This window comes from Varanus komodoensis, unplaced genomic scaffold (genome assembly GCF_004798865.1).
Source record: "Varanus komodoensis strain SLA01 unplaced genomic scaffold, ASM479886v1 scaffold16, whole genome shotgun sequence".
Classification (NCBI taxonomy): Eukaryota; Metazoa; Chordata; class Lepidosauria; order Squamata; family Varanidae; genus Varanus; species Varanus komodoensis.
In genome coordinates, this window is record NW_025335468.1 from 1,602,146 (window position 1) to 1,746,324 (window position 144,179).

Here is a 144,179-nt window from a genome sequence, read left to right on the forward strand (position 1 = left end):
GAGGGCTACACAGAGGCAGCGGCAGAAATGCAATGCCAAGCTACCATTTACAGGAGTCACTCCAGTGACTTCTGGCACACAGTAGTTTCTTCCATGAACTCTTCTGATTTTTCCTTTTCTGGAACCACAAATTTAGTCTAGCTTCTAGTTAAGCCAGCAAACACTGGTGTTCATTTCCAATAGTGTCACAACAGTGTTGTCTATTACTCATACAAAGAAACAGGGTGAACTTTTGGGAAGGGAGTGGAGACTGAAGAGCTTAATTAGGGCAGGAGCAGAAAATAAATCATGTGATGAAGCCTGTTCATTTTGCCTAATACTGCTTGCATGAATTAGCGCTCTGTCCTGGGTGGCTCAACACTCTTTCCTCCTGCACTTATCTAGGGTCAAGCCATGACAGCAATGATGACAGGCATGGATTTTCATGACACCATAGGATGAAGCAGCCCCAAGGGGTGATACTTAGCTGGAAGGGCAACAAGGCCTTCACCAGCAGACAAGAATGGTCTCTGATGGTTTGCTTAGCAGCAGTGAGACTGAAGGTCAGGGAATATACAGTGGTACCTTGGCTCACAAACTTAATCCATTCCAGGACTCCGGTCATGACCCAAACTGGTCATGAGCCAAGTCAAATTTCCCCATAAGGTTCAGTGTAAATAGGGTTAATCTGTTCTGTAACTATTTTTTTTAATCAGAAAAAATTGAAGCAAAGTGCCAAAGAACAACAAAGATTGTGGCCATCTCCACCCCGCCCCCCGAGCACAACCGCAATTGTGCCTGTCTTCCTTGCATGAGTGTGACTGCAATCGGGGCCATCTCCCCACTCAAGGGGGGGGGAGATGGATGCGATCGGGGTCACCACCCAATGCGGAGATAGCCACCTGAGTCAATTTTTTTATGAAATTTATGTTCGCGACCTGATTTGTTCATGAACTGAGGCGTTCATGAGCCAAGGTACCACTGTATTCGGAGGAATCTAGGAAAGGCACAGTATGACCTTGGAAGGGTGCAGGGTGGAGCAGGACTGAATCAGAAGCCAAGTGAGAGAGATGGTGAGAACCAGAAGAGCCAGGGAAAAGGACCCAGCCCTAGCTGTTCAAGTTTGGATTCCTGCAGTCAGTGACTGTTTCTTTCCATCACACAAGGCAGCATTCATCCCCACAAACACGTTTGTTTTTATCATTGTTGAGACACAATGCATGTTATTTCAACATTTCTGGATGTGGAAATTACCTACAACAGAAGAGAGAAGCATCAGGTGATTAAGTAGATTTGCCTTCCAGCAGTGAGTGAATGAAATCTTTCCTTTTAAGAATAGCTACATTATTTTATTATTTATTTGTTTAGTAAAACATTTTTATGCCGCTCCATTCGCCGAAGCCTCGGGGCGGCTTACAACGTTAAGTTAAAAAAATAATTATAACATTAAATTAAAAAATACAAACATTAAGTTAAAAATGCAAAAATACCAATATAAAATAAGCCACCCTGGCCAGATAAAATCCAATAATATTAACAATTAAAATGCCGCTTAAATAAAAAGGTCTTCGCCTGGCGCCGAAAAACAAATAACGACGGCGCCAGGCGGACTTCTCTGAGGAGCGCATTCCATAGCTTAGGCGCCACCGCAGAGAAAGCCCTCCTCTGAGTACCCACCCTCCTAATTTCTTTCACGGAGGGTTCCCGGAGAAGCGCCTCTCCCGCAGATCTCAAGGAGCGGCCAGGCATATATGGATGTAAGCGCTCCTTCAGGTAACCAGGACCCAAGCCGTTTAGGCTTTATAGGTCATCACCAACACCTTGAATTGGGCCCGGACTTCAATGGGAAGTCAGTGAAGCTGACGGAGGACTGGAGTCATGTGAACATAACGCCCAGTCCCCGTCAGCAGCCTGGCAGCTCTGTTTTGAACCAGTTGAAGTATCCGGACTGTCTTCAAGGGTAGCCCCACATAGAGCGCGTTACAGAAGTCAAGATGGGAAGTCACCAGGCAGTCGTACTCCAGGTAGGGGCGCAGCTGATGAATCAGCCGAAGCTGAAGGAAAGCGCTCCTCGCCACTGCTGTCACCTGAGCTTCCAGTGAAAGCTCCAGGTCTAGGAGCACTCCCAGGCTGCGGACCTTGTCCCTAAGAGGGAGTCCAACCCCATTCAGGACTAGGTTCAATTCACCCTCTCCGAAGCCCAATCCGCCAACCAACAGGACCTCCGTCTTGTCTGGACTGAGCTTCAGTTTATTGGCCCTCATCCAGCCCATTACCTCGGCCAGGCACCGGTTCAGTACAGCCACTGCTTCACCTGGATTGGTGGAAAATGAGAGGTAGAGCGGGGTATCATCAGCGTACTGATGATTCCACAGCCCACACCTCCTGATGACCTCTCCCAGCGGTTTCATGTAGATGTTGAACATGCAGAAAGACACCAAACAGGGAAGGAGGCAGGATGTGACCTGTCTTTGCTCTGTCCCGTCTCTCTTCAGGGCACAGGAATGTGTTTTGTATCTGTCAGTTCACGGTCATATAGGACTTGCACATGTTTTCACACAATTGGAGAAAAGAAGGCATTTCTTCACATTAGCAAATGGCCATCCAGGTTAGCTAGAAAGTCTTTTGCACATGGAATTATAGAATCATAGAATAGGAGAGGTGGAAGGGGCCATGAAGGCGATCCGGTCTAACCCTCTGCTGTTGCAGGACACCAAGTTACACCATCCCACTCAGATGGCTGTCCAGTTTCTTTCTGAATGTCTCTAGTGTGGGAGAGCCCAGCACCTGTCTAGGCAGCTGGTTCCACTGTCGTACTGCTCTGGCAGTGAGGAAGCTTTTCCTGACGTCCAGCCTGGATCTGGGTTGTTGCAACTTGAACTGATTATTCCGTACCCTACACTCTGGCATCAGCAAGAAGAAATCTTGACCTTCCTCTTTGTGACAGCCTTTGAGGTACTTATAGAAGAATATCATGTCCCCGCTCGTCTTCTCTTCTCAAGCCTGAACGTGCCTAGTTCTTTCAGTCTCCCCTCATAGGGCAGGGTTTCCAAACCTTGGATCATTTTTGTTGCCCCCCTCTGGACCCTTTCTAATTTTCCTGCATCTTTCTTAAATCTTGGCCCACAGAACTGGACACAGTATTCCAGATGAGATCTGACTAGTGAGGAGTATAGAGGAACTGCTACTTCTCGTGAATTGGAAGTAATACTTCTGTTGATGCATCCCAGAATAGCATGTGCTCTTTTGGTGGCCGCTTCACATTGTTGGCTCATGTCCACAATTACTCCAAGATCTTTTTCTTTTTCAGTTCTGTTGAGCACATATTCTCCATCTTGTATCAATGCATTTGGTTTCTTTTTCCTAGGTGGAGGACTTGGCACTTATCCTTATGAATCTCATTCTGTTTCTTTGAGCCCATTGTTCAATTTTATCAAGTTCATCCAAGATCTTCATTCTGTCTTCTAGGTGTTTGCTGTTCCACCCAGTTTTGTATCATCTGCAAATTTGATTATCTTTCCTTGTACTTCCTCATCCAGATCATTAATATAGATGTTGGAGAGCACTGGGCCCAGGACTAAACCCTGTGATCCACCTAATTTTTTTCTCCATCTAGTCAACGTTTTGCTAATTTGCTTATCAGGATGTCATTTGGCATCCGTATTCCCTTAGCACAAGAAGTACAGAACAGCCCTGCTGGATCACAGAAAAGCCCATCTTAGCAATGTTACACCGGCTGCTGTCCAACCAGGGAGGATGATCACCCTGTTCAGAATAGTAATACTTTCACATTGAGAATAAGGTGGCTGGATGGGGTCACTGAAGCAGTCGGCATGAGCTTAAGTGGACTCCAGGGGATGGTGGAGGACAGGAAGGCATGGAGGAATGTTGTCCATGGGGTCGTGATGGGTTGGACACGACTTCGCAACTAACAACAACAACTTTCACATTTGGGTTTGTGGAGGGAGGGAATCTACCCAACAGGGCAGACAGGAACTATCATCCACTCGAGCTTGAAAAGGGGGCACTTCAAACGTCACAGATATAATGGGGTAAGTGAAATATGTGGGCAAATGACAGTCTCACCAACCTGAACCAAGATTAATGAGCGAGCATTAGCAGTGAGGTTACTTGGAAGAAACCACATACAAAGTGGGAATAAATGACGTGGGGGCAGGGGGAAATTATTAAAGCAAAAGGGAGGGGAGGGGAGGGAGGAGAGGAGGAGCTGGAGCTGGAGCTGGAGCTGGAAAGAAGTTACACAAATAGTCATACAGGACCTTTGCTACAATACCCCTAATAAAAATAACCAGGTCCAACTTCCCTGTATATTACTGAGGCAATGGGTTTCCTATAGGGCAGTTGTCCAACCAGGGTCTGGATGCACTGTGCAATCATTTGGCATTCCCAGACAGAGAAAACTAGCACAATTCTTGGGCCTTCTTTTAACTCACACTACTTTTCTTTTAACCCTCAGCAGATTCCCTGAACCTACTGGAGGCTAGCCCACCATCTAACTTCACCATCTGAAGGAGGCCTATCTTCCCACAGAGATGTTAGTTGAAATTGTTTGGCCCGATTAGGGTGGTCAGACCACATGGCCTTGAGTGGTTCATCAGGTGATAAACCACTAGGACCACCATGAACCTTGCCCAAGGAATGGGGCCCGGAAATTCAGTATTTAACCCACACTTGCCCCAGCTTAGGACTTCTTCTTGTTCAACAGTGCCAACATTTGTCTTCCTGCTTCTTGAGGTTGTTCAATAATTGCTTATGGTTGATCTTAATATTTTAGCTGAATGCAGTCTTTAAAAAAATAGCATGAAAAGCAGCCTTTGAGTCAGGGCAGACAAGACAGTTTGCTTTTGCCCTTCATATTCCAAGAGCTGCTGATGGTGGGTTGGGGGCTGCCCCATGCACCTACGTGGATGTACACACGTTGAAACATCCCTTCGGCCAAATAGTTTTGTAATAGAGGGGCAGGTTTCTACCCCATTTCTTATAAATGGGTACTGCTAGGGTTGAATTGTATTCCAGAAGATTGGCAGCTGTTGGGTTTACAGAGTCAAGTTTTAAAATAATTCCCTGGATATCTTCTGCTGTGACTTGATTGTTACCTAGTTTTACATTCAGCCCTGTAGCTTCCCAAAACTAATTGGAGGGCAAGGGATCACAGAATAGGAGAGTTGGAAGGGGCCAGGAAGGCCATCGAGTTCAACCCCCTGCTGTTTCAGGACACCATGTTACACCATCCCACTCAGATGGCTGTCCAGGTTCTTTTTGAATGTCTCCAGTGTGGGAGCGCCCACCACCTCTCTAGGCAGCTGGTTGCTCTGACAGTGAGGAAGCTCTTCCTGAAGTCCAGCCTGAATCTGGGTTGGCACAACTTGATTATTCCGTGTCCTACATTCTGGCATTAGCAAGAAGATTGTCCACCTCTCAGAATTCAAATGCTGAAAAAACTAGGATCAGATTTATGTTAATTTCCTAACATAGAGCAATTGTCACTCCTAGGCTTGATTAGAAAGGATTTCCAGTAAACTATTTTTATACACTTGCCAGCTGCTTTTAACCACCTCTTAAACCTCACAAAGTCCTTTGATTTACTTACATGGTCTCAGCAAGAATGTAAGTGCCTCTTGTGACAGGCTGAGCAGGGCTCATTAGATTTTCATCCAACTGCAAGTCAGGATTATCTACTTTGATCATTCTAGGTGATCTTTAGGATGCAATTTCATGCATGCTTACTTGAAAGTAAGTCTCATTAAAGTGAACAAGGCTTACTTTGAGTCGACATGTATAGAATTGCCCTGTAAAACCCTTTAATAGCATCAGAACTAGCCTGACTAAACCACATCAGACCATTTGAATTTTCCTTGTGGGCTTTAGATGAATCAATCTAGATTTTATTTTAAAAATGTATGAGCCACTTTTTTGATTTAAAAAGCCATGTGGCTTCATAACACATCAGCCAGATTGTAAAAGAAAACTAACAGCTTAATAGAAGCACCAAATGGTGAAACAGAATGATTAATAAGCTGAAATAGAATAAAAAGATGTCAGGGTCCTAATTATCCAAGTGGGCAGGCATTGCCTAGTACATGAAAGAGTAAAAAAAAGTTCTCATGAAAGAATTCCATGAGCAAAGTCCCTTTTCTGGTGACTGCCCCTCTAATCTTGGAAAAAGGGCACATCTGTGAAGAACCGCTTCTGAAGATTACAGCACCTTGGCAGCAGGTTTGTGTGAGGAAAGAAGTGCTCTCTCTCCAAATTTTACACTGTGCAGTGCCTTTGCGCTCAAAGCTTTGAGTACCACTCATGAAGAGGAAGCACACTTTGGACAAGCCCACCAAGTGGGTGGGGGCATTTGGGTGGGACATCTGCATTCACTTTAAGGCCACTTTGTTGGAGCCCATCCCTTGCTGAAGCAGCCCCTTCCTCACCGCATTCCCTGTTGGCCAGCTCCCCTCTTAGACAAATCTCTCTGGGTCCTTGAACTACAGGGCTATTCTTAGTGAGGCTGGGAGCTGTCTTTCACAGCAGGCACATGGGATGCTGGCAGTCTACAATGCATACAATCTTACATGATTGACTATATGAGCTTAGTTGGTTAATAGAATGGAATTGATATAGATATGGATATTATGGAGAAAGGTGTACTTCCTTATATTTTGATGATGCACCGACCTCTTGCAGCTGGAGGCAGAAGCTTGGTATCTCCTGGTAAGAGAAGCAGGAATGCTTCCTCTAAGAAAGTGCCTGGAGCCCAAAATGTTTCTGGGTTCATTTGAACTCAGGAGGTCCTTCTGGGTCATTGAGATGGTTCACGTGATAACCACATGGTAAATGAGCCACGGTAGTTCATTTCTCCTGCCATGCAGACCAGCTGGATTTCCTTAATTGCCATTCTTGGTGCAGCTCATTGTGTTGTCTGAACCAGCGTGGCATGGCTTGTGCACAGGTAGTGACTTCAATAACCCAACAGCCGATGGGTTGTTTGAGAGTTGCTGCCTCTTCCAACAAATCATTCCATCTTGGTTTGGGTGACATGGCAAGCCATGAGAGTAAAGAAATTGGACTGGCACAAGACTGGCACATGTTGCAGGTTTGACAAGCCACTATGGGTTGTTAACCATACCATGACCTTGAGAATGGTGTAATTAATAGTTAACTAATTAGTCAGCCAAGGCTGGATTCCTAAACATATTTACTAAGAGTAAGTCTGTAGAACTTAACTTCTTAAATACTTCTCTGAAGGATTTAAGGAAGGTGGCAACTAGGAGAAGGGCCTTTTTGGCTTTCCCCATTTAGGGAACCAGCTCCCCAGAGAGGTGCACCTGATGCCAACCCTTCTTGCTTTTAGGCACCTTTTTCTGTTCTCCAACTATTTTAATTGATGAATTTTATTCTGATTTTATTAGTTTGTATTTTATGAAAGTACTGCGGATTATTTGGTTTGATTGACTATTGATTTGTTTAATTGACTTGATTTGCAACTTATTTTACTTACTAGTTTTATTGTTTTTTCTCTTATCGCTATTGTTGAATATTTTTGGATTGTCATTATGATGTGTTATTTATTGTTACTATACTTGCTGTTGTTTTTAAATTGTAAACCTGAGAGCCATTAGGTTAAATTGGTACAGTATAGAAATGCTTTAAATAAATAAATAAATAAATAAGCAATATGCATCAAATTATTTTATAAATGTGAAGATGCTCACCACTCCACATTTGGTTTTTATAAAGTTTGATCAAAATGCCTCTCCTGACCGTCATCTACCCAGGTGCTATGATCAAGCTCTGAGACTGCCTTCAGCTGCCATCTCTGAGGGAGGCTTGCTTGGTGGCAACAAGAGGAAGGGCCTTGTCAGTGGTGGCCCCCAGTTATAGAAGCCATGATGATTTGAGACTTTTTTTTAATTGTCTTATATTGGAGGATTCTCCAATCCTCTGGTACAATGGATGATTTTAGGAACATACTAAATATGTTGGTAAGAAGGTCAGCAATTTCTGTTCTTTGAGAACTCTAGGATCTGGGCTGGGTGATTTACTGAACTTTAGTTTGTCAGTAAGATTGATAATTTTGTCTTTGGTAACTACTATCTGCTTTAAATCCTCAAACTCCCTTCCAGAATATATAAGCTCAGGAATAGGTATCTGCTCTGAATCCTTTGCTGTGAAGACAGTTTTTTTAATCATTCAGCTTCTCTGCAATCTCCTTGTCCCCCCACCCTTAGTGCCCCTTTAATTCTGTTATTGTCCAATGGTCCAACTGCTCCTTTAGCTGATTTTTCTCTTTTGATATATTTAAATAGGTTTTTTAAAAATATAATCTTGGTGTCATTAGCAATATGCTCATCAAACTGTTTTTGCTTTTTCGATCATCTGCTTGCATTCCCCTTGTGCAAGCTTGCGGTCCCATTTGTTCTTCTCATTTCCAAGACTTCCATTTCTTCTTCCCAACAGCTTCCTTGAATCTATGCGTCAACCATACTAGTGATTTCCTGGCCTTTGTGCTACCTTTCCTCAGTTGTGGTATGCACATTATCTGTGCCTGTATTATACTGTTTTGGAGTAATCGCCAAGCACTTTGAAGTGCTTTAAACTTCTTGATTCCCCTCTTCAGCTTCTTCTTTACCACTTCCCTCATTTTTGAGACCTTCCCTTTTGAAGTCAAACACTACTGTGTTTGACCTCTTTGGCAGTCTTCCACCTAGTTGCATATTAAATCTGATACCACCATAGTCACTGTTTTCTAAGGGCTCAATCCTGTACAATGTCCTGGGCAACCCCATCTAGGACTAAACCCAGGATTGCCTCCCCTCTGATTGGTTCTCTAGGGCACAATCATTTAGGACATTAAGAAATGTAGCCTCTCTGTCAGAACTGGAATATATATTTATCCAGTCAATGTGTGGGTATTTGAAGGCCCCCATTATTATAGCACTGTCTTTAGGATCACCTAATGCGATATAAACAATTTAAACAAACTTTTCCTGCCACATCACTTAGCAAGTATTCCCCTAGCAAAATCTGGCTATATACTATCAGAGAATGGGATTGTATTCCTGTTGCTTTCACCAAGAACCATCTTTTAAAAATATGGTCAACTCAAGGAGAAATGTAGCCTGGTGGATGCCCACACATTGCCATCTCTGCCTTTCTGGGTCCTGTGGAAATTTTCCTATCTCGCTCTATGCAGATATGAGGTTTACCACAACTAAACTATTCTACTCCACTAAAAGTCTGTCTTGGAATGGCACAATAAGAATGAAGATGATTGTATAAATAAAGCTGTCAGGATAAGCCTGGAGTCACATATATGAACTGTGAGTTCATTAAGAGGGCCTGCACTTTTGAAAGGTGGGGGCCTAAAAAGGACCTGTAATATAACTCCATTGATAACAGATACTATACAATATACCATGTTTCCCCAAAAATAAGACCAGGTCTTATGTTAATTTTTGCTCTAAAAGATGCATTAAGGCTTATTTTCAGGTGATGTCTTATTTTTTCTTATGAAAGCAGTAAGATTCTTGCCCCAAGAGGCCTCCACGATTCCTTTCTTGTACTCAATGGAACAACTCTTTCTTTTTGCACCCATCTTGTCTGGGGGTCAAAATATTATTCCCTTTAAATCTACTATTAAATCAAGTGTTAATTGAAGACTTACGAGGCAGGAGTGGCAACACAGGAGTGCATTAAGAATGTCCATTACAACATACGACTTATTGAATTATGAAACACGTACATTCATTCTCAAGTGCGCATGTTATTTGTGAGTTGTGTCTGTACTCCGATTGGTCATTCAACAATAAGTCTCAAGTTCATCTGTTTACATAGGTGTTTATCTCTCATCCAAACGCACCCACTTGGGTATTTACAAATACTTAATTATATGTTATATTATCATTTTTAAAGTATTAGTGTCAATGATAATTGTTTATATGTAATTATATATTATTAGTATTATTTTATAATTCAATATGTCAATCATGTGTTGGAATGGACGTACTAAATGCATCTGTCTGGCTCACAATCTTAACTGGGGCTTATTTCTGGGGTAGGCCTTATATTACAAGTATCCTGAAAAATCATACTAGGACTTATTTTCTGGTTAGGTCTTATTTTTGGGAGAATACGGTAATCTTGCCTTTTGTGTGTTTACTGCAAGGTTGTACGAAGTGCTCTAGTTCAGGGAGTTGAGTGCTCTTCCAGGATACTCAAATCCTCTGATTATGCTTGGTTCTCACTTGAGCTATGGTTGGGGTACCACACCCAAGGTCCCCTCAAAGTAATCTTTTTTAAAGATTACTGATATTTCTGCAAGGCCTGGAGTTTCTTAAGTCTGCCATTAAGACCCACCTTAGTGGCTCAGCTCCAATTAACACTTGGCTGGTTGTACAGATAAACACAAGTTTGTTTGGAGCCCTAGACATTAGACAAATGGGTTCGAGTCAAAAGTTGTCTGTAAGCTAGAATTGCTATTGTACAATTAAGGTCACGTTAAGAAAGCTACTGGAGGAACTAGATGGGAACCGCATGTGGGTTCTGCACTATGAGGAAAGACAAGGACAACAGTTGGGGGCGGGGGGCATATCACAGCACAGATTAAGACATATGAGGAATATTCCTTGGAAGGAAGCAGCAAGTAACATGGTGGTACATCACTGAGGAGTGGCCCAAAAAATTGAGGAACGCCTCCCAAAACACCTAGATTCCCTCAGAGGGGCCCATCAGATAACTTAACTTGTTAATGGAAAAGCAGCGTGTGGCAGAGCATCACATTATGCCAGGATCAGAGCCTGATTCACCCTGCAAGTGCCTGCAGAACCAGGAACACCCTAGCAGACTCTTGCTGGGAATAGCTGTTGGGCAATTATGCAGTGCATCCTGAAGCCCCGGAGAGGAGAGGAAAGGAAAGGCTTCATTCACCACAGCAACATGAGCTGTCCCAGTGGCCACCTTTACTCTGGCTTGCCTGAATCCTTGTGCCTGCCCACTCACCCCCACAGCTTCCGTCCCGCTTCCATTCTTGTCTCCAGCTTGGCTCTGCCAGGTACCCATCCTCCCTGACCTTGCCTTGTACCTGAATGTGGCTGTTTTCCTCCCACCTCACCTATGGGCTGTGCTCTTGGAGTGTGTGTTTGCTTGAACCTTATTGTCTTGCTGGCTCTTGACCTTGGACTGTTTCAAGACTGCCTCTTGCCTCTGGCCCTCTAAACCTGATGCAAGTCTCCACTCAGCTTCTGCATCCTGGTCCTGGCATCTTGATCAAAACAGTAGTTTTATGGTCCACTTTCTGAAATCAAGGAGTCTAATGGTTTCCTGAGGCCTGGATTAGGGATTCTCAAGGGAAGTAATATTTTGCCTGCAAATACTTTTAAGTGGCTGTGTAACATAACAACACCTGTGCTGGAAGGTGTGCAGGTATGGCTTGTCATTAGGTGTGAGGTCAGCATCTATGGTGAGATGTTTGGTTTCCATGAAATCCTGTGGAAAAACAGGATTTTAAGGGTTCCACACTTTAAGCATCCTATACTTCCCCATGGCCTGTTCTGTGTGATCCCAGCTGCCATGTTTCCATACAATTTCCGAATAATTGTAATACTTCCATTAATGCACCTGAAATAGCATTTTCCCTTTTCGAAGCTGCATTGCATTGTTGGTTTATATTTAGCCTGCTGGCCACAATAACTCTAAGGTCTTTTTCTTTTTCAGTTCTGCTGAATCACGTATTCCCCATCTTGTATGAATGAATTTGGCTTCTTTTCCCTAGGTGGAGGACTTGGCGTTTGTTCTTACTGAATCTCATTTTGTTGCATTCTACCCAGCAATCAAGTTTATCAAGATTGGCTCTCCTTCTCTCTGCCTATCTAGTTTTATGTTGATGTGTGAATAAGACACACTCTGGAAATATCAAGTAAGGAGGAAGCCTTTTTCCCTACATGCCTTCCCTCCCCCTAAGATTGACAGCAGAGACCCTCCTCCGGGAACCCTCTTTGAAAGAGGTCAGGAGACAGAGTACTCGGAGGAGGACCTTCTCTGCGGTGGCGCCCCAACTATGGAATGTACTCCCTTGAGAAGTCCGCCTGGCGCCGTCATTATATGCTTTTCGGCCCCAGGTCAAGACCTTTATATTTGGCCAATATTTTAACACATAGTAATTTAATTTATTTTAAAAGATGCTCAGTGTGGAATAGGTAATTTATCTTATTTTATTGTAGTCTGAAATAATTTTTAAATAAATACATAAATAATAAAAATAAGATGAAAAATACCAAACTTCTGCTAAAGGGCTGCTACGACTCTTGCACAATGCATAGTTATGCTATGTTAGTCACAAAGTCATGTCCGATCCACCACGACCCCATGGACAACATTCCTCTAGGCTCTCCTGTCCTCCACCCAATGCATAGTACCAACAGGTAAATAGGTTTATAGGTTGAAATTCCAGTCCCAGGTGAGTTGTACTACAGCTTCCATCATTCCCATACAGCATGGCATGGGAGCTCTGTTCTGGTATCTGGGGGGTGTCAGGTTGAGGAAGACTGAGGTATTTGGTCATCCAAATAGTTTATTCGAAGATCCCAAATAAACAACATGCAGATTGATCCAGTTTTACCAAATAGTAAGAAGCAGCATGAGTAGACATTAAGGAAGACTGACTCTTAGCAGCATGGTAGGGAAATGAAGCAGATGGGGCAGTGCAGGGAAAAAAGCAAGGAGTTTTGAAAGAGAATGCCTGGAGGAATAGAAACCTCAGGAATGCTGAATGGGTTGTTGCAACAGGTGCATAAAAAGCTGGCTGATGCATGAGCCAGGATGGAAAGGCACAGTTTCTTCTACCAGAGGGAGCAGCTGCAGGGTAGCTAGTTGGAAAACCCAGTCTTAGGTGTGCTTCTGGCAGTGAGAATGCCTCAACAGTCAGGCACGAGTGTAGGAAAAGCAGGACCTGGTTCAGATGTTCCACGGCTTTTCACCTGGGAGGAGGTCGGACTCCACTCAGGGGAAAGCAACTCCAAGCAAGATAGATGGCTTGTCATCGACAGAAAAGTCTACGATGTCAGCCAATTTTATCGGCAGCACCCTGGAGGAACCCGTGTCATCAGCCACTATTCGGGACAAGATGCCACGGTAAGGTCTTCTTGCAGGAGCTTGAGCAGCTGGGCAAGACCATGATGCAAGGCACAGCAGAAGCCCTGCATGGCCAAAGTCCCAGGTTCAGTCCTTGACACCTGCAGGCATTTCCCAGGATGTTACCCAGATAGCCATGAAAGACCTCTGCTTAGTGCCCAGGAAAACCAGAGTTAGACAACATAGATAGAGAACTGCTAGATAGACAAAGAGCTGAGCTGGTATCAGGCAGCATTGTAGGGTCATGTGTTGTCTTGTCCACTGAGTGTTTTCTTGTAACACTTGAGCAGATTGTCAAGATGTAGAAAAGGGAAGAAGGATCTGAAGGGGCAGGAAAGCCCATTCCGGAAGAGGTGAACTGTGGAAGAAGGGATTGAGGTTGTGTTCAGGTGGGGATGATTAAGCCAAACCCTCATCCTGATCACTTACCAGGAGCACACTGGCTGCTTAGATCACACTGACTCCCAGGGGCAGCACCCTGGAGGCACCCATGTGATCAGCCACTATGCAGGACAAGATGCTACAGTGAGTTCTTATTGCAGGATCTAGAACGGTTTGGAAGGCCTCTGACTCATGTCCAAGCCATGCCTCTTGAATGCACAATGTTTCGTGTTCAGTCTTTGGTATCCCCAAGGATCTAGGATAGCAGACCTGGAAAGACTTCTTCCTGAAGTTTTTCCAAGAGAACCTGAAGAACCGGTGTCAGGGCAGAGTAGGCCATTGTGACAGTGATGTGAGCTTCATTTTTTCATGGAAAATATTTCTGTTGAAGAAGTTCATTAGCACCAATGAATGGATGGCAGTTGCAAATACAGTCATGTTAAATGGGCTTTAATTCCTCTCCCCTCCCGCAGCAGTATTTCAAATGCTATGGGGTGTTTGGGGAACTATCAGCGGGGTGCTTTTTAAAGCTTTGCTGTTAGCTAAATACAAGTAAAATAAAGAGACAGAATTAGAGAACTTTCTAGGGCAGGGGGTGGGCAACTGCAGGGAGTCCAGGGGGCATTTTTGCTTCAAGCCCACCTCACACAGGTTACACTAAGTTGGTAAAAAAAAAAAAAAACATGTTAACAACATGTTAACAATGTGTTGCTGAAAATTTGTGGCAAACAGCTCTGCTGCGCTCGGAAGTCAAGATGGTTTCCATAGCAACAGTGACATTTCTCAGTTCTAGTTTTTTCCTTTCTTGTAAAGTTGATGGGGCTTAATTTCCTGATATATTTTCAAGAATTTAAATCTTATCTGGTGTTTCAGTAAAGCTGTCTTGGGGTCCTGGATAGTTTATGGCCAGCAACAAAAAACACCTCCCCCCAAAACCTCCTCCAAAAACCAAGTTGTAATTCGTTTTAATTGAAGCCTTTGAGAGGTGACATTAATCTTTATGAAGCTATTTATTTTATCATATATCATAAACATTTTCAAAATAAATGTAGTGATAAAATGAGTTGTAAATTAAAGTTAATGGCACTGGGGAAATCCCCAAGGTCAAGAAGTGGCGAGAGAGAAATGCCATGATATACAAAGAAACAGAGAAAACTAGCTCACATTGTTGGGGGAAATATAGGCCAGGGGTGAACTCCACAAACCCTTCCTCTGACTCCATCCAAATTTAGTAAAATCACATTTCCCTCATACCCTCCTAAGGACAGCATGTTACTTATTGGGCAGAAAGACTTACTGGAGAAAGTCAGTCTTATTTCCAATAGCAAGTCCATAGTACTGGGCTGAGTAACACTCAACAGCCAGGTTATTTCTGCACACTTACCCGTACTTATGAAATATATTTGGACATTTTAAATCCTGACTCTGCTTGTCTTCTCCTTGTCTAACCTCCCTGTCAGAATCTAGATTATAAACTTCTTTAGGCAGGAGCTAATCTTGTTTTGACAGTGTAATTCTTTAAATTCTTATATGCATTAATGTCAGTATAGAAACAAATCAATATTAGTGCTATTACTGTGAACTATTGATATTGATGAATGTTGAATAAAGGATACATCTATCATTAGAGAAATCATCTAAATGGATTTATTTGATATTTATTTGATATAAGTGATATTTATCTCACTTCTGTATCACCCAATAACTGAGGCTCTCTGGGTGTTTAAACAAAAGCCAAAAAGACAAGCATGCACAAACAAAAATGAACTTAAAACAACAAAACCACAATAGAAATTGAAATTTAATCTACATGGAAGCATAATAATAGCACATATTAAAATATAATATTAAATATTAAAATGTTAAAATGCTGGGGAAATGGAAAGATCTTTGCCTGGCACTATAAAGAATACAAAGTAGGTGCCAGGCACACCTCCTTAATAAATTCATTCCACAACTGGGCTGCCATAACTGAAAGGCCGTCCTCCTGGTAGCATCCACCTTGCTTCCCTTGGAAGGGGCTCGCAGGGAAGGACCCTCAAAGATGACCTCAGGGTCCAGGAAGGTACATACGGGAGAAGGCAATCCTTGAGATAAGCAGGCCCCAAGCCACTTTGGGTTTTGAATGTTAGTACTAGCACTCTGAATCAGGCCTGGACTTCAACTGGCAGCCAGTGCAGCTGAAAGAGGACTGGCACATACGGTCTCATGAGACAGTCCCCATTAAGTTTTGTTTCCCTGTTTTGGATCAGTTAATTTTCCCATCTTCAAAGTCTATATACAGCACACTACGGTAATCTAAACAGGAGAGTCCCAGAACATGGATAACAGTAACTGGGCTTTCCCGGTCCAGGAAAGGTTGTAGCTGGTATATCAGCTTAAGCTGATATAAGCTGCTCTGGGCCACTGAGCCTATTGTGTCTCAAGGTACAACTCTGGGTCCAGGAACATCCCCAAACTATGAGCCTTGTCCTTTAGGGGGAGTGCAACCCCGTCCAGAACAGTTTGAGTTATCACCCAACTGGACAGACAGTCTATTCACCAACAGCACCTCCATCTTGTCTGCAGTCTCAATTTGTTAGACCTCATCCAGTCTATTACCATGCTCAGACACTGCTTCAGAACTGCCACTGCCTCACCTGGGTTTGGTGAAAAAGAGAGGTAGAACTGAGTGTCATCGGAGTACTGATAACACTTCAGTCCATACCTCCAGATAACCTCTCCGAGCAGTTGCATGTAGAGGTTAAATAGCACAGGGGATAAAACAGATCCCTACAGTACCCCATGGCATAAGTGCCGCTGCACAGAGCAATAATTCCCAGCACCACCTTCTGGAATCAGCTGGTCAAGCAGGAGCAGAACCACAGCAATGCAGTGCCTCCTACTCCTAGCCCAGCAAGTCTACCCAGAAAGACTCCATGGTCAATGGTACTGAAAGCCTTTGAGAGGTCCAGGAGAATCAACAGGGTTGTATTACCCTGTCTTTCTCCCTGCAAAGTCTCCCTGACCAAGGCAGCCTCCATTACAAAACCAGACCTGATTCCCAACTGAAACGGATAATCTGTTTTATCCAAGAGTGCCTGGAGCAGCCATCGCCCATTCAAGCACCTTGCCCAGGAAGAGAACGTTGGCCACTGGCTGGGAGTTATCATCATCCTCTGCCTTCAGATTGAGCTTTTTCAGGAGTGGCTTAATTACAGCCTCTTTTAGAGAGGCTGTCACCATTCCCTCTCCCAAGGAGGCATTTATACCCTCCCGGACCCAAGTAGAAATCCCTTCCTCAATTGTTGTAATCAGCCATGAGGGGCAACGGTTGAGCACACAAGTGGTGGGCTGAACTTGACCACGCACCTTGTCCATATCCTTGGGCCTCAATAACTGAAACTCATCCAATAAAACTGGGCCAGACAGTGCATATTTTCATGCATATTTTCATTATTAATTATTTTAACAGCAATAATGTTCAACTGCAAATGTACAGTTCCTGTCTGTGTTTACCATGCCTCCCCATTCATCAGTTTAGATAGCAATGTATATTTCCACTTCAAAGACATTTCTGCAGTTAGTTTCAAGCAGTCAGGAAACTAAGTAGAAATGTAGAAATGTTACATGTGGAATCTAAGCCCCGCTGTTTTGTTATCCAAAATTCAGGTGTGAGAAGGTTAGAACATCTTGGCTAAGATGTTGGTTAGAACATCTTGGTTAGAACATCTTGGTCTTATTTCATCTTGGTTAAGAACAGAGTATCAGCCTGCACATTCATGTGCCGCACCTCAGGTATATGAATGCAAGGACAACTTTCTCCTTAGCATCCAGTACTTCCACCGATACAGAGATCTATGCCTGGATGCAAGATAATGTGACACCATTAACATACCATTAAAAGCAACCCAGTGGTAGAAGGGTCCTCGTTTATAGCTTTTCAGTGACTTGTTTTCCCAGAAGCATATAACCATCAGTTAGTCAACTTTATACATTGTTGTGGTAGAATCCTGGATTGGCCTTCTGTGAGAGGAAGGGCTTGTCTGTAGGAAAAGCTATACAAGGCATTTTTGCTAGTAATGACTGATTCAGGGGTGTGTCACATGATGTTCACCCCAACCTCCTGCTGCCTACTATTTCCACCTCTATATAATCTATCTTGACTTTCACAAAGCTTTTTACAAAGTGTCTGATGACATCCTGATAGAACAATTCTTAGGTGGTGTTGCAAGCAAGCGTGATGGAAGGCTTAGCCAAGTATTCCCACACCACTTTTGCTGACTCAGATTCAGAAGACTGAGGAGCAGGATGTCTCCAGATGTCTGAGGGGCTTGAGCTACACTCCTCCGTATTGGTTGATAGTAAAACAACAGTGACTCTCATGGACCTGGACTTTGTCCAGCAGCATGCTTAGCCAGCCTCTCCTCTGCCCTGTCCCCTGATGGTTGCCTCTGTCCAATGCTGCCCACTGCAAGGCGGGCAACTGTCACTCCAAATGGGCCCCCTGGTGCGAGACCTTGGGAACCATGCAGAGCAGCTCACGTTTTTCCTTGCTAGCAACCTCCAGTGCCCCAAGGTGTTCAGCATGGACTGTCTGGCTAAGTACAATACTCAGATCTCCTGGAAGGATGCTGATGTGGATTTCCCTTCCCCCTGTTGTTCCCAGCACTGTGCTTCTGCTTCCAGACATCTCCTTGCCCATTCTGCCCTCCTTCCCTCCCTCCCCAATATCAAGATGTCTGGGATGTTTTTGACCCTAAAGAGGTGGAGCACCTGCCCCCCACCACTTCTGCAATCTAGCCATTGAGGTATCGTTTTAAGGTAATATTCATCTGTTCTGTTAGGGTAGCATCTGACTTGGGATGCTATGCTGCAAACATAAACCATAGTTTGCTTGTTCAGATGCAATGGCAAATACTGGTTTGCCCAAAACCAAAAGTCAGAGAGGAACCGGAATGTGTCAGAGTCTGTTAGTTTACACTAAGACTTGGTCAGAAGTAGCTTGGCTGAACTGAGGCCTTGACAACCTTGTGGAATGTTGAGGTTGATGAGAGTCTGTCAGTCTTCTCAGACAAAAACAAGTGAAAGCAGGATCACTCCCCTGTCCAGCTGTAGTTTTCAGCCTTCACAGCCATGAGAGTTGGCCACCTCTGCAGGAGCCCACCGTCACTCAGGTTGAAGTTCATCATCAAAAGGTGAAAAGGAAATTTCCAGACTGGAAAAGAGGCCTCATGACAGGCTAAAATTCTGTCCATGAATGGTTTAGTAAAAGAGCTGGGATAGCCAGTCTGTGTTTGAAAGACACCTGCTCAGGCTTGGAGGCATTGCTAGAACATTTCATCTTCTCAGCCAGCATTGCTATATTTGGATCTATCACCACTTAGGGCCTAAGGATGGTCTTATTTTGGGCCCATTGCTTCTCTGGATGTTGTGTGAGTAATCTGCAAAGTGTGTGAAGTTTTTCTTAGGCTGTGTTTCCTTGAAGACTTTGATTCATCTACTTTCTGTGACTTGGACTACTGGGCAAGAATCAGTCCTGAATGTTGGACCTGGACCCAAATGGTTGAGGGGTGCTTTAGGCATTTCTGCATCAGAACTTTCATGGATTTGATCATGAACATGTTTGATTTCTTGGTTTTCTTAAGCCTAGATTCACATCACAGAGAAGTTTCAAAGCAAGATGCTGGGTTGGTACTGATCTCTGGGAGGGTATACAGATTAGTTTGTTTTGCCTTGAATCTTCATCCTTTATCAATTGAGATAGATGTCCTCAAGTATGATTCTTTCAACTTGATCCTTGAACCACAGAGATTACAACTGAGAAAATGTTTTCTGTATTTCTGACTCAGCTGTAGTTGTTGGCCTTGAAATGTCATGAGAATATTGTTAAAGCCTATAGCAACTCTCACTTCCTACATGTATGTACTATTGTATTTCAATGTATTTTATCATGTTGTAAGCCGCCCCGAGGTTTCGGCAAGGGGCGGCATAGAAATGTTATAATAATAATAATAATAATAATAATAATAATAATAATAATTTTTGATGTAACCATTACACCCTGAAATTCTTGGCAATAAAAGAGTATGCTGATATAGAGTATCTTGTGCCAAATTGCCAGAATTAAAATCTGCAGACCTGAGATGCTGAGACAGAGTAAAATGCATGGTCAGAGGGGCATTTGAAGCATACACCCTGAGTATCAGACCCAATTTGATTATCATTACAGGTAAACCAGAACTCTGTTTTCTGTCTTCTTGCTGCATGCTATTAATCATTCCAGCAAAAACCTGCAATGTACATTTCTTGAAATTCTCATTTGTGTAGCTATTGAACTGGCATTTTTGTTCAGGCACATGCAAGAAGGAATCATCTAGAGTCCTACCTCTGCCCGGCAAAATTCTCAGCATGTTTTCCTTTCTCAATCCTTTCCTTGTCTTTGCACTCACGTTTCCTCCATTCCAGCTTGTTTTGAAATTCCACAGAAGTTCCTTTCCTTTCACACTGATCCTCTGATTTCCTATTGCTTCCTCTTCTGATTTTCTTTTATTTCCCCACCTCTTTCCTTCTGCCTTTCCTCTTTTGAAAACCACTCTCAGCTATCCAAGAAACTCTGTAGCTCTGAAATCACAATCACATGTATCACTGAGACTAATTTGCCACCATTGTGGCACCATTCTGCCTGCACCATTTCTGATGCTTAGAAATTATGCTCTTTATGCTCAATCAATTGGAATATTTCATCTGTTGCTAAAAAGGAACAAACCCACATGACTTGCATTTCCTTCACGTCTTCACAGGGCTTCCTCCTTTTATACCCTATTTATTTGTGTGTTTGTTAGGATGCCTTCACAGCTTTTCACAAGAATGATGACCTAGTGAAGAAATATTTGCACTCACTGCTGATTGGAGAGCTGGCACCTGATGAAACTAGCTGTGAGCCCACCAAAAATGTGAGTTTTCTTCAAAGCTTCACTTTAAACACAAGATATGGTGGAATGGGTGTGTGTGTGTTGTGAAGATCTACTAGCTTACGGATAGACACCCTAGTCTAAGATAGTCAGTTTTCTAAAATGCATTTTTATGAGTTTCAACAAAACAAAAACATACCATAAAAAGAAACATATACATGTCCATGCACATGTCTACATAAATTTGAATATATCAGTTAAACATAAACTTCAGCAAAAATAGACCAAATATCCATGTATGTATCTGTTCAAATGTGGTATCTGTTTGCTATTCATTCATACGTTGGAAGCATCATTAGGTCCTTGATGCATTGAATTATAAGAGGTGCAAATTTTTCCTTCCAGTGTTATAATATTAGGCTTTTAGCTATCCAAAGAACACTGAAAATCCATTTACATTGGTCATGCATTAATTTCCAGGAAGCAGGCAGATAATGTAAAATAATGTATGTATCAGTAAATAGTGTTCCAATACACAGTTTTATCCACATAAAAAACTCCTCCCCAAAAGAGGTAGCTAGTGTCCAGTTAATATGATTAATGAAAGCATTAGCAGTATGATACCTCTAGCAGTTAGCTGACTTAAACAAATGCTTATTAGAGACATCATGGCATGCAATAGACTTGATACAAGAGTTTTTGAATAAGACATAACTTTGGATCTACTGAAGCATCAGATATAGATCTTAAGGTTAACATCCATCGATTGGACTGAATAGAACAATCCAATTCACTATTGCCTTCCTGGTTTAGACCCTGTGAGTCATATTTGTCCATATCTATAAACATGGATCATATGCTCTAAGTTAGACATGGGCACATGGTAGATCGTATTTTCTACTGGTAGACTGCTGGCTGATGTGCAATAGATCTGCAAGGGCTTCTGATTCCCCATTGTTTAACAACACTAACAACAGAAGAGGTATTGTGGCATCCGAAAGACACATTACAAGCAGAAGGTGCATGGCAGCTGCTGCCCACAAGCCCTGCTTATGTGGTTCCATGGGTATTTGGTTGGTCACTTTAGGAAACAGGAAGCTGGACTAGATAAGGTTTTGGACTGATCTAGCAGGGCTCTTCTTATGTTCTCAGACAGCATGAGTGACATCTGAGAAGAGAGTACTTCTCATCGGAAATGCTGTTAACTGTTGATACTTCTCATAGGAAGTGCTGGTACAAGATTTTCGTGATCTGCACAACCAGGTGAAGAAGATGGGACTCCTGAAGCCAAATTATCTCTTCTTCACCTTCATTTTCCTTCATGCTATCCTGCTAGATATTGCATCCTGGCTCACCATCTGGTACTTTGGAAAATCCTGGCTGCCTTTCTTTATTGCTATAACACTGTTCGCTACTGCACAGGTAAGGCATCTCTCGGCATTTTGCGATAGAGAGCTGCAAGTGCTAACATTCCATAGCTGTTGTGAACTTAATAGATCTTTCCCCTTCTTTAACTTTTTTTAACTCTGGGTGAGAAAGAAGATGGAAGAAACATGGGAGGGCTACAAATGGATGACGATGAGATCTGGGCCCCCTATGAAAAAAATCAGCAAATGAGGCAGGGTGATTGCAGGATAAAAGCCTTTTCAAGAAGCAGCCTGCATCACTGGATGTAAAAGGACTGTTCTTCAGCACTCCAGAACTAGCTTACTGTCCCAAGGTCTCATAAGACTCTTTCCCTAACCAATCTGTGCATAGCTAGTGGAATTTCAGCCTCTTTGTACACATCAGGCTGGCTCATAGTGTCAGACAATTGGCCCATACTCTTTAGGCTGAGTGACAGCCACTGCCCAGGCTGAAGCCCAAAGCATTTTGTATCTCTTCACCCAGAAAATGAACTTATACAGAGAATAACAGATAGGAGTCTCCTGAAAAGGTGATAAAGGAATAATTGCATCAGTTCTGTCTTGATGTTGCTTTTGCCCTTCAGATACAGTATGGATTTTTTCAGCATGACCTGGGGCATGTTTCCGTTTTTGAGAAGACCAAGTGGAACAGAGTGTGTAATTTATTTGTGATGGGAATGCTTAAGGTATGAATTCACTACTGAGATAGTTTGAATTATTATGCAGCAACCTTGTTGAAGCAAAAGATTCAAGACCTGGACAGAACCTGGATGGGAAATTACTTAGGAACTCTGTGCACGTTGCTTTCTGTTCTGTGGGTGGATGGCAAGGTACCAACATAATAACAAAATTAAAAAATAGAGATTGCAAGTGACCTCTAGATAGCACTTCCCTAGCTGTACTCTGCTGGAGCAAGAGGGATGATCTCAGGGGCTTGCCTGCTGCTGGTGAGGAGAACAAATGAATAAATAGCTGTAGCTGTATTTATATGGCGTATTTCAAGCATTCTGTGTTTCAAAGACCTGATCTCATTCATGCATATAGCAGCTTTTTAAAGTAGCCCGGGACTCTCACCTCAATATTGAGGATGGTGGTTAAAGCTGAGTGAAGAGTGACTTGAACAATGTTCACACTAAGCCACTATAATGTGTTTATAAAACCTTCCACCTGAGGAGTGTAAGCCTATACGTAACAAATCAGCTTAAGGAAAAGTACTCCAAACAGTGAGTCCAGAGAGCTACATGATGTAAGAGATGTAATCTCCGACATTTCTATGCAAAACTCCTAAAAAAGTTTCAGTGTCCCTTCAAAAGATTACTTGTCACCCTGTACTCTGATAACACAGTATTCTTGCTTCCTATACCAATTTAACTGTTGGCATAGGAAATCCTTTGCCTTCTTAAAGGCTTGATTCTATAGAATCAGACCTCCTGATAAATTCTAGTTCAGCAATTGCTTGCTAGAATCCCTCATTTAATGTTTTGTTGAATAACAGTGACTTTCAAGACAGGCTGACCTGGGAGACTGAAATGGGTAAGGTATTCCATAGGGTTCTCTATGTCGACATTTGCCATTTTTTTAAAAATGTCATTTTTAACATGCAAATGTCTGTTTAAACAGTTTGGTACAGGTGGAATGGTTATGTTATTATGCATCATTTTGTTATTGTTTTATCACAGCCTGCCAAAATTTATTGTTATGTGGTTGTTCTATGACAGACAAGTTTGTTTTAAACTTGTTTTTAAATTGATTGTTATTTGATATTTTAAAGTACATTCTGTACACGATTATGAGAGCACCTCTAACTGAATGGTATAAAAATACCTTAAATGAATGAATGAATGAATGAATGAATGTCAAATTTTATGCTGTAGTTTTTTCCATGAATAAATGCAACAACTGTGGTGTTATACAACTTATATATGCAGGGTAATCCACCGAGCTGGTGGAAGCATTTGCATAATCAGCATCATGCCAAACCCAACTGCTTCCGCAAGGACCCCGATCTCAACATGCACCCGCTCCTGTTCAGCCTGGGCAAGGCACTCTCTGTGGAGGTAAGCAAAGAAGAGCTCTTGGAACAGCTCAAGCTGCAGAAAAGAAAACACAGCAGGTTAAGGAAACCATATACCCGATTAAGAGTATCTTCCTGATCCATATGTATTTTGCAATTGAGTTTCGGGAGTCCCCTCTGTCCTATTTCTGCATTAAACTGTGTTTGTTTTAATTTGCATAAAACTGAGCATTCTCGATTCTCTAGTGTGTGGTTTGTTTGAACTAATTTTGTTACATAATATGCATCCCTAAATGCATTTTCTCTATATACTTTACTGAAGGTGTTTTATCCCAAAATAAAACATTTGCATATGTGTAAGGTTTTTGCATCACAGTGTTTAGACAAAAATCAGACTCTGAGGATAACTTGTGTTCTAATCTGCACCTTAGTTCAAATCCTTAGGTCAGTCTGTATTAGAATGTCCACAGAATGAATTCCCGAAGCAGGCTCATCCCTGACACGCAACCTGGGCAGCCATGAGGGAAAAAAGAAGCACACCTTTCCTTCCGCACAGCTCTCCTACTTGATCTACTACAGCTTCTGCTGGTGGTGGACAAGTACCTCAGATTTTGGTTGAGACTCCTTTGGCTTTCTAATATCTACCAGTGGGAGGCAGGGGGTAACCTCTACCCATGGCCTTAAGCCAGACCAAAGAAATGCTTGATCCAGGGCACTTCCATGGGCCCTTTCTCCTGGTCTCTCCCACCCCTTTCCCTAGCCCTGTTCCAACATGGTAGGAGAACATGGGGAAGAAAATCTCCATGTTATCTCCACTATCTGATTGGAGATTCCACTTCAAGCTGATTGTACCCCACTTTATTATTTTATTTATATTTATTTCCCACCATTTTTCCATTGTGGAACTCAAGGTGGCTACATGCAATTTCCAGGAAATCTCCCCCCAAGCTCAGGCTAGCCCCAAACCTGCTTAGCTTCAACATGGTGGATGGCTTATCTGCCTTTAGACCATACTTTGGGCCAATGTGAAGTGAGCAGCATGAAAGGGGATTCCAGGTAAGTGATTATGGTTCTGTCCTGGATGGGGTTGCACTCCCTCTAAAGGACAGAGTCCGCAGCTTGGGATTGCTCCTTGACCCAGAGCTGTCCTTGGAAGCCCAGGTGACAGTGGTGGCGAGGAGCGCTTTCCTTCAGCTTCGGCTAATCTATCAATTACATCCTTACCTGGAGGAAAACTGCCTAGCAACAGTGACACATGCATTGGTTACTTCATGTTTGGATTACTGTAACGCGCTGTATGTGGGGCTGCCCTTGAAGACAGTCTGGATACTTCAGATGGTGCAAAATAGAGCTGCCAGGATGCTATTGGGGACTGGGCGTTATTCTCATATAACTCCAGACCTCTATCAGCTCCATTGACTTCCCATCAAAGTCCAGGCTCAATTCAAGGTGCTGGTTATTACCTATAAAGCCCTAAACAGCTTGGGATCAGGATACCTAAAGAAACGCCTTTTTCCATACATGCCCTCCCGCTCCCTAAGATCAGCAGCAGAGGCCCTCCTCCGGGAACCCTCTTTGAAAGAGGTCAGGAGACAGAGTACTCGGAGGAGGACCTTCTCTGTGGTGGCACCCCGACTATGGAATGCTCTCCCTAGAGAGGTCTGCCTGGTGCCGTCATTATATGTTTTTCAGCGCCAGGACAAGACCTTTTTATTTGGCCAATATTTTAACACACAGTAATTTTAATTGTGAAATGACTTATTTAATTTATTTAAATGATGCTCACTGTGGAATAGTTAATCTATCTTTTTTTATTGAAGTCTGAAATAATGTTGTAAGCTGTTCAGAGACGACAGTAATGGAAAGCCTACAATTTTTTTAAATAAATAAATAAATGGAATCCATTTATTGTCCCCAGTCAGCGATAATGTAGAGATTTTTGTATATGCTTTGGGGACTGCAATGTTGCAGGAAGGAAGAGCTTGTAGCACAATTTCTTTAATGTCTACAAATCCCTTAATGTCTGTCTGTCATTGTGCATGATAAATCAATAGTGTTTGTCTCGAATAGTACATCACAGAAGCTAGCTGCTCTGGTGTGTAATATAGTTTGCTTTGAATTTAGCTTAACTACTGTGCTTCTTTTTCCCATTTGCAGCTTGGGAAAAAGAAAAAGAAATACATGCCGTATCAACACCAGCACAAATACTTCATCCGTGAGTATCTCTGCCATTTTGCAATGGTTCCTAAATCTAGCTAAAGTTTCCTACCATCTTCCCCTTGGTGGGGTAGAACAACAGCATATTCACTGACTGGACTGTTTTGATAAAAGGACAGGATAGTCAGTTGGATGGACAAAGGTATTGTTATAGTAAGAATGAATTTGACAGTATGACATGGGAGAGGAGGAACCTCTCAGGAATAATCTAACTTGATTTGAATTTAGATAATGTACAACTGAAGAAAAGTGCTCACCTTTGTATTATACATGCAATTTTTTTTCACCACAGTCTTAGCCCCAATGGCGTTTGTTATATTTGTGCAGCTGATTGTATTCCACTTTGTGATTCAGAGAAAAAAATGGTTGGTAAGTAATCTGCAAAGATGTATTTGCAATGCTTCCTTTTACAGATAAGCATATAAAAGGACTGATGTATGTAGGTGTGGAACATAGACTGACTTTGGCATCACTGTTCACTGGAGTTGGATTAGGGAAATTTCATTATTTAACTCCAGTCTCCCATAGCACAAAATAGAGAGCCTTTCAAATATGAAGGAAAATGAGATGCTATTCCTATGACTGTCAGGCACTGTGAATATTTAAAGGCTAAGATTATGTTAGTTTTTAAATGTTATCTGTTTCTAGTTTTCCCCATCTATCTGCTTAATTCCAGCTGCTTAAGCAATATCTCCATTTTAATAAAATAAGCTAAATAAACAATATCTGGCAAGCTTCCAAAGAAAATGGTTCCACTATTTTGTTTAAGAGCTAAAGAATGCCTAGATTTGACCCACAAGTCCTTTCTAGGTATTTTGACCTTCTGGCATGGGAGAAAGCACAAGCTTAATAGGGCCCAGAATGCAACAGAAGCAGTTTTCCCAGAATTCCAAATGGATCTGGAGATGGTTGCTGAATTCTAGAACTGGTGGTGCTTCCTTAAACTCTTCAAAGGCGAGTTTCTTCACCACAGTTTGAAAAATAGAGAGATGTAGTACTGGTTTGGGAGTAAATATCTGTAAATTCTGGATCGTTTTATAATGGAAACATATGCTTAACCACAGCCCATTCCATGCACAGCTATGCTGACTTTATAATGCTTGTTAAATTCAGTTCACATCATTACACTTCCAAGGAATGGTAAGAGATAATGATCATCATCATAAAGAGGTCCATCTAGCAAAACCAAAACTGCTTCCAGTTGATACTTGTATCATGCAGTCTGTCTCCTTCATAGAAATTCAAGCAGGCTCCAGATGACAATCTGATCTATTTGTCATCAGTCTGTATTTTCCTAGAAGCAGGAAAATGAATCGTACAAGATGTTTCCAGATGAAACTTTTATGTCACCATTTCCCTTTTTCATTCATCAAATTTTCTGAGGTTCAGCAGTGTCACCTAATAACACTCATAGTTCTCATCTGTTTTCCTCATGATTCTTTTGGCTTTTTTCCTACTGCAGAAAATCAGTTAAAGAGAAAAAGACAGAATGATTGCACAATGCCTTCTAACTGGTACCATTAAGAGTTTTCCTTTTGGAAGAACCCAGGAGGTCAGGCATCTGTACCTTTAGATGAAATGGATGCCTTCTCAGCATCTTCATTCATTGGAAATACTTTCCCTGGCCTACTATAAAACAGCACATTTTCTTTTTAAATTTTGTTGGAGCCATTCTGGATTTGGGTGGCAGCAGGGAGAATAAAGTAGCTGTTATCTTGGAGACCAGGCCCTCAGGCTGCTCCAAACAGATTGCCTTAGCTGTATGCCAGAGGTCCCTACAGAAATAACATTCTGGGTGACCAAAGCATTCCTGTGCCTTCTGAAAAATTCTGCCAGGAATTCCTTTCATTCTGAGCTGGGGCAAAGCTTCCTGCAGAAACACCCACATACCCTTGTCTTATATCACTATTCATGATATCGAACTGCCTGGTCCATCCGCACTGTTACTGGTCTCCTTTATGCTACCATGGTAGTTCTTCTTTTGAAGATGATGAAGTCCCTTTGTGTTTCCATATGTGCAAACGTTTCTCTAAGTCATGTGGCATCATAGTCTTTGTAATCTTCATTAATCCATAGAGTTAGATGTGAAAATGATAAAAGCAGCAAATCTGTTCCTGATATATCACCATATCACTATTCTATCTGGCAGGAATTTGCTGTCATGCTGCTGTATTATGTCCGTATCTGCATCCTGTACATTCCTTTAATGGGATTTAAGAGCTTCATGGCATATTTCTGGCTGGCCAGGTAATAATCCTCGTGTAAACTCTCAGCTGTGCTATTGCTACACAAGCCTCATAAAGGTACAAGCCTTTATAAACTGGTGGAGTGTGACAAATTAGATTGTGTGCATCTCAGGTGATCTCATCAGACTGTACAGGCTCATAATGATGATCTCAGTTGACTTGTAGAAACAGCCTGAGAAGATTTTCAGAGAGTTTGTGCCTCTGATGGCACCCAAAACTATTTTTAATCCATCAACTTCCAATCTGTAAACACGAGTCAGGGCCATAATATATTCCAAAACTCTTAGTTACAATCAGCTGCAGCAGGTACGTTTGCTATCCCTTGTAATGGGCTCCTGCAGTGTTGTTATGCAATCTTCTGGTGGGCGGCGTCTTAGAGGAATGTGGATGTGACTGTGAAGTAGCAGCAGTGCCATTGCCTGAGGGTGGAGGGGGTTGTTTTGTGTAAACAGCCTCAAGAGAACTTGCCCTTTAGCTCATGCTCATGCAGGAGGCTCAGGTGGAGCCTCTTCTCATCTTTCTTTGTAAGGCAGCACAATGCACAGTTTCTCAGAAGAGGGTGATTTTTCATGTAGTGTGGTAGTTAATAACTCTATTGTGAATATTATTATAGTGTGAATCTGACTTTATTATCTGCTGCCCACAGAGCACAGCCTAGGCTTGAGCTGCAAGCTGAGCAGGTCACACACCCCAAGATTACCCACAACTTTCACCTCTATAATGACCATTTACTGATCTGCTAAGCAAAACTCCCAGGAATCAGGGTCTGCCTATCTTGGTCACTGCTCATTCAACAGATATATCAGAAACAGTAGACGGTTGTCTGGTGCAATAAGGACTTTTTTAAAGTGTGCAACCATGCACGAAATATGGAGTTCCAGAAAAAAAAGCAGTTCCAAAAGACACATTTCTGCAATTTATTTTTTTCAAAAATTGCATTATTACCTAGTGCAAACAGTGGCTAATAACAATAACCAGTTTTAGACTAGACACCAGGAAGAATTTAGTTATGCATGATAATCTCCTAATGCAGCAGGGAAAGTTCTGAAAGTGTCAATCATTCCACAAAAGCATAGCTGTCATACACTGCTGATGGGAACTGGTGCCATTCACAAGGCTGAATCCAATACCAATGCCCATTTGTAACCATAATCAAGAAATTATGCTGTAGCATCTTAGAGACTAACCTCAGGTTTGCTCATTGCTAGCCATTGATTCTAAGCTTTTATGAACAAGCCAAAAAAAACTCTTTGAATTTTGGCAAGGCTGATAAATATAAAAGACCTATTCTGAGCTGCTCCATTCTTCCTTTCCCTTTTCCTAAAATCTGTTGTCTGGTAATAAAGGGCTGAGCTGCTCCTGAGGATTTTCCACTAGGGAATCCCTAGTACAAAGTAATTGTAGTTTGAGAAACTTCTGGGCCTTTAGTAAGGTTGGAGGACTCAGCAAATATAATTCCTAGAGATCTTGGGCCATCCTTTATGTCACACTGCTGGGTCTGATGAAGGGCCACTGTGGGACCTCTCTTTCGGTCCCTCCTGTCACTCCTATGGGAAGGAAAGAATGGAGCACAGCCAAGTTAAAGGGGATTGAAAAGGGGCAGAAAAGAGAAAGTGGCTGTATGACAGCCAAGACTTAATGAGCCAGCCCTTTATGAGGTTTCAGAGAACACTTACAAAAATGGGTGTCCCATTTCACTGCAAATGTTCAACAGAATTAGCCCAGTTCCTATTGGGGGTACAGGTTTGCCCATCTCTAATTGCATGGCAGTAGTTTAATATTTTTATTATTACCATGATTTGTCTCCCTAGGCTCTTGGAAAGCACATGGTTCATCTGGATCTCACAGATGAACCACATTCCAATGAACATTGATTATGATCAGAATTTAGACTGGGTTTCTGCTCAGGTGAGGTAACATCCACTTCTGCTTTGAGGCACTAACTTTCTTTCCTCTAGTAAATTCATTAATGAATGAATACTTGGGGGCATGTCATCTCATAACTAAGGTCAGGGTTAGACTGCTGTTGTTAAATTGCTTCTGGACATAATCATGCAAAAAGGCAAACCTTTGATCAGCCTGTTGTCTTGACAGCTGGGGATTCTATTGCAACTGGAATGTACGCAATAGGATAAGACATGAATGATGGAAATAGGGAGAGGCGCAAAGAAAGCCCCTGGCAAGCAATCTTTCAAGAGTCGTGTTGGAGGGGGAGTACCAGGGAAAGAAGAGAAGGCACTCAACTCTGGGTTGAGTGAGTGTGGGGTCACACAAAATGATAACACACACTTAATAGTAAATGTGAGCTTGTTGAGTGTGAGCTGTTGAACTGTAGGTTGCTGATGAAATGTGGGTGATCCTTGTCTGAACCCAGTCAAAATGAAAAACAATGCTGAACAACCACAGTTCTTGGCTTTTCTTCATGGGTTGTTCATGGTCAACAAGCTGCAGTTTGTTAGTGCAGTTTCATTCAGACAACACCCCACGTTTAGCCCATACTCTGTGCTCGGTTATCATGTTCTCTGCACCCAGTCAGCATGATGTAGTGAAGAATCCTAACATAAAGAAAAGAATTTTGACACTGGTGCAGAAAGCAATAGGAGGCTACAACACAGGTGTCCAGCCATATGAAGGGTGTCTGGCCATTCTTTAGAGCTGGTCCCAAGCCAGGAGCATAATACTTAGCAGAAATATAATATTTTAGAATGTTCAGAGTGCATCACATATATTACTTCAGGAGCCATATATGCCATATTGCAGTTTCCACAGCAGAGTTGCAATGTGAATCCATGGCTTATGGTTCCTGCCACAATCTTATGTTATAATTGCTTATCTAAAAAGTGATGGGACTTGGATAGTCTCCCCAAGGAAGTTCCAGAAGACAGGTGCCACAATTGAAAAAGCCCTGGTCCTTCTCGTTGCTAGCTTAGCCCATGGTGGCATCTCACTTGAATAAGACCTTCAATGGACATGGACTTCTGAGATGTGCTAACTAGCCATGGTGGTGTTGGTCATACAGGAGAAGGCAATGCCTGGGATATCCTGGGCCCAGGCTACTCAGGGCTTCAAAGTGAAGGTCCAGAACTTTTAGTTCTGTCTGGCATCTCAGTGGTCAACCAGCAGGACTTTTTTTTCTCAGCACTGGAACATGAAATTCCACAAAACAATTGGGCTTTTTTTTTTTAGCTAACTGGTCAATTCTGTTTTTTGTTCAGCACTGTTTTCAGGTGCTCATCGTAACAGTTTAAGTGATTGAACTCTTGCCTGTATGTGTCTTATCGATGTGGGCTTCAGCATCAGCTCAACTGTTGTCTAGAAAAGTAAACAGGGATATCGCCATGTAGGTAGTGTAAGCCAGACATATGGGATGATCATTTCTGATCCCTGGAAAAATCAAAACAAAATCAAAACAATGATTTGGCTTCTATAAAGGAGGATAGTATTTTCAGAGTAATAGTAATAAGAAGATTTTCAGACCTGACACAAGCAGGGTGAGATAGAAAGAGAAAGGTTTAGCTTGTTCTGCTCATTGTGGTTCTGGAATAGTTTTACTTCTTCACACACTGCCTAGTGAAACTGCAGAAGCCACCATTGCACCATGTGGCAATGGGCCACTTTGAAACAGGATTAGGCAGATGCCTGGATAAGCTTTACCAGGGGCTACCAGTTGTGATGGTGATTGATCACCTCCCGCCTCAGAGGGGAGATGCCTCTGAACATCAGTTCCTGGAGAGCATCCCACTTGTGGGCCTTCCGCAGGCCTCTGCTTGGCCACTACAGGAACAGAATCCTGAAGCCAGCCAGCCTCTGGTTTGATACACTAGGAGTCTTCCCAATTCTTACACTGCATGATTCCTGGATGCCCACACACACACATACATACTTTAGTGCAAGAAGGCTCTTAGGAAACTCAGTGTTATCTTGCTGCATGCCCTGGTGAGCAGTAATGTAGATCAGCTGGTCCTAAGCAGTGGTCCTACTGCTCCCTCAAGGAGGAAAGTGAGCCCACAATGAAGAGAACAGAGGAAAATGGAAACAAATTAGGAGTTCCTTTCAAGTTTCCCCTGCAGACTGAAGAGAGAACTGACTCTCCTGGTGAACAGCAGCTTGCCCCTTCAGCTTTCCACTTCATCCTAAGTTGCTTATGTGTGTGGTTCTTCTTTGCTCATGCATGTAATTTGATTTTAAAATAGTTGTACATGTTGAGTCTTTCAATGGATTTTTCATGCAATAGTTGTAGGGTAAGAAATCCCTCAAAAGACAAGCAAAGAGAAATGGTGGTCCACCCTACAATGATGTTTAAGAACCACAAATAAGGACATTCACTGTGTGCTGGCAATAATCAAAGTAAATGCAATTCAGCCCATTTCTCCATCCTGCTTAGCTTGCAGCAACGTGCAATGTGGATCGATCCAGGTTCAATGACTGGTTCACTGGACACTTGAACTTCCAGATCGAGCATCAGTGAGTATAAACTATATGGAGAGCAAAGATGGTATTGAAGACATTATGCAACACGAATGACTCTGGGAAAGGCTTTCATGGAAATGACAGACCACATTCATATCGGGCATTAAAGGGCCAGGGACCTTCAGCAGAGATAAGATGCTTTTGGCTTCCTGGCATCTCTGCGGTATCAGTTTAACACCTTTGCTCCCTCTCTTCCGGCAGCCTCTTCCCAACCATGCCTCGGCACAATTACTGGAAGGTGGCCCCCCTTGTGAAATCCCTCTGTGCCAAGCACGGTGTTAAGTACCAGTGCAAGCCCCTGCTCACGGCCTTTGCAGATATCCTGCGGTAAGTGCTGATTAAAAGGGGGGGGGGTCAAATGTGGTGTGGGACAGCTGCATATTGGTGATTGTGGGCTGTTGAAAAAAGAGCTATTTAACGAGAGCTGTTTTCTTCCTTGCAGCTGTCTAAAGGAATCAGGGGAACACTGGCAGGAAGCTTATCTTCACTGACCGCAGGAGACAAGACCTCTCATGCTCAACACACAGCATATAGATTTTGCTTGGAAAGGATGAGCTTAACTTCCTAGGGAGCAGGCCAATCCTAGAAACAGACTGAGAACCGCAATGATTCTCTTTCTTCTGCATAGAAATTTGGATTTGCTAATCCCTCGGGCTTTGTGAATGGAAGGTAGAGATGGGGCTGAAGCTGAGGGAGAAGGCTATTCAGCTGCTCTTCAGGTGCCTTCTGTTTGTAGGGGAATGAAGGCAGACCAGCTTCCTTTGAACCTTGAGGTAATTGCAAAGAATGAGAAAGGAAAATGCAGAATGGAATGCTTTGCTTTCAATGTATTATTCTACCACAGCCATTTTCAAACATGCACTGGCACTGGGGTTGGTGAATGGTTCCGGGCATGGTCCTATGCATGATCCTCCCTGCCATTATGCAATAAAAGTACTTCAGCTCCTAGAATTCCAAAATGAAGTGAAAGTATCTTTTTTCCAATGTTACATAGGATGATTCATTGCAAAAAGCTTAAAAATGAATTCCTAAGCTATCCTGTAGCATATCCCGATCCTGCCAGGGAGATTTGTACCTCCGAGCACCATTGTATAGCCAGGGCTTGGCCTGACATGCAGCAATGGGAAGCACCCTGGTTCAGCTGGCAGCATCGCCAGTGGAGGGCATATGGTAAGCAAGAATTCTTGAAGTATTCGCCTGACCGGGGTGGTACGAATTGGATTCTGCTTCAGGCTGCAAAATATCTTGGGCCTGCACTGTCTGCCACTTGAACAGATGGGGATCTCTCTCCATGTTCATCCAAGTCCTTCTGAGTAGTGTTATTTCACAGGAATAATTCTCCCATGGGAAACTGTCATGTGTGAACTGACCTGTTGGTCTCACATCTTGTGATAAGTCAGTATCTTTAGGAAGTCTGGTATGGAGTTGCCTGTGATGTTCAGCAAATAGCTTCATGGAGGTTATTTGCATAACTGAGGCTATAAGATGCCTTTATTCAAGGAAGTATAAATGCTGAATGTTGTTACTGCCATACTGGAAATTAAAGAAAGCCATGATTAAACTTAGTTTTTAAAGGGACACAAGACAATTTGTTTTTGCCAAGCAGACAAACATGACAGCCAGTCTAGAAACTGTTTAATTAATACATATTTTGATCAAAACTGCACTTTAATTTACAGTTGCAGTTCTGGTGCTAATGTCAGCATCATTGTACATAAACATCCTCAGTCCCTGCTCCTCTGCATGTGAAATGGTTAGAATAGTGACTTACCTTACAACAATATTTTTTGGTTGAATGCAGTAATGATAGGAGAACTCTGCATATCTGTAAAGTACCAACTGTTGTTACAAGCAGAGAATCATGACTATGCAAATAAATGATATCTCCAAGAAAAATCTTAGAAATATTCTGAACTGGCTAAGCAAGTCAGTACTATATTAAATAAAGGATATCCAAGATGAAAGAAATGTTCTCACTTGGATCCTTCCAGCAATGCATGGATGTGTATGATCTAAATAAGGCAACACCAACTTATTTTCTAGTTGTGTTGAGGCTATGTGAAATCTACCTCAGCCACACCTAGAAACCTAAGTGATACCTCTGGCTGAAATCCAGTGGGGATAACACGTCCTACTCCGGCGTTCTTCCCTGATTTCAGAATGGATTACAGGGACAAGCCCATTATCCCTGCCTCCTCCATCATCTCCCCATCATTAAGGTATCACTTTCCATTGGGATGTCTCACTTCAGCAATGTGCCTATTCTCATGGAAGAATTGAGTAGAGAAAATTGCCCACTGCAGAATTCAAGCATGGTGAGGGCAGCCCCAATATCACAGAAGGGGACAGAATCAGCATGTGCATCCCATCCCTCATCAGAACGAGGGCAGCATACAAGAAACATCAGCTTACATTCATTGCTGGTCATGAGTCACTGCTGTTTCCAGTGCAACAGAACAATCATAACAAGTGGAGATAGAAATTCATATTTTTCTGTTCTTATAAAAAATGTAATTCAGTCTTAAGCACTCCTCCCCTGTACTTCTGCTCTGAATAGCTTGTCGCATCCCAGCCTACCACCTACCATTACATTTGATTAAAAAAGAAAGCAGTGGAGGATACAATTGCAGATCTTCTATGGGCCATGATCCGTAAAAGAGAAAGATCAATGATGGGGGGGGGGGGGCAGTTTACCACAACAGCAGCAAATGAAATGAACAGAATAAAAAGTTCTTTGATATTAACCTAATCAAGTGTTTTCCAGGAAAAAAGCCCCAAGCTCACTAAAAGTCATATATACTAAAAAAATAAAAAATCTACACCGTAGGACATTGAGGAAACATGTATTTCAGTGCCAGATTCAATAGCTGTGATGTACCTCAAATCACTTTTAAATAGAAGAATGCATATTCATTAATGGTTTTGCAAAGGTAGCAATTCTGTGCACAATGATGGTTACGTAGCCCAAATCTCATTAAGGTGGTTATTCTTTGGTCCACTTGAATCATAAATTATAAAGAAGCTACTCCTCATTCCTTGGGATTTCCTGTGGAAAGCTATTAAATTATTTTGTTCCCAGTACAGCATTCCAGATTGTTTTGTGTAGTTTTTGAGAAGCAGTTTCTATCCACAACACAGAAGAAACTCTTGTTAATTAACTACACTTGGATCATATGTGGTTTGACCACCAAGCTATAGAACACCTACACCTGTTTTTTACTGAGCCCTCTTTAGTTAGGTTTCATTAGCATCAACAAAGCTGCAAATGTACTTAGTTTTTTTTTCTTTTTCCCAGAAAAGGTGTTGCTGCTTAGGAGTTGCTGCATTGCACCATTGTGCTGTTTTTTAACATGTCCCAACCTGCATCTCCCATCTTTGCTTTACTGCAAAAGTCAAGAGCTAGACATTCTCCCTGTTTTCATGCTGTCACGTTCTACAGTTTCATCTCACTCCCTGTCACTGGGTCTTGCCTTCATCAGTGTTTCCCAATCCAAGATGTTCATTTTCTGCATTTGCAGAAGAAAGGTTCGAGCACAGGGCTGAAGCAAAATCAAGAGGAAAAAGAACAGTAAGAGTAACTGTATTTACCTGATCCAGAGGAAGAGAAACCCAAGAGACCTTGCTTTTGAACTGGATGCAAAAAAATGAGAAAGATTACCTTCAGATTTCTCAGCTCATTCCCAAATTGCAAAAGTGAGGGAACAACCTCAAGGCAGATTATAGATAATGGGATGCTCCACCCAAGCAAGGCCTCCAAGTCACAGTCTTCACTTATGTGGTATTATATATTGTATTTTTATTTAAATCTATTAGTATACGCAAATTTTATTGAAGCAGGGTCCTCTTTTAACTTCTTCGGTGATGTTTGTCCTATTTGACAAGATTCACAAGCAACCAAGTCAGCCTTGGAGATAAGTAGCACTGTGCTGAATTTCTCAGGCTATTTATTTTCCAACTTTCACTGGGGGGAGCGGTGAAAAGAAATTTCACCTGCAAATTCTGGGCAGGAGTGAGAGTTTGGGAGAACTTTCTCAGTGCTTCTCCAGCTCATTTACTGAGGAGGGCTGCGTAAGTGTCCTTTGCTATGTTTATCCTATTGTGTCTTTCTGGCTGCTGGGGCTTTCTGAAAAGGGCTTAGCCAGATCTTCCTGCCGCTGCCTGATGAGTGCTTGAAAGCTGGGCAACTTGTCCTTGTTCTCCTACTGTTTCCTTCCTTCGGCTTCTAGGACTTTTAGGAACAACGACAACCTAAACCAGAAATGCCTCTGTTACCTTTCAGGCCCTCAGTAGGCAGCAGTGCTGGAAAGACCCGAGGGTTAGTCCTGGATAAACCTTGAGAGGCTGCAAGGATGGGATAGAGGCTGGGTGAAGGGGTGGTAAAATAGAGGGCCCACACTTCTCAGGCCATGCCTTACAGTAAGGCAAGCACTGAAGCCCAGCAAAATTTCCTCCAGAACTCTCCAGATCCTGATGAAAGAGGCAGAAAAATGGCTGCTGGTTTGGCAGGCAAACATGAGGCTGCAAAAGGACAGGCGGGGTTTCAGCACAGTGCCGATTGTAAGAAAGGTTTATTTATATTTATTTATTAAAAGCTTTTCTAACCTGTCCACCACTAGCATCTCCGGATGGCTTACAATACAGGTTGGGCTGGTTAGCTACCATTTCAGACTGCTTCACACCTGTGGATGGGAAAGACGTTCCCCTCATGGGCAGCACCATTGTGTGTGGAGAGCCCTGTGAGAGTTAACAGCAGAGCCAATTTTCCTTCCCCCTCAAGGGGATGGAGCTGCTAAAACAGCCTGGGGAAGAGAAAGCCTGTAAAAAGCATCAGTCTTAAATCATCTAACTTACTTCTGTGGGCCAAAGTAGACAATCTGAGAAATGCAGGATCCATTTTATGGAAATTGTTGTGGCATGCTTGTTGTTAAATAGCAGCCACAGGTCCCTCGCAGTGGAATAAGTAAAAGCATAAATAAATGCAGTGGGGTGGGGGGAACTATTTCCTACATCACATTACTTATGAAAACCCCTCCCTGTGTGCTGCCGTTTGCCGCAGGAGGGAAGCTGTTACTGATGTCCAAATGATGATGATCCCAATCCCATAGTAACTATTCAACCCCCTGCACACATGTGCACATGCACACACACCACCACATATGTGAAATGTAATCAGGCATTTCAGAATGTATAACTTCGGGCCAATGGTTTGCCAGGAAATATCTCATTTTCACACCTAGTGGTGTTACCAGGGCTTTTTTTGTCATAGAATGCACTGGAACAGTGTTCCGGCACCTTTTTTTGATGGATTTTTGCAAGTGATTGTGAATCACCCTGTTGGGCATAGCAGGTTGGCAGCAAAAATCATTAACATAGTGCCTGTGGGCTGCTCGTGTGTTGGTGCTGATTGTCGGCACTGATTGTGAAGGCGTTGCTTGGCTTGGGATGCTGCTCGGCTTGGGATCGGTCGTGTGGTCGCACGCTGAGTGCTTACTGCCGGCAGCGACCATTGTGTAAAAGTGTGATCCCAAGATGGGAGTTCCGGCACCCCCTTTTTTTTTTACAGAAAAAGCACTGGGTGTTACCATCTATGAGCCAGAACAAAAGTATCATTGGAGGCCAAGGTCTGTTAGATAATTGTGGGCTGATCCAGCACTGCCATTCTGCTAAAGGAAGGATGCAACTCACAAATCCACTGGAGCTGTTCTGGAGTGGGGAGGAGAGGATGGGGAGGCCCTGCTCCACAAGTGCTGTGCTTCTGCTGCTGGAACGGTGGTTCCACCTCCATGTCTCCAACATAAGCAAACTTTGATTAAAAGGGAAAGTACTAATGCAAACTTCAGTTCTACATTCAATGAGAAAATATAGAAATGTCTAGTATACATTACAAGGTGTGTTAGAGGTGTGGGAATGACTGGGTGGGAGTAATCTAAGCTGAAGAACAACTTCCAGTGCCACAATGCTTGTCGTGTGTTGTGTGTTTGGAGTGAGTAGTGTGTGCTCTGGAGATACGCATCTCCAAAGATGCATTTCATCTCTGGCATTGTGTTAAAGAGGGCTTGAACTTTTTCTAAATTGAGGTCATGATACCAATAAGGGAGACCTCTGCTGTTACCGCTGATCCAAGAATGGCAATAACACCCTGGATGGCCTTGAGCCAGGTGCTGGCACTGGCACTGCTGCCATTATCTCCTATCTGAGATCGGAGATAAAGCAATGTGATCACCTCCAAAGGCATGCTTCCAGGGCAGCACTTGAAGGCTAAGCCCAGGAGGAACCCCTGGGCTAGTGGATCTGCATCCCTGATGGAATTAAAAATCTGGGAAAGGAAATGAAAGGTGCAATTTTTCCCTGCTTGCTTTTTAGGGGTGGTTGTTTACACACTGCTTTTCACACAGGAAAAATTGTACCTTCATCTCCCAGCTTTTCTGTGCTACCTGCACTCAATGCGAGTAATGGAATCCTTTGCATTCTGTTTGCTTAAGTATTTAATCAAGGCTGTGTTCCACTAATTCTCATTTAGCAGACTAATCTGTGTTGCAACACATGCTCTGGAAAGGGTGAGGTGAAGGAGCGTCATGAGTAGGTGTGGGAAACTACGACACTAATAATACATTCTAAAAAATAATAATACAAAAATAAGAAATGAATTACAGTACTGAAGAGAAAGAGAAAATCTGTATGTATGGGTGTAGGTATGCAGTATTGTAAAAAACAAATAGAAGAAACCAGTTCTTAAAACAGTTTAGAACTTTCTTAAAAAGTCAGTGTCTTATAGAGTTAAGCTATGTCACTGTAACTCTTGCATAGATTATAACAAGATCATGAATGTGAAGCATTTTGAGCATTTTGAAGTACTGTATGTTGGGTTTTTTGGTTTGTCTGTTTCTTCATTTCCTGAATATATTTCTGAGTTGCTCTGCTAATTTACAATAAACCATATGAATTTAAAATACCACAGTTGCAAGCAAAACCAAACCGAAAACAAAATGGAGAAAATAATCAGAACTTACTTGCTTTCTTTTTAGAGAATTGGGTAATATTTGCAGACCTGTTGGCTACTTTGGAGGGGCTTGAGCTGCCAAATTCTATTCAGACAAGCTTCCTTCCCACCCCCTCTCTGCTGAGGTTCTGCTCCATCCTTGAACACATACACATGCCTCAAAGCACACTGGCTTGGATATGCTCAGGCTGACACAGAGGAAGGAAAAGCCATGAATTTCTCTAGGGAACTATGCGGCCACTGATGACTCATCACCAGACATGTCATCTGGTGATTCACAGCTTTTTGTTAAAGTTATTCATATAGGATTTATGGCAGTCCTCGTGTTCGTAAGTATCGGTTGTTCATAATCCACATGTTCGCAACCAGGGGACTACCTGTAGAGTCCTGCCAATGGATGGCTTTTCCTGATTGACCCTCCAGTCTGTGCCAGCCTCTGGGTGTGTATTTCCTCTTTCCACTGACTTCAGTGGAAGTGAGGGAAAATGGTTGAGAATGACTGGAAGAAAAATGTGGGACGATACTCATCCCTGCCCTGGCTGCTTGTCTTCCAGCAGATCTTCGGATGAACTGGTGGCTCTGTAATGGATCATCCGCTCTGCACAAGAGCCTTCACCAGGTTCGCACCCTCCTGTTGTGTTAGGCAACAGCTTCCCTCACAACCGTACATTTGCCTTGGTCACCGGGGCCTGTGGGATTGTTGTCTAAAGTGTCTGGAGTGTAGCAACTTGTGACCTCCCTTCAAAATGCAAATTATTTTTCTGAAGCACCATAAAAGATATTTAAAAAACCCAAATTGTGTACTGTAAGATGCCAAGGAAGGCCTCAGCAGTTATAGGTGGCCTATAAATGCATGTATAAATAAATAAATAAAACTAAATATTAACACGTAACAAATGAACACATAAATAGAGCAATATACACTATTCCATTTCAAGTCATACATTGTTGGATCTAAAACCCATTAAGAAAAAAGGCAGACTTAAATACATACCTTTTTAGGGTCCATCCCAAAAGGAAATAGTGAGGGATCTAATAATATTGTAACAAAAAATTAGTGAATAACTCATTTTAGCTTCACTGAAATTAAAAGGGTTACTAAGAAATTGCTAACTGGCCTCCCTCAAAGCAACATGAAAGGTTTTTCAAAGCGAAATAGTAAGTAAAAAGCAACTAAAAATGCTTAATTATAAAAAAATAAGATTATAAATATGTAAGTAAAAAAGATAGATGTTTGGATAGAAAACAGTAATTGTATTAAAGACACATCTTAACAGAAGCAGGCTTGCAACAAATCCTGAGTTAACTGATGCCAAGAATATCCAGAGGCTTGACCTTGTTGCTGCAGATATTACAGAGAGTCTTGTGGCGCTCCCTAACTGAACTGTCTGGTCACTGAGGCCATTGCAGGATGTTCTCCTGCTGGTTCCACATCAACCCATCACCCACGCAGAGCCTTCAGTGTGGTAGCCCCAATTCTATGGCATCTGCTGCCCCAGGAACTCAGCCTGGTGACCACAATGTGTGGTTCTGCGTGCCTTCTGAAGACGTCTTTTTTCTGGGGAGCCTTCTTTCTGACCAGCTTCCAATTTAATGCTAACTTGTTTCTAATGCTTTCTTTTTTCTATTTTAGTGTTTTACTGTTCATTACTAGATATGAAATGGAATATAATTATTCCATTGTGTGTCTAGGCGTAGACAGACTGATAGACGGACAGATGGTTAAGATACGGGTGATTCCTGGGAGAGCACCTCTGCCCTTACCACTGTGGTTCTCAGATGGCTTGTCCCTGGGGATTCCAGATAGACTTTTGGCACAATTGGAGTCTGCTCAGAGAAGCGCTGTCACTGTAAGGGCCTCCATTTCTCTGCAGCCCCCGCTTCTGGAGGTCAGGCTGCACCAGGACTGCATTGTTTTTCACATTTTTGTATTTTATTGTTTTATGGTTTGTTGTAAACTGCCCAGAGAGCTCCTGCTATGGGTGGTATAGAAATAAAATACAATCCTTCCTGACCTTTTATTTCAGGATGCCTTCCTGAGCTAACCAGCCACAGTTTTACTGATTCCATTTTTAACATATTGCTTAATCCTGTTTTACCTTTTAAGGTGCAGTACCCCAGAAGTTCCATGCTGGAATATAAGTAGCATATACTTTTTGTAAAAAAAATAAAATAAACAAGGATTGAAATACTCATTCTGATGGTGCAATTGCTAGTATTACGTCATATGTGCAAGATCCAAACAAGCATTGGCTTGCTTCTGCAACACACACCTCTGATAAATGAGTAACAGAGAAGCAGGTTAGAGAATCACTTGGGAGTACATAATCATAAAAACATAATGAATGAAATTATAAAGACATAATTTCAGTGATGCACATAAGATAATAAAATGGCCCATATATACAATAAACACCTACTTTAGTAAAAACAAAATATAAACCAAGATAGTTGTGCTGTTCCATAAGAAAAATATACCATCCTCTACTGCAAGGCATTCAAGTAGCTTCTGGAGCCTGCTAGCTGCTAACAGGTCTGAATATTTTCCCCCTTTCTTCTTCTTTTTACAGTTCTTATTTTATATTTTTAACCAGTTTAATATGTAATTTAAAATTTTGTATTATAAACTTTTAATGATGTATTAAAATGTTTTATACCTTATATTGGTTTTTCAATGTGCTTTGTGTACTGCACAGAGAGCTTCAGCTGCTGGGCGATATAGAAATTAATTAATTAATTAATTAATTAAAATCACATCCAAGATCCACAAGGTATTGAGCAATACCTTTATGAAGGCCAATCAAAATTTCATTAAAATGTGCAAGCTTTTGCATTTTCCAGAACTCTTGCTCAGCTAGCACAAAAAGCAGGCAGCAGAGGAAGAAGCAGAAAGCCACAAATGTGGCCAGATGTTGTCAGGATGTTGTTTGCAATCTCAAAAGAGGGATGTGTTGCCTGCATGTGCAAAGGAAGGTACTTTGTAGCCAAAACAACTAAGTTCTCATACACACTGGTGTGGTTTAAGCTGCTCAGGAATGGGATCTTGAAATTGCAGCATTAGTAGCATTACACCTCTGACAATTGGCCGACTGGATTAAGCACTTACCAAAGAGAATTTAGGTCATTCCGTGTACTTGAAACCTCAGTGCTACATGATCTCTAAGCAGTTAGTGACAAGTGATCAACAATAGGCTGCTACCATTTGATGTTTTGTAGTATAGTATGCTCTAGGTATTAAATTTCTCTTTATGCGGCAGACATGTCCAAATGCTTTTGTTATGATTATCCTAGTCCGAATCTGAATCAAGATTGTACATATTTCTTATGAGGAAGAAATTATGTGATCAGCTTGCCTTCATACCCAAATGATTCTAAATGCATATGAGAAGGTTTGGGCACATAGGACTAGAAAAACCACAGTTGATGTTCATCTTCGAGAGTAAAATGCGGCTGTAAATAAAAGCTTTGATGGAGAGACCATACCTTTTCATCCCAGCTTTCCAACTGTCATGGTCTCATGACCAGAGAAAATCCTGTGGTCATGAGACCACAGATTTTGTTCCACAATCAGGATTATCTAGCCATTTTCTAAGGTTGCCTTTGAACTTCTGCCTGTGTCAGAAATTGGCTTGTCTCATATCACAATGATTCCCAAAGCAATCTGGCTTCTGCAGTCTCCTCTAGTGTCCTTTCCCCCCAATGTCAATGCCTTAATCTGATCATTCCCTACCAGCAACTCCCATGTTAAGCTCCTGCATTTCACAGTCTTTGTTTTCCATCTATTTTTCTCATCAGACTGCTTCTCCATCCTTGGTTCTCTTATTCTAGGTCACACCAAGGCAAACTGGGCACCAAGGCAACAGAAGGCGTTCAAGACGCCTTCATAAAAAGACTACCCTTCTCCATACAATCAAATTGAAATGGCAGCAAAGGCACTTGCTAGCATCAGTTCCTGATCCAGAGATTTCCCCTCAAGGAGATGTTGCTTGCCTCTTATTGATGCAGTTACACATTGAACCAAAGTTCCCTGGATCCTATAGATAGTTGGAAAAAGAAAATGAAGCAGGTCAGTTTGGCTCAGAAAATATAAATCTCTGCATTTTCATACCAAGTAAGGAAATCTGTGGACACACTAGTATATGAGCAGGGATGTTGAAATCAGAAATATTAAGGCAGTCCAGGATGACACAGACTGTGGCACTTTCTTAACAGTGTGAATCTGATGCATCTTCACAAAGAGGGGAAATGTCCTTTCCTGAAAACTGGAAACCCAGCCTTCTCCCACTGACCAGTACGTACCACAAAATGTCAGCACAGAGCCTGGGACTGATGCTCAGTGCCATGTTTTGCACATACAGGCTTCACCAAAGGGGTCTCCTTCCAGAAATTGTGTCATGGAATAGTAAGGAAAAGGCTGCAAAGAGAGACAGGTGCTCAGGTGGGGAGACCTCTGGGACCCCAAAAGCAGTCCACCCATGATGACTCCTGCAGCTGGGCCTGAGGTAGGATGAAGAAGCCCATGGTCCTGTCTAGCAGGGTCAACCGACTGTCTCCTCCCAGAGAGGGGACCTCTCTTAACCTGTAAGCTGCAAATCTCTGGTCCTCCCCCACTGATCAGTACTTACTACACAATGTCAGCAAAGGCTGTGAGCAGAGGCTTCGACTGATACTCGACGCCATGCTTTGCACATATGGACTTCACCAGAGGAGTCACCTTCCAGTAGTTGTGGTGCGGCATGGTAGGGAAAAGGCTGCAGAGAGAGAGAGGTGCTGGGATCTCCGGCCTTCCTCGGATTCCTGAGCGTCCTTTTCTAGACATTCACTATTTTTTATTTGGAACATTTCTATTCCATCCTATACAAACCAATTGTCTCAGAACAGCTTACAGTATAATATAGATAATAAACAATCTACAACTATAAGATAAAATGCAACTGAGGCTATTAATATTGATAAAACCAGATTAAAATCATTCAAGCTTTAAAATGTTGGGTAAATAAAAAGGATTTTACCTGGCGCTGAAAAGCGTATAAAGTCTCTGGGGAGCACATTCCTCAGTCAGGGCACCACTGCAGAGAAGGGTCTCCTCCGGGTGTTTGCTCTCCAAACCCCCTTTAAGGAGGATTAATCCATTGTGAAGCTTGCCCAGGAGATGCTCTTGCTTACAAGGCTAATCACCTTTCATAAGCACAACCGTGCAGTGCAAGGCCTCAAAATAAGCACTCTCATTAGCATCTCTTGCCTAGATTGTTTCATGTCCTAGGTCAGTCGGCACAAAATGGAACCTCATACTGGCTAAATGGTGCCCTTGTGCGGCACACAGTGCATGCTGGTATTAGCATGTGACGCTCTGCGTGCATTGAGGCCGTTACGGGCATTTTTAGGTGGAACACTGAAGGGAACAGCACTAGGCCAACGTTTGCACTTTCTTACGCTGGCACAGAAATAGATATATATTGGCTGAGCACATTCCAAACATGGGCACAACAGAGATCTGTAAGAGCAGAGCATGTATAAGGCAGGACAGCAGTCTTCATGGAACACAAGGCAGGAGACTTGTGGGTATGTGATACAGTTAGGGATGCTGAAAGTAGACTTGCTTCTCTTTAGCACAAGCATTTCTTCATCTGTACCATCTTGGTTTTGCAATACCACTGGTGTTGTTCCCCACACCCAATGTTTCCAAGAGTTGCTGGCTCATAAACGCTTTTAGTCATAGGTAGTTCGCATGCACATTTCTTGGCTAGTCATTTGGAGAATGAACATGGCTCGATTTATAAATAATGCAAGCTACAGGCTGTCGCAGTGGCTAATAAGTCATGAATCTGAGCTCATCTCTCTAAATAACCTATGGAGCGTTTGCACAACCCCCACTGCTTTTATGCTGGTTAGATGCCTATCCACTGTTGTATTACTGAGAGAATCCTGTTTGCAGAAAAGACATAAGCACACCCTGCCTATAGACTATCTTCTGATAGTCTGCTCAAGAAAAAGCTAAAACAAAAACCTACTACTTTCATCTTTACCGAGAATCCATAAGGGAAGCACTGCCACTGGCAGAACAACTTGTTAGCACAGCTGGGCCCCAAGGGAACAATAACCCAGAGTTTCCGAAACTCACACACAGCCCTTCTCCAACACCTGAGGGTGGGTTATCATGCTGTCTTGATATATTAAAAACCCTGCCCAACCCACGAGGCCTATCAATGGAAGTTTCCCACCCCTTAGTGTTGCACACACATGTTCAATTGGGTCTGATTTGGTTGGAGCTCCAACCTTGAGTACATCCTTCACAGACCAACTGGGGGGTCACCCCACACCGTATTTCCTCAGTATGTTTATGCCTTTGATTTGGCAACCTTTTCCAGAAAAGGTGGTCAGCCATGAGAGTGACTGGGTTTAACTCACACAGTCTCAAGCCAACGGGCAAGCACGAACATTTGCCACGTCAGATCTTTCTCTCCTTATCCTCCATCAGTGATTGGGCCTGGAGAACTTACCTGCACAAACCTCCTTTTGCCTGCTTCCTACTTCCACGCCTCCCCAATCCTCTTTCACTCCCAGGGATAACCAAGCATCTCAGCCAAGGAAGCTGCAAGCGGAACACTTGGTGCGTACCTGTCATCCCGTTTACACCCCAGAGCCGGCCTCCAGGAGAACTCACCGAGTCGTTCAAGTTCTCATTGCATATTTAAATGGGTCAATAAACTGCGTCTTTGCTCTAACATTTTTGCATTCCCCCAAAGTAGCAACTGTAAGTTGTATTAGCGTTTAACGCATTTTCCATTAATGGAAGAAGGGAGTGTGCATGTGTTGTTTTGGAGCCCCCCCTTTGCCAAAGACACACTAATGCAAATGAGGACAATCCTTGTAATGAATGTACGCACACGTGTGTGCATGTGTGTACAAATTTGTGTAGGTTATCTAAAACACAGTGATCAAACAGAAGGACAAAAGGCAGCACATAGTTTGCTCGAGCTACTCCTCTTTTATTCAACACTTACATTGAGATTTAATTGGTTAGACTATCATCATCCAAGAAAACTGCACACAAGAAAAATGTCCACTATTAATGCATAGGGGAGAGAGAGACTCCTCTATTTCCAGACTTAGCATTACCTTTTAAACAATCAGCACCTGGATGAGAAGGGCATTTTATCCCAAGCCAGATCCCTCCAAATGCCAAACTAGGCAAGACTGTCGAGATCTACGAGAGGACTTCCCGTCTCTTTCAGTGTGGACAAGTGACAACCTGTGACTGAGTGGCGGTGATGCCCTGAGGAAAATGCAGTGCTGGCCTTTAAAAACCCGAGTGTCCTTTCCCCGTTGGAAATGCTGACACCACATTGCTTCCTTCTTATGGAAACAGTGTGGCGTTTGTTCAGTGTGTGTGTGTGTGGTATACTTTCCCTCACACGGGAAACAGCAGCTCCAGGGCACGGGCTGCACTTAATCCCCGTCCAGATTATGCATACATGGGCACACATGCAGGTTTTCGGCCAAGTTTTACTACGGTGACATTTCTGTTATCTCACCTAGTTGGGTGTCACTTGCAACTTGTATCAGGCTCTTGGCAGACTGGAACAGTTGCATTTGAGACAGGCTTAGTGAGTGGAAGGAAGGAAGGAAAGAAGCTGCCTTCTGTCATATACCATATTAGGTAAGATGGACAGACATAAAAGAAGCGGTTGAAACCAAGAGGAAGAAGAAAGGGCAGGGTGCGGGAGATATGCTTTGGGGTTGCGGCTCCCTTTCTAAGAAGCACTGTGCTAGGATTGTGCCCCGTTTCTTCTCCTGCATTCACTCACATTTGCAAGCTGTGTCACATCAGCCGGGACCGATGCTACCAAGCAGTACAACGCTCTGATGCCCTCTGCCATCTGCCTCCCCAGCCAAAGCATTCCTCAAAGGTGCATTACACCAAAAAGGGGTAACACACTGGCTCATGCTGTGTGCCACGCTGCACCGCTACTCCCTGCGGGTTGGAAGAGGAATGCTTTAAACCTTCTCAGAGGGTGCCCTCTACTGTCTCAAGCAATGAGACTCCATGCTGCAAGCAGCTGTCCCTACAGAAATGCAGTAAAGCAGTTGCTGAGTCCGGTGCTCCTATTTCCACAGCTTCCATTTGGATTGCATTTCCATTCTGCCCCTCAACTTAGCTTGCTTGCTTGCTTTCTCCAAATCACTGCTACCAAAACAAACAAACAAACAACCAAGGCAAGCAAGCAAAAATAAAGATGGCCACCCATTTGGTGATGTGCAAGGCAATCCAATTTGGGGATAAATGTTATTTTAATTTCTACACTTCCCTATAGCCAAAGCTCTTGGTTGCTGTATACTTGCTTCCATGCTGTATGGGGGGTGGGGGAGTAGGGGGAGAAATGAGGCCAAGGACAGCAAAAAAATCCAGCTGGCCCATCACTCAGCTGACATTCTCAATTGGCAAGGGAGACAAATGTCACCATGAGGGAACATTCACTGTCAATTACTGAGATAGCTCAGGATTGTAACTCAGTCTCAGGAATGTAACTCGGACTGCAATGTTGCAGTCTTCTGTAACTCAGGCAATGTAGGAAGGCATCTGTGTGGATTTTTAACCATGAAAAGTGACCAATTAGAAGGAAAAGACACTTCCTGCTCTCCCCTTACCATAAAACCGAATGTATAAATACAGCTGGAAGGCAAGGTGCTATTTCTTAATATAGAGGAACCTTCTCCAGTTTGGGGCCTGCCAGATGTTTGGACTATAATTCTCATCAGCAGTGCCAGGCAGCCTGGCCAATGATCTTGCGGGCTGAGGTCCAAAAGACTTGGAGCAGGCAAGGATGACTTAAAGAGTCTCACTGGGGTTAATTTTCTGTTTTGGAATGTTGGAAATTGTGCCTTATTCACCCATGAAGGGGCATTTTGAGCAAAAGGGATTTGGTCCTATGTGAAGGCCAGAATATCTATAATTCAGTTGTGCAATATTGAAAAAGCCCTTAAATAATTGAACCATAAAAGGAGTACAAAATGAGCACAGATCCAAGTGTGTGTGAATTATTTGGTCCTCCTCGTAACTCTGAAGGCAGCTTGGCAGCAATGCCAAGGGCCTAGAGCATCCACTTGGAGTCATTTCACTGTGTGATCAATTATCAGTCCTCCTCAAGGTTCATTCTCTTTTCAGTGCGTGACCCCATGAAGTGATAGAGGCACTTTGATAATGAAGGCTCATTTTTGTGCAACGTACAGCCAGGAATATCACAGGCTCCTGAGCACAGGAAGTCCATCTCAGATTTTGTTCCACAGCCAGGATCATGTAGCTAATGTTGCCTTCGAACTTCTGCCGGTGTCAGAATTTGGCTCTCATTTCACACTGATCACAACACAATGTGGCTTCTGTAGTCTCCTTTGCTCCTCCTGTGCCTCCTTTCCCCATGGCAATGCCTTAATCTGATTATCCCTACCAGCGGCTCCTATGCAAAGCTCCTGCATCTCCCAAGCTTCTCCATCTAATTACCAACATCCTCGGTACTGTTATCAAGAGCAAGCTGGAGCAAGGCAAACTGGACTCCAAGGCAACAGAAGGCTTTAGAGACTCCTCCATAAAAGACTTTCCCATCTACATACAAAGAAAGCAAAATGGCAGCAAAGACATTTGCTGGCATCAGTTCCTGATTCTCACCTTGCTGAATTTGCATTTTTTTAAAAAAATTAAACATCTCAGTCCATTCAAGAGCAGAAAGGAGGAATGGATGAGTAACAGGGAAGAAATAAAGATGCCTCGAAACACCTCGACCAGCATTTGGCTGCACACCCAGTTTGCCACCCATCTGCCCAGTGTTGGAGGCAGCAAAGGTGGGAGATCTTCCCCCCCGGGGGGGGGGGATGTTGCTTGTTTCTTATTGATGCAGGTATGCATCAAGCCAGAGCTCTCCCGAATCCTTCAAAGAGCTGCAAAAAGAAAAGGAAACAGGTAAGGCCAGCAAATGCAAATCATTTAGTCTCTCTGTGAACTGAACTGGAGCAAGGAATTCTGAAGGCACTCTGATAATAAAGGGCACATTGGAATAAGAAATACTGAGATACTTAGGAGAGGGCTGGTGCTGGATTCCACCAGGTCATTGGCATAGTGTTGCTAATGGGCCCCTTGCTGTCAAAGCTGCCCATCTGCTGAAGCAGCCCATCCACTGGCCCACCGCAGATGCCACCTGCCGCTGGAAAGCCTGGCACATCAGGCCACCTCCCAAACCTCTAGCCTGCCCGGGAAGAATCTGGCCCATTCACCACCAAAGCCCTCCACCCACCAGCCAAGCCGTTGCCTGCCGACCAGCCGAGCCCACCAAATGAGACCCCCGCTCCTGCCTGTCTGCCCTCTCTCTCTTCTTCTATGACTATGCAACTTTTGACCTGGTTGGGGAGAATGGCACCAGCTCCTCTTCCTCAGTCGGCCAGCCCCACTGGCCAAGTGCTGAGGCACCTGGCCAGCTGGGCCTGGAGGAGATTAAGACTTCTTTTTTATTAATATGTTGAGTAGCAGCAACCTGAGCAGATCAGATGCTGCCTTTTGGGGCAGCCAGACAGTAAGGGCACATGAGCAACATAAAGCCCCACTGTGTCCTACTTGGCCATGTTTTCCCCAAAGTGAAAATCTGATTGGTTCAGATCACTTCTACTCAAAAGTAAGTTTTAAAAGATCCTTTGAAAAACAGGGTGGCATGGGGCCTGGAGGGTCAGTCAGGTCCTTTAACCAGTGGGGCAGGCAAATGGGGGAGGAGGAGAATGGCAACAGCTGCAGCCGGCTCAGGTGCAAAGATGGGCCTTTCTGAGCCTCTGGGACCCCGAAAGCAGTCCACCCATGATGACGCCTGCAGCTGGGCCTGATGTAGGATGAAGAAGCCCATGGTCCTGCCCAGCAGGGTCAACCGACTGTCTCCTCCCAGAGAGGGGACCTCTCTTCTCCTGTAAGCTACACATCTCTGGTCCTCCCCCACTGACCAGTACTTACTACACAATGTCAGCAAAGGCTGTGAGCAGAGGCTTCGACTGATACTCGACGCCATGCTTTGCACATATGGACTTCACCAGAGGAGTCACCTTCCAGTAGTTGTGGCGCGGCATGGTAGGGAAAAGGCTGCAGAGAGAGAGAGGTGCTGGGATCTCCTGCCTTCCTCAGATTCCTGAGCTCCTTCCTTTTCTAGACGATCACTATTAATCCATCGTGAAGCTCACCCAAGAGATGCTCTTGCTTACAAGGCTAATCACCTTTCTTTAGCACAACTTTATGGTGCAGGGCCTCAAAATAAGCACTCCCATTAGCATCTCTTGCCTAGATTGTTTCATGTCTTAGATCAGCTGGTACGAGATGGAACACTACCCTAGTCCAAGACTATTTACACACTTAGAATTATCTATTTTATTGTCCCTCTGTTCAATTCTGATCATACCCAGTGCCTACTCACATGGTGCTTCTGTGGGTTCATTGAATCCCATAAAATCCTTACAGACAAGTCACCTGCATCCATACCATGAATTATTCCAGTATTATCCCAGCTCCCTGAGTTGTCTGGTAGCCCACGAAGCTCTACCTGTTTCAGTCCCTCCATAAGGTCACTTACAAGTATGGCAGGTGCCCTAGTTAAACTCCTCCCAAAAGAAGAGATCCCATTTTTTCTTCCAGGCATCATATGAGTCGATTTTTCCCAAGCTGTGATGCCCCCACCAAAATTCCACCCTCCCCTCCCTCAAAGAGAATGTACTCACTGGTGCTCAATTTGGAAGTTGAGGTGCCCACTGAACCAGTCGTTGAAGAAGGACTGGTCTACATTACATGTTGCCTGGAGCTGGAAGGTGAAGAAAAACACAAAGAACTCTCACATCAGGATATTCTGGCTTGATAACTCAATGGACTCAACATGGTTTGTCACTTACAGTCCTTAGAAGAGGAAGGACAAAATAAACCTATAGAGCTGCTGCAGGGGGGCACCTGAAACCGTAGGCGTGTGCAACACACCATCCACAAGCCACTTGCTGCCCCACCTGGTCAATCCGGCAGCCTACAGTAATCCTGTCACTGCCAAATTCGCTGCTGTGGAAGCCGCTGAGAACGTGATTCTGCTTGTAAGCAAGGCATGCACTTCCCACACAACTCCTTTTTCGGCAATATCATGGGGTGGTTTTTCAGTCACCATCAATAGTGGCATTTTCAGTGACTGCATGTTTGCACATGGCCTTTGGCGAGTCCCAAGCTGCAGCGACACAGACTGCTGACAGCCAGGAGCTGCCAAACCTTGATCTAAGGGGACCACATTTTGACTATTATGCCACCACCTCACTGGGTTCTGCTATTTGTGCCAACCAGAGGAATGAGAGGAATACCAGGAGCACAGTGGAGGAAAGAACAGGTTATAGCCGCCCCGAGGCTTTGTTGCGATGCAGGCAGCACAGAAAAGTTTTAAATATATAAATAAATAAATAGAGCCAAGGCTCAAGCTGAAATGCCCTTCTAGCATCCCTGGGACCCAGACATTCACCACAAACTGCTAATCTGCCATGATGGAAGTTAATGTGTTGTCCTAATGCAGTGCTGGGCAACTTGTGGCCCCCCAGATGCTTTTGCCCCTCATCCCCCACTACTGGCTAAGTTGTCTACAGCTAATAGGCAAAAACATCTGGAAAGGAGCAACTGACCCCTCCCTGGCCTAATGACTTCACATGCTCTGGATCAGTTTCTGTCAAATATTCCTGTTCTTGCTCATCTGATTTTGTCTTTCACTCATCACAATGGCTTGTACATAGCACACCACTCATTCTTCCAATCATCCACTGGTATTCTTCTTCCTCTACTTCAGCATGCCAGCCATCTTCTTTGTTACCTTTTTTTGAAGTAAGAGACGAAGTCTGAAGATGTTGAAAAGACTATGTAGTTTATTCCAAGGAGTAGCTATCTGCATTTTGGCTCTGGATAATTTACATGGACTATCTTTAAAATCAGTATTTACAAAAGGTCGCTGTAGATTAATCCTGTAGATTTATCCTTTTCAGAGATCTCAGCAGGAACTGTTATAAATGCTGACCCCGCAAAAAGGACCATATGTATTATTCGGGGCCAAAACATGCAAGCCAACTCCTTGGAATAAAAATGCTATTTTTGCATCTTGAGACTTCATGGCTTTTCATTTGATTGGGCATTTAAAAAAATATTCTCCAGTTTTCTTTGACCTCCCTTTCTTGGATGTATCATCTTCAGAAACAGTGAGACTGGGCAGGACAGGTGGCTCACCTGGGTTGAAAGCCAGTCCAAATTCTTATCATAATCTATGTTCATTGGGATGTGATTCATCTGCGTCACCCAGACAAACCAGTGACTCTCTATAATTCTGCATAAAACAAAATGATTAATAAGCACAATTCCACCCAAACACGAATGTGATAAAAAAGAAGTAAAATTTGTTCAGAACCAATCAAAATAATCTAAAAAGGTGAGCAGAGAGCCAGAATTGGATAATTACAGACAGCAGATGTGAACAGGTAAACAAAAGAGTGGAAAGTTCTCTGCAACCAAAAATGGTTTTATGAGGAACACAAACCCACGATCACTCAGTGCAGGTTAATAAGTCATAAACATTCTTTATAACTGTGACATACTGACAATCAGGTTATATTGAAAATAAAAACCAAAAATGAGCAGGGAGTTCTTTTGGTGTTAAACTGGGAGTGCAATGGGCAATCTATATACCCGCTGTGAGAGCAGATTTTGAGAGTCACGACTATTTCAGTATAGCATTCCACTGGCAAAGTGCATGCCATTCTGGAGATGTGGAGAGAGGGGACAGTATCACTGAGACCCTGCAATTAATCTCTGGATGACAGCACAAATTACATGCATTTAAAACGGGGCCCTGATCAGCAAAGGCTGGACCACACAACCTCACGCTAGGACAAGATCCTTGAATGTGAAAAAGGGTGGAACCCTGGACGGGACAGCGAATGCATAGAGAGCATAGGAAGCAGGCTTATTCAGAGTCAGGCCTTTGCTTCATCCAGCCCAGCACTGTGGATGCAAAGTGGCAGGGGCTCTCCAGGTTTCAAGCAGGGTTCTTATTCACTTTCTCTACTTTAAGATGCCAGGGACTGACCTGAGACCTTCTGCATGCAAAGTTGGAGGCTCCCAAAATACTTTTGTTTGGGTGTAGGTGAAATACAGTATTTCAATTGTATTTCAATTCCTCTACCACAAAATGTAATTCTCAGGGTAGAAGTGATTTTGGTCCCTAGATAGGGACATGCACACTTTTATGTTTATCATGGGACACTCTTTTAGACTGGGTTTGTCCTTCTGTCTTTTATTTTTTCACATAACAGCATAACAATGCTCAGTATAAAATTCAAGCACATCGTGCACTCAGAATCATTGCAGTGGAGCTATGCTGAGCAAAAGCCGTCTAGGCGGCATGCCAGTGTCCTTGTGCCAGCAGCTAAAAGGGACTTGGCTTCTCTGTAAGAGAGCTCCCACTTTCCATCTTCTGAATTTCCTTTTTATACTCTTATAAAAAGAGTATAGTTTTTGTGCTCCATATGCTTAAATAAATCTGTATCTCTCTCTCTCTCTCTCTCTCTCTCTCTCTCTCTCTCTCTCTCTTTAAAACTTTTATATGCCGTCCTTTATGTATGACATCTCAGGAGGGTTTACAATAATTAAAAGCAGAATACAATAAAACAATCAATACCAATATAATAAACAATATATAACCAATAAAAATAAATTAAATCAAAAGCGACTGTTGAAACCATTAAAATACTAATTTTTAAAATAACAATTGAATAAAAAGGTTTTGACCCGGCACTGAAAAGAATACAGGCTCGGCACCAGGCGAACCTCTCCAGGGAGCGCATTCCACAATCTGGGCGCCACCGCAGAGAAGGCCCTACTCTGAATAGATGTCCTTTTTAACTCCTTCAGGGAGGGTTCTCGGAGCAGGGCCTCTCTCACAGATCTTAAGGGGCATGAGGGCGTATAAGAAAGGAGACATTCTTTCAGGTATCTTGGTCCCAAGCCATTTAGGGCTTTACTGGTCAAAACCAGCACCTTGACTTGGGCCCGGACTTCTACCAGTGGAGCTGGTAGAAGACCAGCGTTATGTGATAATAACGACCGGTCCCCATCAGCAGCCTGGCCAGTCTATTCTGTACCAGCTGAAGTATCCGGACCGGTCTCAAGGGCAGCCCCACGTAGAGCATGTTGCAGTAATCCAACCGGATTTATGTCTCAGTAAGGCACATTCCTATGGATACATTTCTGTTCCTACATCAATCATATCTGAACAATGAAATCCAGACCTGCTGAAGTCAAACCTCTCACTATGATTGATGATTCCAAGGACATGCTTATAATTATATCCTTGAATCCCATGACAGGACAGAAGCCTGTCTGTGACAAAGTAATTATCTCTTCTTACAACATGCCACCCATGTCTCTGTGACTCAAAAATCATCTCAATTTATGATCAGAAAGACTTTGCTTCCTTAACTTTCCACATACCTAATTTAATAATGGCTCAGTTGATGTACAAATGGACACAATCTGTTCTCAGTCCTTCTCTTATCAATTAAGATGTGTGAATAACTGTGTTAATAGTCTAGCACAATCTGTCTCCATCAGAGATGGCTCAGAGATAAGGCATGATTTGTTCTAACAAAGAAATCCTCATATCACTGGATCCCTGTATCACGGTATTTTTTTAATCCAGAATTTGCACAGTGCCATCTGATCACTCAGTTTCCTGGTGGCATAACTGAGCAAGGTGGCCCAGATATGGGGCATTCACCGCAATGAAGCTCTATCACTAGGACAGGGCTGCTGACCCCTTTCAGTCCAAAGAGAAGCTCACAGGGGCAGCATCCCAGTGCTGGGCTGCATCAAGGCAAAAATACTAGCGTGCATCAATAGCTAAGCTTTAGGCCAGGGGGAACATTAGCATCTGGGGAATTCCAGAGGGCCACAGTGGGACCACAGATGGATTGGATTTGGTCCACAAATGTGAGACTCCCAGATTTATCTACAGTTATTAACAGTCCTGTTTAGCATCCAAGAAAAGGCTGGGTACCAGTGATAAACTTACCTGAGCAGGAAGAAAAGCCCAAGGAGGCTCTTTAGCTCCAGTAAGAATGAGTAAGTCACAAAGAACCGGATATAGAAGGTCACCATCCAGGCCAGATCCTATCACAAAGCAGAGGAGGAGCGTTCTGCAGAAGGGAATGTTACAGCGAGACCCACGCGTTTCCTCCCCAATTTGCACACTAGCCCCAGAGGCCACATGGGCAGCCCACATTCACTGTGCTTGTGCCATCCCTCATGGGGCTGCAGTGGAAATAAAGACCAGCCCTCAAAAGATCCCACATGCTTTTATCAATGTGTCCAAATGCTTTCAACTTCAGTGGCTCTGAAACAAAAGTGAAGATACAACCACCCAAGCTCTGTGTAAACTTTAATTTACATTTAAAAACGGATTAGCAGATTTAGACTTAAGCTTAAGCAGGCTTAAAGTGGGTTGAATTCTTGTGCACCCAGAGTGGCCGAGCTGACCTAACTCCCTGCCATTACTACTCTTGGTTCATTCCCCTAACACAATCACTTTAGTCCTGTGCAGCCCCGTTAGGGAAGGCCTTCCTACCTTAATGGGTTCCAACAAGGTGTGTGTGTGTGCTGTCAGGGAGGGAATCTAGGGACGTACCTTCAAGACTAGCTTGCAAAGGAGCCCATCTCTGTAAGTGTAAGTGTGCTCCAATAATCAAAACACTGAGGAAGACAGAAAGCAGCCAGGGAAGTAAAGCACCTGCTTATAAATGGCAATTAACCCACTGAAAACAAACCTGTCGAGGTGCCCAAAAGGCCCTGCATTTGGAGCTTACAAGTATCAGTGGCAGGGCAGGAGGAACAGCAGAGGCAGCCTTGCCCCCCTCCCCCCCCTGCATTTTGTGCTTGGTGGGCCTTCTTGCCTAGTTAGTTGGAGTATCTGTGAGGGAGAAGGACAGAGAACAGAGAAGCTTCACAACACCTTCCATCCTGCTCTCTCTAGGCTCCTTCGCTCCCCAGCCTTCAAAATGCCCCCTTCTCCACTCTCAAGGTTGCTTTCTTGACTTCAGTGAGCAGGTGGCATGATGGCTCTTTCTGACTGGCTGCAAGTGGGAGGGAAAGGGGAACCCTGGCCACAGATCTGGGAATCCAAGTGACCCTCAGTCAATGCCCACAGGTCATGAGAATGCTCCTTAACTGACCCTAAAGCATGGGCATTGTGTCAGAAACTAAATCCTGAGGCACCATAGCTTTTGCCTTCTGCCATTGCTCATTTTGGAAGTGGCAAAGCTACCAGACACCTATAAATCAAGATGGGTCCCCTGCAGACTTTGTTGGTCTAGTCAGTTCCAGTCCAGTTTAAAAATTAGAAGGTGGCACTGCAGCATCAGAACAGAAGCGTCAAAGAAAACAGAAACCAGCCAAGTGAGTTAGGTTACCTGGCTAAGTTTAGCAAAAGGGCCCTCAACACCTCCCTTACCTGTATTATTGAAAACCCTCTCGGTAAATAATTTAAAAGACCCATACAGAGAAGATATAAAATGAGAGAGCTGATAAGGGAACAGGAGCTATCCAGTATATTGCACAGACGGGTGACTATCTTCTGCAATGCATGGCTGCCTTTCAGGGAATAAGTCCTGGAGAAGCCCGGTACGGACATACGACTCACCACCCATTGTCTGCGCTGGATGCAAAAGTAGAAGATGTACCACTGTAAATAGAAAGGCACCAGAGCTGGAGGTCCAACTAGAAAAGAATGCAAAGACACATGTACAACTAAAGTTAGTTCAGAACAAATTAATGCTCAGGGCATCTAGACTTGCTGATGCATCCCCGATGCATGTCATCTTTTCCCACTTTCCCCTCTCTCTTCCCTTTCCGTTATGTGTGGGGCTGGATGTCCCAGCTCACAGGCATTGATTCGGTCCATCTGGTCCCTGTAAATCAGGGCAGGCAACCTCTTTGGGTCATGGCCACATTTGGAAATCTGAGAAATTGCTCTGGGCTCCACCACGAAGTGGCTGCCAAAGGAGGCAAGGCAAGAACAAGTTTGTTGTTATGTGTCATCAAGTCATCTCTGATTTAGGAGGACCCTGTGCATGACTGGCCACCCAAATGCCCAGCCCTTGTCAGCCCTGCTCAGCTCTTGCAAACTCAAGGTGGTGGTTGCGCTCATGGAACTGAACCATCTCGTTGCTGGTCTTCCTTTTCGGCCTTTCCCTTTCCCTAGCATTTCTGTCTTTCCCACGGAATCTTGCCCTTGCATGATGTGCCTCCAGCACATGTTCCCCCCAAAAGGAATTCAGGGCAGAGGTGAGGTCTGTGTCTCATCACACTAAAGAACTCGTTTGAACCCAGAATTCAGAGCAACAAGCATTTCCATCTCCCAGCCATCAGAAGTAAAAAGTCGTTTCACAGCAATCTGAAGTTCTGGAGAGAAAAAGGTGTCAATCATGAGGGGTTTTTTGGGATGGTGGTGGTAATGAGAGGATCAAGGCACCTTGGTCCCCAAGAAAGGTGCCCAGGGGTGCACTGGGGAGACAAGACCCATTCTAGGGAGACTAGACCCATTCTACCAGACTACTGCAATGGGATGGTGTAAACCAGTGTCCTGCAACACCAGGAGGTTGGACCCAATGGCCTTCTTGGCCCCTTCCAACCCTACTATTCTATGATACAGCGCCCTGTATGTGGGGCTACCATTGAAGACTTATGATACATCTTCATTTGTTAGAAGTATTACTCTTTGGCTGCCAACTGAAGCTGGCCAAAGGAAACACCCGTTGCCAGTTCTAAAAGTGATTTTAAAATGTATAAATGGGAAAGAGCCAGCTCTGGCCACTTGTGGAGATGTGCCTCTCCTGACCCTGCAGCCTCACAGCACAGCATGGCATGAATGCAAGTGGACCCCACCTTGCCTAAGCAAGCAGGCCACGTACACGGTTGCTGGAACCTGGGTAGGTGACCCCACATGGGAAACAAGACAGAAAAGCAGGTTGCTTACCTGTAACTTATGTTCTTCGAGTGGCCATCTGTGCATTCACACATATGGTTTGCTGCGCCTGCACAGTGCCTAGGCTGGAAGATTAGAAAGCTAACGGTTTTTGGCGGGAAAACTCCACTCCCCTCCCCCTTTGTGGTATAAATAGAGCGGAGTGTCCGCCATTTTGCTCAGCCTTGAAGACCACACCTTCGCCCTCTAGAGTTTAAAAATAAAGTAATGATAAGACACCATTATATTCCCACGGTACCGATGTGAATTATAGTACGGTACCGAGAACAATCTCTAGTCAGCGATATAACCTCCCGGTACCGATGCCATTAATATTTCGGTACCGAAAAAAAATAACCACTCAGCAATATAATCCAAATGGTACCGATGCAAATTATAGTACGGTACCGAGAAAAAACACGATATCCACTCACCGACACCGAGTGGGGCCAGTGGGTGGGTTGTGTGAATGCACAGATGGCCACTCGAAGAACATCAGATACAGGTAAGCAACCTGCTTTTCTTCGTCATGGACTCTGTGCATCACACATACCAGACTCGGCGGAGGGAGGTGTCATCATCGAAGAACGGATGAGAGAAAAGCTCTACCAAAAGAGCAATCCCGTCTGGCACGTACATCAAGCCGATAGTGCTTGGCAAAAGTACATGGACCAGCCCAGATCGCAGCTCTGCAGATGTCTTGCAACGGAACCCCTGCGGCAAAAGCGGACGAGGTCGCTACTGCTCGAGTAGAATGGCCAGTTGGAGAGACAGGTAAGTCTATTTTCGATAGCTGATAAGCCAGGACAATAGTCTGGGTGATCCAATTAGAGAGTCTCTGAGATGATATCGGTGATCCCTTTTTTTGCTCAGAGTATTTAACAAAAAGTCTATTAGTAGTACGAAAAGATTCAGTGCAGGATCTGTAAAAGGCCAAGCAGCGGCAAACATCAAGCGTGTGTAAAGCACGTTCTATCGGGGTCGACGGCGACGGAAAGAAAGCCGGTAGAACGATATCCTGATTCAGGTGGAACGATGTGGCCACCTTGGGTAAAAAGGAGAAATCCATCTGAAGGACAACTTTTTCCTTATGGAAGTTCAGAAATGGTGGGTCTATGCGGAGAGCACAAAGCTCGCTAGCTCTTCGTGCTGATGTAACCGCTACTAGAAAGGCAGTTTTCCATGACACCAGGCGTAAGTCCGCAGTTGCTAAAGGCTCGAACGGTGGTTTGGTAAGTGTTTGGAGTACTACAGAAAGACTCCACATTGGCATGGCAGGGCGAATAGACGGATGTAAATTTCGTAGTCCCTTAATGAAGCGCCGAACCAGCGGTTGTGAGAAGACTGATAACCCGTGTATAGTGCCACAATAATGGGATATAGCGGCTGCATAAACTTTGATGGATGACGGTTTAAGTCCCTCATGATGCAAATGTAAAAGAAATTGTAAGATATTGGTGACTGAAGCCGTTGCAGGGGAGAACAAATGGCACTCCGCAAAAGAGGAGAATCTTCTCCATTTAGCCGTATAGGAACGACGAGTGGACGGTCTTAATGCAGATTCGATAATCGCCTGAATTTCTCTGTCGGTAGGCATCGGTATCGTGATATTCGCTGTCGAATTCAAAGTTGGGGCTGCATATACCATGTGTTGAGTGAGGTCACCGTAGTGTGAGGTGTCCCCGGTACCGACTCGGTGACGTGAATCAGGTGATTCGCCATGCTATCAGCTTCAGAGAGAATATATCCAGATGGCGGGTCGCTCCTCCTTGTTGTGTTAACAAGTGCGGGAGAGTTGGTAGGTGAAGGAACATTCTTCTGGACAGCAGCAAGAGAGTGGTAAACCATGGTTGTCTTGGCCACCATGGAGTCACTAGTATCCCCGTGGCCCTGTCCTGCGCTATTTTTGTTACCACTCTCGTCAGAAGTGGGATTGGAGGAAACGCATAAAAAGTCATGTTGCTCCAAGGGACCATGAGAGCATCTCCCATCGATCCCGGCCCGACGCCCGCTCTGGAACAGTAAAGGGCACACAGGCTGTTCTGTCACGTGGTGAACAGGTCCACATCCGGATAACCCCACAGGCGGAAGAGTCCCTCGCAAAGTTGTTTGTCCAACTCCCATTCGTGGGTTGTTGACATCTGTCTGCTTAATGTATCTGCTTCGACGTTGTCGGTTCCAGCCAGGTGAACCGCCATAAGCGTGATGTTCCTCGGTATGCACCAGTCCCAAATGTCCATTAGTAGGTGTGCTAAGGCTGGAGATTTTGTGCCCCCCTGCTTGTTGATGTAGAAAACTGCCGCTATATTGTCTGATGCAATTTGGACAATTTGATGGCATAACACAGTCTCGAAAGCCTTGAGGGCGTTGAAAATCGCCAGAAGTTCCAGGAAGTTGATGTGTTTCCTCGCCTCTCGTCGGTTCCAAGTACCTTGGACCCGAAGTCCCGAACATGCCGCACCCCATCCCAGGAGGGATGCGTCGGTGTACAGAGTCGTCGTTGGCCGAGGTGGTCGAAATGGGGTGCCGATCAACAGGTTGTCTGTGATGGACCACCACGTTAAAGTGTGAAGGACTGCATGCGGGATCCAAATCTGCTTGGTGGCAGGATCTTGTTGCGGTTGAAAAACAGCGTTGAAGAACAGTTGAATGGGTCGCATACGTAACCTGGCATACGGGACAATGACAATAGCAGCAGCCATATGCCCCAGTAGTCTCTGAACGGACAAGACTGGAACCGTTCCGTGTAATCAAATCCGATGAATATGGCTGCATAAAGCATTCTGACGTTTCGGTGGGAGGAAAGCTTTTTCCTGTGTCGAGTCGAGTCGTGCCCTGATGAAATCGATGACCTGCGTGGGAATAAGGGTCAATTTGTCACGGTTAATGCAGAGGCCAAAAGCATCGAGCAAAGCGCAGGTCATTTGTATATTAGACAAGAGAGCTTGTTCGGATTGCGAGATGATCAGCCAGTCGTCTAAGTATGGGTAAACCTGTACTCCGCGAGTCCGCAAGTGTGCGCATACCGGTGCCATACACTTTGAAAAGACTCGAGGGGCTGTGGCCAAGCCAAAGGGTAGGATGTTAAACTCGAACAGGTCGGATCCGACAGTAAAACGTAGAAAGCATCTGTGTGAAGGATGTATGGAAATATGAAAATAAGCATCCTTCAAATCCAGTGACGCGGACCAATCCTCACTTTTCAATAATGGAAGAATGTTCTGTAAAGTGGTCATCTGGAACTTCCTTGGTTTGATGTACTTGTTAAGAGCTTGTAAGTCCAGGATCGGACAGAGACCACCATCCCTTTTCGGGACCGTAAAATATCTGGAATAGAATCCATGCAATCCTTCCAAGCAGGACAATTTTCGAATTGCTCCCTTGAGAAGTAGCTGTGAGACTTCATCACATAGCACCAATGAAGAAGGTGTGAAGCGAATCGGGCTCGAAGGAGGGATAACATCGAATTCTATCCTATATCCGAACGAGATGATAGATAACACCCACCTATCAGATGTAATGGACTCCCAAATGGGGAGTAGGCCCTGGAGCCGGTCCCCAAAAGGGAGAAGGGAAGGTGGTGCTGGAGCATGGTTCGCGCAAGCCGTCAACGTGGGCATTTATTGGTATCGAATTGCCTACAGCCTTGGGAAAAACGCTGTTGTGCTTGCTGCCTCCGACGCTGCCGTTGTTGGTATTGTTGGGTTTGAGGGTAGTTTTGCTGGCGCGGATAATATGGTTGATTCCGGTAGGATGACTGGGGCCACTGCCACTTATGTTTTTGCGGGAGCTCCATGCGGCGTGCGGTTAGGCGTGATTCATGAATCGCCTTTAATTTTTGGTCAGTCTTCTGGTGGAACAGACTGGTACCATCAAAAGGCATTTCCTCGATTCTGCACTTCATCTCATCAGGGAAATTACAATTGCGCAGCCACGCATGTCGGCGTAGTGAGATGGCGTTGACGAGGGCCCTTGAATCGGTGTCTACATGGTGACGAGTGGTAGACAGCTGTTGTACCGCCACCTGCATCGCCTCCTTAATAAAAACCCTGGCAAGGTCCGCTTGGTGGTCCGGAAGGGAGGAAGCAATGTTAGCCAGTTTCTGCATGATAAAGTACTGGTAACGTGCCAGTGTTGCTTCATAGTTCGATATGTGCACGCCGAGTCCAGAGGCCGCATAGACTTGGCACGCAAGCATATCGATTTTCCTCTCTTCCTTGTCCCAAGGAGTGGTATGTCCCCTGGACTCCCTGCCCTGGGAGGATTCAACCACAAGAGAGTTCGGTTTTGGGTGACGGAGCAGGAAGGGAATGTCATCGTCCCAAACTCTATACATAGCCTCATATCTGCGGGAGGTCGCTTGTGGTTGGGCCGGTTGGTCCCAGGGTTGGACCATAGCCTGGCGCATTGTAGTTATAAGCGGCAGAGCTATGGATGCGGACTGCTCTCCCCTAATGACGTCATAGAAGCGATCTGTCGAAGGGCCTGGCTGTTCATGGGCTTCGATTTCAAGCGAACGAACCAAGCGGGACATGAGCTCTGTGAACGAGACATGAGGTTCGTCGGGTGAAGCAGGCCCTTGATATGCGACAGCCACATCAGGGGATGTGGAGTCGACCTCCGAGTCCTCGGAGTCTTCCACGTAGTGCGGCCGGTCGTCGTTTGAGGAGGAGGAGGTTTCAGGGGAGGCTGGGTGCCTCGTCTCCGTATGCCTGGAGGTGGATGGCACATCCCTCAGGACCGATGGTGATCTCTGCTCACGAGGGAAATAGGGATATGGCTGGTATCCACCCCAGCCGGGGGGAGCACCATATCCCGGAATCAACCAACTTTCATCTCGACGCTCGGATGAACGGCTGCGACCTCTAGGAGGTAATGGTGAGGCCACATGAGATTCAGTCAGTGGCATGGGTGTTGATGAGCGTTCCCTCGGCGGGGAGTCTGTGATTTCGCCATCAGAGATGGACTCCCAAAGTGGCTCCTCCTGTTGCTGGGAAGGCACGCTCTCAGGCCGAGTGGCTGGCCTGGGGGATTCCGGTGGTGCCACCTGCATAACGAGTTGCAGGGCCGGTCCCGAGGGGGTTGGTACCGTGGCGGCCGTCGGTACCGAGAAGCCCGATGAACCTGAGCCTCGTTGTTTTGGGCGGTCAGGTTTCTTGCTCTTGCGAGCAGGCTTATCCACCTTTTTCTTCCTCAACTTCTTATGGGTGGAGGTTTTATCCAGACTGGTATGCTTGTGCTTCTCCCGTTTCTTAGTTGGGGGAGAAGGCAGCAACTGAGCCGCCACAGAAGCGGCGCCCTCGTCCGAAGGACGCTGAGGAGGGTCGGCAGAGGTTGAGGAAGGACGCTTCGCCGGAGCGCTCACGGTGGAGGAGGAGCACTGAAGAGGCACAGACGAAGAGGAAGCAGGCCGTAGGAGCAGTTGGTCGGACTGCATTAATGCCTGATCCCATAGGAGCTTTCTGAGACAATTCTCCCTATTTTTCCGTGCCTACTTGGTAAATGCCAAGCAATGACCGCACTTGTCGGTCCTATGTCCCTCACCGAGGCAGAGGAAACATAGATCATGTGGATCAGCCGGCGACATTTTAGATCCACATTCAATACATTTGCGGAATGCCACCCGCTGCACCATCGCGGAAAAATGAAGAAAAGAGGACAGTATAGAGGGTAAGATAATATATTTTATATATATATATATATATATATATGTATGTATGTATGTATGTATGTATGTGTATATATATATAGAGAGAGAGAAAGAATTCAAGAAGAAAACGGACAGAATCGGGGAGAAGAACAAACTTGGAGTAAGAGAAGTTTAAACTTTTTGAGAAAAAAACAACAAAGAGGCACAGATCTATAGCGAGAGATGAACAGGCACGAGGCACAGCGAACGGCGGTTGCAAAGGCTGAGCAAAATGGCGGACACTCCGCTCTATTTATACAACAAAGGGGGAGGGGAGAGGAGTTTTCCCGCCAAAAACCGTTAGCTTTCTAATCTTCCGGCCTAGGCACTGCGCAGGCGCAGCAACCCATATGTGTGATGCACAGAGGCCATGACGAAGAAGGCTGAAAATCTATTGTGGGGAGGTTTAGGTGGCAGGCATGTCATGACTCCCCCTCTTGCCCCATTTTGGAATACTTGGGTCCAGCTCCAGTCAATACGCACTCATTTGGTTTCCTATGGAAATTAAGGAAACTTTAAATCTTTCTCCAAATGATTAGCCAAGATATGCACAAGCAAGACATCTGCAACTAAAAATGCCTGTGAGCCAGCAACCCTTGGGAGCTTTGTGGGTGGGAGCAAACAGCTGTGATAGTGCAGAAAAGAAATGATACTCACGGATGAAAAAATATTTGTGCTGGTGGTTGTAAGGCATGAACTTCTTTTTCTGCTTTCCAAGCTGTAAGGAAGCAGGGAAGCTAGTCAACAGGACTACTTGCAAGCAACCTCTCCTACGTTTCACCGGATACGTATCCACCGGTCTCCTGCCTTGTGTTCCATGAGGACTGCTGACCTGCCTTATACACGCTTTGCTCTTGCAGTTCTCTGCTCTGCTCATGCCAGGAAAGTGCTCAGGCAACACGCATCTGTCTCCATGTTTCTGCGCTGGCCCAGCACCGTTTTCCAGCATGCTTCTACTTTGGTGCGCCATCTAAAACGCCCATAATGCCCCGATGAACGCAGTGCGCTACATGTTAATACCAGCATGCACTGAGCACTGTGCACCAGGCAGGGGCAGCATTTCACCAGGATGAGCTTCTCCAGGAGCGCCACCGAGGTGCTTCTTCCACCTCTTGCCAGCCAGCGGAGACGGCGGATTGAGCAACTCAGGTGTTAAGAACTGCCCTGAAACACCCTTTGGCACTTGCCAAGCAAAGCAGGTTAATGAATGAAAGGGAAGTCTCAGACAAAGCAAGCCTTTTGGAATATCCCCACATACCGAAGTACTCAAAGAAATATCGGGCAAAGTCTCAGCCCATGGTAGACAGGGACAATTATCATTTTTAGGGGGACCCTTGCACAAAAGACTACAAGCCCAAATACAGTGGTGCCTTGGCTCACGAATGCCTTGGCTCACGAACAAATCGGGTCATGAACAAAAATTACTGAAAAATTTTTACTTGGGTCGCGAACACCACTTTGGGTAGCGACCAAGATCGCAGCCATCTTCCCCCCCTCCCCCACCCTGTGTGGGGAGATGGCTATGATCGCAGTTCCATTCATGCAGGGAAGGCATCCGTGATCAGAGGCGCACTGCTGCAGGAAAGACAGGAGCAGCAAAGCAGAGCTGCGGGGGAGATGGCTGAGATTCTGCCTGTCTTTCCTACAGGAGTGCGCCTCTGATCAGGCACACCTTCCCTGCATGAACGGAACTGCGATCGAGGCCATCTCCCCACCCCCAGTGCTCCGTTTGCACCCATCTCTCCCTCCCCCAGTGCACCCGCGATCATGCCCATCTCTCCCCATTACCCCCCAGTGCGCCGGGATGACGGGCACCTGCAGGGATGACAGGCCCAATCTCGGTAATGCTGGGGGTGGGCGGGGAGATGGCCGCGCTTGTGCTTGGGGTGTGTGTGTGTCGGGGGGGGAGATGGCTGTGATCTTTGTTGTCACTTTGCTTCAAATTTTTGTGAGAAAAAAAATAGTTGCAGAATGGATTAACCTTATTTACAGTGACCCTTATGGGGACATTTGACTTGACTCACGACCAATTTGGCTCATGACCAGAGTCCTGGAACGGATTAAGTTCATGAGCCAAGGCACTGTAGCTTCCTTCCTGGGCCAGTCTTTCATTACATTTCTATACTGCTCAACAGCTGAGGCTATTTCCTTGGTATTTTGGTATTCCCTTCTTTCTAGTTCTCCTCCACTTGCTGGGGCTCCTCTTTTAATAACCCCTCCTATCTTCTCCTTTCTGCTCCCTTTCCTGCTTCCTCAGATCTACTTTCCCGTGACCACCCTAACTCTTTCTTCTGCTCCTCTTCTGCCACCCCTGTAGCATCTTCTGCATCTTCCTCCAGATTTCCTCCTTCCCCTTCTTTTCCGGCTACTTGCGTTGCTAGACTTCTTCCCCACCACCACCTCTGCCTCTTCCGCCACCTCCAACCCAGCCACATCTGCCTTCTCCTCCCTGATTGCCTGACAGTTGCTCCTGCTCTTCTGGTCGGTCAGGTAGTGGCCACCTCCTTCCACTCATCTCTCCCCACCACTGCTGTGGGGCACTGTAGCCACACAACCCCTGACTCCCAGTTTCCTTGCCTGCACGGAGAAGTGGTTTCCTGGCTGGTAGGGAGATGTGGCAGCCAAGGGTTAGGAAGGGTGTGCTGTTGGGGGTAGGGAGGGCATGGGGTGGTGGTGAGCACTGCATTGCAAACCAGGCCTTACCCACTAGAAGAAATGGAATCTTTAACATAGACACAGAAACTGAGTGAGTCAGAAGGGTCACCCGGGCCATCTAGTCTGACCCCTGGCTCCAGTCGGCTCTGCTCATGACATGCCTACCATGTGCATGTCTAGCCTATCCTTGAACACCCGCACCGATGGGGCCTCAACCCCCCCCCCCCCATGGAAGCCTATTCCATACATTTGGGGTCCAACAGTCAGGAGGTACTTCCAGGCATCCAAATTGAACCTTGGTTCCTTGAGCTTGGCTCCATTTCAAATCTTTCAATTTTTGAATTTTCTGTTCTTCTGAGAACAGAATCTTTAAACAGAATTTTAGGAGTTTGGGGAAGGGTAGAGCAAGGAAATTATGAATTTGAAGACAAGTCTCTGAAGACAAGACATTGCAGAACATGGCTATAATTCTATCATACCCAAAACAGGAGAACTGTTTATGTCATATTTTTAAATTATCATCATCAGCAGCAGCATTGTTTCAGCTGGGAGAAGAGGCCACCCTAGTTTTGGCTGGCGCAATGGTGGGGGGAGAGGTGGCGCTTAAGCCTTTCTCTACATGCCATTTCTCCACTCTGTCCCTCACACTGCTGTAAGCCCCAGTGGGGGAAGGAGACACAAGCATAGAACAGAAATCCAAAATCAGAGCCCTCATAAATACATTCTCAGGAGGACTGTACACGTATTCTTTCTAAAGATATGAACTGGATACTGCTGGTCTTTTTCCATGACAGCCAGAACTTGTTTATGCAATAACCAGAGTGATCCAATATTTATATTCATATTTATTTCTCCTATATAGGATATAGTGAAACAAATGAGATTTGGATTTGGCTTGGCCTCAGTTTTAAATAGAGTAAAGCACTGATGCCATTCTACTCCTTCTGAAATTCAGGATTTAAGTCAAAGTGATTATGATAAATCATTCTACATTTATTTCAAAGATACTCCAGAAAGCACCATTCAAGTGAGTCCAGGAAGAGAAACTTTTTGAGATAATGAGTTGAGATAATGAATTACAACCAAGGGCCAGTCGCTGTTTCGACATAATTCCTCAAAGCTCTGTACAAACCTCTCTGCCTCAAGCTCAAAGGTTTCTTTTCCAAACAAAACACACAGTCACACACACCTACTTCTGAGTAAATAAGCTTAGCATCTGGCAAGAAATCTGATAACCATTCTAAAACTTAGTCCAAAGGCTGGAGAGGCCACTGGACTGGAGGAGGCTGCTTTGTGGCATTACCTGCTTCCCACAGCCCATGCCGTTCTCAAATTTCTACATGACTCACCTCCACAGAGAGTTTCTTTCCCAAGGCAAAAAACAAAGGATGCATATTGAGATCAGGGTCCTTGCGGAAGCAGTTCGGTTTAGCATGGTGCTGGAAATGCCAGTGATTCCACCAGCTGGCCGGTGCCCCCTGCAGAGGGTAACAGATGAGAGGGTCTAAATCTCAAACCATAAGCCCAGGGGACTCAGCTGCTGATGCGTCCTGCTGCCCAGAGCTGGTGTCAGTGTTGTCACTCACCTTCAGATGTCCGATGACAAACTTGTGTACCCAGTGGTTCCACTTAGACTTGCCAAAGACCGAAAGGTGCCCCAGATCATGCTGCAGCCAGCCAGCCTGAGCCTGGAAAACACCCGCATTACTAGCGCGGTTGCCACGCCATCCGTGCACATGGCACTTCTGTAGTATGAGCATCATGAGCAACGATGGGGTGGTGTCGACTGGTGACTTGCACCAGCAGGGGGTTAGGCCTGATGGCCTTCTTAGCCCCTTCCAGTACTGCTATTCCATGATGCTATGAGTGTATGAATAAAAAGGCCCCTGCCCCCAGGGAGCTTACAGTTGGAAGGCAGAACAGTCTTTAAGGGTTGAAAGCCTTTGGGCAGCCAAGGCAACGAACAAATCTATCAAGAAATACAGACTGGCAAAGGGGTGTGGGGAGCAACACACGGATGCTTCTTTTCAAGGAGTTCTAGAGCTGCTCGGTCTCCTCTTGCCCTCCCCAACCTGCCACCTGGCAGATGTGCTGAACTACAATTGCTATCATCATCAGCTATACTAATGCTGATGGGAGGATACCAGTCCAACACATCTGGAGGGTTCCAAGTTACAGAAGGCTGGCGTTTACCTTAACATTTTGAGTATCCTAATTTGTGGCAGTGCGAATGCCACCATAATCACAGTCTCATTCACTGACCTGGCCCACCTGAACGGCAGATTACCTGGACAGTGCCAAGCAGCAATCCGGAGAAGAGGAAAGGCAGCAAGGAGGACCCAAAGTACCACAGGTTGAGCCAAGCTGCCACATCCAGAAGCAAGATGTGAAGGAGATACAAGAAGAAAAAGAGATGGTTGGGATTCAGGAGGCCCATCTGCTCAACAGTCGCACGGAGCTCACGGAAGTCCTGGATAATCTGCTTCTGTGGGGGAGATGCAAAGTTACAGCTTCTGCTCTGAAGAGGGTCTGTTGGACCAGCTTGTCCCAGCCTGGTGCTCTCCAAAACTTTTAGAGGGCACCATTTTGGTGAAGACTGATCTAGAGAGAGACCACAGATTCAAATTCAGCTTTTTTGTTTTCATAGCTCATCCCAAATGGAAGTCACCATATCAGATAAAAGGGACTTATTGTTAGAATGCTGTCCAGCACACTTGGGCACTGAATCATCAGACACAATGGCAAAGAACAGGACTTGAAACATCACTGTAGCAAAGGGCGAAAGACAGAGGGCTGATGCACACTTTTTCTCTCCAAAGAAGGGAACATCCAACATGTTTAGTCCTATTCAGGCCTTCCCTGGCATGCAATTCCATTAGCAAATCATGGCCCCACTCACTCCAGTGCAGCACCATCACCAGCTTTGCAGCCCTCTGTGCCCCAACAGCTGAGTTTCCACTGCCTTTTCCACACATGCAGACTCTCTGCTGCAGGGGTTCAGCCCCAATTGCACGGAGTTGTCAGCAAGGACAGGATGGCGAGGGTGGGGACAGGAAATGTGCCTGCACGGGCCTTGTCTGTCGAGCCATCCACCAGTGGTTGGGACCCCTTTGTGGGTCCACTTCTTTAGCATATAACTAGTCTCACATTTACAGCGATACTGACAATCAGTTCTCAAAGGCTAAACAGAGGGTGCAGCAGAGCATCAAAGCTGCTATAGGAAAGGTTAATCCTACAAACTGAGATGTAACTGAGAGCCAGTGTGGTGTAGTGGTTAAGAGCATGGGATTGGGACTATCTGGGTTCTAGTCCCCGCTCAGCCATGGAGCCAATTGGGTGATTTTGGGCCATCACAGACTCTCAGCCCAACCTACCTCACAGGGTTGTTGTTGTGGGGATAAGATGGAGGAAGAGATGTAAGCTGCCTTGAGCCCTTTATAGGAAAAAGGCAGGAGATAAATGGAAAAATAAATAAATTTTAAAAATGCCTAGTGTATTTCTTGATGCACTTTCCCAGGAATACTTTATGCAGTAATTTTCTGAGACATCACACTCCACTGAAGTATGATTCACAGCTTTAATGCTTTGCCCTGAGGAAGCTGTATACACAAATGTGGTGAGACTTGCATTTCTGAGCATCCCATAACTTCTGACTAAAATATTTTCTATTGACTGGTCATATAGTACTGCTCCTTCCTCCCCCACCCGAAAAATTAGCTTTTGACTCAGTGGACCCCAGCCTCTATGACTGTATTTACTGTCTTGGATGGGAAGCTCATTGGCTTGACTGACCCCACTACCAGGTTCACAGCTTGCCATTTCATCAACAGTGATCCTTTTCTCAGATCTGGCTCCTCAGAAAGACTTACATTTTTGCTGTGTTCAAAGCTGGGCTGATCTGCTGCAAGTTCCCCAATTAACAGTGGCTTCATGTACTTTTTCACTAGATTCTTGTCCAGGTGGAATGCAGTGAAGGGATCCTGTGAAACCCAAGGACAAGGTAAGGCATCGCACAGCTGTCTCCACCTGAAGTACAATGCTGTGGCATAACTATTAAAAAGAAAGAAATGGAGAAGTGGGGGGTGGGGGGGTGGCCCTGTGGCCTTTCCTCCTTCAATGGAGAAGATAAAACAAAAAACGGGACATGTTGCAAAATACTGTCCTATCCAAAAATGGTGATAAGTGTGCCAATTTTCCTAGAATTATGAAAGCATTTCAATACAAAAATCAAATTCAATACATGTGTCATTTCTCGGCTTTCTCTTATGGTGCAATCCTATATATACTTAGACTAAGAAAGATCCTACCACTTCCAGCCTGGCTGGCAGGAAGGATGCTGGGAGCCCCCTTTCTGCCTCAACTTGTGTGGGATTGTGTTCTCAGGCAGCCATCTGGGATGCAGGGCATCTGATGGGGGCCACGCACGCAGCCCAATATCCCATCCTCAGTTTAGGTCTCCCCGTGTTACACATGCACACTTCAGGTTTCCCTAAACTCTGCAGACAGTGATTTATATATGTATAAGGGGCAGTTGGTCCTTAGACTAGTTCCCAGCTCCAACATCGGTTTCCTTGGTTTCTCGCCTTTATTTTGATCTGAACAATTCTATTCTGATGACATTGCAGCAGACAAGACCTCTCAGTCCTGAGTATGATGATTCTGTCTGGCTTCTGGGTGCCGCAGTGGAAACATATTTGAATTTCTCCCAGGATACTTGGTCAGTCTTTGTTTGAAAATAGCCACCTTATAGTCATCATATTCTTCCTGCAAATGCTGGAACACAGGCATACAGTTGCCTAACACAAGGAGCTGGGCGCCTGGAAGCACTCTTAGATGCAGTCCCTAAGGTGATGGTGTCCATCCGATGGCGTATGAGCTGACTTCCGCACACCCATTACATCCCCACCCCCACCCTCACCCTTTGCCATCTATCTAGGATATCCAGCGAAACTGACAAGGTTATTAACATTATTAGCATATTATCAAGGCTTTTCAGCAGTGATGTCAGGTTCACCAGAAAGTGGGACTGAGGGATGAATGGTAAAAGACTGCTAGCCACAGATCCTCATGATCATAGAAAAGCAGGGGTTGGGTAAGAGAGTCCCACCAGTCCTGTGAATAGTGGCCAAGACAGAGCTCAGTCCCAGAGAAGTTAAAATGTAGAATACCATTCCTAATGTGTAAGATTGTATGGGAAGGGTTTCATGTAGGATTAAAAATTCACTTCAGATAAAACTTATCTGTTCGCAGGACAAGCAAGATGCAGTGCAACCCCATCACATGCATTTCTGCAAAGCTATTTGCACATGGATAACGATAGCATTTAAAATGTGAATTTCTGTCTTTCAGACATATGCACCAATGGCAGGAAAGATCTCAAGAGCTCTTTCACGTGTGGCATTTGTGAAATACTTTTTATTTCAGACTCTGCTCTTCAACTCCCAGACAACTCTAATTATATCACACAGATCTCTGTCTCTCTCCTCTTCCATCCCTACTTGAATGGCTTAAGGAACCCAGAAAGAATGATTTCTCTTGGGCATGCCTATCCCAAGATTGTACTGCAAACATATTTTACCCAAACAATCTCTAATGAACTTTTCTGTCATCATTTCCTGCAAACTGGTAGGCACATGCTGAGTGCCACCACATGATGTTGGACGGCGCTAGCTGAACTGGCTTGCAGCCAGGACGCCGTTTTAAAATGCAACTGATTTAGCTTCTTCCACCTCCACTCAATGTACCTCATCGGGCGGGGGGGGGGGGAGCAAGCGTCCTCTCTGCCAAAGCTTATCTGAATTTGGAATGGGAGAGAGTGGTTCTTTCCTCTGCGCTTTCTTATTGGAAGGGGAAAAGGGGGAGGTTCATAGGCAGAACTGTAGATGGTGGTACCACAAGTTTCAACCAATCGTCACAATGGTGGTTCTAAACCTGGCAATAATGCTAAAAAGGAGAGGAGGGAGGTGACTAAGCGAGAGCTTAGAGTGCATGCAATTACAATACTGAGCAAGGCAGCTGAACAAAAACCAGAAACTGCTATTTAACGTTTTTTTCCAGATTTGCCTGGCAAAATGCAATTAAAAAAAAAAAGAATGATTTCGGTTCATTCCTTAGATAAGCAGTATTTTGGCTTTATTCGGCTTTGTTTCTGTTTTCACCAGTTAAGTGTTATGTATCTGGCATGCCCGCAGGGCTGCTAAATCCAGGCTGAAATGTATGGCTCTAAGAGTGATTTATTTACGAGCCAGTTCACAGAATCACAAACGATGCATATTTTGCCAAGCACATTTTTACGTCTGGAGAGCGCTACATGCATAACGAAGCAGACAACAGAACCATTCATCCACAAACACAGATTGCGATTTTGCACACAGCCACTTATCTTTCCAAACAGTCCAGGGTGGCTGCGTGGATGATTGTAACAGAAGGTCATGCAGACCGACCGGCTAAGACAGCAGGTTTCCCGTATGCACACGAATATCCAGTTCCATAAATGCCCAGCCACATAAATGATACACTGCCGGGCCCTCAGTAATGACAGCATAAGGAATTCAACAGACAGAAGCTTGAATTAGGACCTGAGTTCAGATTTCCCCATTGAAATGAATTCCTATTTTGGGTTCCAGCACGAATATACAAAGCTGCCTTATGCTGAGCCAAGCTACAGGTCACTCTCACCCAGTGCTATTGACACAGGAGTCTATCCAAGTCCTACCTGGAAGCGCTGGGAACGGAACGCAGGATCTTTGCATTCCAAGCAGGTGGCTGACCAGTGGACTGCAGCCCCTGCCCAAGACAGGGCTCAGCCATGACTGCAATGACAGACGGGTTTCAAAGCCAGATCAGAATTTTCCCAGCTTCGGTTCGCAAAGGCAAAATGGAAATAACAGCAATCAACCTGACAAGGTGATTGAGAGGATACGAGAGAAGACATATCCAGCTTGAGACTTACTGTCTCAGCATGAACACACAGATTCAGAGAACTAGGTCCCAACAGGACTTTGTTGGGGTGCGGGGAGAGAGAGGAGAGAGGAGCCCTTTCAGGAAGGAGCAGTTTGGGATCGAGAGCTGGGAGGGGGAGATGGTGCTTAACCCTCTCTCCACCCGCTGCTTCTCCACTCTGGATCAGCCCCTCAAACTGCCTCTTTCCCATGAAGGTACAAAGACATGAACAGGCACATGGAATCTCTCTTTTTGGAAGTGGGGAGTACCTTGAAAGGCCTTCTGGAATGGCAAAACAGTGGATGGGAAAGAAGAAGGATAAGCATCCTCTCCCCCAACACAGTTTCATTTCAGGCTGTGCTCCCCACCGAAAGAGTCAATGTTTCAGGGATGGCTATCTGGGTTGGAGTACATGACTCCATGTATCCATTTTGCCTAGATCACATTTCCACATGTAGGTAACAAGTAACATGAGTTTATGGGGTAACCCCAGCATGACATTTTAAAAAGGCTGTCAATTATAATTAAACAATCAATTTAACAGCAAGCTCCATTTCTTCCAGCCCCATCACATTTTGCTACAATTTCGACTTATAGCCACATGAGCCGCATATATAACAGAGATGCTATTGCGCACTAGAAGCACTCCTTTATCTTAGCAGGTACAATGATACCCACACTACATAGTCACTTACAGAACAATCCTATACACATCTGCTAGGTAGTTAGTCCAAATTAGTTCAATGATTTACCTCCTGGTAAATCAACACAGTAGGACACCCTAAATGTGTGCAATTTTATTAGCAGGAATGGAAGGCAAATTAATTAATTTAATTAAAACAATCATTTTAATTATTACTGCTGATTAAACCATTATTGCAACATCTGGTGACTCGCTGGGGGTTATCTTTTCAGTCCCAGGCAAACATGTATTTATTCACCAGACATTTTAAGAATTGCTGAATTAATATTTTATGTTCGTAAGAGATTTTAATGATTGTTTCTAACAATCCTGTGCCCGAGCTAATCTTACTGACTGTTGTAGTTAGTTACCTGTTAGAGTGTCCTGTATTTTACTGTACAAATTTTATGTTCAGTTTCTTTTTCTTGTTATATAGTTGTTCTGGATGATACACCACCCAGAGAGCCCTGCAGGGCTATGGAAGTGATATATACATGTAAAAATAAATAAAATACATATGGCATATATGAAGGCAAATAAGATGTTGCACAAATAAAATGTAAACACATACTACATATCAGTAGTAAGACGTAGCTAGGCAAGTGAGCCCACACATAATATGGTTCAGGATTTTAATTTCAACATCTTAACTATAACACTGCATCCTAGTAAGCGGTCCTTGCCAAGACAAAGAGGGAAAGAGTAACAGTTCACACTACCTGCTTTAAACAGATAGAGATGGAACTTGTATTGCTTGAGAACAATGCAGTCTTATAGATGATAAAGACACAAAGCAATGCATTCACAGTAAAATTGATTGTTTTTGTGCAAAGTATGAAGAAAACTGTGACCCACCATTCTAACATTGATGAAGCATTTCCTCAAAAAAGAACTAATTTGTTGGCTTCAACCAACCTAATCCATATTGGCCCTATTCCTAAACCACACAGCTACACAGAGAGGCTATTCACCTCTCTAGCTGCACAATGACATGTATTCCTTCTATGTAAGCCTGGGGCTTGCAGGTACTGGTGAAGGAATACTATAGAGAATTCTTAGCACCTGACCAAACTATCATTTCCAGGAATGTTTAATGGAACATGCACCGCAAGCATCATAAAATCAAAGTCTGTGATGTATACATGCCCATATTTCTCAGCACTTTACCAGCTCTCTTGGCTATTCTAATGCTATATAGTTCCTTCACAATGAATGCCACTTCTCAAAGTACCAGCGTGTGGCTCTGGGATTACTGGGGTATTGAGCATAGCATATCCCCTTTACTAAAGTGGAGCTGGTAAATCATCCAAACTGATCATTCTCTTATGCAGTCCTACGGCATCCAGCGTGCTGGCTGGGGCAGGCTGACATTAGAGGCCTTTTCTGCACAGAGCCTGCACAGGACTGTGCTTCCAGAGTGTATCCACACTTCTTGGAACTAGCCCTGCAAAATAAAGCATACAAATATGTATCCCAAGAGGTGTAATTCAGCATATGGGAAACAGAGGAAAGGGTGAGAATGGAAAGCATGGGAAAAATACAAAAGGCAACAATTAACCTGTATTATAACTGATTACTGGGACCATGTAGTCGAACAGCAATTATAGAACAAGCTTCCCTGGAGAGTGGGGGCAGGGAACCACTGGAAGGGGGTGTAACATTTCCTGCAAGGGACAAGACCCTGAAGTAGTTGAAGATTTCTTCTCTTCACTAGATAAGACCTGTGGGGGCAGATAAGACCTAGCAAAGGAACTGCACAGAGTCCTACTGGATTTGTCAAAGGGGTGGGGGGGGGGCGCTCCTTGTAGTAATATTTCTTTGTGCAAAACCAAAGATGCCTCTGTTGCGCTCTCCCCCTTTTTAACGCAGGTCGCTTTCAGGGATGCAACAAGTTCAAGCAACTTGAAAGGCTTCTTCATTGCAGGAAGCCTCTCTGAACAGGGGCAGAGGCCTGCCACACTACAAGCCTACCGACCTGCATGTGAATCACAGCAGTTGCAGGTAAGCATCTGGTCCATTCTACGCACCTCTAATTTAAAGGGGCATTCAGCTACTGTTGAACCATATTCCAGGATCTAGGCTTTCTGCTCTTCCACATTTTCTGCTCTCTGACCCAAAGCAAGTCCTCAATTCCACACATTTATTAGTAACACTTACATACACTGTTTAAATCTTTAGACAGTTATATGCATAGATATTCCTTATTCTTATACAGAGTTTTCCATCTTCTTATCCATTTCATCTTCTCCTAAATATTCTATACAGTCAAGAGAATCTTGTCTGGCACAAGCTTTTGTGGCTTAGAGTCCACTTCATAAGCTGCATCTACTCCACAAAAGCTTAAGCCATATTGAAATGCCCTGTTCTTTCAAGTGCCACAAGAGGATATTTTTTTCTTTTTCTTTTTGGCTGCAACAACCAACAGAGCTATCCCAGTCAAGGATAGTTAGGGAACGCGTTCATACAGCCAGGAAAGTGAGCACTCCTTGATCGAGGCAGTGGTAGCCAGAGGTCAACTTTATTCAAAATACAGTATTTCCAAACATGTGCAGAGTGCTTTTTCTGTCACCGCTCAGCAATGCCAGCCAACTCCTGCACACCTTGGGGCCAGGAGACAAAATAAGACTCCATCCTGGCCACTTCTCTCTTTTGGTTATCAATTATTAGCAGAACTCCAGTCCAATCAGTATAATGTACATCCTACCCACTAGGAAGGTGCTGAGCAATTCCCCCATCTCATGAGGAACCGCGACCCGGCTGCATGGACCCGGCCAACATAGCTATCTAAGGTGCCATCCTGTGACAGGTGCAGCGATGGTGGAATTCCGTAGCTTTAGCTGGAAAGCTCCGCGAGACCCCCTGGGCAGGCTTGGGCTTACTTCCGAGCAAACATGCTTAGGCTCGGGCGCAGCCACAAGTCATTCATTCAGCCTTGGCTCCTAGGAAGGCCGCCCTCCCGCGCGCCCCCATCCGGCGCTGCCCGCTGCACGGGGGGTCCCTCCGCGCCTCCCGGCAAGGCGCGCGCAGCCCGCGGGAAGGGTAACACGCAGGGCCCCTGCCCGCACCGGCCCGAGCGCCCTCGCCCGCCTCCGCCGCTCACCGTGGCGTCCTGCCCGGCATAGTGGCTGATGACGCGGGAGCCCCCCGGGTGCCTCTTGTGGAACTGGCTGATGTCGTAGACTTTCCGGTCGATCACCAGCCACCGCTCCGGCGCCCGGCCCGAGCGGGGCTTGATCTCGTCCCAGGTGAAGCGCCGCGGAGGGCGCGCCGAGCCCTCGGGGGGCACCTCCGTCTCCGCCATGCGTGGCAGCGGCTCGCCGCGGAGGCTCTGCCCATTAACGCTACCGCTCGCCCGCCGGGCTCCGCGCCGCCCAGACGCGCCGCGGCCCCGCCCCGCCGATTGGAAGGAGCCGGCGTGCGGGCCGGGCATGGGCCAGTCCCCGCCGCGCATTGGGCGCCCGGCTCTTCCATCAAGCCCCTCGGGCCGGCAGAGTCGCCGAGCGCAAGCCCATTGGCTCCCGCCGTGGCGGCGCCTCGGCATCTCTCGCAAGGCCCGCCTTCGCCGAGGGGCTTTGGAAGATCCCGTCCGTGCGAGCGGACCGCTCGCTACCGCCTGGGAGGAAAGCGTGCCGGAAGTCACCTTGTTAGGGATAGCGCGCGATCTTAAGATGGTGGCCATCAGTGATGAGGAGGCTGCACTGACCACTGCACCCGCACAAAAGATTCATTGTGTACGAAGTAGCACGAGCCCGTGGCACTCAGTCTGGGGCCACAGATCCCACATTTTGGGTGCTTCGCAGCAAGGCTTTTATAGTGCGATCCACCTGCTGCATTCAGGGAGCTTAATGCTGTCCTATCTTTGTCTACCACCTCGTCCCTCTCTTCTAACCAGAAAAAAAAGGAAGAATTTATGGAATGAATTTTGATAGTTGGCACTAGGAACCATTTTGCCCAATTTGGGGTCAAGGAGGGTCAAACTGAGCAGAAAAGATCCATAACGGTTTTAAATAAACCATTTGTTTGGGTGAGATGGCATCACTGAAAAGATGCAAAAGAGACAATGTATGTAACAATATGTATGTACAATATGTAAACTATACGTTGAAAAATACTATTTGGTTTGGTTTGGGGGGTGGGGAGTGTGTTAGATTTTACTTACTTTCCATAAAGACTGAGATTTAGTCTGCCTTCAGCAAATTATTTTCTTCGAGTACACTGCTATCAGAAATTGATTAGTTAAGACATTGTAACTAATCATAAAAGACATTGTCCCCATTGCCGAGTTGTATCCAAAGCTGTGATTCCAGTGATGGAAGCAGTTCCATCAGCTGAATCAGCAGAGTAGAAGAGTGTCACTTATTTAACCTGTATTCTTTTGTGTATTTATTTTATGTATTTATTATATTTCTACCCTTCCCATCAGCCCAAAGACTCACAGAGTAGTTTACAAAATCAAAATTACAATAATTAATAAAATGCATGATAAAATCACAAGAATGCAATTAGTATAATAATACAATAGGACAACAATACAATACTCCTGCCTCGCCACTGCAGCTAAAACAATAGTCTCAAAATGTGCCTGGGGAGTTAGAAGGTCCAGGACTTTGTAATATAGGAGATGCATTTAGAAGGCTTCTGTTGGAAAGTCATCAAAGCAAAAGGTTTGATGTTGTCATGTATGCTAGGCTCTTACAATGCAAAACAATGATCCACAGTAGAAGAAAATTGTGCTTGCCAGGATTCTGCCACTTTACCCTAAATAATGGCCTTCCCCTCCCAGGGCAGAAACTGCTATTATTTATTTATTTATTTATTTATTTATTTAAGCAACTTATATGCCGCCCCATCGCATGAGCCTCGGGGCGGCTTACAATCATTAAAATCCCATATAAAATCCCATATAAAATACAAAAAAATTCAAATAAATAAAATACAAAAAAATAAAATAGAATAGAATATATGTTACATGGTCACCTTTGCTTTGAAGGTGAAAAACGACTGTGTTTCCCTTTACTTCTCTCCCTAACAAGGGTTCTTCATGTTTCACTTAAGGCTTAAGAGCTGATGAATGGTTAGATTTTATATTCTCAAAATGAGAAATCAGCTGCTGCAACTGTTGCTTTTTGCAGCCTTCCCAGGTGTAACACCAACTTATGTGGCATCTGGGAGAGTCTAATCCAGCCAAGGTCTGATCTACATGCTTATTGACATTGTAATCCTGGCTCCCTGGTGCATTACGCAATGTATGCCCTGGACTGTCTGCCTCATGCAATTTCTCCCTCAATATTATATCGTTTTCCAAAGCATTTTAATGATGGTTTTTGTGGTACCTGCAGTTATTATGCACTACATAGATGTGTGCTCCAACCAATCACTGTTGCCCATAAGAGTGGCTTTAAAATTTACCTACCCACCACTGACATTCAGTTTCTCTTGCTCTTCTTGCTCTTCTTTTCACTTGCTCTTTCCTTGCTCTGATTTTAATGGCATCTGTGAACAGGACATCCCATCCCAGCTCTCTTCCTTTCTCACTTGCCCTTTCATGGCTGTCTGCACACACACCCGTTTTGTTTAACATCCAATCTGATGAAGAGTTCTGGAGAATTCAGATGGTTGCTCCATATTCTGTTACATTATTAGTAACATCCAATCTGATGAAGAGTTCTGGAGAATTCAGATGGTTGCTCCATATTCTGTTACATTTTTAGTGCTGACCCCTGTAATCACAGCATTGCCCTATTATGGATTTGGGTATTTTTTACTTCAGCAACCAAATGAGTGGGGGCACTCAGTAACCAGCAGCCACCAACCTTTAGGCAACCATTTTTGACCCAGCAATGCCCACTAAGAAAACAAGGGTATGCTAAAGATGAAATAAAGCGCTGCTTATTTGGCATGTACAGAATAATGAGCCAATTGTGGAGGAAAAGGTTCTCTTTGATTGCCATAATAGACTTCCTAACGATCTCACAGGATTGTTAAGATAAAATGGAGAGGATGAAGAGGTTTATGTAAGCCACTTTGGTTCATTGCCGGAAAAAAGACAGGAGGAGGGAGACATGGACAAAGGAAAGCGCAATGGCCACTCTGGTAGAGGGGGATGCAGCCCAGACATTTTCTGTTAGTAGTTGGGCGAGCAGTAAGTTGGTGACTGTAATGAGAAATCACAGAACTATCTGTACTTAAGGCAGTTTGCTACTTAGTAAGCAAGGTCCCAAGGGCTGGATGAAGAAAAGAAACTTCAGGTATCAAATCAGTTGCTCTGGAGTTTTATGGAGGATTATGTTTTGCAAACCGCATAAAAAAAAACCACACATTTGAAGCCTGCAGGGAGGATATATCATTTAAATCATTTACAGTATATCCAATGTGGCTGCCTAAAACCCTCTAAACCTGGAGGATTACAAGCATCCAATGGAAGGCAGGAGGATCCACCTCGGTGCCTCCTTCATCCTCCCATTATTGGTTTCACCTGTCTAAATATCTTACCGCTCCTCACAAAGAGGAGTGACTGAGACTGTGCTGGGATTTCTCATATCCAGGCAGCGCTTTGCCCCTCTCCTCCCAACCCCTGGGAACACCCCCCTCCCGCTTGCTCCAGAATCGCTCATCTGTCTTCAGAGCTGCAAATCTTGCAGAAGGAGCCATACTGGTGGTGAGGGCAGAGGGAGTGCTCTCCAAATTCGGAGCCTCTGCTCCATCCTTGGAGTGCTTTTCCAAAGTTACAGCTGGGGCACCACATTTATGGTTTCTGACTGAAACCAGCCAGAACACCCTGATTAGATTTGACATAATGGCAGATTCTTTCACACTTAATACTCACAAGATCGCCAAGGACAAGAATAAGGTCATTGTTATGAGAGCTTCATAAGAAGAAAAAAGCAGCTGCTATTATACGCTCTCTCTCATCCCACGTCCTGCATCTTTATGCATAGTGAGTTCATTCCTGGTGAAAGGGAACTAACAGAAACATATCAGAAAGGCCACGCAATAAACTGTTGTCCCAGCAGAATTTCTGGGTCCCGCTTTGCCTGACTTGCTTTTCGTCCTTTTGCTCCTCTCCTCTCGGTTTCCACATCAACACCTTCATTGATATGACAAAATATACCAGCCGGTGCTTGCAGATGCAAAGCACATTTTCAGAGCAATCTCACAGTGAATGGGTGTTACAGAAAATGTACATTTTGTATTATGATCCTGTAAGAAACTTAAGTTCCTAGAAATATAATTAGATCTGTATAATGGAGCAAGATACAAACTTCAGCCCAGGCAGGCCAATATCCATGCATGTATGCATTTGAAAGTGGTCTCTAAAGTGCCATCAGTTCAAATGTTAAAGGTGTTAGAAGACCCTCAGACCATTGCATTACAGGAGGTGGGTATTTATTCTTTCAGTATTGCAATATTAGTCTTTTAGGTGTCAAAAGCCAATGGGAGATCTACTTATGCTGATGTGTTAACTTATTTCAAATATTCATCCAAAAAGCTGAAAATACTCCCCCTCCCTCTCATTTATTCTCTCTCTCTCTCTCTCTCTCTCTCTCTCTCTCTATATATATATATATATATATATATATATATAATGCCTGTGTTTAATAAATCTGATATTGGCACACATCAGGGGTGAGAACAGAGCACCAGCTGAATGCAACTCAGAATGAGTTGTAAACCATCCTGAGATGCCAGTAGATGGATGGTCTAAAAAAGCTATAGATAGATAGATAGGATGGATCCTGATGATGCATGAAGGTTTTCTCAGCAATAGAGATTATAATGACATCTTCCTCAAATAATCCATTCACCCACATTACTTTGACTTTCCCTAGCTTCATGTCTTCCAGATGCTTTGTCCAACTGAGCCCTTTCTTCCTTGATTGGTGGAGCAGTTGTCAAACAACCAATCTCTTTACTTTTTTATTTATTAATGTACTTCATTTTTATACCACCCAATAGCCAAGGCTCTCTGGGAAGTTAACAAAAGTATAAAAAGACACATATACACAATTAATTTAAAAGAACAAAACCATAACAGCAATTGCTGTTGGGACCAGGATACCTGAAGGAGCGCCTCTTTCCTTACATGTCCTCACGCCCCTTAAGATCTGTGGGAGAGGCTTTGCTCCGGGAGCCCTCTTTAAAGGGGATAAAAAGAACTACTACCAGGAGCAGGGCCTTCTCTGCGGTGGAGCTCAGATTATGGAATGCACTCCCTGGAGAGGTGTGCCTGGCACAGAGTTTATATTCTTTTTGGCGCCAGGTTAAAACCTTTTTATTTAATGGCTATTTTAAAAATTAATTTTATTGTTAACAGTCACTTTTTGTTTTTATATAATCTTATTGACTTTGTTATTGTTTTATTGTTTTTAATTCTACATTTGTAAGCCATCCCGAGATGCTGAGGCATGTAGTGACAGCATATAAAAGTTTTAAATAAATAAATAAATAAATAAATAAATGCAATTGCTGTTATTCAGCATAGAAGCATAGCAGTGGTACAGAATAAAATGGAATATATATAAAAACAAAGTTAAAAAGTTAAACTGTTAAAATTCTGGGAAAATAGAAATGTTTTCACCTAGTGCTGAAAAGAATACGAAGTAGGTGCACAGCTTGTTCCGCAGCTGAGGTGCCACAACCCAAAAGACCCTCCCCCTGGTAGCCACCCACCTCAGTCCCTTTGGAAGGGGCTCCCAGAGAAGGACCCTCAAAGAACACCTCAGGGCCTGGGAAGGCACACGGAGGAGGAGGCGATCCTCCAGAAAAGCTGGCCCCAAGCCATTAATGGTTTTGGATGTCAGCACTGGCACTTTGAATTTGGCCTGGACTTCAACCAGCAGCCAGTGTGGCTGGAGGAGGCCTGGCGTAATGCATTCTTTTGAGCCAGTCCCCCTGTGCACTGCCCAGCCACATGTAGCATTTAGGTTATTTTTCACAGGTAACACCAAAAGCGCCATGGGGCTTCACACAGACTGTTTCTGTGAATACACAGATGTTGTTCGTGTGAACAGAGTTATTTTTTAGTTAAATTTGCATGCTAGCCGGAGCAAATTCTTAAGGTGCTGCATATAAAAAGAATCGTGTTTCTACACCAGAGTATCAAGAGCTTTCTCAAAGAGAATGCTCCTTTTCTGGAAATAAGTACTCTCAGCAAGACCTTTCTCACAGCACTCATAAAACTGTATCCAGGATCAGTTATTCTGTTGATACTGTTTCTTTGGGTTGTCCTCTGCCCTGAGCTGCTTCCCAATGGGGGGGCTCTTAGTGCTACCAAACAAAGGGCAGGATGCAACCATGTTTTCCTTTAACATGTTTATATTAATTTGGTGGTAGAAACATGGTGGAAGGAATTGTGGGAAAACTGAGAGGATGATGGCAGGATCATGGACAGAAGGTGAGCTCACCTCTGTGCTTCTCCAACACTGCAAAACACCTGGATGGCCAATTTCCGGCAGCCTCAGAGCTGCAGCTGGCATGGAAAGAACACGGCTGGTGGCAAGGGCTGAAGAGGGTTCTCTGAGCATGGAACTCCAACTCTGACTGGGTTCACACATCACAACCGGGGATTATATTTTTTTTTACCACTGTGGGCTCACCATGTTGTCCAGACCCAGTCATGGTACATGTCCAGGGATTGTCTCAGGCCTGGAAACAAGCACAACCGGCAAGCGTCTGTTGCCTGGTTTCTGCCTGCTGTGATTGTCTGTTCTGATTTTACCAGGAGCTCTCCAATCGTTGTGCTTTGCGGGAGAAGGATGTGAACATGAAATGGCCTTTCGTCCTACACAACCAGGCTATAGAAACAAGCCTTATGCTGGCTTTTGGCAGTCATAGCTACCTAGCCTGTGTGCCTACCTTCCTGAAAATACAGATTTCTTGACTAGAGACACCTCTGTATGTGTGCCTTTTTCACTCCACTTGACTCAGAAATACAAGGGGAGGGAAAGGGAGGCAAATCACCCCCCAAATCCCTTTCCACATAAATCACAGCTCCTCCATTTCCCCCCTGCATGTCTCTGAATGGCAGTAGCTGAGGAACACCAGCTGCAGGATGCTGTTGCACTGGTGCCCTTCTTGCGGGCTTCCATGGGCGTTATGCACGGCCACTGGGGATGCACAAGGCTGGGCTGGAGGGGCCTTCAGCCTCATCCTCCAGGGCTCTTTGCTTAGGCAAATCTGTCTTCCTCTGGGAAAAGATCAACTGTAGATATCCTCTCTCTGCATTGCAGACCATAAACTTCTCAAGATTGGGCTACCTCCATTTTTAATTTTTGTTGTGGTTGTTTTGCCTCCACATTTCCATTATTCCCTCTGACTTTTTTTTTTTTTTTTTTGCAATTCTCAGCTTATTTCTTGCTCTCACACAGCCTTCCAAACTTTCATTCCTCTCCTCCTCTGTAATACACAGAGTCTTTTATTCAATTAAAGCTACTCTAGTCCCTACTCATTTCTCAAGCAGCACTTACAATGCATACCCTTTTGCTTAGCTGGTCATTGAAACCATGCTCAAAAGTAAATACAGTGAACTCGTTGCCCCTTTGTTATGTAAGTAGGAATGAGTGCCAACCTGAGGCTTTGACATTGGACAGAGGTACAAATACTTCTCAAATATTCCAGAAGTCTAGAATGCACAATGGCCCTGATAATACTATCCTCCTATAAGGCTGCCAGAAAATGTTGTGTTTTCCAGCATCTTTTGATGATACCAGTTCTACAGACCCATGTCATCGTTCTTTGCCACATGATCTCAGCAAGACAGAGCTGCGCATCTCGTAGCTGTGTGGTCAGAAAAAGCTTATTGAGACGGCCAGTCAATCTAGAAGAACTGAGTTCAGTTCCAGTGTGTGGCAGTTGAACCCTAAGCCTTTGGCATGGATAACTCCCAATGCATGGAAAGAAGTCATTTGGGATGTACTGAGGTGCATCTTTATTTGTTGCATTTATCTGCTGCCTTTTCCTCCAGGGAGCCCAAGGTGGGGACATGAGCCTTCTCCGCTCCATTTTAGCCTCACATCAATGGAGCGAAGGAGGCTGCTGTTGTCACCACCTTGCCATTTCCTTCCCTCTCATACCTGCAATATTAAGCGGGTTGGAATCTAAGCCGATTTAAGGCTAGTTCTTTAAAGGGACTGACCTTGATTTGAGAATAAGTCCTCAGGCAGAAAGATCTGGGAGTCAGCAAGAGGTGAAGCACAGAAACCAGGCAGACCAGAAGCAACAGGGACCACCAGGGCTCCCGACCCTTTATTTCAACAAGTGCCCACGCACAGCGGGGAGATGGAGCAGATGGTCTCCCAGAGATTCAAGCCTGGAAGGAAAGGTTTGGAGATCCAGTCATAATGGCCCACACCCTGGTACCACCTCTGCCTTTGAGATTTGATGAGACTCAGGGAGAAGACCAGGAAAGTCTTTCTACCTCTGTGCCCTTTTATTCCCTTCCACGCCTTGCTCAAAATAGTCCAGCCTGTGGGGCCAATTTTTGCCCATTGTAACCTCTCTGGGGCAGTGGTGGGTGAGGAGGGGAGAGATTAGCTGTGCAAAGATTGGTAGCACTAGAAGCCCTCTGTCTGAAGGCACGTAGACACTATACGTGAACTATATCATGCATTTCTATTATATATAGAAATGTAAGCACAGAAATTGAGACACTGGTTCAGAGTAGCATTTGGCTACATGAGAAAAGAGATACAAAATTGCATGTAGTTGACTGTGCTTCTACACAATAGTAGGGCACAGTTAATGAAAGCAGATATTTCTTGCTTAACAGTACAGTGATACCTCGGCTCATGAACGACTCAGTTCACAACCCAATTGGGTGGCAAACAAAAATTTCATAAGTTGTTGGTCTTACTGGTTGGTCTTACTGGTTGCTTCTCTAAATGTGACTCTACCAAAGCAGATTTTCCCAATGAAATACCATTGGCTGTGCTAACTTGATGAAACACAGTGCCTCCTTCCCTAAACTACTATTATTTCTCCTTCTCCTTCTCCTTCTCCTTCTCCTTCTCCTTCTCCTTCTCCTTCTCCTCCTCTTCCTCTTCCTCTTTGTGAAAACATTATATACCTCCAGAAAGTTACTTGGTTGGGAAATATAAGGACATTTCAAACTCAATAGATTCTGGTGATATTTTATACCACATTCTTCTTCCCCCTCCCCTGCCATTGAAGGAAATAGTCAGTGGCAAGAGGCTTAGATTTTGGGATGCAGGTCTCAGAACACCACGCGGTCATGGGAGGATTATCTAGGCAGTCTACTTCTGCATACATTCTGCAATGGAAGGAGCGAAGGATCTTTGTGTTCTCACTTGATTACTCACTCCAGGGGAGGGGAAGTTGGCTCACCCAGTCCAAGCATATCTGCCTTCTGCCCCTGGCTCCCTCAAACAGCTATGCTCACTTACCTTTCTGCTGCATGGTGGATTCAGATCTTGTTTCCTCTTCTGTCCTTCTGGGATTCGGTTCAAGAAATTTTGCAAAAGGAAGTGTTCATTTTTAAACTGGGCATTCACAATCCTGGAGACATGTTTTAAAGGGGAAATCCACGAGTGGCACTACATTACAAAGTGAAAAGGGCACTCTTTTATTCAGCCCTCCTGGTTCAAGCTGCAAAATGTCTTCTTTTTTGTGGGGGTCCAACTGAGCTGCTCTGAGCCTCCACAGCAGGGGTGGCCTGTGGGCTGTTACTTTCTACTTCATGGGCTGCATTTTTCCTGCTGCAAGTGGCAGCAGGAAAAACTACCAGCATTTGTCATAAAAAGTATGTCAAAAACTTCAAATGGCAATGTGCCACACCACCAAATTTCAACAGAAGCAGCAGTGGAGCTCACACTAGCAGCTGGGGTGGCGGGCTACGTACAGTCCATGGGCCACACGTTGCCCACTTCTGCCTTACAAGGACCCTGTCCTCCACGCTCGCCTCCCTCCAATTCATGTTTTAAGGACGGTATGCCATTTCCCCCTTCTTTCCAACATCATTCAGGTTTCTGTCTTTATTTCTCAGCAGTTACAGGGCACTTGAGCATTCCCTAACTTTCCTCTGTTTTCTTTCTGGATGTTATCATGCATGTCCTACTGGGATGACAAACACATTTGCTTCATGTTCTGGGAAGGGAGCACTTGTCAGTTATCCCTCAGTTCTTCCTGAAGCCTCAACAGGGCAAACTCCATTTCCTGGTCCTCCTTCTGGCATGAGGGAAGAGATTAACCTCTCCTGGCTGATCTCAGCTCAGGCAGTTTCTTCCTTCACTGCTTCAGGAGAAGAAAGAGAGAACTAAGAGTGGTCTCCCATTCCCTTGCTTCTCAGGTTCAGGCACTGGATTCTTGCTGAAGCAGTGACGGTTTGATTTCAAGTTGTTTCCCAAGGTAGCTGTTACAGCAGCATCCTCTTGCCTCTTTAACAGAATATTACAGGGGGCCAGATGATGTCATTTTCCACCTGTAAGCCTCCCACACTTTCCCACTGCTCCTCCCGTCTCTTCTCTTGCAGCAGAAAAACCATTGAGGAGAAAAAGATAGATAAACTGCACAAGGCTTTCGGCTCAGTTCAGCTAAGAGCCCTCCATCTAGAAGAAGTTAGTGTCTTCTTTTCCACACCACAGACTAAAACTGGCATAACAGTAAGATGTACTCTTTTTATAACTGAAACCAACACTTTCATCCAATTACAGCTCCCAAGACATGAGGGAAAGGCTGGAAGGAGTTATGAAACTTGGGCAAAATAATACTGCAGATTTTTCTTCTTGAAAATATTGTGTGTGAATATTGTGACTCTGAATAGATGGGTGAATACTGCTTAAGGAAAGTAGCACTGGCAGATGCCCCTTGCTTTAGGGGTATCTTGTGTTTGAACGCATGCACCTTTCCCCTCCCCAAATTAGAACTCCACACAAAGTAAAGGATGCTGCTTTTTTAATTCCTGCTGCTCCACCAAACTCCTCAGCTCAGACCCTTCTGCTCAGTGTACCACTTCTGATTTTGCAAAATGTTGCTTGAGGAACGCTCACTGTGGCTTGAGGCAGCAACAGAGACAATGGCATCTCTGTGATCTTCTGGCATCAGGGAAAGTGGAACGTGTTATTCGAACAATTAACTGAAGTTGCAGCTTGGTGGGACATTGGGACCAATGAATTTATCCCATGAATAGCAGCTGTCTGATGAAGAACTTACTTCCTTGAGCTGAAGATCAACTCCACCACCTTCAGCACCCACCTTTAAGCTCCAGCTGGTAGGAAAAGATGCATAACCCAGACTGTGGTGATTTGTCCAAAAACAACCACTACTTCAAAAGGCAGATTGCTGAAAAGACTGATTCTTACAGATCCTTTACAGCACACCCTCACAGCTGAGAAAGGCTTGAATGAAGACAAGACGCAGCGTGGATTCACATGTTCTTTTTATGCGTGAAAGCTTGCCATTCCTGGCTGTCATGTCATCCAGTTACATTCACAAGAAACAGGATGTTACCAGCACATGCGCGTCTGCATCGAATAACCACATGGAAGCATAGGGAACAAAATGTAGAACTGATAAACCTCCCTCAAATAAACTTGATGTGTGAATCCACCCTCAGGTCTGCAAGTGTGTTTTGGATACTCGTTCTTAGTCCTGGGTCATGCAATGTGATAGCGATAAGAGCGGCTCTGAGCATGTCTAGAGAGACTCATTCTCCAGCTAGTAACCTCAGCCCGCTGTCACCCAGAAAAGTGGCTTCTTTGGGGGCCACCCTGGAAATAAAAATGGAAGTGGACGGTGGGGGATGAGGCACGCAGCCATTCCAAACATCGGCTCCGAGGATGTCGCAAACTGCCCTGTGGAGCCCTAGAAGCGCGCAAGGTCGCCAGCCCCCAGCACGCAAGCCAGCCCCGCCGGTGGTCCAGCGGCACTTCGCAATATCAGGTCTTCTTGGAGATTAAGCCAGCCGTCCGGCCTTCACCTTCGAAAGATTACCGCCAGCCAATGGGAGGACAGCCCTCTGCCTTAGGCGAGCGAGGATTGGCCGACAGACTCTGCTGATTACTTGAGGAAAGCTCCTCGGTCATTCATGGAGTGAAATGGAGCAGCGGATGAGGTTTCCCAGGCGGGTGTAGGGATTACAGGGAGCGGGGAAGTCCGCCGTTGCAGCCTAGGGGGCACTTCAGAGCAGGCGGCGGGTGGGGGGGATCGCGCAAGGTCTGGCCGGGGCTGGGAGGGAAGAAAGACAAAGAGAAGGGAGAGGGAAGGCAAAGGTGGTGGTGGGTCCTATGAATTAAACCAGGGAGGCGAGAGGCGCAGCGGCTGCAGGCAGGAAGGCGGCCCCCTGCAGGATCTGTGCGGAGCAGACGAGGCGGACAAAGAAGCGGCGCAGCGCCGATGGGGAAAGGCGGAGAGCGGGAGGCGCAGACCCGCTCCTACACCTGGGAGGAGATCCAGAAGCACAACCTGCTCACCGACAAGTGGCTGGTGATCGAGCGGAAGGTGTACAATATCAGCCAGTGGGTCAAACGGCATCCGGGGGGGGCGGCGCGTCATCAGCCACTACGCCGGGGAGGATGCCACGGTAAGGCGCTCGGCCGGCGGCGGCGGCGGCGGCGGCGGCTGCTGCTCTTGCTGCCGGGGGCGAATGGCTGCTCGTGTCTCCCAGCCGCTGCATGGCGCGCGCGGGTCTGTCACCTGCTGCTTTGGGAGGAAGGAGAGACGCGCGCCGTTGGGAGCGGGGAATCTGCGGCGTGGGCGGGCGCCGTCGCCGGAGCTGCCCTGAAGCGCCCCGCGGAGCAAGGGAAGCCGCCTCCGCCGCTTGGCGCTCCTCCACGGAGGTAGCGGTGCGCCGAGCAAGGGGCGGGTGAGTCGCGGGGAAACGCGATGCTAAAAGCTCGGCGGGCCCCGACGCCGAGGAGGTGGCGCTTGCGAACTGTAGGGCTGCATGCTCTCTTTATGGGTGAAGAGCGCGGGCTGCAGCAGCGCGGGCACCGTGGCTGCGGAAAACGGTGCAGCCTGCGAGAAGCGGTGGCTGGAAGTAGGCCGAACCGCGCCGTTTCTCCTTCGCTTCGGGTGCCTCTTTCTCCGAGTAGGTTGCTCACTGGGATGCCGTCCTACAAGCAAGGAAGCCAATCGCGTCTTGCCCACGTCCGGGCGGTTGCTGCTTCTGCAGCTGTTTGTGGTTGGCTTGCTCTATCCCCCCCCCCCCCTTTAATTTTTAAACGACGGGGGGGGGGGGGCGGGATAAGCGCGGAGGCCGAAAGGAGCAAATCCTGGCTCTCTTTGCGTATGGTTACTATGAGCACGCTTTCTAAAAGGAGTCTCTAAAACAGCACCCATATTCAATCTCCTTGGGGTGCCAGCCCGTGCAGGTTTAGAATCGGCGTCGAGTGACAAGAACCGCCTTGCATCTCACTCGGCCCGGCGGAGGAGCACTGCGGGGGGCGCTGCCGCGCTCCTGCCCCATACCCTGCCAGAGTGCTTGCTGCGGAGCCATCTGGCCGGCCACTGTGGCAGCAGGATGCTGAGCTGCGCTGGCCCTCTGCCTGTCTGGTCCAGCGGGGCCGGTCCTGAACGTGCTGGGGAGACCCACCCCTTGGGCACCAGAGCCCGCCGGGGTGAAGATGGCCATGTGGCACTTCCTGTTCCTGGAAGCCCTTTCCTGAGGTCCCAGGCATGAGACGGACAGTAGTGAAGAAACGGCCCTGGCACGGTGGGGGAAAATGTGATTCTTGAGTCAGGCTGGGCACAAAAGCCCCAGACGTAAGCGGCACTGGAAAGTCATTATCTTTGTCACTGCCTGCATTTGCTCTAAACATGCTCACTGTCATGCTAAATCTAAGCCCTGTTGTCCCATGCGTGTGTGCAGAACTGTGTGTGAATTTACCCAGTCACTTGGAGTACTTAACTTCCCTTTGGGGTATTTTGCCACCTGAATTCCACATGCTGATTAGAGGCACCCGTGCTGGTAACGTTTAGTACTGGTTTTTCTTGTAAATATGACTGGATAACATGCCAGTCCAAAGCAAGTGAAGACTTTCTCCATAAATAGAACATGTGAATCCACACTGACCCTTGTCGCCAGTCAGCCTTTCATAAACTTCTCAGCGGGAGTTATGTGTGTGCGCTGTAGAAAATCAATAAGAATTGCTAGACCCAGTCTTTTCAGCAATCTGCCTTTTGTTGTAGTGGTTATTTTGGGGCAGCATCCCTAAAGACCTCCCTGCACTCTGGGTTATGCATCTTTTCCTACCATGGACCTTACAGGTGGGTGGTGTAGGTGATGGCATTGATCTTCAGCTCAAGGAAGGAAGTTCTGCATTAGACAGCTGCTATTCATGGGATACATTCATTGGTCCCAATGTCCCACCAAACTGCAACTTCAGTTGCTAAATTGTTCGAATAACACGTTCCACTTTCCCTGATGCCAGAAGATCACAGAGATGCCATTGTCTCTGTTGCTGCCTCAAGCCACAGTGAGCGTTCCTCAAGCAACATTTTGCAAAATCAGAAGAGGTACACTGAGCAGAAGGGTCTGAGCTGAGGAGTTTGGTGGAGCAACAGGAATTTAAAAAGCAGCATCCTTTACTTTGTGCGGAGTGCTAATTTGGGGAGGGGAAAGGTGCATGCGTTCAAACACAAGATACCCCTAAAGCAAGGGGCATCTGCCAGTGCTGCTGAAATGAGGGATGTTGTAATTTGCCAGAGTTGGGTATTGCAACAGTACTTTGGGAGAACGAGTTCTACTTCATTAAAAAATAGAACATTCTGTTTTTCCTTCCTGGTACTTCTTGATGCATAGCCATCTGCTGCTCAAGGAAAAAAAGCAGAGATAAGGAAAGGCTCAGGGAAGTGAATTTGCTGCAGGGAAGACTCGGGGGAATAGCGGTGGATTATGGCAGCAGCATGAAGGGGTGGGCAGATTGTGGCAACAGTGTGTTAATAATAGGAGTGCCATGTGAATGTGGAAGGAAGTTATGGATCTTTAATATAGTTGGGGTGTCTCTTTGGCAAGGTGCCAAAGCATGCCCAGTGAACAATACAGCTAGCCATGGCATGGCAGAGCAGAGCAGGGTCTGCTGCCAGGTCCAGCAACATCAGAGTTTAGTCTGGGGAAGTGGGAAATTTGGGCAAAGGGCCCAAGATGCCAATAGCAGGTCCTATCCAACATGCAGATTTACAGCCATTGTACCATTAACGGAGCTACTTTAACAGCATTAAAACAGCTCTGGCTCCCAAGACAAATAGCGATCTTGCGTGCATGGGAGAGTTGATGCTAGCAATGGCCCAAGTTGCGAAAGAGCAGTGCGGCTTTCATTTTATGCAGTGACTGTGGGGACAGTGGGTGGGTGAGCCCTACTTTTGGCCATGGAGACAGGATAGGTGAGTCACTGCTCAGTTGCATTGCCTTTCTGTTTGTTCCACCTGCCAAGAAGAATCCCATGAACTGCTATTTCTTTCAGGCATTGAACACTCCAACACCACCTGTACACTCACTCCATGTCAGTTTTGTGAGGCACACCAGTTTTAGTGTTTACATTACTGCTTGTCCTGTGGGGAATGACCCAGAAGTAGCAGCAGCAGCAGAAGCAACCCATTCTTCCCTGACATGACTTGTGGAAGACCGGTATTCACTGCTTGCCACCATACTTGTGTTTGGACCACAAGGGCTCTGGGGTGCTCAGCTCTGGCCACACCTCTTAGAAGATCCATTGCAACCTTTTACAGGGTCGACTTTCATTGGGATGGAGGGATGTTAGGCTATAGACACATTTACCAAGGTATAAAGCTCGAGAAATCTATGGGACTTAGTCTCTGAGTAGACACATATAGGATTTGGCTGAGGAACATGTGATCCTCCAGATGTTGTTAGACCATAGCCCCCATCACTCCTCACTATTGCCTATGATGGGTCTTGCAATCAAACAACATCTGTAAAGCTAGACCACCCCCCTTCCTAGATGATGCTATTAGAAATGGACATGTAAGTTGCTTGGTGCAATAAATATTTGTGTATAAATATATGGTCTGAGCAGGTAGGAGATAAGCAGGTAGTGGGAGCCCCATAGCTCCATCAAACTCTGAAGCCCCTGACAGCCAGTTTTAAGAACACAGAACAGTTCCCCTTTCCTTGGCCAAATCCAGACTGTGCAAATTGTCCTTTTCAGCCATTGTCCTGCAAGCCAGTGTGACTTTGACCACTTTTACTGGTGCTGCAGAGGATGTAGTAGTGGTCCTTTAGCTGTTCTTCATTGCTTGCTAGCAGAATTCCAGAAGTGATGACTTTTTGTTCATGATATCATGCGACACTGAAATTTAGTGTATGTTTTTCATAAATTCGGCGAATAACTCAAAAGCCTCAGGGCCCAGAACATGATCTCAACAAAGCGTTTTCCATGCCTTTAATTTGCTGCTGGAGAAGACAGTTAATGGGTTGTAATGAAGGGCATGAGCCAGTTCCCAGAGAGTTTGTATTTTCTCCAATTGTAAATGATGCCGTTCCAACATCCTTTGTACGGTTCATTGTGATCTCCTAAAAGCTTGTCTGTTTCCTTTTCTGAGAAAAGTTTTTGCCAAATCACTGTATCATGTGATTCAGCATAAAACCACAGTTTCTTTTCCCCCCAGCCTTTGATTCTTTGTATCAGCGGTCTTGGCACCTGTTTCAGGTATCAGAGTTGATTTGGGAGGTGGGTGGCTCTGCATAAATCTCCAATTAAGGAGGAAGGAAAAGACTTAGCCAGTGTTTCTCAGAGAAGAGCATAATGGTGCAACAGTTGCTTACAGTCCTGGTATGGTTCTGTGGTAGACAATGGATGTGTGGAAAATCTTCCTGTAAAATTTAGGTATTTCCCCTCCCCAGCCCTCTTACAGTGACAGGGAGAATTCAGTCATACAGACTGTACATCCTGATTTAGTCCCTCAATAATCCCTGTTTCCCACATGGGAAAGTTGGGACTAGTGAAAGCTGAATCCTCTGTTGCACATGGACTCTGGGACTTAATTAGCACATCCCAATGTGCACAAAGTATTGCAGTGTGGATTGGTGGTCTTCGAGATTCCAGCCACTTCATTCCCTCCAGCCTTGCTCCATTTGTCTGCTTCCTCCTAAACGATTAAAGAGCAATCCATGGCTATTGAGCGTGCTTAGTCCTCAGCGGCCTTTTCTGCCACCACCTTTTATTGTTCTAAAGGTGTTTTCGCTCTTCTGGAAATACTGAGGCTCCCCAAGCCATGCTGGTCTCTCTCTCTTGGGTACTATTTTGGTTACACAATGACTGGAACTCAGACAACTGAAGTGGCTGTTAGTATATAAATGATGATAATGGCAGCTCCTCAAATCTCAAAACTTACCTCAAGCACGGTGTTTTTAATGGAGTCAGTTCTTGTATATGACTAGCAGTGAAGTGATGAGTCATGAAGGGAGATGTATACGCATGTAGACACTGGCCCAAAGTGATTCAAAATAGCAACTGAAAACCAGCATCTATATTTGCATGCATGAAAGCTTCATGCTGTGGGGCAAATGTGGCTTGTCGTCAACCTATCCAGCCTTCAATATCTGAGATGAAATATTTCCATCTCTCTAAACCTCTCCCTGAAGTCCTGCCTTCACAGAAAATAGATGGGTAGGACAATTACTGGGCGGCAGTTCCACATGCCTAGTCTAAGAAATTTAAGAAATCCCGCTCCCCCTCAGGGAATGTGAATCATTTCTAGGATTATACATGTGGAAAAAAACTGCTACAGAAGAGATAATCCAAAATTAATGTGAGATGTATAAAAGACTGGCTAAATGCTATTTGAACAGCAACTTACTTGGAGAGTTATTAAATTTGATTTCTTTATTCTAGGATGCATTTCAGGCCTTTCATCCAGATATAAATTTCGTAAGGAAGTTTCTTAAGCCATTATTGATTGGAGAACTTGCCCCTGGAGAACCTAGTCAAGACAGAGGCAAGAATGTGAGTAAAAGTTACTTTTCTCTGCACGTCCGCTGCATCATCTGTGAGGCTGCATCTGGGCTCTTGTGCACCATGCAAACACCTGTGACGCACAAGTCTCACTGTTTATACAGGTGTGGGCAAACTGTAGCTCTCTGGGGATTGTTGGACTGCAATCTGCATCAGCCCTAGCCAGTGCAGCCAAGAGAGTGGGGTCATGGGAATTGCAGTCCAACATCTGGAGGACCACAAGTTGCTCACCCCCTGCTCTACAGGTTAAACGAGAGAATTCCAGGAAATGTAGAGGCATGTCTTGTTCCATGCCTCCATACAGCAGGTATGAAATTCCAGGAGTGGTGGACACATGTTCTTGCAGGTCAGTTCAACCATCCCATGGTTATTTAACATATGCAGCTCAGCACCATCTCAGCCCTTTCCTTGTCCATAACTAGATAGGCCAAAAGCAAGCAAACGTTAGGGAACTGGAATGTGAGGAGCTCTGAATTAAGGCTACAGTATTGATGACATTGTCAGGCATATATTTAAACAGATCTGAAATCATACTGAAGAGAGGAAACCTGATTTTCACAGTAAAGAGGGTACATAGCTATGAGGGGATCTGTTATGTCATAAACCTAGAAGGGAAAGGGGGAAGGTAGAAATCTTAAGAGATGTGAAGCTTAGGGAGTGCAGCTCAGTACCCTTCCTGGGAAGATAACTGGGTGACTTTGGGCCAGTCACAGACTCTCAGCCCAACCTACCTCACAGGGTTGTTGTGGGGATAAGATGGAGGAGGAGAATAATGTAAGCTGCCTTGAGCCCTTTGTAGGAAAAAGGCAGGCTATAAATCGAAAATAAAAAGGACCTGAAGGAAGTGCAAGATGCAGGAAAGCAGGGAGGGGTTCTCAGAAATGAAAAAGGGAAGCAAGAAATAAAGGGACGGTGGAGGGAGTTGACACTGCACTGGGGGAACTCATCCATTGAAGATGTAATCAAAGGAGACAGCTGGAAATATGCCTTGTCAGGATTCTGCTCCCTAAAGCACTGACAATCATCTGTTTATCAAACCACTGGTATATTTTTCCTTGCTCTTGCTTGGGACCTGACCTAGTTCATGTTGAGCCTCTGGTAGTTTGAAGACATTCCCCATTTCGGTCCAAAGGGCAGATTCTCAAAGGAGACCCCATCCCACCTTCCCCATCTGCCCTCCCTGTCACAACATCACTTGAGATCCCTGATGTTCAGATTGTCAGCTTTTCCGGCACTCTGTGCTGCTTGGCTGATTCCAAGAGGAAGCCCTTTCCAGCCCTCTCTTGTTCTTGAATGGCTGTGTTTACGACGTAGCCAGCGCCTACTGTTAACCTGCAGATCCATCATTAGCGGCTTTCCTAAGGGACGGCATTCTGCACAGCACAGAGCTTTATGTCTCAAACAGAACGATGGGGGACAAGGGGTAGCTGATACTTAAGTGGCATTAATTGTCTCCTGTAGCCCACATGAGGCCAATTAGGGGGGAATACAGAAAAACACGACAGACGTCTGATGGGCCAAGAGATATTTAGCCATATCGTGAATTAGTAGCGGCTGTGGGCACAGCTGTGGTGGTTTCCATACTGCCACAATACTCTAAGAGCCTTGCCAGGTATTTGTTTTGTGGTGTTGGGCAATCACAGGCCTTGGGTTTATATTATTATTGGGAAGAAAAGCCACAGTGGTTTCTTTTTCCAGCCCCTACGTGTGTCTGGAGTCTGATGCATGATTTGTCTCATTACCCTTCCGGCACACAGCTTGGCTCATCATCTGAACCTAGCAAGGTGTGTGGTGGGGATGCCTTCAAAACCACGCCAGAACCCTACAAGAAACCATGGTTCTGGTGTGGTTTTGAAAAGACCTGGCCAGGTGTGGGCAGCATGGCAAGTTGTGTCTCCGAGGTCAATTAGATAAATTGCATAGCCCGCACCCAGCACGTGCTGGAGTAGAGCAAATAAGCCACCATGACTTCTTTTCCCGGTGATTGTACGAGTGTCCCCCCCTGTCTGTTGCAAGAGTACTTGGATGTTCCCAGTATTCAAATAGTAACATATTGTGATTAGAAGCTAGGGTTATGTTTTGTTTTAACAATGTGCGGAACCTCAACTGAGAAGTCACAAATATAGCAACACTCTTTACAACAGATCACCAGAAAGTTTCTCAAATTTCAATTTAGATCATATTTTGTGGCATGTTTTGATTCCCTCACCTTGTTACAGTATAACTTGGTGCATCTATTAGATTTTGGAGTGCTTCATGGGCAGGGTACACAAATGCTCTGATCATTCTCCCTGATTTTTTTTCCCTTCGATTTATATCCTACCTTTTTCCTACAAAGGGCTCAAGGCAGTTTACATCTCCTCTTCCATCTTATCCCCACAACAACCCTGTGAGGTAGATTGGGCTGAGAGTCTGTGACTGGCCCAAAGTCACCCAGTTGGCTCCATGGCTGAGCGGGGACTCGAACCCAGATAGACTGAGTCCCAGTCCCATGCTGTTAACGACTACGCCACACTGGCATTTTGGGACTGCCCTGACTTTGTGGTTCTTCTGATTTTAGGTATACATGTAAAGATGATTCCAGCAAGCAGAGTCAGTTGGGCAAATTGGTGCCTGCAAATATCAGGGAGACAGGATTGGCCCTAACTCTCTGTCCAGTGCATGCTTAGTGCTTAATACAGGCTTGCTATACATAGTGTGTGATGCTGCAGTTTGGAGCCTGCTCTTAATGTAAAAAAGGCAAAAACCTCTGTCTGGTTTTCACAGGCAGTTCATGAGCTGTTCATGAGCTACTTGTCTGTGGGTTCGGGATTTGGCATCCTGGGAATGTCTATTTATGCAAAGGTGTGCAGTTGCCTAGGGGGAGGGAAAGGAGGATGCCCTTTCCTGGTCTTCCACAGTTGGATTGTGGGAGGGATCGTGGCCATGCCCCTTGACACTGAGGTGTGGCCAGGCTTGAGCTGTAACCATTCCCTGCCATCAAGGTTGCTTTCCCTGTGCTGTGTGACCCACGGCAAGGGAAGGTCCATGATCCGGAGGTTCCCGTCCCCTCATTTGTGGGTTATTTTAATTGGTCTGCTCTGTATCTGGATCCAGCCCTATATATAGATTTACATAAGCCCTTTCCTTCAGGCATGACTTTACAGAAAAGCATCAATATACTGAGGAAGATTCAAATACGGAGAAAAGAATAGACTTATTAAAGATGTCAAGGCCATGCATCCCTTTTCTCTTTCTCCCATGACATTTCTTTCCCTCTATGACTTTTGTCTACTCTTTGTTGCTCCTAAATTGTTTCTTGGAATATGTGCATATTTTGTTATATTTTACACAATCCATGCAGAACAGTCAACCGCAGTGGGACCCCTGTGGTTCAGCATTCAGGTTGTTGTTTCTTGATGGCGGAGAAGGATGGAGGGGATGAACACTGTACAAGGACCCAGGATGCAAAGTGGAGAAAATGTGTGTGCCTAAGTCCTTTTCATTATCCTGTATTTGCAGGCTCAGTTGCTGGAAGATTTCCGCTCTCTGAGGAAGACAGCTGAGGACATGGACTTATTCAAGGCTAGCCCTGTATTTTTTTCCCTTTGTTTGGGCCATATCCTTGCAATGGAAGTTCTGGCCTGGTTAATGGTTTCATACTGTGGGACGGGTTGGAGCACAACCTTCATCCTTTCTGTCATCCTTGCAGTCTCTCAGGTGAAACTTTATTCCACACTTATTGATCTAGTTTGCATGATCAAAATAAGCCACAATGGAGCTGAGAGGCAGAATATCCCCACCCTGCCCCTTTCAGTTGCCATTCTGGGGTGGCAGGTGGGGCAGCGGGCTTTGGCTGATGCACAGGTCAGCACTCAAGGTTGGGGAGGCACGGACCAGTCCAGACTCTCGCTTGCAGCGGCTGTGCCCTGCCTCTTTGCATAAACTTGCTCTTTGTGGATTGCATGCCAAAACAGGCATGGGGAACGGGTAGCTTTCCAAACATTGTTGGATTAGAGTTGGTATCATCCCCAACTGCTGGCTGGAGCTGATAGGAGTTGGAGTCTGAAAGGCCATAGATCCTATAGCTGGGGCGGGTGGGGGGGGGGGCATTATAGCAAAACCCTGGTCATCTTCCAAGTTAGAGCACAGTGGTAGAATGCCTGGGCATTGGATGATCTGAAACAGACCTAAGAAATTGCTTTAAAAAACCAAATAAAAACAGTTTATGTGCTGTTTTCAGGAAACCAACAGAACAAGTTTCCAGCAACAGAGCAGAAACAACATAGAATGATTTTAGTTAGGGTTTTTTGTTTTGTTTTGTTTTTTTGAAGCAAGTTCTTTGCTCTGATTCAGGCATACTTTTGCTTCTTCCTCTTACACTTTGTATAGACAAAACTTTATTTACAGCAGGGGGCTGGACATGATGGCCCTCTTGGCTGCTCTTAACTCCACTATTCTATGAGTCTATGAAAATAGTTGCTGATGTTCTAGACATTCTCCTTTCTAATGATGTTGATATGACCTGTACTAGTCCCTGTGTTAGCTGGGAATATGGATGCCCAAATTTTCAGTTACTTGAAACTGAAGAGAAAATACTGAAGAGTTGAAGAGGAGGATATCATAATTCTCTTAGATGCATCTTTATCTTATTTTTGATCATCCTTTTTCTTCCCAAGGCCCAAGCTGGATGGTTACAGCATGACTTTGGACATCTCTCTGTATTTAAGAAGTCTGTCTGGAACCATGTAGTTCATAAGTTTGTGATTGGTCACTTAAAGGTAAGGCCAGTTCTTATTAAGAAGGGATGACTGGGGGGCATCTTTGTTCTGGAGAGGGCCCCTGCCTCTTTTACAGGCAAACCCCCAAGAGATCAAGCTATGGATGTGTTGAATGTCTGCTTCTCCTGCTGCTTTTACAGACGCAGGGCAATTTCACCTGGAGGCCTGCTTGGTTCCATTTCCGGAGTAAAATGTTGAAACAGTAAACTGTAGCCGTAGGTCTGGTGATTTTATTTCAGAGCAAGAAATGAGCAAAAATAAACCATCTGTTTTAGATGATCTTGCTATGATGCCACCAGAAGGGAATAGATTTTGAGTGACTTCAAAGAATATCAAAGGATAAGAAGCAAACCTTAATTTGCAACATCTGGACCACAAGTTGCAATGAACCTTGCATTACTAATTATTCTTACTTCTTTCAAGCTTGTTACGGGAGTAAGACATGGTCAAGATTTGTAGGATCAAAGCTAGCGGTAGGTCTGTGTGGGAGTAAGATCATGTCTTATCCTGAAGTAAGGGATTTTATATACTTGAAAGTCAGAAGCTGGAAAATCTAATTGAATGAATCAAATTGACCATAAACGCTTTGAGTCCAAACCAGGCTTCTGTCAGGCCTAGACCACGTAGCCAGTGGCGAGGGACAATGGGAGCCAAAAGATCCAGAGGGTCACAGATTACGCACCCTTCTGCTAGGTGATCAAGCACTCACCACCAGGAAATCTGATTCTCAGGGAGACATTAATGGGCCAGAGAGCATGGATAAAGGTCAGAACAGAACCAAGAATAGTTCCCATCTTTTCATCCAGCAGAGACTCTGTGCCTAGCAAGTAGGAATTCAGCAGAAGCTGTGGGCTGGCCCTGAGCAATCATTGCTAATAAGCACTGACCTGAAATGCTCTAATAAAATTATATCCTAATTGCTGAGTTTTAAGAAAACCGATTCCAGTGCCTTTAGCAACAGCCTGACTCAGAGAAGTGAGGCAGTCTGGCCTGGATGTGGCATGCTGGGCATGCCTAAATGCACATAGGCTTGTACTGTCCTTGTTTTTACTATTGACGACAGGTTATTTGTTTATTTATTTATTTATTTATTAAAACATTTTCCCCTAACCTGGTGCTTTCCAGATCTCTTGGGCTACAGCTCTCATTATCCCTGACCAACATGCCAGCTGGGGTTAGCAGGAGTTGCAGTCAAACATACCCGGAAGGCACCAGATTAGGAGAGGCTGGTCTATCGGTCCTCATCTCAGGAGCTGAATATTTAATAAATATTTAGCTGCAAAGACAGGCTTGGCAGGTAGACATTTGCATGTGCTTCACTGTTTCACTGTTCCTCCTGCACGCACAAAGACACACAGCCCAGGTTGCTTGTCCCCACCTGGTGCAACAAACTCTCGTCTAAGGGAAATGGATGGCAGGAGGAAAGCAACACAGGGAGACGAGGGTTAGTCACTGCATCCAGATTAAGCACCGGTTCTCCCTTGTGCTACTTTCCAGCAAGGAAATCGCTGCCGTGGTTTGCAGCTTCTAAGTATTTCAGTCAGTAGTGAGGAAACCCTCCAGAGGTTTCTCCCGAAGTCCTACTCACTGGCCTAGAGACTGCCAGGGTTTGGGGAGGAGCCTGGGGAGAGGAATCCGCATATTATTTCTGATCATAAATGAGAGGTAGCGTGAGATTTCCCTGGGGGAGGCATCATGCCTTACGCAAAAGTATTTGCAGGAGCCGGTCCTGCAAGAGATTGCCAAGCCTCCTGCCACGCCACTGGCACAAGTGTCCCTGGAAGGAGGTCCCCAGCTTGGGCACTGCTTGCAAGACCGGAGTTCTTCAGGAGCAAACACCCTTTCTCCATGCGGGAAGAGGCATGGGGGAAGGAAAAGTGGGAGATGCCTGAGATTGTCGTGGAGGGGCTTCCAGGCCGAGTCTTCTGCTGTAGGACTTGCTCTGGAGGGCAAGCCGGCCTCTAGGCCACATGAGAGTACCCACCCCTGCTTTAAATTATCCCTTATAAAGTGAAAAATAGTCTTCTTTTCCTTACTGGTTGTTTCCCTTTGGTCACTGTGATGGGGAAGCATTTCCTTTGCTTTAGCTGGTCAGTGTGCTTGGTCTTGGCTTTTTGATTCACACATCACTTCTCAGCAATATCAGTTGACTGCAGCAGAGTTTTTGAATCAAGATTAATAAGGGGCTTAACTCAGGTGGCTCCGTAAATATTTACCATGTGGGGTATAAGCTGTTATATGATATCCTCTTTTGGGGCATATGAATGGCTGTTATACGGTGGAGATGACTCAGTGACAGAATCAGAGCTGCTCATGTGTTTCTCCAGGGAGCCTCAGCAAACTGGTGGAATCACCGGCATTTCCAGCACCATGCCAAGCCCAACATCTTGCAGAAAGACCCAGATGTGAACATGCGGCATCTTTTTGTTCTGGGAGATACCCAGCCTGTTGAGGTAAGATGAGGGGATGTGAGGTCAAGTTGCATTTACACTAAGCTCTCTGTTTCCAAGATTTCAGAGGAATAACCAGGATAGTCTATTCCAGCCAAACAGCAGAGTGCTATAGCAAATAGAGTGGCATTGCTTTTTCATGAGCCAGACTCTACCTGGTTAGATTTTCTGGATTTTGTGAAAGCAATAGTATTTTGTAGTAAAGTGCTGACATTCACATTCTGCAATAGCTGCTGTCTGAATTTCTGGACCTTGTGGAAACATGAATTGAACCATTAAACCACCTATTTGGATATGGAGCCAAATAACAACTATTTAATATCTTGTCATGTTTTTTTATTTTATTTATTAAACTTGTATTTCACACTGGACTCACTTCCAGTCACTGTCAGCTGCTGAAGCAGCCTTCCTCCCCTTATATTTATTTCCATGGACAGTAAAACTGGCTTCTCTACATGGCTAACACACACCCTGCCTTACTCATACTTCTAGAAAATAGCCATGCCTCCTAAGGCGGGTGTGGGCAGGCATGTGGCTGCCCAGACTTTTTGACCCACTACAGCTCTTAATGTTTTAAACTTTTGGATGCTTTTTCCTGGTTTTTTGATATTTTATTGTATTTATATCATCTGTTTTTATGGACTATGTAAACTTCCCAGGGAGCTTTGGCTGTGGGCCAGTATAGAAATGAAACAAAACCCAACAATTACAACTACAACTCCTTCAATCAATCCTTGGCAGCACAGCCAGTGATGGACTAGACTTGGGAGGATTCACATTAATGACCCATTTCCCACAAATCTGTATTACTTCTGTAATTCTAGCCTTCTTTCCACTTGGCAAGATGATACACAAATGACCAACCTATCTTGGAGTGAGGGAGGTCATCCTGGAATTGTTTGACGTAATATAACAAGTGGAATGTAGCATCTGGAATCCCTATTTTGGAAACATGCTTCATGTTAAATAAACACTTATCTTCAGCTACACATGTAGGACTTGAAAGAATACAGGTGGTTTTAATGTGGGGACAGACATCAGGAAATCTCTGCCTTTTGTGGTTGGCTAAGAATAGGGTATTTACAAGAATTGGTAATAAAAGGCTAAGACTATCTAATGCTTTGGAATGTGGATACTTCCTGTGTCGGTTGCTGAAATGCTGCAGTGGTATGTCGTCCACCAGGGTGGACTGTGTGACCTTGTTCTGCTGAGCATCTGCTGGCAAAAATCGATGCAAAATGCAGCAGAGCGCTCTCTGATGCTTTGTACCTGCCCAAATCTCACAATATGGTTGCCACAGCAACTCTGAGTCTGTAGCACATGTCCTTACAGCACATGGGAAGAAAATGCTGCAACTGAATCCAAAATTTCAACAGCAATGTCAAAAATATTTTTAAAGCCTGGGGGAAATAAATATCACAGTGAGTGTCATACATGCCCACAATGAATGCAACAAAAATATTTTAGAACCGTCAGTTGGTGGAGAAGATTTTAAACAACCCCAAGAAACAGAGTAATGATAGTTTCTCAGTCTCTCTTCCTTTCACAGAAAAATGTATTCAGCACATCACCTGCACAGAGTGCCCAAAATGTGCCACATCCACATAAGAACATAGAGCCTGTGATGAGTGGGGAGAGCAGATTTGGTCTTGTTTTCTTTGCCTAGGAGGATCAAATTCATCCTTTTTAATGTGCTTTGTTATATGTTGATCATTGTTATACAAGCTTGAAACTAACTAGCCAAAGATGGGGGAGATAATAAAAAGCAGCTGCGCCATTCACAGCCAGTGCTTGTGGTTGTACAGGAATGCTCTTCAGTTGTTCTTTCCAGAGAACTGGCTGCCCTCAAGCAACAGGTTGATACGGTTTGACTCAGCAGATTCAGACAAAATAAAGAATGGCGTAATGCCAGCCTTCAGCACTGAGCCATTTAGAGCAAAATTATATGTTACACAAATGGCTTAGCAGCTTGTATTTTGTTTTAACATAGTGGAAGAAAGCAAGTATGACCCTGATTTGGATCAGAACCACCACCTCCACCCCCCATGCAGCTGATAGTTCTTTTTAAAAGATGCTGTGGTACAATTCTCATGCAGGATATACTAAAGTTTAGGAATAAAACTATTTCCATTGGCAGCTGCCCTCTGAAAGATCTATTAAATATGCATATTTTAATGAAAGTGGATGTGGGTTCACTGGGCTAAATATGCTTTGGAGCTTCCCTTTGACTGAAGCCTGCAGTAATTTCCCACCCAAGCACACACATGCTTCAGCATAATTCCACCTCCTCACTAACCAGTGGGATTTAGTGGGGCCAAAGAAGGCCCAGGAAAGGGCATTTCAGGTAATTGGGAGTATTAAGCATCTGTCTTACGAAGCAAGGATAACATAGTCAGGGCTCTTTAGCATGGGCGAGAAACAAAAGTGACATGATCATGTTTTATGCAGAGAAAGAGAAGGCAAAAAAATGCTTGTGCAAAATGCTGTAAGCAGATTCTTCCCCATGGAAGCATATGCAGGAGTAAAGCCTTGATATGCCCCAAGGCTATGGTGGTTTTGCGGCAGCAGATGCACATGGCTGCGCCCTGGAAGAGGACTCCCAATGAAATGCATTGGCAGAAGGTGCAAGAAAAACTCACCAGATATGTCTTTCCACAATGCATAATTAACAGTATTTATTACTATACTTCAGTGGTTCCCAAACTGTGTTCCATGGAACCCTAGGACTCCACAAAAGCCTCATAGGGGTTCTGCAAAAAAACCCTCAAAAGTCAAATTTAAAATGGATTTTAAAATGGATTTTAAAATGAAATCACACAAAGCTGACTATTTGATTGTCAGTTGGCGTCCAAGCAGCAAACAAGGAAATGCATCATGTCATTTTGTTCTTAGGGTTCTGCTGCATAGTGTTAGGAATAATTGAAAGAATGCATTTGGTATATTGCCCTATAATCGCTTTATTCATTCATTATATTTAAAATGTTTTCTCTTTATTTCCACACATGCCATGTCATGCAAAGCACTCAGGCTATAGGAGCAGATGAAAGAAGGAAGAATGTTGTGGGTTCATAATACTTAGTAAAAAATCAGGAACAGAGTAAGGTTTCTGCAGAAAAAAAAAATGTCTTCAGAAAGGTTCCGTGACCAAAAAAGCTTGGGAACCACTGCTATACCTGACAGTCACCTGACTGTTTAGAAGGATGAAAAAAAAATCATGGAGAATATGTCTGCCATTAGGTAGGGGCCACATTACCTAGAACTAAGCTGAACTTTTGCATGCCCTACCAATGAGCTGCAGCTCCTCCCTCAAGAAAAGGGGCAATGACCCACTTCTGGCTCTGGCCTGACCCACTGCTGGTCTCAGCCCTACTTACCACTGATGAACATCCAGAGCAGAGTACAAGTACGTAGTGGTGGGAGGGCAGGGGATGTGGCCCTGGACCAAAGAAACATTGTCTAGCTCTGTTTTAAAGGATAGACCTGGTTTACCTAGATCATCTTTATCCATAACTTCATTTCTACAGCTTAACTTCATATCTATAGCTGGAGTCTTCTGTTAGGTTAACAGAAAAAAATGATATATATAGGAAATCAAAATCCCCTTAAAGTGGGCAACTTTTTCCAGGCTGTCTTTTAACTATATAGATGCTTGGTTCCTTGATAATATGCTTTACTGATGCATTTTATTTGTTTTTGGCCTGAGTGTGAGCTTTGTGCTTGGAAATCATACACTTGGGTAATTAACTCTGCACAGATTTCTAGCCCATCTGCTGTACCATAAAATATTGTACCAGTGTGGAGAATTTTGATAGGTGGCCCTCTGCTATCTGAGGAAAGTACTTTCTCCTTGAGTTGCGATGGACAGACACAACTGAGAATGCGTTCTCCTGTGTCGCTTCCAATCTGATTTAAGAAAAAGTGCCAAGGCACCTCTTTTTAACTCAGCCTTTTAAATTGTTTTTAGGAGTGTGGTTGGTTTTCATGTTTCAAAATGATTCACTGACAGTTTTTCTTCTCTCATGTCTTAACCATGATCTGTTGTATACCACTTTGATTGCTTTCTTTAGAAAATAGTATTATATAAAAAAAATCCACCCTTCCACTTCTCTGAACTCCGGAGCTTCCTCAGGCAAGGTTTTTAATGTCAAATGGACACATCTCAAACCTGGGATGAGGTTTCAAACCATGCCATCATCCACTTGCAGCTCTCCTGTTGTTTTCCCACAGTGTCTTCTGTCTTTTCTTTCCACCAAAAATCTGTTCTGCAAGAAAAGAGCAGCATGCCAATGTAATCTCTTTGTGCAGGAGGGGATAAGGGAGTGGGCAGAAGAGGCACAGTGGGAGTTGTTGTTTCTTAGAGACACCACTCCTTTCTCTATCACTTGCCTTGCATTTCTGGGGGCGCAGCCATTTTGCAGGGCAAGTCCTCTTGAGAGCATTTATTTCCTTTCCCACCTTTGTCCTCCTGATGCTTGCCTGAGAAATCTTTTCTTTACAAAAATAATGTAAAAGAAAGCATTTGAGGTCATCTAAAATAGCTTCTGTGTTTGCCTCTCTGCCCAGGCTCTCGACAGTCTTTTAATGAATTGCTTCCCCAGCCTTTGTCCTTTCCTGAAATGAACAGATTTGTCTTAATCTCCCTCCCTCCCTCCCTCCCTCCGTCTCTCTCACTCTGCAATTAGCTACTCATTTCAGGGAATCTGCCATGCCGTTTATGTGTGTGTTTTGCCCAGAATTGTTTCACCCGGAGTGGAAGAAGCAAGGTGAGGGGAAGGCAGGCCAGAGATGGCCAAGTGCCATGCGTGGGGCCTGGGGAAGAGAAGGCGTTGGCCAGGCCCGCACAGGCGGTTTGCTTCTCCGCAAGTGGACTGGGAAGGGAAGAGAGAGGGACTTCCCAGAGGGGGACTGAGGAGCTGCCTTTCCCCACGTGCAACATTTTGCCATGCGAGGGCTTTTGGCCAGAGCAGAGGGTTCTCAGCAGGAGGCCGAGGAGCTGCTGCCGCAGCTGTCAAGAGGAGTGAGGGTGAGGGCAGGAGGCTGTGTCAGCCCAGGGTCTGGGTAGCACATGGCGCCAGGCACCCCTCCCAGGAAAAATTGGGTGACCCCCGAAGAGCGGACTGGCGCGGCAATCCTGCTTGCGACTCACAGGGGTCGCTCTGGGAGCATTGTGTCCCTGGAAGGAAGGTAGCCTGGGACATGTGGGGAAGGCACTTTTAAGCGGGCGCGGAGCTGTAGGAAGGACAAGCGCAGGCCTGGTGACAGCTTAAAGGAGAATGAGGCTAAGATTGCATGAGGCTTGTACACCATATGCTCCCTTAGGCATGCCCTGCATAATCAGGCAGGCCCTAATTAACATGTTCAAGCACTTTGGCATGATTAAACATTTGCTTGTAAAATAATATTCATCTGGCATTCCCTCCATGGTTTATAATTATCTTTATTGGCCTTAGTACAATCACCGCTTCTTGTCCTTGGTGACTGATTTTTCACCTGCTGCTTGCATAAGACATGCTGATATTTTGAAATATTTTAAGAAATACGCTTTACTGGAATCACTAACAAAAGGTTATGTTACTGGATAGGTTGCTATGAAGAAAGTTTGCCAAAACCCATGTTTCTGTAATACCTTTCACAGGCCAACCAAAACATCGCACACACAAATGCCTCCAAAAAATTAGAATAGAATAGAATAGAAAGTTTTGGAAATCCCCAGATCTCTTCCCCAGGCAAGTTGTTTAAAAGGCAAGTTGGGGAGCTGAGGCAGGAGAACCAAAGAGGCACCAGGTGGTGATGTCACCTTGCATGCAGGTATAGACAAATCCCAGGGTGTGGTGTAGAAAGTGGAGCCTTCAGGTATTTGCCATCTGGTCGCTTTTTATCTCTGCTTCCCTCTCCACCTTGCCTAATTATAAGTGGAGGAAAATCTCCCTGGGAGGAAGTTCCACTGCCTAAAGTCACCACTGAGAAGGTCCCATTTTTTTCTTCCTCAGTATGGAAAGAAGAAGCTGAAATTCTTTCCTTACAACCACCAGCACGAATACTTCTTTTTTGGTGAGTATCTTCATTTCCTCTTACTTCCCTACATGTTGAGAAAGTAGAAGACCTGGATCATGTTTGTAGTTCCTTCCTGCTTAAGCAGTGTTATACGTTGTTTTCTAGCAAACTGCTCCATGTATGCATATTAAGATCCCCCTTGCACATATGCAACATGCAGCCACAGGTGAATGTACCTTTCAGTCACCTGCGAGTTTCCATCAAAGAGTCCAGTCGGGACCATGCCATGCATCTCTCTCCTGACCCTTTCTATTCTCAGAGCATGATTTTGCTTTTCTCCCATCCATTCTCCAAGAAGCTTAAGGCAGCCTACATGGCCCCCCTCCCTGTTCCTGTTCATCTCCACAACAGCTCAGTTAGGGAGCGACAGGCCCAGGGTCACCCAGCGAGCTTTCTGGCTTGGTGAGAATTTGAAACTGGGTTTCCTGAACCAGCACTGCAGCTGCTGTACCAAACTGGATGTCATGCAGCGCCACAAAATTTGGGCCTCCACACTATAGGCTTTCTTTTGTGGTCCTTGAGATGTAAAGGATAACCACACCTGGCTTATAAAGTGTAATTACATTGTTACATATTGGGAGCTAAGCAAATCAAGTCAGGTGAATGAACAGAAGTAATTCCATCATTTAGAAAAGCAGACGTCAGTGCTCCTCTTGGTACTGTAGCCCTTCAAGGGGAGGGATGCCATTTTTTAAAATAAGCATGTATCTCAAAAATTATCTCCTTGTGAAAAATTAGCATGTTGAAGAGAAAACTATATTATAGTTTTCCAAGGTGCCTTTTTAAAACCTGTATGGAATTTTTACATGGTACAGTATTCAGACATGGTATAATTCACCTGGATTTTGAAATGCTACAATACCAGAAGTGTGGATTGTCTTTTTTCTTAACATTGAACAGGTTGTAAGTCCAAGCTGTAAGTCCTTTCTGGAATGCTCCAGTGGTAACTTAAACTCTTTCATATCTTGGAGACAACACAAACCCAGACAGAGTCTCTTCCTTTCTTTTCTGAGAAGGAGCACTTCACACCAGATGTACCGCTATGATTCAGCCCCAAGCCTCCATTATATGCTTCATGCTGGCCTGCCTCCTCTAATGCTTCTGCTTTACCTTTCAGTTTTCCCACCTCTCCTCATTCCAGTTTACTTCCATATGCAAATCTTCACGACCATGTTCAAACACAAGTTTTGGGTGGTAAGTGAAAGACCCCGCCCCATGTCCCCCTGCATTGCCTCCATTCACCCCCATTTCACTGGAGCCAGATCCTCTGGGCCACGCCGAAAAGCCGTGCCTGGGGGAGACGAAGAGGCATCTCTCGCGGCATGTGGCGTGTGAGTGAGCATGGACAGGAGGAGGGGGGAGGCTCACCCCCTGCGATGGGTAATCTCTTTCTTCTCTCCCTAGGACCTGGCGTGGGCCTTCAGCTATTATATACGCTATTTCATCACATTCATCCCATTCTATGGAGTCTTGGGGTCCATGTGTCTCCTCACCTTCGTCAGGTAAGAGGGATAAAAGGGCGGCCCCCTTTCTGATCCTCTTCCTTCCGTAAGTGGGCTGCATACATCACAACTGAGGAGTGCTGTCCAAGTAACCAGACTGCATTCTTGCCGTGCCTGGCTTCTTCCTTCTCTCTAGGCCTTGTCCTGCCCGCTAGCCTTGGTCTGCTACACTGTATTGTTCATTCTTGTGTTAATTTCAACTACAGATAGCCTGCTTTTTCAGGGAACAAATCCTTCCCAAATGGTTTCCAAGTAGCATAAAATGGCATTTATTTATTTATTCATTCATGATAATTCCATACTACTTCATATCATAAAAACCCAAAGCAGCTAATAAAACTACATTAAACAATATAAAAATGCGGCAGCTCATTCCGAACCTTCCCACAAGGCAGTGAGGGGCAGTCCAGCTGCAGCAGTGGCCAAGATGGTCTTTGTCTCCCTCCCTCTCCCTGCCTTAGAAGCTTCTCAGATCTCCTTCCTCAACATTTCCTGCACCCTTTCCCCATTTCTTTATATGCTTCTCTCTCATCTGGCCCCCTTTTTCCAAGGCCCGACTCTCACAGGCACACACATTACCAGATTTGTCTACCTGTTTTTACTCTGCATTCAGGGACTGTCCTCTGAACTAGCTTCACTGATCAATGCTGTGTTTGAGGTGATGGAAGGCAATATGAATATCCCTTCTGTGGTGGTACATCTGTGATGGCCCTTTCAGGCATGCAAGTCATCACTTGTGACTGAACTTACCAAGTGAGGAAACAAGTGTTTCCCAGACCTACACCTTTTTTTGTTGCCCTAAAGGTCACTGCCACCATTATGAAATCCCTTGGCGTAAGGAGAGAGGGAGAAGGAGAAGATGGCCCACTATTCGTAATAATAAATACTACAAGGATCAGTATCTCTGGTATTTAGAGTTCAGTGGAATTCAGACAAAATTAAAAACTGTCAATATCACAGGAGTCAAATTGTCACAAACAGAAACGTCTGGCTTAAGGGACCCTGGGACTGTCTGTGAAACATGAGGGCTGCTGTGTCAGATGAGGAGTGGCAAGGAATTCTCTGGAAGAGCCTCATGCATTCCTACCTGTAAACAGGCCTTTTACTGAGTGAGGTGGAGAATGGATGCCTGCAGTGGCTTCCATAACTCAGAGGCAACCAGCAAGCATTTCCCAACATAGAAAGTAGTCCCTGTGCTTGGCTGGAGAAACAGGTGATAGGAAACCCAAGATAATTTATTGTTGTATTTTATCCAATCTGGACAGCTTCCCCCTCTCCGATTAATAGAACATACATGGCTGAATGGCTAAACAGAACAGACAAAAGAAACTGCCAGATACGTTTTCAGTGAAAAGGTAATTGTTGTTACGTGCCATCAAGTTTCTCTGATTTATGGTGACCCTATGAATGAAAGCCCTCCAGAAAGTCTTACTCATGATATCCCTGCTTAGCTGTTCTAAATTCAAGGCTGAGACTCCTTTATAGAGTTAGTCCATCTCTTCTTTAGCCTTCCTTTTTGTCTTCTGCCTTCAACTTTCCCTAGCAAGAGCAAGGGGACAATTTTATGCATGTTTAGACAGAAAAAAAGTTCATCAGCTCCCAGCATGCTGAGAATTGTAGGCATTTTATCTGTAAGCATGCATAGAATTGTAGCCTAAGTGATCCTTTTCTATAGAAGAGAGGAGGCTGTGATGCAAAGACCACATTTCAAGATGGTTTAGGCAAGAACTTCATTCAGCCTGCATTCTCGGAGTACAGGAGACGGCATACATTTAACCTCTTTTTAAATGTTTGATCTAGCACTGCTCAGGATGAAGAGGTCCAGATAAACAGCTGAATTCCTTTGTGTGTGTTTTAACTACAGGTTTATGGAAAGTCACTGGTTTGTTTGGGTCACACAGATGAATCACATCCCAATGGAAATTGACAATGAGAAGCACAGGGACTGGCTCAGTGCTCAGGTAAGCACTCGTAGTCTGAGTTACTAATTTAGTATTGATTGTATAGTAAGAGTTCCTAAAATCTTATGCACACTTATGTGGCAGTAAATGCCATTCCACTCTGTGGAATTTCTGAGCCATCCAGCCTGAGATCGCACCGTTTAGTACTAAAAACATGCAACTCCAGTGTGGAAAATCACTTCGCATCAAATCTTTGTGGATCGTGGTGTCTTTGACTTTCAGCAGAAGACAAGTTTAATGCTTACGCAAGACAATAGCTAGGATATCAATCTATGAGGGCCAACTCCGCATGCACATCCTTCCTATAAAGTAAAACTTACTGGGAAGTTGGGAATCCTAATCACTGCCAGAACTAGCCTTTGCAATGACATATCTGAGGGAAGTGAGACCACTCCCATTAGGCTATCCAGCGATAGGTTCTGGAGCAGTTTCAAAGCCACCCTTCCCACATACCTTCCTGGGTGTGGATGACAGGAGAAGATGCACACTGCAAGGGTAATTCGACAAATTGTGCAGCACACAGTTGGCACAGTGCATGCAAGCAAAGAAGCCGCTGAATCCAGCCCATTTCGGGCAATTTCAGTATAACTTTCCTGGGAGCTCTTTGCTGCTGCCTTTAAGCTGTGCTGTGGTGGTACACGTTGAAGTGCAAGTGCTCAGCATGACTCTCCGCATTGCCACACTCCCAGGAAGAGCCCAAAAAACCAAGCAGTTGTGTTGTTCCAGCTCTCCCTGTATTAGGTATGCCTTTTCTAAAGCTAATGGGGCCTTGTGATCTCTTCGAGACCAATCCACCTCAAAATGCTTCATTATTCTTCATCAGAAAGGCCCAGGAATTTGACCTGTGAGCTCAGGATCCACTGCCCACAAGCGGGGAAGGCTGTTGGTTTCTGTGTCTGTGGAACTTCTTACCTGTGGCAGTTCTTACTGAGCCTTTTAATGCTCCATGGTAAAGAATCGCCCTCCCCTGACTATAAGATAAACATCTGATGTGGCTCCTGATTTTACATACTGGAACTGTGTCCAGCATTAAATGTCTTTGAACTCTAAAACTCCTCCAGCCATAGGAGGAGCACTTATCCTGCAAGCATTTCACATCATCCCTGCCTTCTGTCAAATAGTTGGACCCATGGAAGCCCTTGTGAACATCCAAAGTATTTTTTTGGCTTACAGTGTTAGAATGCCAGATTCCGGAATCACAGTCCAGAACCATATAGAATGCCAGAGAGGCAAAGCTTTTGATGTTCAGTAGTTTGGGCTGTATAGAAATTCAATATTTTGTCTTTTTACCTTCTGCAGTTGGTAGCGACCTGCAATGTTGAGCAATCTTTTTTCAATGACTGGTTCAGTGGGCACCTGAACTTTCAAATAGAGCACCAGTAAGTATGCTGTACTTGAATCTGAAGCTTTGCTAGTGAGTGTAGACATATGGCATGAAATCATAATCTTGTGGTAAGACCAGGGAGGCCTCAAATGGAATTTTCTTATTAGCAATAATAGTGGTGATATTTACTATGCATTCTGCAGGGCTGGGGACCTATTAAGGAAAGCTCCTAGTGGATCAAATTGAGACTGGTACATCCCCATAGTTGAGTATATTTGGCAACAAAGAAACAAAGCCTCATTACCTCCATGCAGTCTTCTTTCTGCTGCCCAGTGGAGCTCTCTCGGGTCATTGACGGTCTACAACATGCTGGTTCCAAGAATGTCTGAGGCCCACTGCAGTATATTTGCTAGGTGCTTGCAGGTTAAAAGCTCTTGCATCCACTGGGACTTACACTCCAATATTATCGCAGTAGAATCAGGCAGGATATCCAGAGCACAGCCTGGGTGGGCATGGGGTGGGGGTGGGGGTTGGATGAGTTCGAGTTAGTACAGCTCAAGGATTTTGACAAGGCGCTTTGACAAGGTCACACAACTATATCTGTACTGCATCCTTGCTCCTCTTGACTAGTCAAAGCTAGCAGGGAAGGAACTTTTGGCTGGGCCAGGGAAGTCATCAATGCCTCTTTATGAGAAGGAGTGGTCCTTTGCCACCTGAAACAGGTGCTGCAGTCACTCCTGAAGAAACCCTTTCTGGACCCGGAAGATCTTAATCATTTCAGGCCAGTGGCAAATATCCCCTTTTTTGTTAGAGGTTCTTGGGCAGGTGTTGGCCAACCAACTCCAGTCACTTGTGGATGAGAGTGATTAACTGGATCAATTTCATTGAGGCTTCAGGCCTGGTTTTGGCATGGATATAGTTTTGGTTGCCCTGTATGATGACCTATGCCAGGAGAGACAGGGGGGATGTGACCCTTCTGGTACTCCTGGATCTCTGAGTGGTTTTCAGCACCATCAACCTCGATATCCTTCTGTGGCAACTGTCTGAGCTGGGAGTAGGGGCAGTGTATTGCAGTGGTTCTACTTCTACTTGGATGGCCAGCTCCAGAAGGTGGGGCTTGGGGACTATTTGCTCTCCCCCTTGGACTCTTCAGTATGGGATTCCCCAGGGATCTGTCTTGTCCTCCATGCTATTCAACACCTACATGAGACCACTGAGTGTGATAATCCAGAGTTCTGGGGTGTGTTGGCAATCACATGCTGATGTCATGCAGACATACATTTGCCCCAGGGCTGCTCCTCCAGTTTTTTCAGGCTTCCCCTTTTTATTTTAGCCTGTTTCCCACAATGCCACGCCACAACTACCACAAGATAGCACCATTGGTGAAGTCCCTGTGTGCCAAGTATGAAGTCCCATATGAAGAAAAGCCGCTCCTGAAAGCATTCTCAGACATTGTTGGGTAAGAAGCTTGGGAGAGATTGTCAGCCTCTTCACCTGGTCTTCTAGAACATCTAGAGAAGACAGTAGGACATTATAAGGCCAGCAGGTTGTATCAGGTTCTCCCATAAAACCATCCCATACCCACAGAAGTACTGATTATAAAAGGGCTGGCACAGTGCACAGTGCCAGACTTGGGGGTCTTCTCCACAAGGAATGGGGAGGGAACTTCCCATCAGCGGGCCTGTAAGAGTTCCTCATCGAGCCGGCCAACTTCTGCTAGCCCCACCCCTGGTGTCATGGAAGGAAAAGCTCTTATCTCTGAGCAGCTGTTGGACAGAGATAAGAGCTCTTCCTTGCAAGGGAAAGAGGGCAGGGCCCAGAGAGAAAGCTGCTGATTTGGTCCTGCTTCCTTTTGAGTACTCATGCAGAAACCTTTGTGGCTTACTTGTGAGTACAGATGATGCTCATGCCTGCTTCTGAGTAGAAATGCTGTTTGAAAGTGCTGCCGGGTGATGCGGCCCTGCTTCCTTTTGAGCCTTGTCTGAGAGGGTTATCTTGCTAATACAGAATTTCCTGCTGCGGGAAGTGGTGATAGCCGCCAGTCTGCATGGCTTTACAATGGAATTGGATAGAGTCATGAGGGAGGAGATGATCAGTGGCTCCTAGCCTGGTTGGCCATGTGCTACCTCCTTTACCAGAGGTGGCATGTCTGCATACACCAGTTGCTGAGGAGCTTGGGCAGGCAAACCCAGTCTTGCACCCATCCTGCCTGAGGGATCCTGTGAGCATCTGGTTTGACACTGTGCACACAGAGCGCTGGACTAGATGGACCTTTGGTCTGACCCAGCGTGGCTCTCCTTACGTTCTTACTCATTCTTGGGAGTAAACATGCATCCTACGGTAAACTGCTGGGTCTGTGTATGTGGATATTGTAGCCCACCTACTTCTGCCTTGGCCAAACCCACTACTAGAATGCAGACCAGAGGGCATCTCCAAAATGGACTCCAGTCACGAGGGGGGAAATCTAGGAGAATGATGAGAGCACACTGTGCTGCATAAAACTGGAAATTCATGCCTCTCTTTTCTTTCCTAGGTCCCTAAAGAAATCTGGTGAACTTTGGTTGGATGCCTACCTCCATAAATGAAGCTGGATTTCTAGGAGGGAGAAGGAGTTAGCAATGGGCAGGGCTGGGTGGGAGGGTGGGGGTCACAGGGCTGTTCCAGTTGCCGCATTTCAGTCTGTATCTGTGTGCACACTTTGAAGGGAGTTGTGAAATGGAGGCCGGGGTGGGTGCAGGGGATCTGTTTAAAATCTGTGTGGGTTTCAGATTGGGGTGCTGTCTATAGACGGGTGGAAGAAATGAAAATGCTATTTTTAACACTTGTGGGCTGAGAATTGGCCCAGTTGGTTGGGCGCTTTTAGGGAAGGCAAATGGGGGAGTGAACAAGCATGCAGGCCAAGAGACTCTCATGGTTCCCTTCTTGAGATTTAGTGTTATTGTCCCATCTTAGTCTCTCAGATGCTAGGTACAGATGCATGCACACACACACACACACACACACACATTTAAGAGCAATCCAGCGTCAACCTCTACATCTGTTTGAACAGAAAAAAAGCAAGGAGCATGGCAGGTCCTTTTAAAGAAATGACCTTAAATCAACTTAGGTTCCATTCTTTTTAATAGTGTTGGTACAAGAGAGAAAAAAATGGTGAGCCAAATTTAATGATAATATTGATCATTTATGACATCTCTAAAAAATACAAAACTGGGTGGTTTCAGAACATGTACAAATATAAGGGCCACCAGATAAGCTTACAACCTGAGACAAGAAATAGAACTTCAGAAAAAGTATTGCCACCCAACTAATGTAGAGTCTTCTGGAGGGAACTCTTTATACTCAGTTTCCCCAGAAGAAGTGCACAAAGGCACAGCTGTGAGCAGCAGGTCTGTGTCTGTCCTCTTTGCTCAGAACCTTGATGGGTTTCGCGTACCTGTGGGAGCGTGTGTTTGCGTGCATATGTGCTTCGGCACACATGTGTTTGCTCATTTTCCCTCTCGATTGCCACACTGCTTCAGTAAGCTGCATGTGCTGATGTTGCACTGAACTTACTGCAAGTCCATTCCCATTCTCTGCAAATCTCTGCAGTACCTGCTCACTCTGGACCAGCCGGCCTGATCCAGCCGGCAGCCATGCAAGTGTGAGGAGACCATTTGTGCATCCCTAAACAGAAGTAGCCACTGCATGTGCGGTTCACCAGCTTATGTGCAGTTCCAACTAGGTTTGGGGGTGGGCAGGGGCTTGTTATTAGCCTTTTCCTATCTTCTTCTGACTGAACAACTGATTGGTGCAATTCATAACCCCCAACCAGGGCTGTACATGCATGATTTTGGAGTAGGCCAATAATTGTGGGGTTCACATCAACGTTCTGCCCATAGCCTGCTTTTTACACAGGCCTGGCATGAAACAGAGAGTTATTGCTGCTGAAGAGATAGACATATTTTCAAGATCAAGATTCAACTCCAGTTCCATTTTATTTTGTTTCCCTTTTGCAATCTCACAGCCTCTGTTACTGACTGCAGCTCAGTCAGAAATGATCATTAAAAAGTCTGCTTCTTCTGGTCCTTGCAAACAGTGATAAAAGGGCCTGAGAACAGAAAATGATTTTTCCAGGCAGTGATGCCAATGTTTGGGCTAGATTCAAACTTGGTAATATGTAGAATAGAGCCACTGAAATCAGTAGGACTTAATTGATTTAAATCTCATTGATTCCAGTGGGTTTACATTAACTTTGTTTAAATTTGGGTCCAACCTATTGTATTCATCTTCTTGCAATGGAGGGGTTTCTAAAAAGTGAGCAACAACTCCCTTTGCCATCTTTGCTCCTAAGTCAGTAGCATAATTTTTTTTCTGGCACTATGACTGATGTGAAATTCCACAAACCTTTCAGAAATAATCTATTTCTTTTGATACAATGTTAATATCTCAGATAGCAATGAACAAATTTTTAGTTGTTTGTAAGTATCCTATCACAAGTTTTGGAAAACCATGAAACAAAAAAACAAAAAACAAAAAACAAAAATCATATTGGCCTAGGCATCTTCATCTAGTTGCCAAACTATAAGCACTGAGCTGAAATGGAGTTGGTGTATGTAACACTCCCAGTCAACAGGCAAAATGTCTGTCTTTTTAAGCCCTAAGCAAGGCTTGTGTTTGTTTCCTCTTTCCAGTATTTTGCAACATGAACTGTTCTATCATCTGGGTGTTTAGGTGGACCTTTAGGTTACTGTGAGTCTTGCTCACTTGCTCATCTTAAACTTAGGATATTTTCAGGATTTGTGGTATAATCATCTGCATGTTTATTCAGAAGCAATCTCCCCCTTAAATTCAATAGGACATAAGGCCTTACCCCCAGGCAAATATGTATAGAATTGCAACCTGAATTGCCTTTTGAGTCTCTTTTACAAGGTTCATGTAAATATCTGTTTAATCATTCATGGAAATAATAACTGGACAAGATGTATTTTAATGCAAATGGGCATTTCCCAGAGTGGTAACCCTTCTAGTCCATTGCAACAAAATAACAGAGACCTAGGTTCAATTCTGCCGAGAAACTCAGTGGACCTCTTAGTCCCTCTTGCTCAGCCTATCTTAAAGCACAGGATTGTTGTGCGGCAGCAAATTAAATTCTACCAATGTTGCCACCCTGACCTTTGAAGATAGAGCAAGGTTCCCCCACGTGAGCATGTTCCCTGGGAATGCTCTCCTGGGAAATCTTTTTTCTGACACATCCCTTATCAGAACAGTTACATGTGAATGAGACTCACATTTGGTGGGTGTCAAGTACCTCCTGTATTCACCGAACTGTTCCAGCGCTGTGTAGGACACTGTACATCCAGTTGTGCTACTCACGATGACCACACTGAAATCCCAGTGGACCATGCTTGCAAAGGTGCTTTGTTGCTTCCCAGACCCAGTGACATTTAGTCCTCATGGCTCGATGTGGATGGAATCACAATTGCTCCTAATACCTATCCAGTGCCTCTTGACTATTCGGCAAGAACTATACATCTTGCTACAATGTATGTAGCTACCACAATGGTAGCTTTAGGCCCCTCTTATTTAATAGCATTTCTACTGTAGTTCTGGGAACCTCTGGTATCCAATTTAACAGCAACATTCCATGTTTTGCAAGCTTCTTGGAATGTAATATAGGAAGTGAGTTAACATGACACTGTGGGCTAACACAATTACACGTTGCCTTAAGCTCTATGGGTGTGACCTAGGCAAGTATAAGCATTTTTAATTCCTGTGATTTAAATGTGAACGATTTAGGCACATAAATTAGTACTGACTGGTAGAAGTGCTTAAATTTGGCTGAGTCATGCCATCTGCCTCTTTCTGGTTCTGTGAATGTAAGTCAGTCTCTGCTCCAGCAGGAATGAGCGCCAGAACATGTACTGTAGCACCGCCTATACAGTCTCGTAAGCAGACAACTCATTTGATCTGAAGTTACTTGGACGTCGTTCTCCCAGATTGGTTCCTGAACTCTTTTTCCCCCCTTTTGACTTAGACTTGCACCAGTTGTCTATCTTTGTTCCACCCCAAGCACTTAACATCCATCTAGCTTGGATGCTTCCTATTTGCTTAGTTCAGAGGAGCCCTGGAAAGCTGGGAATTCTCAAGTCAGTAGCCTTATTCTCATCAGTTTAGGGGGGAAATAGTATATTAGTAAATACAGGTCTCAATAAGAGACTTTGTACTTCCAGTGTTTCTGGGAAATGGAAGCTTCTGTTGGATATCAGTAAATATTGACAACAGACTTCTGCAGCCCGGTACCCCCTGTGCAGCTGGGGATGGTGGGAACTGTAGTGCAGCACATCTGAGAGTGCCAGGTTGGGGAAGTCTGGTTTAGAATAAAAAATGTTGCTGGGACAATCTACAGATAGAAGGGTCAATACATAGCTCTACCGAGCAATTTTTGGAATGGAAATGTACAAGTCATTAAGAAAGCAATCCAGGTATAGGAAAGGGATTCATACCTGCCTTTCTCCCTTGACCAAAACAAGCCCAATGGCTGTTTTCACTCAAACCGTTCTTGTTTATGGAAAAAAATAAAAACAAATTGACTAATTGAAATAAATGTTAGTTACATTTGGGATATATTCTGAGTGTTCTGTTTCATTGCTTTTGTTGAAAGACAGCCTTCCTTCCAAAAGATCACAGTAGGAACTTGGTAGTGATGTGTGTGCATCTTAATTGATGAACTCAAATGTACTAGTGCTGAAAGTGAATACTTGAAGTCCTGCATTCACTTTTCTGTCAAGTTTGCCTGTCAAATTTGTCCCAGTTCAGATAGGCTCTAAAACTTCCTTTGGCCTTGCATATTAGTAGCATAAAGTATACTTGAATTTAGCAACATGGCATGAAAACTATACTTTGGGCAAATGGGTGCATTTTCCTATTTCCAATAAAATATTAATCTGCTTTTTTGTAATTTCAAAGGATTCCACTTGGAAAAAACTGAACTCCGGGATCTTTGTATAGTACAAGACCAACATTGATTGCTAGGTGATAAAATCAAGATAAATACAAGTGCAGGCAATCCTCACATTGCATTCTAATTCGATTACCTAGGTTATTCATTGAGCTCTGCCAAAACCACTGGGAAAATACGACTCTGGGTTTGTTAAGCAATGTAGGAGGTCAAACCAGGCAAAACTAAGCATTTTCAGCTGAGTTGATTGCATTTGTACATTCAGTCCTGGCATTCAGGCAGTGTTTATATGGAAGTAAAACATGGCCAGAAGAGAAAGAAATTGGCAGGGCTTGCACAGCATGGCAAACCATCAAGGGTAACTAGCCATGGTGGACTGTCATGTCATGCACACCAGGACCACTTCCTGCAGGATGACTTGTTTCAGAGCAACTAGCCACTCAGCTAGCCCTTACCTTGTTCTGGAGTTGTTGGTCCGCAGTGGGTGGTCAGGTGGCCCAAGCACTGGTGACAAACCCCACTGTGGGTTCAGGAAGCAGTGAGAGAGGTTCTTGACAGGAGTGGCAAAACTTTCCCAGTTGCCTGGCCGGCATGCACAAACTCTCTTTGGTCACTACTGCAGCCTTTTCTCTTTTTTGCCATTCATGCTCCATCCACAACAGCCGCTGAAGACTCCCAAGCAGCTGGACACATCCACCAGCAGTTCACCACCATTTTTACAATCATTTCTAGGCATCTGAAATTTGTGGGAGCATTTGTGCAAGTCAGTTTTGAGCAAGAGTTGTGCAAGTGCACATCTCCAACGATCAAAATACATTTTTTGTCTGCTCAGCATCATTATGTGCAAGCTGTAAAAGTGGAGGTCGACATTGGCCAAGCAAGGCTGCGAAGACATTGTTATTTTGGTTCTCACTTTGTAGCTGTTGTGTAATCCTCAGACAGCACAATCATCTCTCAGGTTGTTCCACAAACACCCTGCACTCTGTCGTTTACTTGAAGGGCGGGCTGCCAGTCGTCTCTCTCCCCTCCAATATAGAATGTAGTGGTGTATTGAATACTTCCCTTTTCAATTAGTTGCTTTCATGCTGAAGTATTAAATGAGTATTCATTTTTCTTTGTTTTTAAGCAGCCATTGTATTAAGCAATGAAACGTTAAGGAAAAGGTCATTTTGTGAATTATTGCCTTTGTAGCTGTTGAAATGTTCAAAGGTGAAATCGTTGCAAATACTCCATTCTAGAATCCTTGGGAAAATGGATCAAGGAATGTATGAGGAAGTTGGGCTGAGCAAGTGAGAAAGGAACAGTGTGAGAGAGACATTGTGAGTGGGAAAGGAAAAGTAAAGGAAAAGTGCAGGCACAAGCAAGAAGCCAGATTGCTTCAAATTCTAGCCAAGCAACTTCAGTTAACCAATAAGCTCATGAAAGTATGTGTTAGAGAAATGAGCATACATTTTTAAAAATATCAGTTCTGTACTCTCTGGCTTAGATCCAGAAATTCTCCTGTGTAGGAAAACGGGGCATACCATTCAGTTTGGTTTGAATAGATCTGTCATTTGCTTTGATCCGGTCTGTCAGAGTCGCACAGCATGTATTTAATTAAGTAAATGCTAGTTCCCATTGATTTTAATAAACCTGTGCTTCTAAGAATCGGTTTAAAAGCTCATATAAAACATGCATTTCAGACTAAATTCACACAATATGCCAGTCTTACTGTGGTTTACTTAACCAGTGATGAGCCGTGGTACGTGGCAGGCACCATTCTGACAATGCAAACTGCATGGAGTTTCTGCATATCATCTGAAGCCAGCTATTAAGGGATATGCAGGGCTCACAGAACTCCTACACAACCCCACAACAATCTGAGGATTACCTCACATCAGAATGCAGGTGGAGAATTCTGTGTTTGCATTTTCCTCTGCCTTAAAGATACTTTGCACATGGAAAGCTAACACATGACCAAGACAGTTTACCGGGTGCAAAAAGGTAGTTCCTTTCCCAACTCCACTTTAGTTATAACTCCTGAACATACATGAAAAACACAAAAGCTTCCATTTCTTCATGTATTTACATTGTTTACCTACAGTCTTAAATGTCCTGACGATGGTCAAATGCCAGTTGCAATCAGGAAGAATTTGACAGACTGGAAACCTAGCATGTGGCATAATATTTCATTAACAGTTCTAGTGCTCAAATCCAACTCCCATTTTAGGCATGAAACTGCCATACAAATCTTAGTGTTCAGTGGGCAGATCACCAAATGTTACACTTTTGCGTCTTTAAATGCTTTGCAAACCCCAAACTTCCTTTTTCTACAACAGATTTCTAACTTGTGAGAACCTGTACATAACTGGTTTTTAAAATTATACTAACTGAACTGTGCCCTTGAACCTACAGTGTAGCCTACTTATAGTCTAAGGAGGATATATTAAGACACAAAAACATAAATTGTCTCAATCCTGAATTCTTTCTTTTATTAGAAAGTCAAAATACCATTTCAATGTATGCTACTCAATAAAATCCTAGCTGTTGAATACAGAAGAGGCTTGTGTCTTAATGGTCCATATTAAAAATTTCTAAAGTAATCACCAAATATAGGAAAGCAGGTACCTTTTGTGATTAGCACACTAAATGGGTATTTTGAGAAGAGCTTTTTGAATATTGCCATTGGCCAGTCTTATTCCTGGAATTTTATTTGCAATCCAGAGACTGTGGCATCTTCCATTTGTGACTCTTCCATGTTTTCCCACCCTTTTCTACTGCAGAAAATCAATTTGGGAAGAAAAGATGCAATAGCTGTGCAATGCCTTCTATTGGTTGGTGCTGGGAGGTCTCCATTCTAGCAACAAGCTGGGATGTTAACAAGAATTGAGCTGTGCTACCCAGCCATCCCAATAAGTGTTTTCCATGACACTAATGCAGTATCCAGACTCTGCTACCTGTGGAGATGACCCTGCCACAGTCAGAACAAAGCTTTCGAGCTAATTTGGAATATTTGAACAGACCAACTTGGAGGCAGTGGCAGATCTGTGGTACTGAAGTTGTGGATTACTGATTACACAGTAAAAATTCTCCTGTGGAAGCAGCCTTAGAGCCATTTTCAATTCTGTAGTTGTCAAAGGCTGTTTTGCTGTTAACATCAACAGTAGCTGCATTCAAACATTGTTTTCAGTCTCTTACCTGCTGTTTTCCATTATTGACTGCAGTCTCTCCAATATCTAACATGATATTCAGGCAAAAGAAGAAATCTCATTTCCCTGTGATGCATAACATCCAATTTCTCAGTGTTTCTCTATTGGTCACTGAGAGAAGGCCATTAGAAACAACGGGATGTATTTCGGCTGCTGATGAAATGAAGTAGAATAACACATTTGTCTAAATCCTGACATTTCCTTTGAAGAGTAATCTTAAGACCACCTTTTAAAAATGATTAAATTAGAAAGATGATCTTGTTGAGGCAAGGGAGCTGAAGAAGAACATCTTCCTAAATGACATAACTGCCCTATAAAGTTTACATGTTTTGCTATGTCTGGGTTCAGACAACACAACCTACACTGAGTGTGGGTTGTCACTGATAATGCTGTCAACTCAGCAGAGATAACAAACCATGATGAACAACCCACAGTTCACCACCCAGCAACAGACCAGAGGTTCTCTGCACAGGTTTTTTGTTAAGAAACTATAGCACAGCTGGGTTCTGACAACATAATCTTTCAACAAAAAATCCACAAATCAACAACTGCTGTTATTGGCTTGTTTGAACCCAGATTGTATATAAGTGCCTTTGGTTGAAAGCTCTACTGAAGGCATTGCAAGAGTTAGAAATACAACCTTTGGAAAAGTTCCAGAAGTCATTCTGTTGTTAACACAAGCATTGCCTGTCCATTTACAGATCCCACAGGTCCTACTTGAAGGTAAACAACTGCTGTCCTCCAGAAGTTTTTAACTTCAATTCCCTTCATCCCTGACCATTAACCCTACTGGTTGGGGCTGGTGGGAGTTGTAGCACAAAAGATCGAGTCCAAAGCAACATGATGCCTACTTGAGCCCTATGTGAGCACTTGAAGAGATGGAGTCATCAGGTCAGATGGCACCACTGGCTCTATTTCCTAAGTTTGACCTTTGCTTATGTGGTCAAAAATGCATCATTCAGGAACAAGAGGAAGGTATTAGCAGGCCAGGGGGAACTTCTAGGTTTGCAGGGGTGTGTGTCTGTATAGTTTGGGAAAATAGCACTGAGGAACCCCTTCCCCATGGGGAGTGAACATGCTCAGTGGCCAGGAAGGCTGGGGGAGAGGTGGAAAACTAGACAAGTGGGGGAAGGGAAACTAAATATCATGCAAAAGGCCTCAGTCATTATCAGAGGGCCTGTGAAATGTCCCATCACCTGGAAGGGCTACATTGCCGCACACTCCAGATGGAGCCTTTTTGGTAGTAGCACCCTGACTGAACTCCAAAGGGAGGTGAGATTGTCTCCCTTAGGTGGCCGGTAAAGACAGTTGAGTTCTATCAGGACTTTGATCAATGTTTTGCCACACATTTATTACAATCAAGATTTTGTAATTTGATTTTATTTTAATTCCAATTTTGGCCATTCATATTTTGTTTCACATAGTGCAGGCTTCCCTAACATGGTACCCTCCAAAAGTAGTGGACTACAGCCCCCATTATCCACATCCAGCATATTTGATGTGGATTGGAGTGATGGGAATTACAGCCTAATACATCTGGCCCAGTTGGAGAAAGCTTATTCAGAGAGTTCTAATGAAGGATGGTGTTGAGATTTTACTAGTTTTCTTATATTTGAACTTTCATTTGAGAGGGTAAAAAAGATAAATGGAAATGGTGAAGAAACATTTTAAATTTAATTTAGTCCTAAATTCTCTACCCTCTTAGAAAATAGTTTTAATTAGATGGGCCTGCTTCTTAGCTGGAAAGTTTATCTATAAAGGTAAATGGAGACTGGAATTGCCTTTCTTTTCCATGGATGCTGTTGGCTGATGTAGTGCTTGCCCATGTAATAAATTCCCATTCACAGTGGTTAATCTGAATTATCCAGTCTTTTGGAGACTGGCTATGTGACAGCATAAAATCCTGCTACCCTGAGAGTTTGGGAGTCCTTTCTATTTCCATGGAAATTATCAGTCTTTCATCAGCCAGGTAACCCAGGAGCCCTTGTCCAAACACTGATTGAGCTGCCAGATCCATCCGGGAAAAGCAATTTCTTGCTCCAATGGACAATCACCGTACAAGGGTCAGGGCTATCAGAATCAGCACGTGTGCACTAAGCAAACAGAATTTAATCTGTGCCTTCCTGGCCTCCAAGCTCAAATATTTGTTTGTGTTATGAAACAGTTTATATATTTTTTTTCTAGCCCTAGAAATAGATCCTAAGAAAGATTACAATTATGCTGTACAAATTAAACGAATGAGTCTTGTGTTGTTTTTTACTAAAATGCAAAGATCTGCCAACCAGAACCAAGCAGCTCAAGGAATGGAGGCAGCTTCAGAAGGGAAGGGAAGAGTGTCTCTGAGCACATACTTAGCCAGGGCATTTGTTTTCAGTTCCAGAATTGAGCTCATAGTCCCCTCAGACAAAAATCCGGTCCCAGTTTTCCATCAGACTATCTTAGTTCAGCAGCCTAATTTATCTTGTCATAAGACTTTTAGTTGTTCCTTTTGGCAAACAAAGATGAGTAAAGAAACTCCTGACAGTCTACTGAAAATTACCCAAAGACCTCTCGATAGATTCCAATCAACTTTCTGGTTGTGAGAACAGACCAGTCCATGAGTATCCAGAGACTAGTCATCCCTGCTCTATGTGCAAGTCAGACAGAAGCCAGTGCCCTGTTTTAGACAGATTAACAAATGCAAAACTAATCCTGTATCTGGCTCTCATTTTATAGGGCAGCAACTGCAGAACATGACTAGTATTCAGGGTTCCCTTCTTCCCTCTGGACCCCCCTCACTTCCCCTACTCCTCACATATGCACCCCTCCCCATCTGTTAAACTTCAAGTCAGCTTTCCCTGGCAAGTCTTTGTAACACAAATCTCCAGCCTGTGTCTCCTAGGACAACCTGACCTATTTTTGCAAAGCTTGCCTGCTTTAGAATCTATTCAAATCTTCTGTGGCATTGAAACAGGGAAGCCTGGGCAGCTAAGGCAGTTCTGGGGGATTAGTTCCCACAAATGCTTTCCACATCCAGGCCTGACATGCCACGTAGAACACACATTATACACACTGTTAGGCACATGTCACATAGGCACACACTACGCTCCCAGTCGTCTCTGACACCATGTCCTCACTCATACTTAAGCCACAACTTCAATTTCTGACAGCTGACACAGTCCAGTTCCAAACCTTATTTTTTTTATACAGCACTGTTACTCAAGGCATGCCCTGGATTCTTCTGAATCCCACCTCCAAAACCAAATCAGGCTAATTCAGAAAAAAATGGGAAAAGATCTTAATCAAAGCAGGGCTCTTCTGAAGGAGGCCAGATCCTGGTCTTTACAGTCCTGATGTGTCCACATTCAGGGGGGCACAGGAAAGCTTTTCTACATAAGACAGGGAATTGCTGTTAGCTACTGTGAGCTGAGTTTTATGCAAGGAAGTTTTCCTTTCCTGCTTTATGTTCCTAAAGCACCCACGAATATTGAAAAGCTGTGAATTTGGTGCCAGCGATGGGCGCCGGCCACGGGTTAGGGTGTGGGCGCGTGCACTTGGCGAGGCAGGGGCAGAGGCGTCTTAACAGCAGGATAAAGCAGTGTACTGGAGCCCCTACAACAGGCATGTCCAAAGTCCAGCCCAGGGGCTAATTGCGGCCCGTTTTCAAATTTCGAGCGGCCCGCAGCATCTTCTCCCTGCTGGTTCAACCTGTCACTCACCCCCGCTGGCAGGCATTTTTCCCTTCACCGCACAGCGGTTCCCGCAGCTGTCCCCCGCTGCCTCCTGCTCCTTCAAGGCTGGTGGTTATATTTCACCAGAAGATGGCAGTAGACCTGAGTCAGCACTCTCGCCGCGTGACCCTTGTGACACAAGGCTTGTGTGCCCATTTCTAAAATGGCGACTGTAACTAAAAAAAGGAAAGTTGACAGCAAGGGCCGCTGCTTCCAGGACAAGTGGAAATGGGAGTATTTTTCACTGAAATACGAAACAACTGTGTCTACCTAATTTGCCAAGAGACTGTGACTGTTTTCAAGGAATTCAATATCAAGAGACACTACCAGATGAAACATGCTAACTACAACAAGCTAACTGGGAACGAACACGGTGAAAAATTGAAGGAACTGGAAGCTGCTTTAACGGCACAGCAGCACTTTTTTACAAGAGCCCGTGAGTCAAATGAAAATGCCACAAAGGCGAGCTACGAGGTGGCAACGCTGATTGCCAAGCACTGCAAACCTTTTACTGAGGGTGAATTTATTAAAGACTGCGTGATGAAAATGGTGGAGAAAATTTGTCCTGAGAAGAAGCAAGAGTTTGCCAATGTTTGCCTGGCTCGTAACACTGTGGTACGGAGAACTGAAGATGTTTCATCTGATATTAAGAGACAGTTAGAGGCAAAAAGAGTGGAGTTTGACTTTTTTTCGTTAGGCTGTGACGAAAGCACAGATGCATCTGACACCGCTCAGTTATTGATTTTTTTGAGAGGAGTGGACAATGATATGAACGTGAGTGAAGAGCTACTTGACCTCCAGAGCCTTAAGGACCAAACAAGAGGAACAGATTTATTTGTTTCTGTTTGTTCCACCATAGATGATATGAAACTACCGTGGAATAAAGTCACTGCGATTATTACGGATGGTGCACCTGCCATGGCTGGCGAGCGAAGAGGATTATCAACCCTAGTTTGTAACAGTCAGCGAAGAAGGAGGCAAAGCTATAAAACTCCACTGTATTATTCACCAACAAGTTCTCTGTGCCAAACATCTGAAATACGATCATGTTATGAAACCGGTGATGAAGGCTATTAATTATATTTGCTCCAAAGCCCTGTGCCACCACCAGTTTCAACAGTTTCTACCCGACATCCAGGCTGAATACGGAGATGTTGTGTATCACAATGAGGTAAGATGGCTCAGTCGGGGGTCTGCACTGCACCGCTTCTACTCTCTTAGGGAGGAAATCGGACAATTCTCGGCAAAAACAGGAGAACCGTTGCCAGAGCTATCTGATCCTGTTTGGCTGGCTGATTTTGGATTTTTAGTTGACATAACACGACATCTGAATGTGCTGAACACGAGCCTTCAGGGGCAAAATGAAGTGGTAAGCCAACTGTATTCACATATCAAAGCCTCTGAGACCAAGCTGCTACTTTTCCAAAGGCACCTGTCACAAACGCAGCCCAATACCACACACATTTCCCATCGCTGCAGGAAATAATGACCAGTTTTCCACAGAACAATATGAGTGTGCAAATAAGGAGGTATGAAGCAGACAGCTCATCTCTGGCTGAGGAGTTTCAACAGCGCTTTCGGGATTTTGCAGCTATTGAAAAGGAGATCACGCTTTTTTCATCTCCTTTCTCTGTGGACCCTGATGACGCTCCAGACCACCTGCAGCTGGAGCTCATTGAGCTGCAGTGTGACGCCGAGTGTTGCAGTCGGCACCAACAGCTCCCTCTTGTCAACTTTTACCGCCAGCTGAATAAAGACAGGTTCCAAGAGATTCTAAGAGAGATTCCAAGAGAACATTTGCTAAGAAAATGCTGAGCTTGTTTGGTTTGTGCGAGAAGACATTCTCGGTTATGAACATTAACAAGAACCGCGTGAGGACGAGACTAAGTGACTTTCACCTGCGTGACATCTTGCACATCAAAACCACTGTTTTTGAGCCAGACCTGGCCTATATAATGCAGTCGAGATCTCAGTATCACCCTTCACATTAGTGCAGTTATTTGTTTAGTCTTTCATAAAATAGTTCATTTGCATTTAATGTTAATGGTTCAAAGAATGTCAGGCTGAATGGTCGGCCCCCACACATTTTCACCTCACCAAATCTGGCCCTCCTTGCAAAAAGTTTGGATACCCCTGCCCTACAACGACAACTACTGTTAATTTTGGAAGTTTTCCAATTTTCCAAGGGTTAACACACAGATTAGTATGGGGCACACGGGCAAGTGCCCATCAGGCCCATGCGTTAAGACGGCCCTAGGTAGGGGCGTGAGTGCAGAGATCTTTTTCTCCGAGCGAGTTCAGACTAGGAGGAAACGATCTCCGAGCGAGTCCAAGCCGATCTCCTTGCGAGTAAGCCACCGCTCGCAAGGAGATCGGCTTGGACTCTCTCAGAGAAAAATCCTGCGAAAGACTGAAGCAGCGCTGAATTGCGACTTCATGGGGGGTATACTGTATAACCTCTAGTTTCTGATGTGCTTTAATAGAATAAGACAATTACTTAAGAAGGAGAATATCCTTTCTTTCACTTTCACAAAAATCCATTATTATCCAATATAATAAACCAGATATTGGAGAATAATTATTTTCCAATAATAATAATCCTGAATAATCAATTTCCCCCACTTTAAAAGAAACCTGAAACATACTTTTTAAAAGAGGCATGAAACCGGAGGATCCAGGCAGGTCTAAAGAGTCCATAAACAACTGCAAGTAAGGAATCTTGATGCCTTGTTTAGAAAAGTTCAGACAGACTGTATGTCTCCACGCTTTTCAGTATTTCTCCTAAAAGTCTCCATATAAGAGGAAGACCAGAGCGAAGAGGGAAAGGCGAGTGGCATAGCAGTGTCAAGGCTCAAACAGACGCAACACAAACCGGTTTTTATTAGCAGGGACCCCAATGTCATCTGCCATACCCCTCAGACACAGTAGCTGGGAGTATTAATTTTCCCAACAACAATACATTGCTCTCTTTTGTAGCATAAAGTATTTTGAGATGGCCTGGTCATCAATAGGCAATTTAAGACTTTACAGAAGCCCTTCTCCTGGCAGAGATGGAAAGTGACAGAACTGATCTGTTGATATGGAAGCAGCTAAATACATTTAGGGGCTTTCCCTGGGGGTGCAGCCATGGAGGATGCATGAGGAGTGCCTGCACTTCAAAATTCACCATGGCACCGCTGAAGAGGAGGACGTGTCATTTTGCTCGAACGTCTAATCCCAGTGGCTTCTGGGAGGGGCGTTAAAGTGGTATAGCATAGGACAGATCTGCTAGATGGGTCCATTCTTCACCAGTTCTCTCAGTCTCTGTCTCCTCCACACTCTTTCTCAGGAGAAGGAACTTTAAGAGAGGTTTGGGGAAAATCTGTGGAACCTGGGCTGGTGCAGAATTGACTGCTTGCTAGGAATATGCTGCTTGCTCATGTTCTGTCTCTTTAGTGCCATGTTCCATTTTCCTCTTCCAGCCTTGTAACCTCCTGTGCCAGCTCCTGTGACTTTGACACCAACTGAATGTATGACAAAGACATCTGAAATTTTTCCTATGCATCCTAGCTCACTAGCTCTGGTGTCCATCCCTCTGGAATTTTTCAGGTTTCTCAGGCCCTTTTCCTATAGCAGGACTGATGCTTCTGGTGCTAGATGCCACAATCTCCTGATCCTGATGTTGCAGAACAACTGCCAATAGGACTGATCAAAGGATGCGTTTGTAAAACAGTGACAGCATGCACAGTGGCAGATCATGGGTTAATTAACCCATGTTTTGCTAGCATTACAGGCCAAATGGGCCCATTATGTTTTAAAATAATTTCATTTCCATAAAATCAATTATTATGGCATATGCCACATTTTAAAAGGATCTGTCTGGTGATGGCACGTGTCTGCTTAAGCATTCCAATATAGTATAATTAAAAAGATTTGAAGAAAAGACACCTGAATGCCAAGAATAGTAAACCAGTAGAGCACTACTTCCTTCCCATTCAAGACTGCTATTTTCATTGCCTTTGAAAAATAAATCCCTGCCTTAAGCTCTAAAATACAAGATTAGTAGGGACTGAAAAGAACTAGGTAGCTTTTGTGTCCCACGCCTTCTGGTAAACTGTTTGATTTCACAAGCCGGGGAAAGTGTTTATCTGTGCAACAAGTGCTAACCAGAGGCAAGCGCTGGGGGCGGGGAGGCAAGGTAGGAAAGATAATTCCTTCCAGACTCAAATGTTAATGATCATCAACACCATAATTTGCTCAGAAAGTAGCCTATTTATTTATTTATTTATTTATTTATTTATTTATTTATTTTTAGATTTATATCCTGCCTTTTTCCAACAAAGGGCTCAAGGCAGCATACATCATTCTCCTCCTCCATCTTATCCCCACAACAACAACCCTGTGAGGTAGGTTGGGCTGAGAGTCTGTGACTGGCCCAAAGTCACCCAGTTGGCTCCATGGCTGAACAGGGACTAGAACCCAGATCGTCCGAGTCCCAGTCCCATGCTCTTAACCACTACACCACACTGCCTCTCACTACACCACACTGGCTCTCCAACATTATTTCATAAAACCCAATGGGGCTGATTATAATAAGCATAAATGTGCAAGGGAAAGGTGGAGCCTCACAAGTTTCTTCCCCCAAACCAGCCCATTTCTGCCTTCTGTGTTAACTAATATGCAAAACCTTTTTGTATGTTGCTCAGAAAATGTCTGCAATGGCTTCTTTCTAAAAGTAAAGCAAAAGGGAACACCTCCGCTGGCACTGGAGCTTGCAGACGGGACAAGCTGTAGCTGTCCAATTACCCTTCTCTTTTTACAGCCATTAAACTAGCTGAGGTTCTTGCCCTCTTGCGAAACTGTACCTCAGTTCCTTTCTTTAGGAGATTCTTGAGCACTGGATTCCAGTCCCCCTCAGCTAGGATCTTCACTGGTGGACCTTGGAACAGTCATTCTGTCTTGGCCTAGCCAGCCTGTGAAGTTAAAATGGGGGGGGGGGCAGGGAAGTACCTCAAGCACCATTCTTGAGTTCCTTGGAAGAAAGGCAAAGTAAACATGTATAATTATTATAAGAACATTTCTGCCAGGAAGAAGGGTAAATTATTTCAGACTGTAGTTTGTGAAACATGATGCTCACTGGCTATGGTAGCGAAGAAAATAAGAATTCTGTTAAGAAGAGGTTAAACAAGTCAGGTGCCATCAGCATTTTCCTTATTAAGAAGGTCAACAGTGGGCAAGCCAGGGGGGATTAAATGTGGCTTATAGAAGAAATAACAGCCCTACTCTGAATGACAAATCTTGATAAGAATGTTCTTTATGGCAGAGAAAGATTAGCCTGTAAAAGTGGGGGTGGTTTGGAGGGGAACAAAGCAGGTATTTTGCCTGCTGGCCATCAAACCAATTGAATTGCCCTTTCTGGAGAAACTGTACCTAGTTGGATGGCCGAGGCACATGTTCATCCTCGAATAAAGTTAGGGGCATGTTTCTGTCTCACATGGAGCAGGGTTTCGCTCATGGGGCCAAACTGGTCACGAAAGAAGTTGTTTTCAGTCATCCAAACATGGATTTGTCCGTTTCAGTTAGAACAAGGATGTGAGAGATCTTTTCCACAGCAAGCAGATGTAGAGCCGTCCTCCCCCGACCACCCCCATCACCACCACCCTGCTTTCCAAAGACTGGGAATGGGGCTGAGCAACTCCAGGTACTGGAACTCAGCTGTGGAAAGACACACTGAAGGGAGGGGATCCCCCAGTTAAAAAGAAATCCTGCTCGGTCCCTCAGAGACTGGGTGATCCTGTGCTGCAGGATGGGAGTGGGGGCCATCATTGAATAGTGGAGTTGGAAGGGACTGATGAAGCCATTGGGTCTAACTCCCTGATCAATGCAGGGCTTCAGGTTAAAGCGCCTCTAACAGATGTCTGTCCACTGGCACCCCAAATGCCTCCAGTGTGGGAGAGCCCACAGCCTCAAACTGCACTTCACAAACTGCACTTCATCCAGATGCAGCCAGGATGGCTGGAGGTGTGAAAATGAACATCTGTGAGGTACAGTTGAAAGAGCTGGGTATGTTTAACTTGGGGAAGGGAAGATTAAGGGAGATCAGTTGGCTCCCTTTAAATATCAGAATGCAAACTCAGATGTTAAAATAGTTACAGGAACCTCTTTGGAAGCCATATTGTTGGCAACCTGTGATCTGGGGGTTCTCCATCCCTGTATTTCAGGAAGGTGTCCCCTTGCTGTTCGTTAGAATGCTCTCTTTATGGAACATACCCTGTTCCCTGCCTGGCCACAGCCCCAACCCGTTCTTCCCTCTTTGAAGCTCCCCATGCCCCCCATGTCTGCTCGGAAGGCTCCGCCAAGTGTCTGGAGCAGATTTTGATACTGGGATGCAGTGGGAAGGGTTCCTCCCTCCCTGTCCTGCAGATGCAGGCCATTCAATGGGCTGCAGAATAATTGGATATGATCTTCAGTCCTTACTTTGGAAGAAATAAAACCTTTGTTCACATGCCATACTGATATTGCTGGTGTGTACATAAAAATGATGGGGAACATATAGGAGAAGATATAAGAAAGCCAAGATAAATGTGGAAAGCCTTCAAAATGCTTGTCATTTTGGGGCATTCTTAGATGAAAATATGTTAGTGATAGCAGCCAGGAGGTATTCTGCAGCTTCCAGGCCATTTTACATGATTTGTTTGTTTAAAGTTTTTATATGCCATCCAGTACCAGAGTCTCTGGATGACTTACAAAAAACAACAACAACATACCAACAAGCAACACACTGCATCCGACCATTAATGATAAAATCAAAAATAAAACCAATTAAGTGTTAAAATGTTGGGAAAATAAAAAGGTTTTCGCCTGACACTGAAAAGAATAAAGCGATGGTGCCACGCGAACCTCCCTGGGGAGTATGTTCCAAAGCCGGGGCACCACCGCCGAAAAAGCCCTTCTCTGGTTAATTATCCCCCTAATTTCCTTCAAAGAGGATTCCTGGAGAAGGACCTCTGCCTCAGATCTCAAGGGGTGGGCAGGCACATAGGGAAGAAGGCACTCCTTCAGGTATCGAGGACCCAAGCCGTTTAGGGCCTTATAGGTCATTACCAGTACCTTAAATTGGGCCCAGTGTAGATGGCATAGGACTGGTGTGATATGAGAGTATCTGTCACTCCCTGTTAACAACCTGTCAGCTCTATTCTGGACCAACTGAAGTATGCAGACCAACTTCAAGGCCAACCCTACGTGGAGCGCATTGCAATAGTCCAAATGGGAAATTACCAGCGCATGTGTCACCATTGCCAGGCACGGCTCATCCAGGTAAGGACACAGCTGATGTACCAGCCAAAGCTGAAGGAAAGCTCTCCTCACCACTGCCAACAGCTGGTACTCCAGGGACAGGTCAGGGTTGAAGAACTCTCCCAGGCTGCATACCCTGTCCTTTAGGAGGAGTGCAACCCCATCCTGAACAGGGCAAAAATCACTCTCCTGGAAGGCCAAACCACCTACCAGCAGGACCTTCATTTTGTCTGGATAAAGCCTCATTTTATTGGCCTTCATCCAGCCCAATACCCTGGCCAGACACTGATTAAGGACCAACACTGTCTCACCTGGACTAGATGTAAAAGAGAGGTACAGCTGGGTGTCATCAGGTGTACTGATGACTCTGCAGCCCAAACCTCCAGATGGCCTCTCCAGCGGTTTCATGTAGATGTTAAAGAGCATGGGAGATAAAATGGAACCCTGCAAAACTCCATGACAAAGCTGCCATGGCGCAGAGCCATAGTCCCCCAGCCCCATCTTCTGGAATCAGGTAGGAGTGGAACCACTGCAGAGCAGTGCCTCCAACTCCCAACCCTGCCAGCCTATCCAGAAGGATACCATGGTCGATTGTATTGAAAGTCACTGAGAAGTCCAGAGGAACCAACATGGACGCACTCCCCCTGTCCCTCTCCCTGCACTGGTCATCATACAGGACAACCCAGGCAGTCTCTTTTCCATGCCCAGACCTGAAACCAGAATGAAATGGGTCTAGATGGTCAGTTTCCTCCAAGAGTGCCTGGAGCTGTACAGCCACCACCTGCTCAAGCACCTTGCCCAAGGACAGGTTATTAGTCACCAGCCTATAATTGACAACTATTTCTGGGTCCAGGGATGCCCTCTTCAGGACCGGCCTAATCACCACCTTCCTCAAAGGGGTGGAGGGCATTGATGTCCTCCTGGGCCCAGGTACCAATCCTGCTCTTGGCTCTGACAAGCAGCCATGAGGGGCAAGGGTCAAGCAGACAAGTAGTGGGGTGGATCTTATCCACATCCTCAGGCCACAGCAATTGAAACCTATCCACTAAGAGTCGACCAGACGACACTCTGGACACCTTCTGGACCAAAGCCAGCTCAACCGTGGAGTCCAGCTCATGGTGAATCTGAGCCATTTTATCCTTACAGTGCTGGGCAAAGTCATCAAAGCAGGCTACTGATGGTGCAACAGAGTCCCTTTCGGAGCCAGGCTGTGATAGGCCCCACACCACTCAGAAGAGCTCCACTGGATGGCACTGTGAGGATGCAATGGAAACGGAGAAGAATTCCTTCTTTGCTGCCCTCACTGCCACAGCACAGGGCCGTCTTACCAGCATTATGGGCCCCGGGCAAAGCAGTGTACTGGGGCCCCTACGACAACTACAACTACTGTTAATTTTGGAAGTTTTCCAATTTTCCAAGGGTTAACATATGCAGATTAGTATGGGGCCCACGGGCAAGTGCCCATCAGGCCCACACGTTAAGACCGCCCTGCCACAGCATAGGCTCGATAATGAGCTCTTAAGTGTGTTCAGTCAGATTCGTCTTGGGATTTCCTCCACCTACGCTCTAGTCGTCTCCCAGCTTGCTTCATCGCCTGCAATCCAGGTGTATACCATGGCGCTGAGTGGGCTCTGCATGGTGGGAGAGGATGCTTAGGAGAGATCATGTCGATTGCCCTGACCATTTCCCCATTCCATAAATCAACCAGGGAGCTGACAGGAGTGCCTGATCGATCAACTGGAAAATCCCCCAGTGCCCTCAGGAGACCATCAGGATCCATAAGGCTCCAGGGGCAGACCATCTTAACAGGGTCTGCACCCTGATCTGACCATGACAAAGGGGGTAAGGTCAAACCCCTCACTTCCAGATCACCACCTTCTTGCCCCATCAAGAAAATCAGGTCCAGGGTGCAGCCTTTTTCATGCGTTGGGCCAGTGACCTGTTGGGCCAGTGACCTGCTGAAACAGCCCCATGGCTGTCATGGTGGCCATGAAGTCTTGAGCTGCCCTGAACAAACCAGCCTCGGCATGGAGATTGAAGTCCCCCAGGACCAACATCCTGAGGGTCCTCAACACCAGATCTGAGACAATCTTCTACAGTTCAGGGCGGGAGTCTGATGGGCAGAAGGGTGCACGGTACACCAGCAGAATCCCTAATCTGTCTCGATCACCCAACACCAGGTACAAACACTCTAGACCGTGGGTCCTCAAACTACGGCCTGGGGGTTGGATCCGGCCAGCTATGCCAATTCATCCAGCCCGCCGCCACCCACCTTGCCCCACGTGTGGGGAGGCAGCGGTTTGCTCGCTCAGAGAAAACGATCTCCAAGTGAGCAAACCGCTGCCTCGTGCGCCTGCCTCACGGCGCATGCCCGCCCCCACCTGCGCCTCGCCTTGCCTTGCCCCGTGCCCCGCCTCCACCTCAGCACGCGTGCCCCCATGCGCTACCCCCACCCCCACACTGACCTCCACCCCCCACCCCCCTGTGCCCAGCACAGGCAGCTTTCAACTGGCCCCTTGGAAAAGTTTGAGGACCCCTGCTCTAGACCCAGCCTTGAAGAGACAGGAAGCCCTGTGAGGGAGATTGTATCTCGGGAAATTAGGGCCACCCCCCTCCCTCTAGGCAAGGTTGGTGCTGCACTTGATAATTGGGAGGGCACAGCTGGGTGAGCGACACGTCCCCCACCCCTCCTGCCCAATTCTCAGTAATGCATGCCAGGTCACCCCCTCATCCATGATTAAGTCGTGGATGAGGGATGTCTTATTTTGGACTGACCTGGCATTCAACAGCAGTACCACCAAGTCTATGGGCCGGTTGATATCACTGCCTGGAACCTTCCCGCTGGGGGAGAAACTAGAGTGGAGGGGGGGACAGATGCTAAACATCTGTCCCTCCCTCTTCTGGAATGGCATGTTAACCCCCCCCCCCCCCAGTGCCATATCTTCCCCTGCCCATAACCACCCCAGTGGGGAAGCCCATCTGCTCCCCAGGAACTTCCATAACAATTAAAACCGAATAATTATAAAATACAACGTTAAAAGTTAAACTAGCAATTAAAACCAAAAGGCAGTGTGATTAAAATGGAGCTCCTGTTACACAATACCTCAACTCCAAAAACAAAAACCAACAGAATCCCAGGCCCAGCCCTACCTTGATTGACCTTGAACAATCCCAAACGTCTCACACCCTTTGACCGCCGCCCTTCAGATCACCATCCATCAATTTCCTTTCACTTCTCTTCTCATTGAACTGAAATGATGCAAGCACATGCCTGATGAACTCCAGTCCATTCCAGCTGAGTGATATGAAATGCCCACAGAGTCATGGCTGCGATGCATTGCCTGTGTTCAGTGAACTGCAGTTCAGGAATTGTCTAAGTCTCTGATCATCATCACCTCCCTTCTCCAAGGCGCACTGGGCATCCCATGAAATTTTGCAAACACCGAATGAGAACATCTCCCTGGGCAGTTCCTATGCCCACATGCTGGAGGAGAGGGGCCAGTAGGTTGACCATGCCATGGATCTCCCACCCCAAAGTGCCAGCACCATTTCTTTCATGGGTGGAGAGGACAGCTCCCAAGCTTGCATCAAGCAGAGCCTGCGCTTCCCCATCCAGGTAACAAAATGAAACCAGACGTCAACAGAGAAAACACAGCCCAGCAAATGAGGTCACCCTGGCTTTCAGCATGGCAGAAGAAAACTCATAGGGCAGCATCCAACAGGGCCACTTGTCCCACTCTGTTCACAAGACCCGCCACTCATGCGATGGATCCTGAATGGGGCTGGTGAGCCGAGCCCTCTTCTGCAAACTTTGCTAACCTGCATCCCTCAGGAAACAAGCATTCTGGCTCACTTCCAGTAGTCTAGGAACCCCTGGGTTCCCATTGCTTGAATACAAGGTCCTGCTAGCATGCAGGAAGTATTGGATTCCTGATATATTTGGTCTGGGTGGTTGCTTCTTCCTTTACCCAACACACATGGGAACTGTTTAGCAAGATGAAGGATTTGGAGGTGTGGATAGACTGGGCTCACCCCAAAGGATGCTTCTAGACAAGGCCTTTGTTGTGTAAATACCTTGCCTCTTTCATGGAATGTTACAGAAAGTCCAGATAATTACATCTTCCAGTTGTAGCTTTCCTCTGTTTTCCCACATTATTTCTTCCAACCCTTTTCGTTGCTGGGAAAAAACCCTGTTAAGGCAGAAAAGGTGGAATAGCTGCACAATGACCCTTGATTAGTAGCGCTCAGAACCCTCCATCTGGAAGTACTCAAAGCTCAGTCAGATATTTTGTTTCAGTGCATACATTACATTTCCTATGGCATCCACAACAGTTTTTCAAGATTTTAGAATTGAGGCATTTGCACGTGAACAAAGGATGGGAAGAAGCCCACACAGATGCCCCTCCTCAGAGGAACTTGGCCATAGACCTGGCTGAGGCAGGTTGTAAGAGGGCCCATCTCCCTCCTTGTTCCTCCTGTAGTAACGGCTTCAAGCGAGGATGGTGACAGGGGTAGAACTATGTGGTGCAGAAGCACAAAAATAGCAAGATAATCTAGGAATCTAGGACGGTGGCTATTGAAAATACTGCAAGTCTCCAGCCTTTCCCTCCCTCTTATTTGCCACACTCAACAGGCCTAGGAGAGTCGGTGAGCCCAGAGCCACTGCTGTGGATCACATCAAAAGCCCCAGGCCCAGGCTGGCATCAAAGAATGTTAGAACACCCCACAAAGGGAGGCCTCAAGGGAACGTGGCAGGTGGCAAGAAGCAACTTGCCTGGGCAAAGCATTCATCTTCCTGGCCTTGAATGGGTGGAGAAGAGCCATTCGTTTTATTGAAGGACCTGCTCCTGTTGAACAGAAAAATCCTGTTGAACAGAAAAATCTCCAGGACCGGTTCTAGAATCTGGATCAACCCAGCTGCCTGCATTTTTGGATTGTCCTCCAGGGTGTGGAGACTGTCAAGCTGGGCACTGGCACTTCAAAATTTACTACTAAAGCGCTGCTTGATGCGTTTTGGAAGCATCACCGATTTCTGTAAATTGGGAGGATGGTGGATAGAGAGGATCCAAGCCCTGTGCTGGCCCCTGTTTATGAGGCCACCTTCAACTCTGGAGTAGGAAAGAACCACACTTGTTTGTCTTTGGCTTGTAAATCTATATTTATTCTGATTTATTTGATTTTTATATATAATTCTATTTTCATAGGCTCTGGGTGGTTGAGAACAATTTAAAACCAGCAACAACTCAATTGTGGAGTACCACAGAAACATAGAAACAGAGCGAGTCAGAAGGGGCCTCCCAGGCCATCCAGTCTGACCCCCAGCAAGCATATTAAGAACAACCATATTAAATTAAATAAATCCGGGAAGTCCTGTCAGAAGAGATACATCTTTAACTCCCTCTTGAACGTAACCATATGGGATATCTGATTTATCTCTCTGGGCAGGCCGTTCCAAAGTTTTTATATGGAAAACTGTGGGAAATTGATAAGAGAACCGGACTGCTCAACTTCTCTCAATTGGTCCCCACAAACATCTCCCTACAGTAGGTAGGTAAGCAGGCATTCACCGCAGTCCTTTCGCTGGGGGTCAGCTCCCTGCTGATGATGTTCACCTGGATGGGGGGATTGTGAGGCGCACGCCAGCCATCCAGCTTGTGGATCTGCTGCAGCCTTGGGAGCAGACGGACCGCCTCACCTTCTTCGTGGAAGCATGGCCTTGCTAGCCATGCAATCGCAGCCGAGAGCTGGGCCTTCTGGCTCTCACCCAGGAGCTGTTCTTCCACTCCTGCCCTTCACTGAGAAGGCCTTCTCTAGGCCTTGCAACAAAGCTAATGTGTCTGATGGGCTCCGTTTTGCAGAGCTTAGAAGAAGGCAACTAAGGGGTGCTGCAAAAGGCCATCCCACAGGCATTACTGTATGCTGTAGCCAGATGGTGGAAAAAAGAGCTTGAATCTGTGGTTGGTCCTAGCACAGCACACCCAGTGAAATCAGCCGTACGTGTACATGTCCTGATTAAATCAAGTCTAGCATAAAACTAGCAGGTTGCTTTTGCTTTTTTTATAGTAAGTTTTATTCAAAATAACCCTAAAACAAAAGAAAACTAAAAACAACATCAATCATCAGAAACATCGGACCTGCTGGGTCAGCCCCCACATTTTTTTCTATTTATGATAACTCAAAAACATATTTAAATCTATACGAAGCCTCGTTTCTCTAGCCAATAATAAAAAGAGTCCCAAGTTTGATAGAAATCAGTATCTTCTTTCTCCTTCAATGACAAAGTCAGTCTATCCATTTCTGCACAGTCCAAGATCTTTTTTAGGATCAGTTCATCGGTGGGTGGTTCTTCACTTTTCCTGTGTTGAGCAAATGCAATCTTGCTGCAGTGATTACATGTAAAATCAAGTACATTTCTTGTTTACTAATATCAACAGGTATAATGCCTGATAAGAAAACTTCAGGTTTAAAAGCTAAGGATTTTTGTAACATTTCCTCAAGCCATTTATGTATTTTAATCCAGTACTTTTTGCATTATCGCAAGTCCACCACATATGATAGAAAGTACCCAATTTATGTTTACATTTCCAACATCCATTTGACATATTTGGAAACATCTTAGCTAATCTATTTGGAGACAGATACCATCTATAAAACATTTTATACAGGTTTTCTTTATATGAAGTTGCTAATGTTACCTTAATATTTCTCTCCCACAGCTTTTGCCATTTTTCCAATTCAATATTATATCCAAAGTTTTGTGCCCATGTTATCATAGTTTCCTTAACCTGTTCATCTTCCATTCTCCTATCAAGTAAGAAATTATATAGTCTTTTAATCATTTTCTCATCTGATTTAAGCATTACCTGATCAAATGCTGTTAGATCTTTATAAAAGCCCCACATTTTATAGTCTTTAGCATATCTCGATTGTATCTGCACTTTATGCCACCAAGAAATATTAGATCCTTGTTCTTGTATTTCTTTATTCAATTTCAATCCTCCATCATTATCCAAAATGTTGTCATATCTTACGATCCCTTCAAAGTTCAATGCATTTGGATATACAAAAGCTTCCATAGGTGAAAGCCATCTTGGTCATTTATTATACAATTTTGTCTTTAACTTTTCCCACACCGACATTAATGATTTCCTAATATAGTGACTTAAAAAAGAGCCATGTAGCTTAGCCTTTTCATACCACATATAAGCATGCCAACCCATTTGCAGATCATGCCCTTCAAGATACAAGATTCTCTTATTTCTTAAAGTTATCCATTCTTTTAGCCACGTTAAAACAGAAGCTTGATAGTACAGCATCCAATCAGGGAGACCAAAGCCCTCATTCTCTTAGCCTCCTGGAGTATTTTTAGGTTAAGCCTTGGTTTCTTCTTTCTCCATATAAATTTAAATCATCAAAAAACTTTCTATCAATTTTTATGGGAATCATTTGGAATAGAAACAAAAGCTTTGGTAATATATTCATTTTAGCTAGTGCTATTCTTCCCGGCAAGGATAATTGCAAATTAGCCCATTGTTCCAAATCACTCTTAATATCCTTCAATAGTTTATCATAATTGTCTTCTTTCAGAGTGGTACACTTAGCTGTAAGATAAATTCCCAAATATTTAACCTTTTTAACAATCTGAAAGTCTACTTGTTCCACCAGAGTTTTTCTCTGCTCCTGTGTGAGATTTTTTACTAACAATTTCGTCTTTTCTCTATTTATTTTCATCCCAGTAACCTCGCCATACTCTTCAATCCTTTAGCATATCTCGATTTGGGCATTGTTTGGGCATTGTTACTAAGGGTTCCTCAGTTATGAAAACTAGATCATCTGCAAATGCTTGCAGTTTATAGCTTTCATCTCTGATTCTAGTACCTTTAATGTCCATATCGTCCCTGATATTTCTGTTTAACACTTCTAAGATCAATATAAACAACAGAGGTGATAGCGGGCATTCTTGTCTTGTACCCTTTTGTATATCTATAATATTTGTAAATTCCCCATTGATTATAATCCTAGCAGACTGCTTTTGATAGATGTTTGATATCGCATTAATAAACTTTTCACCAAACTCCATTTGAGCTAGCTGTTGCTTCATAAATTGCCAGTTAACATTGTCAAAGGCCTTCCGTGCATCCATGAATAATAGCGCCATTGTTTTTTCCGTATGTATCTCATAATACTCTAGGATGTCCAGAATAGTTCTCATGTTATTCCTCATTTGTCTTTTAGGTAAGAAACCATTTTGATCTGAGTGAATAAAGTCTGGTAGGTACTTCTTCAATCTTTCTGCCATTATGGAGGCAAAAATTCTGTAATCCACGATATAGGTCTATAATTTTGAATCTGCGTCAAGTCTGTGTCTTCTTTCGGTATTAATGTAATATTTGCTTCTGTCCAAGTATTTGGTATTTTAGCATTTAACAGTGCTGCATTACATATATCCTTAAGAAGCATAGCAAAAATTCCTTCAAAGGATTTATAAAACTCTGCTGGTAGTCCATCCAGGCCAGGAGTTTTATCATTCTTTTGTCTCTTAATTGCCTCTATTACTTCTATGATTGTTACTTCCTGATTCAATACCTTTTGGTATTTCTCCAGTAACTTTGGCAGGTCTCCCTTTTGGATATATTCTTTTACTTTCTCAGTTGAAATCTCATCATTCTGGTATAGCTTTGCAAAGAAATCTTCCGCTATTTTCTTGATATGTATACTTTGTACTTGCAGTTGTCCTTCTCCATCCTTCAATTTACTTATCAGTCTCTTCTCTCTTTCTTTCTTTACTTTACAGGCTAACCATCTCCCTGGTTTATTAGCATTTTCAAAGAAGTTCTGTTTGGTCAATTTCATTTGCTTAGTGAGTTTGTTTGTATCCAGGAGGTTCAGTTTATGTTTTAGAATATTCATTTGTACCTTAAGGTCTTTTCTGGATGGATCTTCCTGTAATTTTTGTTCACATTTCGTCAATTCCTCTATTATTTTAGCTCATTCTTGTTTTCTCCTTTTGTTTATTTTTGCTGAGCATGTTATTATCAGCCCCCTGACATAGGCTTTGGCTGTATCCCAGACATTTTGCAAAGAGGTTTCTTCAGTTTTATTTATTTGAAAGAATATTTGCATTTCCTTATTTATCTCTTCTGTGAATTTTTTATCCTTTAATAAGGCTTTGTTTAACCTCCATCTGGGCATTTTTACTGTCCCTTTCAGTGATATAGTTACAGGGTTATGATCTGCCCAGACATTTGCCTCTATTTCAGCTTCTAGCAAGTCTGGTACTAAGTCTGGGGTTATCCAAACCATATCAATTCTACACCACGACCTATGTCTA

The 144,179-nt window shown here is 44.7% G+C and overlaps 3 protein-coding genes across 4 annotated transcripts; 2 read left to right on the top strand and 1 right to left on the bottom strand.

Annotated features, from left to right (window-relative positions):
- Positions 1-12,897: 12,897 nt before the first annotated feature.
- LOC123021213 (acyl-CoA (8-3)-desaturase-like) lies at positions 12,898-33,237 on the top strand. Its single transcript, XM_044425801.1, has 12 exons — positions 12,898-13,119; positions 20,325-20,435; positions 21,618-21,815; positions 22,384-22,485; positions 23,728-23,856; positions 25,971-26,028; positions 26,323-26,399; positions 28,180-28,277; positions 30,088-30,184; positions 32,661-32,740; positions 32,948-33,073; positions 33,189-33,237. Exons 1-12 carry the CDS (start codon positions 12,898-12,900, stop codon positions 33,235-33,237), a joined length of 1,347 nt encoding a protein of 448 aa, XP_044281736.1.
- Positions 33,238-46,711: 13,474 nt separating this feature from the next.
- LOC123021210 (acyl-CoA (8-3)-desaturase-like) lies at positions 46,712-78,066 on the bottom strand. Of its 2 annotated transcripts, XM_044425797.1 has the most exons (12): positions 77,861-78,066; positions 71,006-71,116; positions 69,424-69,621; positions 68,723-68,824; positions 68,486-68,614; positions 65,139-65,199; positions 57,470-57,546; positions 55,847-55,944; positions 53,008-53,104; positions 51,489-51,568; positions 50,734-50,859; positions 46,712-49,679 (listed from the first exon to the last, which is right to left on the bottom strand). In XM_044425797.1, exons 1-12 carry the CDS (start codon positions 78,059-78,061, stop codon positions 49,628-49,630), a joined length of 1,332 nt encoding a protein of 443 aa, XP_044281732.1. In that variant the 5' UTR covers positions 78,062-78,066; the 3' UTR covers positions 46,712-49,627. The 2 variants fall into 2 exon arrangements, with proteins under 2 accessions (XP_044281732.1, XP_044281733.1); XM_044425798.1 differs by lacking the exon at positions 68,723-68,824.
- Positions 78,067-90,108: 12,042 nt separating this feature from the next.
- LOC123021211 (acyl-CoA 6-desaturase-like) lies at positions 90,109-116,355 on the top strand. The gene is given in 13 exon segments (XM_044425799.1): positions 90,109-90,249; positions 90,251-90,295; positions 95,568-95,678; positions 99,189-99,386; positions 100,346-100,447; positions 102,775-102,900; positions 108,888-108,948; positions 110,069-110,145; positions 110,356-110,453; positions 112,318-112,414; positions 113,714-113,793; positions 115,072-115,197; positions 116,272-116,355. Coding segments are annotated over 13 exon segments (1,314 nt in total). The 3' UTR covers positions 116,324-116,355.
- The last annotated feature ends 27,824 nt before the right edge of the window (positions 116,356-144,179 follow it).

Excerpts from the sequence above, each read along its gene's own strand:
- LOC123021210 (XM_044425797.1), bottom strand. The coding sequence starts at position 78,061 with ATGGCGGAGACGGAGGTGCCCCCCGAGGGCTCGGCGCGCCCTCCGCGG. Across the intron at positions 68,825-69,423 it reads TGCTGCTTGGCACTGTCCAG|GCTCAGGCTGGCTGGCTGCA; the intron begins GTAATCTGCCGT and ends GGTGTTTTCCAG. Across the intron at positions 49,680-50,733 it reads GCCTTTGCTGACATTGTGTA|CTCTTTGAAGGATTCGGGAG; the intron begins GTAAGTACTGGT and ends TTCTTTTTGCAG.
- LOC123021213 (XM_044425801.1), top strand. The coding sequence starts at position 12,898 with ATGCCTCAACAGTCAGGCACGAGTGTAGGAAAAGCAGGACCTGGTTCA. Across the intron at positions 20,436-21,617 it reads GCTGTGAGCCCACCAAAAAT|GAAGTGCTGGTACAAGATTT; the intron begins GTGAGTTTTCTT and ends TACTTCTCATAG. Across the intron at positions 23,857-25,970 it reads GCAAGGCACTCTCTGTGGAG|CTTGGGAAAAAGAAAAAGAA; the intron begins GTAAGCAAAGAA and ends TCCCATTTGCAG.